This window comes from Lontra canadensis, unplaced genomic scaffold, assembly GCF_010015895.1.
Source record: "Lontra canadensis isolate GAN:19392208 unplaced genomic scaffold, GSC_riverotter_1.0 scaffold18, whole genome shotgun sequence".
Classification (NCBI taxonomy): domain Eukaryota; kingdom Metazoa; phylum Chordata; class Mammalia; order Carnivora; family Mustelidae; genus Lontra; species Lontra canadensis.
In genome coordinates, this window is record NW_022631012.1 from 14,139,531 (window position 1) to 14,283,709 (window position 144,179).

Sequence of the window (144,179 nt, forward strand, 5' to 3'; positions counted from 1 at the left end):
GTAGGAATTTGCTTTTCCTATTGCGCTCTTTCAGAATCAGACTGCAGCCAAAAATCCCAGAGAAGAAAGATCGAGGGGGTTGGGGGGAAGAGACTTCTCTTTAAAAGGATAATTGAGGAGCGGGAGAGACCAAAAATGTATGGCTATTGTACATCGTTACCAAGAAAGTGAGGGACTCCTTTTCAATTCCAGTTCACACTAAGTGACAAAGATGACAGATCCTAACTAACCAGGGACTTGGGGGAGCCTGGTCTGGAAGCAGAGATACAGAGTGGAGACATGGAAACAATGCAGTTTAATGTAAAAAGCTGTTTTGTCTCCAGCCTTCACCAAATTAATTGTGACAAAAATTACTTTTCAAGGAAGGTACTTACCTAGAAAGGTATAATAGCAGGGTTTGGTTAGACAATACTGCACAGAGATAAGACTGAATGCCATTGCCAGAGTCAGAAAAAACCAGGGACTTGGGACCGAGACAGACCTGTCTGCAGAGCAGATCAGCCACTAGCCCTAGGAGAAGTTAGAAGAAATTACTTCGCCTCTCAGAGCCTTGCTTTGCTCTGCTCACAGTCAGCCACACTCATACATAGAGAAAATGGCGACCCCCCCCCACTCATGACCTCAGCCTCTCTGCCTCACCCCCCAGTTTCAGTCCCATCTACACTAATACCTTTTCTTGCCCTCTTTCTTCCAAAAACATGGAATGCCACTCTTCTTGTTCCCTTTAAGGCCACCTGTATCCTTGCCTTTCATTCCTCCCACCTCCTCTGGAATCCCAGTCTCTAGTCTGGTCTTCCCTATCCTACCACCCATTAACATGAGCAAATGTTCCCCATCTCCCCCCTGAAATTTCCTGACTTTCCATTTACCTCCTCATTCTGGAGACACTTGGGGGCCATTGGCTCTCAATTTTCCCTTCTCTGGATATTATTGCCTTCTCTGGATATTCTTTTTAATATTTAATATTTATTTAAATGTTTTTAAAAATATTTTCCCTAGGTTGCTCATTTTATTCTCTTTCTCCTTTTTTCTTTCTTTCTTTCTTTTTTTTTTAGAAGACTTTATTTATTTATTTGACAGAGAGAGAGTGAGCACAAGCAGGGGGAGCGACAGAGGGAGAAGGAGAAGGAGGCTCCCCACGAAGCAGAGAGCCTGATGTGGGGCTCAGTCCTAGGACCCTGGGATCATGTCCTGAGCTGAAGGCAGATGCCCAACTGACTGGACAACCCAAGTATGCCCTCATACTTATATTACAGAGTTGTAAAAATTAGGCAAAGTTATGTTCAAAGCCCAAAACCACCATCTGATGGCCATGTGGACATGAATACCTTCCTTACCCTTCTATACTTATTGGTTTCTTTGTCTGTACATTTGAGATAATATATCTATTTTGATTTTAGGACTAATGAAAAAACATAGACAAGAGAATAGATTTCACTAATCCAATATATTGCATCGGGGGAAAAAAGGGATAAAAAGAAAACTGCATTATATTTGTATAGGAAGATACTCTTTTGGAGAGTATAAAATTCATATAAACTTTCTCCCTTTGTTGACATGATTTGACCTTTTCCTTGTGAATCTATTCTCCCCTTCTCCTCTTGCACCTCCTTCTCCTTGGATAACGGCACATTATAAATAAAACTGGTCTTCCACCAGAGTAGGCTGGACACATTAGAATTATCTGGGCTTCCATACTCATTCTCAGTCCCCCTTCCAGAAATTCTGATTCAGTATTCAGAGGGGAGCCTGAATAATTTGAGTTTTGAAAAGATGCTCCAGGCGATTCAAATATTTACCCCTTCCCTCCCCACCCACCTCCCAAATAGAAATCACTGCTTTGACCTTAGGCAGCCACCCCAAGCTTGAGCTGGAGTCATTCACAAGACACCTGGAGTCACAGCTCTACACCTTTTCCGTTATTTTAGTTTTGTGCCTTTCTGGAACTAGATGCATCTATGACAACCTGTTTCTGTCAGGAAGCTTTTGTTCTTTCTTTATAAGGACTAGAGACAACCATTTTGGGCTGGGCCAAGTGTGTCACCGGAAGTCTTTGGAAGATCGTTTTCAGATTTCTAGGCCAGTTAAGTATTTTCATGTCTAACTTCCTATTCTGATACAATTATACGTATGCAATCCACACTCGCAGCTTCTGACCCTCAAATCCCAACAAAATCTCCACCAAGTATTTCTGTGAATTCTTAGAGATTACTCACTGGTGACTTCTGATATTTTTGTTCTCTCTTTTGGCTCTCTCTGTGGGGTGTTGCCGTGTTCCTCAGACTTTCCCGAACCTGCTGGACTCACCAAGGCTTCCCCTTGGGTCTGTTTCTATTCCCTCTTCCGGATGTCACTGCCTCGGCTGGACACCCCTACTGCTCTGGCCATCCCCACCCATCCCACCCATCCCACAGGCCTGCTGCCTCCCCGGGCTTCCAGCATTGATTCGAGGGAAATGGGTCCCCCTAGGTCGCCCTTGGGAAGTAGGGGGGGAATGTCTCTTTCTGTATTCAGTGTGAGATTCTCTTAGGGAACATCAGAGCAATGTGACTTGATTAATCAGCATACAAGATACTAGGAATGAATTTTCAATGGTGAAATTAGTACTATTCAAGATGTGTGCTGGGCTGGACCTTGATCAGGATATTTGAAATGCTTTCTTAGCCACTTTTGGAGTTTGGATTAAAGATTAGGAATTTCAAATACTAACCAAAGAATATACTAACCCTTAGGTGTAGGCTGAAATCAATTCATACAAGTTCCCGTATATATATCACATTGTTCCTACTGAACTGTTTCAAAATAAAATACCACGCAGGCCGTACAGCAAGCCCAGACATATTTCTCGTGGAGATCCGGGTCAGGAGACAATCCAAAAGACGGACACTCTGCTGTACTCAGAATTGCCCTTCCCATTAATATGTAAGAATTAGCAACATTCTAATTCAGAGTATTGAGCCTGATTCCTTTTTCTAGAATGAGTTTATCTTCTCTCAGGAAGTTCCCTGGACTCATTTAAATAGACTTTGGGTGGCCCACCCAACATTTTCCCAAATATGCCCAAACGTGGCATTCCACGTCCTCGTCGGTCCTGAGATTTGCTACAATGTAAGCATATAGATGTTCTCCCCATCCCCCGATCAGATTTTTCCCTTCCAAAACAGAGCTGGCCCCTTCCTTCTCTTTCAAGATTTGTTGATCACATTCAGGTTCAATGACACCCCTGTTTCACTTTGCTGTTAGAAGTGGAGAGGAACCAGTCACTCACTCCTCATTTATCATTTGTAAGCAATTTATAAATAGACTTAAGGAGTCAAGCGAGAAACAGCAGAGTACTGGCAAAGTTGATTTGAGTAATGTGCACAGACACTTGACCTCTTACTCCCATTTGAACTCCCCCACCGATGCAACTAAAAAACTGGAGAAATGCAGACTTCCTAGCAGGTGAAGGTCGAAAGCAGCTATAGAAAATCAGGCTATGTGAAGCAACTCCTGAAGTCAGACAAATCCAAACAGGAAAAAATAAGCCAATGTTTAGCATGGGCCATTGACCCATTAGAGCCCCCCAGGAGAGCCCCAAAGGACATGAGACGCTCACCAAATGTTCTGCTCCAGGCTGTTGAGACACAGACAAGGACAGGAGGAGAAGGGCTCCCTCACCATTATACTCTTGGTCAAATAGTTCAACGTCTAGGGCTCATTTGTCACTTCCCTTCCCCCTTTATTCACTTTTTAAGAGGCTATAAGGGGTCTTCTATACCAAAGGAATAGAAATTTCAGAAGGAGTTGCAAAATGAAGTCAAACTCCTTCTTTTTGGTTCTCCCCAGTTTTCTTTCCTCCTAGGTGACTGGAGATAAGATTGGGGTGGGTGAGGGGCTCCTGCTTGGGAAGTACTTCTCCTTTTTGAGGGCCCTGTGGGGATTAGGTGGGGCCCAGGAGAAAGGGAGCCCTGAGGCTGCTGTCAGGCCTATCCATCTCCACCTTCAGTTAATGGGGTAAACAGAGGCCCATGCGTCTGCCGGCTCAGCCAGCACGGAAGTTAGAGAGGTTGGAACCACAAGACGCCCATTAGAAAGTCAGCATCTGCCAGGAGTAGCCCTGAGGCATTGGTGCCCTCAGAACCAAGTGGATCATCTCCACAAACCATTCCCATCTGTATCTTTGCTGTTTGTGGACACCAGCATTTCACCACAGATAAGCCTCTCCCAAAACACCTGCTTGTGTTTCCACATACGTCTAGCGCCAGCATTAACCCCACTTCATTATCACGGGATGATGATTTGTTCTTAAGCCAAGACTGTGCGCCTTTCCCATCCCTGCTCACTCAAGTAACAACAGTGGACATGTGCTTGATTGCTTCTGATACAAATACTAGGAACTATTTTGGAAACCTGACAGTTGCTTGTCAAATTCTTTTCTAATGGCCTAACGTTACAGCCTTAGAAGAACTTATTAAAGAAGGTTTACTTCGTTTGAATCTTTAATAGTCTTCTATCTCTTTTTATGGATATCAACACGCCACTCCCTCATAGAACTACTATGCTATGATTATGTTCATTAAGCCCAACAGCTGTCCTTCACCATCGAGAAAACTGAGGCCCAGAACATGTAAGCCCTACTTCTCTGAACATCTCAATTGAACTACCTGATTTATTTTGTATCTCTCCAGAAGATGATGCTCCGTGTTACGAAGTTTTGTCTGTTGCTTACATTGGACTCTACCTTTCCTCCAGTAATTTCATAAGAGTCTGCACAAATTTTCCTCTGGAGCTGTGAAATTCCGAGTATCAGCCACTCCTTGGGAGAGGTGGGAAGTAGAAAGTAAGAGGAACTGCCAGATCACCTCTGGCCACAAGTTGAGTTCTGTTTAAGAAAATCCATGTTCTAGCTTGATAAACTTTCTGCTCAAAGTCTCAATTAAGGGCAAGTAGTTCTGCAGTGTGTTCTCAAGTAACGAGTTTATGTTCTAAAATCAGATTAGAAATTAGCTGGGTTCTTTGATCTGTTCTCTTTTGCTTATTTGAATTTCTGTCTTTTCTATAGAGAACATGAATTATGCGTGTAACTTAATAAAACTGTTGTAAAGCAGTTAGTAAATTGTGAATACTTTGAATTAGCATGAAGATGTTAACCCCATGGGAGGACTGTCTGAATGGAATTGCTGTCCAACACTGACTGAATATAGCCTTAGGACTGTTTTTAATGGTTCTCTAGTTCATTAAAGCTAAGTCTGCTAGGCTAATACAGCAGTGTGAATTCATTTTTGAAAACTCACTCTGCTCCGAACACATAGCATCGATGGATAAAGTACACAAATACAGAAAGTATCAAGAAATTCAACTGACCTAAAAAGGAGAGATTAATATCTTACTGGGCCAGTCATGGAAGAGAGGTGTTTTTTTTTTTCCCCATCTGTATCTTTAAAATTTTAATGTTTTTTAGTTTGAGATAATTGTAGATTCACATGCAGTTGGAAGAAATAATAACAGAGATCCTATGTACTCTTTACACAGTTTCCCTTAATAAACACACTATGTAGCCACATTGTAATACCACACTCAGACAACTGACATTAGTATCATCCACCAATCTTACACATATTCCATGAGTTTCACATATACTTAGTCATTTATTTATTTGTTTGTTTTTTAAAGATTTTATTTATTTATTTATTTGACAGACAGAGATCACAAGTAGACAAGAGAGGCAGGCAGAGAGAGAGAGGAGGAAGCAGGCTCTCTGCAGAGCAGAGAGCCCAATGTGGGGCTCGATCCCAGGACCCTGGGATCATGACCTGAGCTGAAAGCAGAGGCCTTAACCCACTGAGTCACCCAGGCACCCCTATTTGTTTGTTTTTTAAGTAGGCTCCGTGCCCAGCGTGGAGCCCAACACAAAGCTTGAACTCATGACCCTGAGATCAAGACCTGAGCAGAGATGAAGCGTGCAATGCTTAACCAACTGAGCCACCCAGGCGCCCCCATCATGTATTTAATTCTATAAAGTTTTATATCTCATGTACAGAGTCATGTGATCACCTCTACCGTCTGGAGACAGAAGAGATCCATCCCCATAAGGATCCCTTCTACTGCCCTTTGATGACCACAGCCCCCCGCCATCCCATGGCAACTACTAATCTGCTCTCCATCTCTAAGATTTTGTCATTTCAAGGCTGTCGTATAAATGGAAGAATCATACAGAATGTGACCTTCTCAGATTGGCTTTTTAAACTTAGCATAATTCACTTGAGCTCCAGCCAAGTTGTTATATATAGCAACGCCTTTTTATTGCTGACTAGTGTTCTATGGTGGGGATGTGCCACTGTTCGTTTATCCATTCGCCCACTGGAGGACATCTGGGTTGGCTTTCGCATTTGGCTATAACAAACAAAGCTGGTGTGAATATTTGTGCATATGTTTTTGTGTGACTGTTAAGTTTTCCTTCCTCTGGGATAAATGCTTGGAATTTTTCTCTGTCTTCAAAGATAAAAGCATAATAGGAAGAAATCATACACTTCTCACAATGGTCCGCGAGTCATGCTTCAGTGATCGCGCTCCTGCTGGAGATGACGACACAGGAATGGTCAAAATGCTTCAGGAGAGTGAGTCCAAATGGAGGCTTTAAAACTGGAATTCTCTCTCATTTAAGGCCTTGTTTATTCTTTAAGGCAGTTCTTTTAGAAGGGAAGTTTACTCCATGCCTCGAAACATACTCTGCTACCTCTGACATTGTTCATTTTAGTTTAGGTACTAATGTCTAAAACTGCCAAATTCTGTACCCTTGTAGATGTCTGTGATTTTGAAAATTGATCCTTAGTCCTACTGTCCTCATGAAGATAGCATTCCCGTGACCACAGACAATCAGGAATGCATTAGTACCAACTGGGGAAGAGCAGGAAATGTGCAAAGCCCCCAGTTGAAGCGAGCAGGCAGCCAGAAATTCTTCTCCCCACAAGCTGGAAAACAGCTGTGTCTGGAAGCTGTTGCTCCAAAGGAGGAATTACTTACACTCTTCTCTTTAACTCAGGAGATCAAGGCCTGGCCAAATGGAGGGCCAAGTCATCTGCCTGTTCATTCACAAAGGGCAAATCTAGCCTGCCTAACCTCTCACTGGCTATACTTAAAAAAGTAAACCAGGAAACCAGGAACCAAACCCTAAGCTTCATTATATTTTCCTTGGACGGTTTCATTTTATTCAAATGGAGCCCCTCAATGATTATATTTTTGCCAATGTTTATCCATGTAAGAGGAGAAGAAAAGACTTAATGACTCAGCAAAACCTCAAAAAGAAAAAAAAAAAAATTTATTCTAAATCCATCAATCCCCGAAATGTGCATTTCAGAAGATAGGGAGCCAGCCTAATTTAACAATATGCTAAACAGGTAGGATATTTTATCTTAGAATTAAAGTCATCAGCAGTGAAACATGCAGCTTCTATACCCTGCCTGGAAAAGACAAGAAACGTTCTGGCTCTGTTGTGAGAGCCACGAATTCAACCCAGGGTAAGCAGGGATTCAAATGACCTCAATATGCCACTTTCCACAACGAATTCAGATTAAATGAATTCTCCTCCTTTCCTGGTTACTGGGCTGGCCTTACATAGAAGTAGAATTGATTGTTGCCAATGAAATGGGATTCCACATAAGCAATAAAAACTATAATGACAGTAACAACAAACATTTATTGAGTGCCAGCGTGAGGCTAACTACTTCACAGGGATTATTTCCTTGAATTGTCATGATAATCCTATGAGGTAGATGTAATTGTCCCTATTTTATAGATAATGAAACTGAGGCTTAGAGACCATAAGTAATTTGCCTAATAGCTCATCGCTACTAACTGATAGATCCAAGATTCAAATGTGGGCATGTCTAACCGCAGAGTCCAAGTTCTGAACCATACGCTCAGCTATTTACTCTTCCATTTCACACTAGAAATCCACTTGCTTGACACAAGATACAGTCCCTTATTAAATGACGATCTCCTCTGAAGGAGGTTACATGTTCAGGTGTTACGGTATTACTCATCACCAACTGCAGTGTCAATGAGTTTTCCAAATCCTTTATAACTCGATAAAAAGCTGGGAGGAAGTGTATCAAGCAAAAAAAAAAAAAAGGGGGGGGGGGAATCAGTGTGTGAAGCTTAAGGATGGCAGTGAGCTTGGGGAGGTCTTCCGGGTCTGTAAGAAGGCTATGACGAGAGTCCCTATGACTGCCGCCAAGTCTGCCTGAAGAGATGCAGAGCAGGCCCACTCTCACCCTCCGGCCTGTAAATGGCATTCACACCCACACAGGACTGGCCCTACCCACTGACCATTCTTTTATGCTGATTTAACTTTATTGATACTTCTAGGTGACAGTAGTACACATCCTTCATAGACCCCCCCCAATATGCTTTCACCCACTTCTTTGGGTCTTACACTCCGTATAGATCCAGTCTTCTTGCTTCTGTTTATACTCAGTCAAATTTGATGAATAAGAAACCCATTTACAAATTAAAAGGATGGAGAGGAGTGGAAACTAACATAAGCTGAGGATCCATTATACACCAGACACGGTGCCAGGGTTTGACATGGATGACCTCATTAACTATGAACCACAACCCACCCATGAAGGGGTATTATCTCCATTTTACATTAGAGGAAACCCACATCCAGGGCATCCCCACCGTTTCACAGTCTCACCAAGCCAGGATTCAAGCACAACCTTACAGACTCCAATATCCAATGAATTTTTGAGCCACTACAAGATCAAGTAAATGGGCTATAAAGTAAATATCTTAGAAACAACCCCTGATTAAAATTAAAATAATATTCAAAGGAGCAGAAAGAATACTGATACCTCATATGCATCTAGATATCAGGACATAAAAGAAGGGTAGATTGGCCTTGGTGGGGGGATATAGTGAAAGTTATAGGAAAGAAAAGCCAGTAAACCAAATGCGTTGAGAGCCACTCAACAGGTGTGGCTGTAAATGGCACATGTCAGTCATGGTCAACAGAAAGGTGGCGTAGACTTCGAATCCTCCAATCCATACCTGAGAGGAGGACATGCACAGGTAACATTCTAAATAAAGTTACATTTCTGATTACAGGGCTGGTTTCAGACCTCAAAGCCCAGTGTGGTCTCCTTGGGAGGTAGGATGGGCCAGTGTGAGCTCTGGTTGCCACTTTGGCTTCTAAGAGCAGCTAAGCAGGAGATAGTCCTGTGCTTTCTAATCGCCCCATTATAAATGAGGGTCTATGTGAAGAGTGACAGCTTTTAGCTTTTGCCGTTCCCATTGGAGTTTTTGCTCCAACCCTTAGCATTAGTTCCCTAAGGAAAGAAAGGATGCCCAGGGAATGCCCTGGCCAAGTTGTGTCCTTATCTCACACCCAAGTGCATTTCTTTTGACTTAAAGAGAAAGCCTTGAGCTCTTCTACAGGTAGTTGTTCTAATCATTTCTATTCACCCCACCGGTGAAGGAGGGATTCCCACCTAAGAGTTATGTGGATGATCAAACACACGTGGCCGACACTGCACACGTGAGGCCAACGGCAGTTTATGAGTCACATATACTCACAGTCTAGGAAAGGAACACACGGCACATCACACGTGGCCATAGGAGGGTTCACTCGGGAAGAGAATGAACAATCGGGGGGCTGTGGAAGACAAGTGCTATAGTATGAAGAGGGTGAGATCCCCCTGATTTCCATGGGTATGTATGCGACTTATTTGAATAATCCCATGAGCGGATATGAGCCTGCTATTCAAAGATAACCAGGCACTATGCCTGGCCCCCGTGGTGAGAAGAATTGATGGAAGACTTTATCCAGGGGAGTGGAGCAGGGAGGTGGGCTTGTGGTTAGGTCCTCTCGGTTTTCCTCAGAGGTCAAGCAAGGAACACATAATATTAGGCCTTAGTTTTAGTTTTTGTACTACAGTGGGCCATGTCATTAATGGAATGAACAAAAATAGAAAAGGCATAACACAAATTTTGATTTGTATATGTCCTTCCTCTGTCAACTTCCATGCTCTGGAAGTAAAGAAACATACCAGCCTTCCCCCTTTTCTTCCCCTTCATGAAGCCTTGGAAAATAGTCCTTTTTGATGGAATGCCACAATAACCAGAAACTTAGAGTTATTGATCAACGAAACCAATTTTTTTTGAGCAGATATTGCTGTCCAAGTTTTAAAATTAATTTATCAAATATTTTAGAAACTCTGAAAACATGCCATCAGTATATGAGCTATGTCAGAGTTCTTTGGATGCAGACAACAGAAACTGAGCCTGGTTGACTTCAGCAAAAGAAGAATTTGTTGGACTGCAATTGAGTAGTTTAGGAAAAACAAACAAGCAAACAAACCAAAAAAACCAAAGAACTTAGAATCAAAAAAGACAATAATCAGGACCGCTCTGGGGATCTCAGTAACAGAAATGAATGGATACTCTTAAGGACGACGTAGTAGGAATGAATCAGCCATTGACTTAACATTCAAATTCCAGGAAGAATCTTAATGGCACTACTTAAATTTTGGGCAAGGAATGGGGGACACATTGATTAAAAGCCCCACCAAGTCTGCAATAGATGAGGGATGATTTCTCAATGAAAAATCAAATGATTGTTTACCCAAAGAAAGGGGAAGGGATTCTGGGCAGACAAAAACAAACAAGCACACAGGTATTCATTTCTAAAGTGGTTTTTTTTAATATTATATGAATCATAAAATCAGTTATTATTAAACCAATCAGGTAAGTCATATTTTAGTTCACTTGTTCGTTATAATTTCAACTGTGCATTTTTCCAATTATGTACATATTTTTTCATTTAATTAAAATGAAGCATTTTCAATGTCTCAATACCTGTTTATAGGGTAGTTTTGTTATGGATTTAACAATTTAATTAATTTATTTTTTTAACTTTTTAAAAGTAAGTTTCGTACCTGGAACTTGAACTTATAACCCTGAGATCAAGAGGTGCATTTTCTACCAACTGAGCCAGCCAGGTGCCCCATAATGGATTTAATCCTTAAAGAAGCCAGTCTGCTTTTAAGCCTTACCTCTTACCCCAACCACAAGAATAGGTCTTTTTATCTTTTTTTCTCTCAAAATAATAATAATAATAATAATAAGTAGGAGTGTGAATAGATTGGTTGAAACTCAATTTGCTCGTGATTTAAATGCTGTTTAATGAAAGCATATTATGTGCACACTATAGTGCTAGCTTCATAGGTAGTAAAAAGATTGATACACACAACAAAAAGTATAACTTCCTACACCTAAGGAATTTGTAATGAATATACGCACACACAATTAAGTGAAAAGTTCAGATAACAAATATGTAACCCAGATGTCAATGGAAACGACACATTCCTTTCCCTCTCGGTTTCCTAAAGACTCCAGAGGCTCCCATATTCAAGGTCACTTTTGAATCTTAGTATCCACTACCCCTGAAATCTTATTTTCACTTTTATTTCTGTCCCACAATTACTGCCTTTTCTTTGCTCTATACCAAACCACCAAAATTCCTACTTTAAAAAAAAAAATGGCATATCTGAATATAGTAGGCCCCCTTAACTCCAGGGATACATTCCAAGACCTGAAGTGGATACCTGAAACCACAGATAGTACTGAATGCTATAGATATTATGTTTTTTCATATATTTATATATATATATATATATACATATATATATATGTATATATATATATATATATATATATACCTATGATAAAGTTTAATTTATAAATAGGCATAGTGAGAAATTCACAACAATAACTAATAATAAAATAGAAAAATCATAATGTATTGTAATAAAAATTACATAAATATGGTCTCTCTCTTTCTCTCTCCAAATGCCTTATTATGCTATACTCACTCTTTTTGTGATGACATAAGATAATAAAATGCCTACATGATGAGATGAAGTGAGGAGAGTGACACAGTCATTGTGACATAGCATGAGGTTCCTATTGACCATCTGATGGTATGTTAGAAGGAGGATCACCATTTAGACAGTGGTTAACTGAAATTATGGAAAACAAAACCACAGATAAGGGGGGGCACTACTATATAGCAAACTACACAAACTGGAAAAATGAGGGAACTCATATCACAGAAGAGATAACTGGTTTTAAAAAAGAGTATTTATTTCTATATTTTTAAAAAGTCCTTCAGTTATTCCCAACAATTCAAGCCCCAGCATTTTACAATACCTTTTAGCCTACTCCTTGTCTAACTCCTTTGTAATAATTTGTCATATGTTATTATGCAGTGCAATTCAGTTCTCCTTAACTCAGCCCCAGGCCCCCCTTGGCACATCCCTAGACTTTCTAGCTACTGGACAATAGGTATCTACTTCCTTACTGATCTCTACAAGAGAACTGAGCCAGTATAAATATTTTCCCCCCAGAGATATTAATCTTACCACCCATTCTTAAGGATTAGGATGGGGGCAGAAATGGTTATGGTTAGCTTAGATTTTAATATTTTAGTATTTTTATCTTTGTTACAACTACTGTGTGCAGGCCCATGAGGGAGGAACGACTGTGGGCCCAAGTGGTAAGAAAGGGTTTTTTGGGAAGAACTATGATTTGAACTCATGACTATGACTTAAAAGTGTACAGATGAAGTTTAAACCGAAAATTTCAGATTAAATTTCTCTACCTAAATACATATATTTGTCTCTCTTTTCCAGAGCCCATCAAGATGTCATAAGTAATGTCAAAGGAAGAACAAATACATTGAAGTACTGAAAAACTGAGAGGGGTACCTTGAAGCAAGTGAAGAATTTCTGGAAGATTTACAGCAAATGGAAAATCTCCATAAAGCTGAAGAACCTGAAACTCCATGTACTGGAAAGAGAGGGGGCCTCTCCCTCAGAAAAAAAGAAAAGGAGAGAAGAGAGAGAGAAAACAGGAAATCAAATTTTAAAAGGAAAGAAGGAAAGAAGTTTCCCAAAAGAATCTTGGAATCCTAATATCAAGGATAGTAGGAATTAAAAAGAAGAACTGGCTATGGGGAGGTAGGTTGGATAAATAATTAAAGCCTGCAGAACAGCTGCACCAGTCCCTTGCTCTCAGAGTTGCTGGCTCTGTTGTTTATCCCAGGATACACTCTTCCACTGCTCAAATAAATGAAAAATCAGATACAGAGTATTCCCAGGGCGGTTGTTGGGACCAGAAAAGCATGGAGCTCCCTAGATAGTGTATGATCACTATGTGATCCCCAGTGAAATAAAACAAGCAAATTGTACATCTTTCCCTCAACTTCACTTATCAAATGCCAAAAGAATGTTTGCTCTATTCAGAACACGTCAATGCCAGAGAAACAAGGATTTTCACTGGGGCTGAGGAAATGCACTTCAGTTACCTATCCAGGTCAATACAGAACATTAACAAATATGAATATGCAGCCAACAATCATCAATCATTTGAAGAAAATGAAGGCTGTGAAAGAGAGGGAGCTGATTCCAGGAATGAAAGAACTACTTCCCGAAGAAACAAAGTTAATAGAAGAAACAAAAGGGAGTCAAGAGCATGTCACATCCAAAAGAAGAGCAGATGGTTTTAAAAAGAAATTATCAGACTCCTTGGAAATTAAAAATATGATCACCAAAATAAACAACAGATGGCTCAAATAACAGAATTTACATAGCAGAAGATAAATTTAGTAAATTAAAATATCTGGCCAAAGAAATCTCTCAGGATGCAATAAAAATAATGAGATGAAAATAGGTACAAAATTAAGAGACAAGAAAGATAGGTACAGGAGATCCAACATTTGTCTAATTGGAGTTCCAGAAGGGGAAAAAACCAAGAGGAAATTATGAATAAATACTTAAATAAGCACATAAAAAATGTTCAGCATCACTAATCATTAGAGAAATGCAAATCAAAACCACAGTGACATATCACTTCAACCTACTAGGATAGCTATTATCAAAAAAAGAAAATGACAAATGCTGGCAAAGATACGGAGAAATTGGAACCTTTGCACATTGTTAGTGGGAAGGTAAATGGTGGAGTTGCTATGGATAAAGGTATGGTGTTTCCTCAAAAAAATTCAACATAGAATTATCATATGATCCAGGAATTCCACTTTTAGGTATATATCCAAAAGAACTGAAAGCAAGGACTCCAACAGATATTTGAACATTGCTATTTACAACAGCATTATTTATAATAGACAAAAAGTGGAAACAAACCAAATGTTGATCAGTGGATAAAGGGATAAACAAGATGTGGTATATCCATATGAATATTTCTCGGCCATAAAAAGGAATGAGATCCTCATACATACTTCAACATGGAAAAGCCGTGAGAACATTATGCTTAAATGAAATAAGCGTGGTACAAAAGGACAACTACTGTATGATTCCACTTATATGAGTTACTTAGAGTAGTAAAATTTGTAGAGACAGAAAGTAAAGCAGCAATTATCAGGGCCTAGGGGAAGGTGGAAATGGAGAGTTATTGCTGAATGGTTACAGATTTTGGTTTTGAAAGTGAAAAAGGTTCTGGGGATGGATGGTGGTGATGGTTACACCATAATTTGAATGTAGTTAATGCCACTGATTGTACACTCAAAAATAGTCAAAATGGTAAATTTTATCTTATGTGTATTTTGATAAAATGAAAAATTTTGGAGCAAAGCAAAACATATTACATATGGCTTTTTCATTTAAACAAACCTTTTTAAGAAGAAAAATTATGTAAAATTTCACTGAACTTAAAAGCCTTCAGATTGAAAGAATTCACTGAGTACCAAGCAGGAATAATTTTTAAAAAATCAAACCTAGACACCTCATACTGAATTTTCTGAAGTCTAAAATTAAAAAGAGAATCCTAAAACCACAACAAGAAAAAGTAGATTACCTACCAAAGCATAGGAATCATACTGACATCTTACCTGCAGCACATAATACTAAAAAAAAAAAAAAAAAAAAAAAAACCAGTGGAGTAATGCTTTTAAAGCTATGAAGGGAGTTATTTTGAGTCTAGAATCATTTCTTGAGCAAAATTGGCATTCACATGTAGAGAGAGGACAAGTTTGGACCTGCAATTTCTCCATTTAGCACTTATGAACACTTCCTAGAGCAATTATTGGAAGATGAAATAGGGCAAACTGAAAAATTCATGTAAAAAAAGAAGTGCAATTCCAGGAAAAAATAACTAAAAGACTTTTTAATTAAAGTCAAATAATTGTTGATAATATGTCTATAAAACACACTACAATTTTTAAGATAAGCATAAGGCAAAATAATTGAGAATACTTAGAATTTATAATTCAGAGTAATTTCTGTGAAACTGGGGGAAGGAAATGGGGTAGAGAAGTTAAGTGAAAAGATTTGCCTAGTTTGAGGGGAGTGGGATTTTAGATATAGATTAAATATCAATTCTAAGAGAAAATGTAAATTTAAATGTGATTATTAAAAACATAAGAATATTGGAAAAAAAAACCACCTAAGAATATTGGACAATAAAGTGAAAAGATTTTCCTAGTTTTGAAGGGAGTGAGATTTTAGATATGGATTAAATATCAATTTCAAGAGAAAATGTAAAGTTAAATATGGTTATTAAAAACCTAAGAATACTGGACAACAAAAGAAAGATTTAGAACTTCCAAAAAGAAAACTTTATTAATGAAAGGGGAAAACAAGGACACACACACAAAAGTAAACAAGATCAAAGCCAAGAAAGACTTTCAAGTAGAAAACACAACACAAGAAAGCAGGAATAGAACTAATGATAGATTTAGCAAACACTGAGCTCCTGCGTTGTCCCAGGGACTGTCCTAAATGCTTTGCAAGTATTGACTACTTTAACTAAGGATACAATTATTTCAATAAATGTAGATGGGTTCAAATCCCTACATTCAAATCCCTCAATTAAAAAGAGATTCTTATGTCTTAAATTATGTTAAAGCAAGGTGAAAATGGAAAACAAGAGAGATAAAAAGACCTTAAAATAAAATTAGTTAAATTTTTGAGAACAAAAAGCTGGGAAAATTACACCAAACCAAACCAACAAAGCAGGGATGGCAATATGATTATTGAATGATAAAATTTAAGTTGAAAAGCATTAAATAAAAGAAAAAGGGTTATTTGATAATGTTGAAAGCTATAAATTATTAAAAATTTTAAGAGTACTGACTTATGAGCCTCGGAATAATATCCAAACATACTAATTCAAAACTATTAGGAACACCAAGATTTGACTGATTGAGAGGATATAAAAGAGAAGGAGAAGTTTTGCTAAACAGAAATTACCCAGTCAGTACTGGGAAAGGGTCACCTGGACTAAAACTTGAGACTCAGTGGAGAAGGCTGAAGGAGAAATATGACTAAAAAGATGGAGCAGGTTGAATGCCAGGTAAAGGAGTCTAGATTTTACCTTCCAGGAAAGGAGATGAGGGGTAGAAGAGAGAAGTGATGCAAGGTGTTCTTAGGAAGGTTAATCAGGCAGCAATTACACGACTGGCTGGAGGGGTACCTGGATGGCTCAGCCAGTTGAGTGTCCAACTCTTGATTTCGCATCAGGTCATGATCTCAGGGTCATGAGATGGAGCCCTGCATCAGGCTCTGCACTCAGTAGGGAGTCTACTTGAGATTCTTTCGCTCTGCCACTCCCCCTACTCTGTGCTTTCTTTCTCTTTCTCTCTAAAATAAATCTTTAAAGAAAAAAAAAAAAAAGACTGGCTAGAGAAGAAATGGAGTAGTGGCAAAACAGGCCAGAGTGCATGCTCACTATTGGTAAATCAGAGGTATATTTTCATATTATCCTTATGTTCTTGGACTATCACAAGGAAGTGTTTGGAAATAGAATTCAATAACATATATGAAAGCACTCTGAAAACTGAGGTGCTATAAATATGTAATATTAATATTAATTATTCTCATTCATTCTATAGTATTACCTTTAAATACTTAAGAGTTTCTAAATTATAATCAATGTAAATTGGTATCTGTTATCCTTATCCTGTAGGTAATTGGAAGCTTTGAAGAATTTGATCAAAGTGAATTCTTTTCACCAAGAAATCCAAGGAAAGCCAGAGTATGAGTAATTACAGTGCCTGTCCGAGAATATCTGGTTTCCACCTCTTTTTCTTCTTGCATGATTATCCCACTCTATACTGTGCAGAAAGTTAAGATACAGGAACTTGGAAAGGTCCTACTAACTAGAAGGACATTTTCTCCTGTGGGAGAAGCTTTCTCTGTTAGGATATTAAATCACTTTTGTAAGTTTAAGAAAATTTTGATACTCACTTTTTTTTTGGAAATAGAATTTTTAAATCTATAGTGCTTAAGATCTGCACAGAAGTAGGCCATGAAGAACAGATTTGACGGGTTTTAGGAACTGTTATCAGCAATGTGCTCCCCTCAATCAGTTGCATTAGTCAGGGTGGGGGGTGTCGGGGGAGACAAGATGGAGATAATGCCAAGAGTAGATCATTCAAAAACACATTTCTCCTAGTTTGGGAGCATAGTCAATTACTTCTTTTTCTTGCAGCAAGATCTTCCTAATTGCATATTCCCTAGGTTAATGTTCAAATTCATTTTCTATCCTTGACCACAGACTAATTTATAATAGTAGGAATGGCCCAGGTATTCTGGTTGGCCCTGGTGCATTAGCCCAAGATTAGCTGTTTGCCACAAATAATTACAAATGGGTAATTCAGACCCAGATAACTGAGAATCCTTAAATATATAGACTTTTGTTAAGAGCCAATTGTTAAATGTCTATGATACCTGTAATTCTGTGTACGTGTATGTGTATGTGTGTGTGTGTGTGAGAGAGAGAGAGAGTAAGAGAGAAATTAAAATTTTATGATAATTTTATGGTAATATTTTAGCACTAAAAGGTAATTACCAAAATCTTGCTTTTAGGAATTGAAGTCATTCTCTTTAGCCTCTCTCTAACTTTGAATATGTGAGGATTTTTATTTTTAAAGGAAAAAATTCAATGATAATCTTTAAGTACATGATTTTAATGTCACATACCAGAAAGAGAACATCTATATTAAACATGAGGCATCATTTCTCAACTGCTTTCATTAAGAATGATCATTTCCAAAATTTTTATCAAAGCTTCCCACTGGCAACAAAAATAAACATAGTTAATTATTTTCTGGCTTCACAAAGCACTGTTGTGAGGTATTGAGAGTAGGTTTTAAGATAGAACTATTATTGAAGATATGAGCCATTTATATATTTTTCCATAATATCTATAAAATATAATTTAGAAGGAATTATAAGCAAAGTGTATATACAATAACATTTTCTTGACCGATAGGAATAGGTGAGTAGTCCATTGTTTGGTGAACCTCTCCCAAATTACAAGGCTAAAGGTAAGACAGTTACTGATACTTGGTAATAACAATTGAGAAACTAAATGAATACCAGCTTGTCAAAACCTTATATTGGAGAGGACTCCCATTCTACCCACCTACCATTTTCTTGCTGCCCACTCGCTCCTCTTGGAGAGGATGTCTGGCTGTGACCAGAAGGGACCCTAGAACAATGTGTCCTTGTCTATCAGACAGTGTGAGCTGATTGGACCAAGGTTGAACTCTCTCCAAATCTGAGGCCATCACATTCTCTCTCTTGGTTTTGGATATGCAAACTAGAATGCCATTTGTAATCAGAGATGGAAGCTGCTATTTTTAGGGGCATACGTAATAGTATATTTTTCAAAAGACAAAAGTGTGAAGCAGGTGCAGCAGAGGCAGCACATGGGGCCAGAGAAACAGGGAGGGAAAGAAAGTGAGCAAAAGAAGAGAATTTTACTGATCATTTTTTGGTTCTGTAAAATTTGGCTCTACTTGCTAAAGTTGGGCACCTTGAAATGCATCCATATCCTTACAATAAACTTCTCTTTAATTAGCCCAACTTAAATGGGTTTCTTCTTGCAACCACGCATAAGAAACTGTTCAACCACTATGTTAATTTTCAAGACTTCTAAAGATGGCAATAACTTACATTTTTCTGCCAGAATTTCAGAGAGAAGCAAGCAAAGCAGATATCAGAAATGCAGTTGCCTCACTTTTGGTTTGGATCTCAAATCAGATTAGGGAAGCAGTGGGTGAACATTATTTTTACATGACCCGAGTCAACTTACTCTACTCAAAAGTGGGACTGCAAGCCTAAGAAGATAGAAGCGGTCAAGAATTTTTAAATTCTTTTCCTTTAAGTAATGGTAATACCAAGTGTGGGGATTATACGGGGCAACCGGATCCGCCATACACGGCTGATGGAATTGTTAAATGATACAATCACTTTGGGAAACCATTTGACAGTTTTCTATAAAGTTCACAATGTATTTGCCTTTTGGGCCAGCAATTCTATTCCTAGATATTTACCCCCAAGGAAATGGAAACACGTCTAGAAAGATACTGAAATAAGAATATTCATTTCAGTATCATTTATTGTAGCATAAAATTAGAAAGAATCAAACTGTCCATTAACACAAAGGTGGGTAAACCAGTTATGGCATATTCACCCAGTGGAATGCTACTTAGCAATATGAAAAGGGAGAAGCTAGTGACAGACATCACGGTATGAGTGTTTGGATCTCTAGAAGACTACTGAGTGAAAGGAGCTAGACCCATAAACTGTATTCGATAACAGGCAAATGTAATATATGGAGATATAAATCAGAGCAGTAGTTGTCCAAAGGGAGTGGTTGCAGACTTTGAAGAGAATTTTCTAGGATAAGAATTTTCTAGGGGGACAGCAATGTTCTATAACTTGATTGGGATATTGGTTTACAAGTGCATACATTTGTCAAAATTCATCAAACTTTACACTTGCAATCGGTGTGCTTTACTGCAAGAGGAAAGTAAAGACATTATTTGATCAAAAAATATATAAGAGAGCAAAAAACTGTTACTAAGGCAGGGTGGGTTAAACAGGAGAGTAGAGGTGGGGCACATTCAGAGGAAACACGCTCCTGCTTGTTGTTCAACTCCAAGGTTCCTAGCGTATCTGCTTCCCCTGGAGATCCCAGTAATAGACCTTGAAATTCCAGCACACATGAAATATATGAGTCCTACATGAGATTGTTAACGTCTCAGCTGTAAAATGGTGATGGTGGTGGTGATAACACTTAGCAGGACCACTATAAGGACTGATTGTGTTAACACATACAAGGTGCTTAAAAAGTGCTTGGTATGTAAGAAGTACTGGAAAAATGTTAGAATCCTCCTCTTTTTCAGAAAACCAAAAAGGAACTCTAAAGTGGGTCCTCATGCCTCGACTCACTATTGTGCAAGTTTTAAATTCCAAGGAAGAAAGAGATATATGGACTTTTGAAACTGCCAGTATATTTCCCTGAAAATGATGGTTTCCATTCAGAGAAGAGGCAGTCTGGAACTTCTCGCAGGAAATCAAGAGGCTGTGAATAGAGAACAGTTTCACTGTTGCCTGCCACAGTTGGGTGGGAGGCGCCGCTGGGGTTAAAAGCATTTCTCCCCATGCCAACGACTGTAAAGTGAACATCCCATTAACTGAGGCGGTTACGGTGTCTGCTCGTTTTCTCCAAATTACATAACTATAACTAGCTGGACTACTAGTGGAATACTGAAGAGAGCATTTACTCTCATTGGTTCATCCTTCATTTGATCAAAGGCTATGAACATCTTCATTTCACTTCAGGTTTTACCAACAGCATCCATGAATTAGACCTCAAAATGACTACATTACTGCAAACTAGATTAACTTAGCCAGCTTATATGACTGGCAATAGTTTGTCATTGTTCTGAGATAGATATACTGTCCTAAAAATCCGATAGAGCCCTCTTTAAAAAAATTTTGATGAATTCCCTAGAAGTGCACAGGAATCCAGAGACATTACTTACTGAAATGGATGCAACCGTATAATGTATCTTATTGAATCAGGACTATTTCCCAGTTGATTATTGGATGCGTAAATCCAATCAGAGTTATCACCTATCAAACTGAAAACATTAAATTTACAAAGAAAAATGGATCACCTGGCAAATCATAAATATTGCCATGGCATCTACATCATGATACTCTGTTGTTTTGAGTCAGGACTTGGGAGAAACATTAACTCTTTCAAGGGACCAGGAGTAAGGCACGTTCTCCTAGGGATGACCCCCTATAGTCAAATTTAGGAAGCTAAGCTACCCTTTGCATCTGAAAAGGCACCTTTCCAAGCAACAGTGATGAGCTCCTTCCATCTCCCTGTCCTCTCTCCCTTGGAGCCAGTGACCTCCAGAGCTGTAGACAAAGCAGCTTTTCTGCTGCATTTAAAACAAACAAACAGCACAGGAAGGTGACCCCATGTGATCAAGAGAATATGAGGCTGTTCTCACTGATCATAAGAATGTAAAGTCGAACTCTGATTAATATGCTGTTCCTGTTTTCCTCCTGGGAGAAAGTTGAATTTGGGGTTACCAGGAGAAAGCAGGGTCATCCCAGGGTGAAGCAAAGTGGGTTTTTTCATATAATTTTATAATGGTTTCCTCTATTATTCCTCTCCTTGCTAGGCCCTATTATGTTTTTCTTTGTCTTGTGTGTACACTTATACATCAAGTAACCACACATCTTACATATTTCTAGAGACTTCTGCTTTCAAATGTGTTAGGCTATTTTCCCCATAAACATATTCATACCAGACAGATCATGTTTCCTGCTTTTTAATTTGGAGACCAAGGTCGCTAGTAAGCCCATGATGAAGAGACTTCCCTGCTTCGTACGAGCTGTCTGTCTTCATTTCTCCATCATTACGTGAGGCGGACATTGTGCAGCATTGGTATTCCCTTCCGTAGTCTGTGTGTTACTTAACATTCTTTTGGTTGCAAGTGAGAGAAACAGTCTCTGGCGAAGTTAAGTTAAAAAGGTAATTTATTGAAAGGATGCTGAAGCAGCTCCCAAAATCCGAGGATGAAGAAAATAGCCAAGCCGGCTGGCTGAAATCTCAGCGGCAGGAGTCCATGCACTTTTTCCCTGCAGAGCCACCACTGGCGTGGATCCTTTCCAAGTGGTCCCGCCTCTGTGCATCTCCACTCAAAAATCCCAAATTGAAGATTTCCTCTGGAATCTGATTTGCTTAGCTTAGGTCAAGCGTCAGCTTCAGCAGGAAGGAAAATCTACTTGAAATAACAAGGCTGCTGAGGACTGTCCCTGCCCTGCCCCCCACTCTTCCTGTAGCGCATTTCCCTAAAAGAAAAGGGAAAATGGCCCTCAACTGAGAGGTAACATTTGATGCTCAGGAACCCCCTGTCTATTGTTTTGAATAGAACCATGCCTGGCAACCATTTTTTTAGTACTTTGCCATAACACTTCCACCAGTGGCTGGAAGTATTGCCCCTCCATCCCAAATGAAAGGCTCATTCTTCAGCCCAAATGCTTTCATGGCTTTAAAAATGTCGTTTGACTCACCTTGACATGGTACAGAGAGTGCAAAGCTAGCAATGGATTACAATCTACCCACCAAGCATGATAGACCAAGTTTTGAAAAAGGAAACTTCTAAAGCCAAGTAAGATACATCTACCTCCCAAAAGACATAATTTAAGATTGAAGGAAGAAGGGCTCTTTTAAAATGCCAGCGGGTTAGTTTATAGCCTCTATCTGTGCTGCAGAGATGGAAAAGGAAGGTGTCAAAAAAGTAAAATAGCTGATTTACTATCTACGGGAGATTAACAGCTTTGCTGGGCCAAGGCAAGTCTGGAAGTCGAGCGAGTGAAATGTTCCTGTTGGACCCAAGCTGATGAAAAGGGGCTGGGTGAGCACACTGACCGACTTCTTTCTATTGTGATGAAAACATTGCCATCCATCATGATCAAATCTAGTCAGTCCAGATTTGGGAATCCAGATCGTTTAAGGTTCATTTTCACAAGTTGGGACAAACAATGACTCTGGAACTAAATAACCAAATTTCCACTTCTTATCTAAAATGAGGGATATCACAGACCACATATGTATTCTCGTCCACCTTTTTGGAGTAGGAGATACCAAAAGCCCCAGAAAGAAGCTGTAACTTAATGAAGGTTAACTTTAATAGAGTCTATATGGCCAAAATATGGGTCAAACCCAGGAAACAAGATGTGGGGCAGAATTGGAGACAAGCCAGCTTCGGAGCCAGAACCGGCTTGTTCAGGCATCAGATTGGTTCACCCTCTCTCAGAGCACTGGGACAGGCAAGTGCCTAGCTGCAAAGCATCGCTCCCCATGGCTGGGGCGAAAACAGCTCCAACCTCACAACCAAGCCTGGGTCTGGAGGAGGGGGATCAGAAACTGAGCTCAGGACAGTTGCATCCACACATCTGGAACCCAAGGTCATTTACTGAAATAATCTAAGGAGATCACAAACACATGGCTAAATTCTGGAATGTGCTGACATAAAAATTAATAAGAAAATACCCTTCTACCCCTATTTTTTAAAAAATCATGTGCTTTGTTTAGTAGTGTGCTAAGAAAATCTATCAGAGCCTCATCTAGTTTCTAAGCATTTCCAGTGTTAAGGATAGCTTGCTATTTACCCACGAGCCTGGGTCCAACTTCATAAATGGCGCAGCCCCTATCGTATTTAAACTCTGCCACCTAGGCCTCTGAAAGATACTCAGGTATTAGGGTAGTGCTTCTAAACCCAGACAGATGCAGTATCTCCTTTCACAGCAAGTATTTTATAACATCTCCTTTCCTATCTTGAAATGATAATCACAGATAATGTATCTCGTAACTAAAAAAAAAATCAATATAATGCCACAGCTGTAATTTTAAGAAATAAAAGTTTATAATGAAATAATATATATTTCAATATGTAAACGTTCAGACATGCCTGTATTAAAAGAACAAAAAAGTCAGATGTCTGTACCTATATGTAAAATTACTATGATTGCAACAGCTAAAAATGCCAACTGTAACAGGTGCTATGTTTGCAGCTCAAGTGCCCCAAAGCAGTGTTGCTATCAGTGATACAATTTTCTGGAGTGGCTAACAACTTTTATTAAATTCCCAACAAAGCAAAGTATAATTTTCCATCCATTTGCATGGTAGTTGCACTCATGGGAAATTCAGTATATATTTAAACTATCCCTAATAAAGTCTGTTTTAATATAAAGTAGAGTTGGGCTTTAGGCTTAGATAATTATAAACGGGTTTTTCACCTACATCGATGTCTTTTGGGACTTTAAAAGGCTTGTAGATCATGCGTCAATTATTCACTCTGCAAGACTGTCTTGTATAATGCAGAGTATACAATCCCTGGCACCCATCATCTTCTGGATGGCCATTGTACCCCCAAACATTGTGACAATTGAGAATTCTCCTCCATATTTCCAAAAGGTCTTAGGGGAAGGCATCCTTGAGAGCCACTGTGAGGACATCTTAGTATGAAATACCATTTAAAACATAAGGATCAATTAATTGGCCCTTATGCAGTCTCTTCATAGTCTTAATGGTAAAAGTCTCCAGCCTATATTTAATGGTAAAAGTCTCAAGCCTATAAGACTCAAATCTGGGGGCAGGGAGAGAGGGGACAATTTGAGGGTCCCTCAAATAATTTAAGCCAAGAGCATATAAGAATGACCAGACATTCGATTTAGAGAACTAGTGGCTATATTGTTGAAAACCAAAATCATGTACCAACCTCTACAGGCCAGACCTGCCGGGTTTTAATCAATAGTCCAGGACAGAAAGTGTTAACCCATTTTCGGTTGCATCATCCACCTGAGAAACCACTCACATGGCATCTGATACTTCTCTATTCTGTGCTTCTGACCTTCTAGAATATTTTGTGTCTGCAGGTTAAACATTTAATATTGACCTTCTGTGACTTTTGCATAATCTAAGTGGTTAAGCCCTTTGAGGGCAGGGATCTTTAAAAAAAAAAAAAGATTTTATTTATTTATTTGAGAGAGGTCACGGGAGCACAACCAAGGCAAGAATCAGAGGGAGGGAGAAGCAGACTCCCTGCTGAGCAGGGAGCGCCACGTGGGACTCATCCCGGGACTCTGGGATCAGGACCTGAGCCGAAGGCAGCTGCTTAAGCCACTGAGCCAGCCAGCGCCTGTGAGGGCAGGGATGTTTTCTAACCTATCTTGTGCTTCCTCACAGGATCGGTACAAGACGATGGATAGGTGAGCACTCCCAGGGAGTATTCCAGAGACAGGGAGCCTGGCGGCATGCCCCCCCGCCTCCGGATTTCAGAATTGCTATGACTAGTGCCTGCTCTTTACCCCTCATCCTGACGCATGAGAGTGTTTGGTGTGTCCTTCCCGTCTCACCACGGATGCAGGGTGGGTGTGAGTAGGGGATGGGGGTGGAGATCCTTGTAGTTCTAGCTCATGGGTCTCAGGAGGAAGAGGCGCTCTCCTTGCAGGAGTCTGTCGGAAGCACCTGCCTGTCCGCTGCAGGACTTGACTTCGATGATAATCCTAGACTTCAAGTCTGGTACCAAAATGACAGGAGACTTTCAAGTGACCTGTGAAGATTGTAGTAGATTTGCAAAAAAAAGGGTCCCGTTCTCTTTGAATGCCACTAACACTGGGTCCTGGGGGCTGCCTTTGTCAGTGGGACACAGCAGACATGAAGCAGCTGGAAATGGGCTTGCACACGAGGGTTCAGAACTGCTGTTCGGAAACCATGGAAGCAAGCTTGAACTTGAATAGGCCACAGCCGCCCCATCCACTCGAGAGCTGATTGCAGCCACAGGAGGGAGGGAGCCCGGGGAAGCCGGCAGGACTGCCTCAGTGAGTCCAGCCCAAATGGCCAACGTGGAGAATCAGGAACTACTCAGTGATTGCCGGTCTAATCCTCTAAGTTCGGGGACGGTTTGTTACATGACAGAGGTGAACTGATGTAGTGACTCGAGCTCTCAGCGACGCGAACCTCACCTCGGAATAGCCGCTGCGCGTTCCCCCGAGAGCAGCTAGAGAGCTTCGTTATCCGGCTCACTGGAGATATCAAAGTTCCCAGCTTCTCCAGAGGAACGCCAGCCGCTCCGCTTACTGGCTTGTTTTATATACCCAACTTTCACACATAAAGGTTTCAATCTTGCTAAGTTATCAGATCCTGAAACCGCCCGAGAAAAAGAAACTTCACGGTCCAGTACACCTACCTGACATTTTTAGGCAGTTTCTCTGACTTTAATTTTACCTTTGGCTTATGAAACCTTATATAATGCATCAGTTTTGCTCCCTAAAAGCTTCGGGGTTTGATCAAATTACATGTTGTTATTTGACCCTTATGCATTTCTCCCCATTATGCTGGCTTACTGCAAGGTACTTGTGATTAAATATCATTAACCAAAGGGAATAAAGAAGTCCTGTAAATACACATGCCAACCTTTGAGCAAATACAGTCCACGAGCTATTTCAGAAAAGCAATTCTGGAGTTTTCTTCTGGCCCTGCTATTTCTGAGTTCAGCTGGGGCTCCATGAGGGGACAGGGGCACTCAGGCAGCAGTAACCAGGCCTGGTTTCCCAGCTAGGCCGTTCCCTCTGTTTTCTCTGAGATCCTGGAGTTACTGAACCTCCCCTCAATGATGAAACCTGCTTTGCCACTCACAGGCTGGGTGTGAGGAATAAACTAGGTAACGCTTTTGAAGGGATTTTGAAAACTCAAGATGAAAACTTCAAAGCGATGCGTGTCAACATTATCAAGTGTTGACTGGGCCACTGAAGCTTTGTTTATAAAAAACTGTCTCTGGTGATAAAATTTCACCTACACTCAGTAATAGGTTAGTGAAACCGTGGCTGCCGTGCTTCCCAGAGACAAGGAGCCCACGCCAAGCCCTCCAAGCCTCAGTGTCCTAGCAGCTGGGAAGACGGGTCCTGTGCCACCACCTTCTGCTCTGAATTTCCCTGTCGCTGTGCTGGGGCAGGTCTTTCGAGCAGGGGTCACATGGGTTTCATTTATTTGTGACATTAGATCATTAGACATTAGGCCCATTTCTGGGCCTACAGGGGATACTTCTACCAAAAAAGTTTGTCCACTCCTCTTATACACACCCCTGACATTTGCGGGGTCTGGGGCAAGAGGATGAATGGAAATTCAGCTGCCTTATGTCTAAATATTTTTGAAGTATCACAGAACTGAATATGGTGGTTAAGTAAAATACAGTACATTCTCCTATCTTGACAAATACACCTTCACGTTGACCTTGAAGGCTGGTTCCAAATTTAGAATTCTTCAGACCTCAGAGTTCCTTCCCAGGACATGCTTGCTTCGGGCTCACCCTTTCTCTTCCATCCTCTGCACTTTGAGGCAGACATCTCTGTTCTCATGCCTAAGCTCTACCCACACTCCCCACAAAATTAGTGTTTTTGGCCACCGGCAAGGCTGAGGTATGTGTCAGGGGTGTGTGGTCCCCACTCAGTAAGGCCCACCCAGACAGAGGTTTGCACGGGCCCTGCAAGTAGGGTAAGGGCCTTTTGGGCAGAGACTTCTAGAATCTAGATACCTAGAGTATGGTCCAGCTGGGGAATCTTGGGCCCCCTTCATGGCTACTTTCCCTTGGTCCTGTAGACTCCTTCGACTCACTTCCTGGAATCCCTGCCGCTGTCAGGTTTACCACTTCCCTTTCTCCAACTTCAAAAGCAAGCTGTGACTCGAGAAGAGATTGGTGATGATATTAAAGCTCTTATAAAACAAACACGGCACTAGTACCATCCAATCAACCAACCGTTCTACTGGCAAAAATAGACACAGTCTATGAGCAGTTGCTATGGCCTTAGTTCTGCCTGGAGCTGGCATTGCTCTCGCTCTCTCTCTCTCTGTTTGTTCATAGCTTGTCCCTCTCCCGCTACTTTGGCCAAGTCCACACAACTGACGCTCTGCCCCTGTCGGCTCGCTGGAGCTGGAAGACTTCCCTGACCCCCAGTGTCCTTGACTGCAGCGCTGACACCCTTCCAAGTCCTTCCCAGCTCCTCTTCCAGGACTGACGCCTCCATCAATAAAATGCCCAGATGAGTCGTAGTGTCACCACCTGCTGCACTGGGCCAAAACCTGCTGCCTGAATCCCCACGTTCGTCCCCAGCCACTGGCATGGGCCCCACCGAGCTTGTCTGGGGTTCTTCTTCCCCTTCACTTCCTGGGTACCGGACAGCCATCAAACTAGCTATATGGATAGACCAGATGCAAAAACAGAGAAGCAGAAGCAAGACTGTGATTCAAGCAGCGTCCTCTACATCTGGCTTCTGCCCTCCCTGTTTCCAGCCTTGATAGCCATTGGTTTCCACCTTTGTGACTAGGAGCTCCTTCCCATCCCATCCCTCCAGTCCTGTAATTTCTGAATTCAGCACCTCCTGCTCCACCTTCTTTCCAGCCCTGGTTGTCTTCCCTGGTGTGCTCTTTCTGCTGCCTGCTTCTAGCAGAACCTGTGTCCTGACTTCATTTTGACCTGAGCTCCATTACACTCTCTTGCTCCCTGACTAGTCATGTCCCACCTTGGAGAGGTGGGATTCCCAATGCCCTCCCTGGGGCAACAGGCCCCTGCGTCCCAGGCGGTGTCACTTGGAGTACCTGGGCTGCAAGTAGAAGTAAGAATGGAGGTCCTTTTCTAGTACATCTAAATGTTTTCAAGTTATACACTAAGCCAACTAATGCTAAATAAGACACATTCTATTACCTTACCTGGACATATATACCCTCCTAGTCTACTTGAAGTCCAGATTGAAAATTCAGAACCGAACTTCTCTTCCATGCCGAGGGGCTGTTAGGAGGGAGAGAACAAAGACGTCTGGTTTTAGAGGTGTCCAATTTGAAGAGCTGGGCACAACCCCATACAGAGATGTTCTGCAGACCTCTAGAAATATGGATATAAAATTTGATCGAAAAACTACAAACAGCAGAAACTCGAACAACACTGAGCTAAAGAAACAAAATTAAGTGGAATTTTCCATACCAGCTGACAGATGGTAAAATGTTGTTAAAGACAGTGGAGCTTTGCTGTACCCCTGGAATCCCTGCTCTTCATGGTGCAAAGGTGGTTTCCTCTCCCTCTCCTGATACGGCGTTTTCGTAGGATACACGGCTTTCCAGGGGCCATCAGGTGCTTATGGGAAGTACACTTAGATAGATTAGATTTGACTACAAGGGCCAAAAAATATCAGTGGCTTTGAGAGTGGCAGTCGAGGCTGCAAAATTGGTGCCACAATCCCTAGGAGCCCAGGCTGCTTCTATAATTCTGAATAACAGTTTCTACTTCATGATTCAAAGTAGTTGCTCAGGCTCCAGTCATCACAACCACATCCTAGCAAGCTGGAAAGAAGAAGAAGAAAGTATATACCTTTCCCTCTAAGAACATTTCCCAGAAGTTGGGGTGCCTCGGTGGCTCAGTGGGTTAAAGCCTCTGCCTTCAGCTCAGGTCATGATCTCAGGGTCCTGGGATCGAGCCCTTCATCAGGCTCTCTGCTCAGCAGGGAGACTGCTTCCTCCTCTCTCTCTGCCTGCCTCTCTGCCTACTTGTGATCTCTGTCAAATAAATAAATAAAATCTTAAAAAAAAAAAAAGAACATTTCCCAGAAGTCCTATGGGACAGTTCTACTGTCATCTCATTGCCCAGAGCTTAGATACATGGCCATATCTGACTGCAAGAGGCTGGGAAATATAGCATATATTCCAATCAACTAGGATTTCCTCCTCACTCTCCTAAATGTGAGGGATTTGATTGCTAAAGAAAAGAACGGAAACGTAAGGACAATTAGACAATTAGGGACTCTGCCACAGGTTGGAAGAGAAGACGTAACAGAGAGAGTTGCCTTAGCAACAGCCTCTCGTTGCTTCTGATACACTTAGAAGTCCTCGGTGGTCTGGACACCTTTCCACCCTGGTTCTGCTGCTGTTTAGGAGGGGGTGACGGAAACCTTCCCCACTCCCCAATCCCATTTCTTTTCTAGTGAAGCCCGCAACAGTAGGCTACTATCTAGATACTGGGTGAGAGTCACGTCTTAATTTGTCCTTGCTCTGCTCATCAAAGGCTATTTCTCTCTTTGAATGAGCTATAGCCGTTATTATGCCCGGAAAGGCTGTGAAGTTTCCACGGATCAGCAGTTTTGGTAGTTGACTCTGCCTGATCAGATGTAGAGCAAATCATAAACTATTCAACATGTAAACACTGAGGATGTGCTCTGCATGGCTAACTCATACGAGGTTTGCTTCAGCTAAATGGGTCCTGGGAGGGCTTTAATCCAGTTCTTGGGTGGAGGGGCGGTTCTAAATCCTACCGACCCAACACAGCAAATTTGGGAAGGAGAGGGAGTTGAAATGAGGAAAAGGGGGAAAAATAGGGAGCAGAGTCTTCCTTGTGAGATTCTGTCCTTTTCCTTCTGATTAGCCCCTCAAAGTCAAAGACATTCTGGGAGCTTATTGATGAAAGTGTTCTGAATGTCATCATGCAACAGCTTAAGGAAGAAAAGATGTTAGTTCAAATCCCTTGGGACACCAGCAACATGGCCACTCAGGCTGAATCCCAGCACCAACTCACCCCACCTGGTAAGTCCTTCACCAGAACGATGATCTCATGGATCTGTCCTTTCCACTAGTTACCACTCACTATGGGCCCACAATGACGGAGCACCATTATGGCAAATGCACAGGGTTTGGAGCCAAGTAGAACCAGGTTAAAATTCTAGATCTGTTATTTACTAGTTATGGAGTCCGAAACACTGAGCAAAGTCAGTAACGTTCTGAGACTTAATTTGCCTGCATGTGAAATGAAGGGGAGGGGGAAATACCTCACAGGGTTGCTGTTAGGCTCAAGTCAAGACAGTACGTGTAAAACACTAGAGCAGTTCCGGCCCAGTCAGGTATCCAAGCTGTTATTTCCCTCCATTGTCCCTTCTCCCTGACTGGAAACACTGAGTCATGTGTAGGACTCACCCAGGAAGACCTGCAGTATCTGATAACCCTTGCCCACCCCCACCGTTCCCAACGACGAATTCCCTCTCTGCTGCTATTTGTGACTCTGGCTAAGCCCCACCCTTACTTATCCAATTCTTTCTCACCAGTCCCAGAATGTCCTTTCTCAGCAGCTGCCTGGCCTGCATCAAATTCTCCCTGCCCCAGGGAGACATACAGAGGAAGTCTTTAATTTCTCCTACCACAAAAAACTGCTTGTTGGCTAAGTGATACCTCAGTCCAGATGACCTGGGCTTGGCCGGTCCAGGGGACGGTAAATCCACAGCTGTGAAAACATGTGGTCTTAGTAACTGAATGTCCCCTGATCCTGAAGGCCCTCTAAAACACTCCCACGGTGACGAAAATCTTCTCTTGGATTAGAGCAGGATGCAGGGCTACCTGGAGAACTTGGAACCTCAGAAACTTCCTTCTGGGTTGTTGCATGTGTTTGCAGCTCAGCCTTCCTTATTCCTCTATCAGCTGCTTCTGGCCAGTGACATTAGCCTGGCCAGAGGAGGAGCCTGGCCACACCCAGTCCAGTTAACAATGGAGGCCTGGAGTGACAGACACAGAAGAGCTTGCTCCTGATCCTGACTTGCTTCCTCAACAAGGCACACTTGGGGACTCTGTCTTCTCTTCTTCTTCCTCCAGCCATAGGGCAAGGACCCCTACAGCCAGCCCTCTGCTTGGGCTCATATCCCAGTCCTTGAAGTGGTTTTCTTCCATTACCTCCTCTCTCCTCTTCACCATGAACGCTTCCCTCAGACTGGATCATTCCGAACACCACACAAACATACTTTGTCATCTCCCAGTTAATAAACAACCAAAACAAAATGGACATCCTCTCCTTACTCTGCATCACCCTCCAACCACTATCCTATTTCTCACAACCTTTTAGAAGAATTGTCAGTAATATTTGTCTCTTCTTTTTCATCCCCATTCTCTCCATGACACAATCCATTGTGGCTTCCATTTCTTTCTCTCTGTTGCCACGGTTGTTATCAAGACTTCCAAAGATCTCCGCATTGACAGATCTTGGGGTATATTTTCTATCTTCATCTTGTTTGGCTTCACATCAGCTTTCAGTGACATTGACCACTATCCTTTTAACCTTCCCTCCTTGGCATCTGTAATGTCAGCTGTCTCCTGGTTTTCATCTCTATTCACTAATCACCCTCTCTCTGGCTCCTTTGCTAGTCTACCCTCTTCTATCCATCCCTAAATATTGGAGTTCTCCTTGCTCCGTCTAGAGCCTCATTTTTTTCTTTATACTCTATTGAGGGCCAGATATGTCTCCTCCATTCTCATGGGTTTAGATCTCTTTAATACCATTTATGTGCTGATTACTCCTCAGTTCACAAATATTCCTCCAACTTCACCCCAAAATGTAGACTCAGCTCACTACTAGAATTCTCCATTGTGTTTCTCATGAACATTTGCAAATGACTAAAATGGAACTTTTGATTTCCTTAAGCCCCTCTTTCTTCTTTAGCCTTCCTCAAGCAAGAAAAAGGCGTAATACTTCTACCCAGTTAGTTGCTCAGGCCAGTGATCCTTGTTGAATTTAAGTTCCACACTGGAAGGGATCTTTGTCTGTTTTCATTGTTGATGTATCCCAAACAACTAGAACAGTGGCTGGCACAGAGTAAGCACTCAATATTTGTTTGTTGAATAAATGATTCCCTTAATTTTTCTCATGCTCTACATCCAATTCATCAGCAAATCTGATTGATTACACGTCCAATCCAAACCATACTCCCACCTGCTCATGACTCTTCATCTCATGGCCACTATTCGGATGATCTCTCACCTGGATGTCTGAAGTAGCCTTTCTTTTTGTCTTGGTACCTCCCCTTTTCTCCTTGCCAACCTGTTCTCTTTACAGCATCAGGAGATATTACTCCTTTGCTTAAAATCCTTCAGAGGCTTCCCACTGGGCTTCAAGGAAATATGAACTCCATTCTTCGGCCTACAAAGACTTGAAAGGCTATTTCTAAGTTTTTGACCTCATTTCATAACCATTTCAAATTTTCTCATTAACTTTCAGTCATTGGTCTTCCATGAAGTCCTAGAAATTTCCAATTTCCTTCCACCTCAGGCCTTTTCAATTACTGTTCCTTTTGCCTAGGAGTGTTCTTCTCTTTTCTCTTTGAATGGAGGATTCTTTCTCAGCCTTTAGGTCTCAGCTTAAATATCACTTTCTCAAGAGACCTTATTGACTACCCTACATAAAATAGCCCACCTTGGTATTTTCTGTTACAGTACTGCAATTAACATTGAGTAGAATCTATCATTATTTTGACCATTTGTTCAAATGTTTATTGTCTCTCCCATCTCTTTCTCTATTCTTCCCACACACTTGTTAATTCCATAAAACTAGAGGCTGTGTCTGTCCTGTTCACCACCATATGCTCCTGGGTCTGGTATGGGTACCAGCATTTGCTCTATATTGTATTTATTGAAGAATGAAGGAATGACTCAGATGCGCTTCACCTGTCAAGTTACATGTGCATTCTTAAGGTATCTGGTCCTACTTCACAATTATTTGGATGTGAAGTAACTCGGATATCAGCCTGAGGTCCCCATTCCTTCAGATTTACATACAGTTGAGAGGAACTCTCTTTCCTGCAAAAGTTCAATGTCCTCCCCAGGATGTTTACGAATTCCTGGTGTCTTATGTTCTCAGGAGCACTTCTGGTTTTAATTTGCTGCTCCTGTAAATTCTCAGCCTCATTCACATCTCTTCTCATAAAGCTGTTCTTAGATTTCTGCTCTAACATGCAGCAGATGAGAAACGGCTTTCTCTTTCTCACTGGCCTCAAACACCACCTGACCAGGGTTTGAGGATAAAGCAGAGGTGCTGGAACCTTAGTTGGTGAGGGAAGCAACATTGTTTACACTACAGCACTAGGAAAACAACAGCTTTAAATGTCAACATCGAACTTTCCTATCCTTACAAGTTCTGGAGCCGCCGCTGCCGCCCTGCCATTGGTGATTTTTCACGGGTGACATTTCATGGCCCCTCTTCTCCTTTCCCATGCTTCTCCCCGTCATTGGTTTTGGAGAGCAGCTTAATGCTCTCTTCCTGCTCTTTTAAACCAAAGGGCGGTGGGAGGGAGCAAATGGGAGGGGGAAAGGTGACACTTGCCTTTCAAATATACACATAAAGAAACAGGCCTTAGAAATTTCCCTTAAAGAAATGGAATAGCTTCAGGTTGTTTTGATTAAAAAAAAATGTGTATTTTTTACTCTATTTTACCTACTTATTCTGTGCCCCAATTAAGAGAAGTATATTGATTGCTACAAGCGCAAACATTATTAGTGACATAGAGAGAGACAGAGATGTTAGAGTGACAGTGAGATAGAGACAGAGACAGAAACAGAGATAGAAATAGAGATGACTGGGGAATTATTTTGGTCGTTTTCCAAAACACTCCTGTGGAAAGGCCAGAGGCCCACGGATTTGATTCTCAGTGAGTCATAACTTTGGAGTCAAGATTCCTCTTGACTGGGTCTGCAGCCACCCAACCCCCACCCCTTCACGCTGTACCTGTTATACGTTGGCTCAGGTAGCCCAAGTAACAAAATCTGGTAGAGTGTGAGCTGTAGAAAGGATTTAAAGACAGCTAACATTAAAGCCAAGGAAGAATAAGAATCCCCATTTAGATGTAAAAGTATGGAACACCAATGGGAATGGTCAGACTTGATTTCCAAAGAACAGCTCCGAGCACACAGGAAACCTCACACATTTCAGAAAGAATAAGGAAAATAATAAAAGGAACTATGTTCCTCTGGTGAAAGAGATTGAAATCATTTGCTTCAGACGAAAACGTTTGGAAAGGTCATGTTTAGATTACCCAAGGAACATAACAGCTGACTCCCCAGAGCGCAGAGCAAAGTGCACTCTGCAGTTGATGTGGGTTCTCTTTTGCTGTAAGCACAAGTTGATGTATTCCAGACCATTCAAGCCAAGAAAACCTGGTCTCTAAATACAGAAGAGTTTATACTTTATAGAGAGGTTGAGCCATTGCTCGCTTGCTTAAATTAATGGGGAATGGGGTTATAAATGGAATGGTCAGCATCAGTATTTCTGTGGGTTACTGAGTGAGATACATGCCAGGTATTCTAGAAAGAATAGAGATAGGACTGTCCCACCATCCATGGTAAGGTGGAGAAACGAGGGGTTATTGCTGTTCCTGTGGCTCTCCTCTTACCCCCAAATGGCAAATAGGGACAATCCTTGCCCCAGCTCACTGCCTCTCCCAACATTCTTCCTTTGTAAGCCAAGTCTTTGAAGGAAGTTGGGGCCTGTCCACTGGAGGCCCAGTGCAGTCCCTCTGACAAAGAGAGCTGTACTCATGTTCTCTGCAAGGCTTTTACTACCAACACTTCTATCACTTCTATTCTTCTTTCACACTTCTTTTCACACTATCACACTTCTATTGCTTCTTTGCCTCTTGTCTTCTTGAGTGCTACCTTGCTAGATTAGGTGAGCAGAAGTCACTTGGTCAGAGTTCATGACTCAATGAATTCCTCCTCAGTCTCTTCTCCTCTGCCATCAAGCATAACTCACTTGGGAGATCCAGAAGGACTTAGGGGGCTTCTGGACTGATGTTTGTAGTCAATAGTGACCCAAAGTCCTTTTACTTCCTTCACTGAGGAGTTCTATAGTACTGCAGGCACGAATATGGTTCCTCCCTTCCTTCCCCTCGCTCCAACTTCAGTACATAGGCAAGACATCTATCTAGATAGTCTCAAACACACCTCCTTCTCCCATCCCCACTGCCACCAACCCAGCCCAAACCTAGACTGGTGACAGCAATTCCAGACACTTCCTTATCTTCTCTCTTTTTCCCATTTTCCACACATCAGCCAGAATCATCTTTTAAAATGCAAATCAGATGATAACCTCTATCCTACTAAAACCTCCAATGCACTGGCAGCTTCAGAACATCTGTGCAGGTTGAAAGGACTGTTTCGTATCACTTACCTAATACTGTGGAAACAGCTGTTAAAGAATGAGCGGAGGAAGGACTGACGTGGTTATGGGGGATGGAGGAAACCTCACACCACTTGGAATAAAATCTATTGTATCCTATGGCTTGAAAACACCTGCATGGGGTAGCCCTCCTCTTTCTCTCTGCCCTGAAATAGGTCCACTGTCCCTTTGCTCACTGTGGGATGACATGCTCATCCCTCCCACAAGCTGAGCTTGTTCTGGCCTGGGGTCCTTAACACATGCTCTGCCCTCCATCTCTGCTTCTGCATGATTGGACCCTCCATGGCCACAATGTCACCCCCTCAGAGAGTGCTTCTCTGACCCCCCACCCCCAAGAAGCACTTCCCATGCCCCCTTCTCCTTCCCTCCCATTACTCTGTATCACTGCACTGGGCTTTTTTCATAATGCTTTCCTGAATTTTGCCAGGCTTCCTGACTGGACTGTAAATTCCAAGAATGCAAAAGAGCATTTTGATTTTGTCTCCCAGCACTTAGCACAGTGCTCAACATAATAGGCCCTCAAAAAACACCCATGAATGAATGAGTGAATGTCCACAGGCTGGCTGTATTATTTCTTTTCTGGTCAAAAGAATCACGTGTAACTAAATGAAGAGGGTAGTAGCCAGGATGAACAGCAAATCTGGGCTCTGCACACACAGTTGCTACCATTTCCACACCTAACCTAAAGCTGAGGGATAGTCTGATGGCATCTGAACCCAGAGAACAGGTATCAGGGATGTGGGAAGGGACGTGTGGAGATATATCATTACCACATTTAAGGGCATCTAGAACCCTAGGTCTAAGGGTGGGCTTCTCAGCCCCCATACTATTGAAATTCCGGGCTGAAAAATCCTCTGTTGTGAGAAGCTATCATGTGCATTGCAGGACGTTCAGCACCGTCTCTGTCCTCTGTGCACGAGAAGTCAGTATCACGCTCCCCAGTGGTTGTAAACAGCCAAAAATGTCTCCAGAAACCACCGAAGGACCCCAGGGAACAAAATCATCCCAGTGGAGAGGCACTGGTCTCGGGGAACACTTAACCATTTTCGGGTGGATTGCAGTGATCTGAAAAACCGTGGATCGTGCCAAAGAAAGAAAGAGGAAAATGAGATTGGTAATAGGTTGCTTCTTATTCCTGGCATGAGGACTAGCACAAAGGATTCAAAGGCCAGAATATGTAATCAATCTAGCTTTAGCTTCAGAAATAGACAAAAGATCTACAGGACGAAGCCTGAAGCTCACTTGAGATTTCCAAAAGAAGAGAGGGGTGAATTAAATAGGACTAGATAAAAAAAATTCACGCCACAGCAACAGGATTTAATTGGCTGCAGTCTGTGAATGTGAATCAAAACAGGGCCACGGGCGCAGGGGGCCATGATGACTGAAACGACGCCCATCGTCAATGACTGGTTTATCAACCTGGACTTGCTGGATGGACCGCGGGGCAGGAGCTGCCTCTGGTAGTGGCCTCAATCAATAGGCGAGTCCAGGTAAGCCGTCCGGAAGCTGGTAGACCGATACCATCGCTGGCCCATGGCACGGCGACCAGAGCGCTTTATAAATCATCTTGACATCAGTCCAAGCAGTAGAAAAGCGAAACTGAGGTTTCGGGTCTCGGGTCTGGAAGGAGGCGGCTTGGGCACAGAAGAAGTGAGTAGAGATAGCCGATAGGGGTGAGACACAAGTGGAATGCGCTCTGCCCGTAGGAAACAAACACCAAAAGTGGATTGCAGAAATGCAAATTGAGACACAGAGAAGGTGTCAAAACAGTTAACTAAATCTGCCTGGAAGGCACTTGGAATGGAAAAATGATTACCCTTAGCGCAGAGCCCTCCCAAGGAAAACAGGAAACACACTGCCCAGGGGCGGGGGGGGGGGGGTTTGGGGGGAAAGTACAAAACCTTCCTCAAACAGACAATCCTCCATGCAAGTGGAAACTTGAAAGGAGGCACGAAGCCGCCAACTCTCCCACAAACACTCAGTAACCGTAGAACAGCGGCCTGAGGCCGAGCAGAGTCTGTGAATATGTCTTTGAAATTATTGGTGGCAACAGCTGAATAAGACAGAAGCTGTGAAGGCTTCTTCTCTGTTGAGAGAGGCTTTTAGAGAGTATCTGGGAGACCATGGGCTTCCTGATCTCAGCAGCAGGGGAAAAGTGTTTTGAAGCGCTAAGCCACAGCTTGAATGTAGGAATTGCTAAGAAAGTTATGTTTAATTACAAAGAAGTCAGCACCCATTTTCAGTGGGGAAACTGTCTTGCAAACCTGCGAGGTGAAGCCGCAAAGAACATGTTCATGGCTGAAGCGGACTCTCCAAATCATTTAAACACCTTTCCAGAAAGCATGTGACACTGTTCTTCGTAAAAACCCTAATCTGCACAAATATATTCTGGCATTTACAAGGCAAGCTCTTTTAACCACAATGAGAAAAAGAAGCGCTCCCCCGCCCAAACCAATTTTGAGATCGGCTATCGGGTTACCGTCAATATTCCGGCCCGGCGGGAGGAACACTGAGGCTCATTTGAAATACTGTGTGCGGCTCTGATAAGGACATAAATATGGAGAAGGTGGAGCAGAGAGCAGCCAAGTGATAAAGAGACTCAAAGGAGACATACTTTACATTAGCACGTATCTTGCAAAATCAGCAACTGCACAGCACTTGGTCAGCAAAGAAGGGGATTTATGAGAGAATTTCATTGAGATGTTAAGGCAAAATCTAAAGGGATTACAAATGATAATGCAACAGGGCTGCTTGATTTTTGAATGTAAGACCTGGGTCTGCAAATTCAGGTGAAAAATGTAAAAAAAAAAAAAAAAAAAGAAGAAGAAGAAGAAGAAGAAGAGAAAAGAATAAAATTCCCGTTTGTTTGCTTGTTGGTGGAGGGTTTAGGTTTTTTAAAGTGGGGAGGGGCCTTGAGGGGTGTTGAATGGGGAAGGGGGGGACAATGGAGCTACTGTCCGAACGGTGGGAAGCATAAACAAAGAAGAAAATGAATCTTACAGCATGTTGACATGGGCAGTAGAGACTCATCCCACTCTAGATTAGAAATAGGTATTTTTCTCCTTGGGTCCATCTCATAGTTTTATTGTATGGACATGTTGTTGCTGTTGTTGTTTTTTTTTTTTTTTGGACCAACCTCATTGCAAATTTTGTATAATCCTGTTACAGGATGCAGAAAGCAAGTCATCTCACTGTGACAGAGAATCTAGATCCCATGCTTCAAGCTTGTTGAATGTTCTCTCTGGCTTTTTTTTTTTACTTCCAGTCCAACACAGCCTTCAAGATTCACCCAAATTCTATCTCCTCTAAGAAGTCTTTGCTGGCTTCTTCAGCTGAAAGTGATTTCTTCCTATCCCGAGCTCTTCTGGCATTCTCTTCTCTTCGTGACACCATTTATTCTGCGTTTACCTTATACCTAGCATAAGTCACATCAAGAACAAAGGAAAAAAATGAGAGACTATGGCATTTTGAGTGGGGAAATAAAGCAGGAATAATTAAAATGAGAGAGCTGGGGTCTAACTCTAATTAAGATTTGAAAAAATGTTAGAAATCAATTTTCTTAGGAAAGAGAAAAGGGACCTTAAATGCTAATATACGGTTGTGTTTGTGCTACATTATATCATCATATTTTCATTAGATAATCCTACTTTACAATATATGACTGTGTGCAGATATGTATGTAAATTTTTATTTGTTTATTTTTAATTCCGGAAGGACAGACACCTGCTAATAACGGATTTCCTCCAGGGAATGGAGTAACTGATAGACACTCAGAAAAGACTTCATCTGCATGACCACATCCAGTATGGAGTGTGAGAACGGAGAGGAGATGATTGAGGACTTCTGATTTGCCCCATTCGTGGATTATTTTTTATTTTTGTAAATGCATGCTCACGTGCGTATCTGCCAGAGTCTCAGAAGACATAAACCACCCCAATTCCTTTATAGTGAGAATTTAACATAAGGAATTTTTAACTAGGTGTTAAAGAATTAAAAGCGTAAACGAGGCACTAACTGCACTAAGCACCCACCACCTCGGGCGGGGGAATAAAGGGAGGTCGGCATCATTACATTTCAAAAGTTTGCAAGAGAGCTTGGCCCGAGCTGGCGCCTCAGGAACTTGGGGGACGAGTTCAGATCTCCCACTAGAGATGTCAGGGAAGGCTCGAAAAATGACAATGCTGAAATCCATGCCTCCGGGAAGAGTCAGGCGGAAGGGCCATCCCCACAGGAACAGGAAGGACCGGAAGCGGCTAGTTCTTCCTCTTCCTTCCACCTCTCTCCCCTTTGGCGCCCCCTAATGGAGACAAAGGGCAGAGCCTCTCCCTCAGTCCCTGGGAACTGCGCACAGCGTGTTGATGCACTTTACTCACAGCTTCCCACCTAAGTTGTATTGCAAACTCTAGGATCTTCGTGGGTGAAATAAACAATTCAGGTCTATCCTAATCCTAGGAGTCGGAAATGGCCTCAAAGAGGAGCTGTGCTGGTGTCTAACTAGTTTACTGTGCTGATGTCTAACTAGTTTCATTGGAGAGGAGTGTTGGTTTGGTAGGGAGTGCACGCACTTGCACTTCGGAGCTAACAGATTTTATACCTTCCCTGGCTCTGCCACTAAATGCGAAATCTTATATAAGTGATGTAATCTCTTTTAAAATAACAATAGTAAGAATTAATCCCTGTCTAGTGCTTATCAGGTGTCAGGCACTAAGTGTTTTTGGTTTTGTTTTTTTAATGTGTAGTAACTAATTTAATCCTTCCAACAGTTCTGTGAGGACAGGGGACTTGAGTTAATTCACCCAAGGCCACAAAAGAAGGAGGGGGATGAAGACCAGAGTATGAACTCAGCTGTCTGATACAGAGATTTTCTCTTCTCTACAAGGTTTGCTACCTCTCACTTGTTCATGTGAGGCTTACCACATGCCAGACACCTTTCTAGGCCCTACAGTACAGAAAACCCTCTGAGGTAAGGACTGTCATCCTCATTCTACAAATGAGGCAAATGAAGCCTGAAGAGGCTCTGGCCTCTGTTTCTCTGTCAAATTGAGGAATTTGGACCAGCTGGTGCTGAAGGCTGTTTCTGCAAGACCTTAGGATCCTAATACAAAAGAACTCAAGGGCCCTGACTAAAACATAACAACAAAGAAAGTCTCTCTCACATATTTATAGACCCCTGATCTCACAAGACTAATAATAGCACCATCTTGTACCTAAGTACAAAACCTGCCAGCTCAATAGAGGTTATCATTCCCCACCATCCATTCCCCTGCTAGGAATTAGATGAGAAATAAAAGGAAGGGGATCAACAGCTTTTTAGGAAAAAAAAAAAAAGTCATTTAAGATAATTTGTTTCTTGCTTTTGGTGTATAGCTCTGTGGTCATTCCACATCTGACTATAACCCTTAATATTATTGTGGAGGGGATAACACACTTTTTTTATTACTTTGCTTTTTCCCATTTTTATATCCTGTTTGACTTTTAAATGTTCAGTCTACCACAGGCCTTTGAGATGGGTTGGCATTTTCAAAACAGAAAGGTCCAGAGACCAGGGATGCTTAAGAACTTGCCTGAGGATACCCACCTGGTAAGAACTGAGCTGGGATTTGAACTTGTGATGAGTTTTACCTATAGTGACAGTACCAGGGCTGCCAAGACTAAAACTGATCTTGTCTTAGAAATCTTATTTTTTAAATAAAAACGCTCCTGTCACTGTGTAACCTTGTAACTCTTGACAAGCTAGGGATAGGGACATTAACAAACTGCCAGCCCCTCAGCCAAAAGACCCGATACCACTGAATCCCTGAAAATGTCACCAAAATAGTCACAGCCCAGCCACCCACCATGCTGTTAGGACCCATAGGTGTCCAGTGTCCCCAGGAACTTCACACCATACTACTGGGCCTGATATGTAGAATATGACAAAACCCCTAAGAGCCTCAGGAATGGAGTGATTTTTATAAGGACAGACACCCATTTTCTTAGAAATGTTCCTATGGGAAGAAAAAATTGTGCACCTGGGACAAAACCAGCCTTTTCTGTTCACCCTCTGATGATTTTAGCCAAAACATTTCTAGTGCCACACTGGGATTATGATAAAGTTCCCACTAGCCTTTTGGACACTATCTGCTGGGAAAGAGAGCATTCACTATAATAACAAGAGGCCTGCCTCAGAGAGAGATCATGATTCTTTATCTGAACATCTGTACCCAGAAAGAGTTTGGGTAAGAAAGCGAGGGGAGAGAAAGCCTTCCCAAGGAATGGTCCTGGAGTGCATAGTTCCATGTCAGTACTCCAAAAACAGCTGAGCAAGGGGGTGGAGAGCTGTTCCTGTTTCTTTTCTTCTCCCTACAGATAGACTGGGTTGGGGGAGGGTCCTTCGGGAATTCTCTACCCTCTTTGCAATGTGCCCAATGTCTCCCTCAAATGTGGAAATGAAATTACTTTAACCAACCATCAAAGTCAACAACTAATTGAATCTAATATTTCTACTGAAGGCACGGTGGGTTTCTTTGATCAGGGCTCAAGCCCCAGGTCTACCAGCTCTATAGATCTATGCAAGTATATAGCCTTTTGAGCCTGGGTGTCCTCATTTGACAAAGAGGAGCAATAAAACCCCTCTCATTGGCTGGTTTATTAGTTTCCGATGGCTGTTGTAACAAAGTACCACAGAGTGTGTGGCTTCAAATAACAGAAACACTTACTTTCATAGTTTTTGGAGGCTCAAGTCCAAAATCAAGGCCTTAGCAAGAATAAGTTTCTTCTGAAGGCTCTAGGGGAGAATCATTTCTGGCCTCTCTCAGCTTCTGGTGGCCCCAGGCGTACCTTGGTTTATGGCAGCATAACTCCAATCTTTGCATCATCTTTACATGGCCTTCTTTTCTCTGTGTCCCTTGTCTTATAAAGGCATCAGTCGTTAGATTTAGGTCAACCCTAATTCATGGTCTCATCTTGATTTTTGACTAATTACATCTGCAAAGGCCTAATTTCCAAATACTGTTAAATTCTGAGGTTTCAAGTAGACATGAATGGGTTGGGGGTATAGTCACCATCAACCTGTGATGGCTGTTTGGGGCATTAAATGAGAAGCACTTCATACAACGCTTGCATGTTACAGATGTTTAACGAATAAAGGAATTAGTATTGGCTTTGTTACTATTGCTGCTGCAGGAACCATTGTTTTCCTAGGGAATTAAAAAAATTTTTTTGTTGTTGTTCTGGGAATGAAAGGGCAAGCCTGAGGAGTAGTAGGGGAATGGAGAGCATAAAGACCCAGGAGAGAGAAAGTAGAAGATTCAGAAAGGGAGAGGATAAAGTGCTAAAGGGACAATTACTGTGTGCGCTTGCTTGGTTTCTGTGCCTCTGAGGGCCAAGATCCAGGATAAGCTATCAGCGTTGGTTGGGAAAATTAGACACCTCAGCCTGGCCCAGTCTGGCTTTACTTCGCTGAGAGAAAAGAAACAGAAGAATCTAGGGAAAGGAACTCTCCACATTCCCACTTCTGATATATGTATTTCAGAATATTTCTTACAGGAGTGGAAGAGAAATAGAATCTGGAAGCAACACTCCCATGAGCTGAGGCCTTCTCACTGAAAAGTGACTCTATCTCTCAGAGCTGAGCATGAAGAGAAACTCATGATTTCAGGTGATTCCTGAGCCCTGGAAATCAACCAAGTATAGCAAAAAATGTGAAGTCAGAGATAGCTAGAAAAGCCAGGCCCCTTCCTCCCCAAGGCCAGAATGACTAGCATCCTGAATGGTCTAAAATTTAGTCAACACGATTCTGAATACACTAAAATTTCATTCTGATATAAATGGTACACTGCCAAGCATTGTAACTAGTAGTTTTGACATGTTAGACACATCTTTATGTCATCAGAGGAGACGGAAGGGCAAGTGAGGCACAACTAAAAATTATTAAGTATCAAGATCCTTTGAAGACTAACTTCTTTCTTCCAGAAACTAGCCTAGTGACCTCTCAGCCAAGTGTTCCTAAACTTCTCTCTATACCATGGTTTTCTTTGTTTCTTTCTTCTCCTCTTTCTTTTGAGAGAGAGATAGCATGAGCAGAGGGAGGAGCAGAGGGATAGGAAGAGAGACTCTCAAACAGACTCCATGCTCAGCATAGAGCCCAATATGGGGCTTGATCTCATGACTCTGAGAGCATGAACTAAACTGAAATCAAGAGTCAAATGTGTAACTGAGTGAGTTACCCAGGCACCTCTGCACCATGAATACTTCTGACAGTTTGGTAAAGTTCATGGACCTCTTTTCAGAATATGTTAAAAAAATGTAAAATAAAATAGCAAACTAATGATGTCAATGTTAAAATACCAACAACAAAAGCAACAAATGTATGATATGGTCCATATGTGCTTTTTTATTACTGTATTAAATCACAAGCTCCAGCAGCAGGTCCTCTTGCTACCATAATTTTGAAGACATGAGGGATACAAGCAATAGTTCAAGATCTCTGCAGCCCCTATGGTGGGATCTATAAATAACCTATGATTTGTTGCCTACATTCATAATTGAAGAAAATCCTAAATTTTAATAAGAGGATATTGAAAATACACACACAGTTTTTTCCTCACCAAAGTTCACAGAATTCTATTCACAGAGATGGGTGGCCCCCAAATTTAGAACCTCTGTTCTAAGCAAACTTTCCTCTTCTCCAGCTGGGTTTAGGCTTTCTTTGCTGTTCTTTCTCCAGCTCCTTTAGGTGTAGGGTTAGACTGTGTATTTGAGACCTTTCTTGTTTCTTGAGAAAGGCTTGTATTGCTATATACTTTCCTCTTAGGACCACCTTTGCCGCGTCCCAAAGATTTTGAACAGTTGTGTTTTCATTTACATTTGTTTCCATGAATTTTTAAAATTCTTCTTTAATTTCCTGGTTGACCCATTCATTCTTTAATACGATGCATTTTAGCCCCCATGTATTTGAGTTCTTTCCAACTTTCCTCTTGTGATTGAGTTCTAGTTTCAAAGCATTGTGGTCCAAAAATATGGAGGGAATGATCCCAATATTTTGGTACCAGTTGAGACCTGATTTGTGACCCAGGATGTGATCTATTCTGGAGAATGTTCCACGTGTACTAGAGAAGAATGTGTATTCTGTTGCTTTGAGATGCAATGCTCTGAATATATCTGTGATGTCCATCTGGTCCAGTGTGTCATTTAAAGCCTTTATTTCCTTGTTGATCTTTTGCTTAGATGATCTGTCCATTTCAGTGAGGGGAATGTTAAAAGTCCCCTCTACTATTATTGTATTAATGTGTTTCTTTGATTTTGTTGTTAATTGGCTTATATAATTGGCTGCTCCCATGTTAGGAGCATAGATACTTAAAATTGGTAGATCTTCTTGTTGGACAGACCTTTTAAGTATGATATACTGTCCTTCCTCCTCTCTTATTATATTCTTTGGCTTAAAATCTAATTTATCTGATATAAGGATTGCCACCCCAGCTTTCTTTTGTTGTCCATTAGCATGGTCAATGGTTTTCCACCCCCTCACTTTAATCTGAAGATCTCTTTGGGTCTAAAATGAGTCTCTTACAGACAGCATATTGATAGGTCTTGTTTTTTCAATCCAGTCTGATACCCTGTGATGCCCATTTGATTGGGGCATTTAGCCCAATTAATTCAGGGTAACTATTGAAAGATATGAATTTAGTGCCATGTGTTGCCTGTAAGGTGACTGTTATTGTATATTGTCCCTGTTCCTTTCTGGTCTATGTTACTCTAAGGCTCTCTCTTTGCTCAGAGGACCCCTTTCAATGCTTCCTATAGGGCTCACATGGTATTCTCAAATTATTTTAGTTTTTGTTTGTCCTGGAAGCTTTTTCTCTCCTCTTCTATTTTCATTGACAGCGTAGCTGGATATAGTATTATTGACTGTGTATTTTTCTCATTTAGCACCCTGAATATATCATGCCAGTCCTTTCTGGTCTGCCAGGTCTCTGTGGACCGGTCTGCTGCCCATCTAATATTTCTATCCTTGTATGTTATAGACCTCTTGTCCTGAGCTGCTTTCAGGATTTTCTCTTTGTTTCTGAGACTTTTACTTTTACTGTTAGATGTTGGGGTGTTGACGTATTTTTATTGATTTTAAGGGGGTTCTCTGTGCCTCCTGGATTTTGATGACTGTTTCCCTCCCCAGATTAGGAAAGTCTCTCTTACAATTTGCTGCAATATACTTCTGCCTTTCTTTCTTCTTCTTCTGGGATCCCAATCATTCTAATATTGTTTCATCTTATGGTATCACTTATCTCCCAAATTCTCCCTTCTGATCCAGTAGTTGTTTTTCTCTCTTTTTCTCAGCTTCTTTATTCTCCATCATGGTCTTCTATATCACTAATTCTCTCTTCTGCTTAATTTATCCTAGCAGTTAGAGACTCCATTTTTGATTGTACCTCATTAATAGCATTTTTTATTTCAACTTGGTTAGATTTTAGTTCTTTTATTTCTCCAGAAAGGGATTCTCTAGTATAATGTATGCTTTTTTCAAGTCCAGCTAGTATCTTTATAATCAATAATCTGAACTCTAGTTCCAACATCTTTCTAATATCCCTATTGATTAGGTTCCTGGCAGTCAGTACTGCCCCTTTGTCTTCTTTTTGAGGTAAGTTTTTCTGTTTTGTCATTTTGTCTAGGGAAGAACAGAGGAATGAGAGAACAAAATGCTAAAAGGGTAACAATGACCCCAGAAAAATATACACTAAACAAATAAGAGGAGACTCAAAATGGGGGGGGGGGGCGGGGAATAGAAAGGAATTTTTTAAAAAAGTATATGATCAGGCTGGTGAAGAGAACAGAACCACACACTGGATTTGGGGTGTATTTTGGTCCGTTAGAAGAAACTGTGTCCCAAAATTTTAAAGAAGGAAAACACACACACACACACACACACACACACACACATACAAATAAGGGTAAATACAATGAAGGGACAGAATATGACTATAAAGATGAAAATTTAAAAAGATTTTTAAAAAGGAATTAATAAGATAAGAAGCTGGTTGAAAAAAGAAAGAAAGAAACTAAAAAAAAAAAAAAAAAAGGAGAGAGAGAGAATGTGATCAGGCTGGAGACTAGAACAAAGCCATACACTAGATTTAGGGTATATTTTGGTCTGTTAGAAGAAACTGTATCCCAAATTTTTAAAGAAAGAAAATATATGGTTAAATGGTTAAATACAATGAAGGGATAGAATATGACTGTAAAAATGAAAATTCAAAAAGATTTTTAAAAGGGTATTGATGTTTTTTGAAAAAGGAAAGAAGAAAAATTTTTAAAAATAGAAAAAGAAATAAAGAAATAAAATAAATAAAGAAAATTTTTTAAAAATGAGCTTTGAAAGACTAAAGAATCATGGGTAAAATGCCATGAATACTATGTGCTGTATTTCCCTAGCACTGGAGTTTTATAGTTCTCATTGATCGGTGAGCTTGGTCTTGGCTGTATGTTCTTGCTGATCTTCTGGGGGGAGGGTCCTGTTGCAGTGATTCTCAAATGTCTTTGCTCGAGATGGAATTGCACCAGCCTTGCCAGGGGCTGGGCTAAGTAATTTGCTCGGGTTCACTCTCAGGAGCTTTTGTTCCCTTAATGCTTTCTGTAGAGCTCTGGAGGACAGGAATGAAAATGGCGGCTTCCCAGTCTCTGGTCCAGAGGAGCCAAGAGCTTGGACCCCCACTCTTCAGTGCGCCCTCAGAGAAAAGCGCTGAATCACTTCCATCTCCCTGGTCTCCAGCCGCAATCCATGCTCACCTGGGCTGTGACCGAGCATTCCTATCTCTGGGGCACAGCCCCATTTAGAGGTTCCAAACCCAGCAGATTCCTGCCATGTGCTCCCATGCCACTCCCCCCAGGGAAGGAAGAAGGGGGTCTTTTTGCACCTGCCACTTGTGGGGTACCTGCTCGAAGAGCAGTGGCCCAACTGTGCCTTGGATCATGGTTTAAGGTAATCCCGAGCTGAGAGCCCACTCTTTGGCTCCATCTCTGCTGTGGCTTCCTTGCTTCAACACCTGGCAGCTTTGCCACTCAAGAACCCCTGGCCTTTCTGTGACCCTGAGTTCTGAGATTACACTGTCCCTGCGAGGGCTTCACCCTTCACTTAGCCTCTGGAGTGACGTCCCTCAGTGGAGCAGACTTCTAAAAGTTCTGATTTTGTGCTCTGCTGCTCTACTGCTTGCCAGGAGCCGTCTGACAGAGGCTCCCTACCCCCACGGTCTATCTTCCCGTTTATCTTCTCAGATTCACTTCCCTGCATGTCCTACCTTCCAGAAAGTGGTTGCTTTTCTGTTCATAGAATTGCTGCTACTCTTCTCTTCCATCTCCTGTTGAGTTTGTAGGTGTTCAGAATGGTTGGGTAACTATCTAGCTGAATTCCTGGGACCAGATGAAATTTAGGCTTCCTACTGCTCCGCCATCTTGCTCCTCCTCCTCTAAGCAAACTTTTCAAAGGTACTCAGTTTCCGGTGGGGCTCTGCCCACCAGCCTGAGCACCAACTCGGTTATGTTGGCAAAGGAGGGCCCCTGCTGGCCAAAGAGCTCAAGCCAGTCATCTGCAAACTCCAGTAATTGGTGGTGTTAGAAAACAATAGGTCAGGCAATTAATTCACTCACATCAAGAAATGAAGCTGGGAAGCTACTCGTCAGCCAATCAGTACAGTTTTAAAATCTCTGTGTGGCTTCCTGGGGAAGCTCTGATGGTTTGTGGCTAGTGGTCTTTAGCAGACGAGGATGTCAGGGGGGCAGGCTGTCTTGAAGAGGGCTGCTTTCACCTGCTCCTGGTCAGCAACAACAAAAATCCTGTAGATTGTTTAAAGGTTAGATATCCCCATGGATTTGTCTTACCAAGATTTTTAGGACCTGCCTTCAGTACTTGGAGCATGGAGCCAAGGGGAAGGGAAGGAGAGCAGAAATGAATTTGGGACTTACTGTGTGTCACAAACCAGGGTGTTTACAGATAGGCTATTGTAATCGCCTAAAGCAACTCTGCATGGGGTTTTTTAATTAATTTGTTTGTTTGTTCTTATATGCAGATGTAAATGAGGCTTGGAGAGGAAAGTTGTCACTTGCCCATGGTCACTGAATGAACAGCCGTGTGGCTTGGAGGGATGGGAGCCCATCTGATGCCCAGTCCCTTCCACCCAATGTAGGGCGGTGAGTTGCCCACAACAGTGCCCGTTCCTCTCGGCACCAAGTTCTGCAGGCTGTTGTCTGGTTTGAATCCCGGGCATCACCACCATTTAGAAAATTTAACCAATCACTGCGTGCCTCAGTTCCCCAAACTGTAAAACGAGGATAATAATAGTACCTATGATAAGGGATGTTGCATTGATTACATGTAGAACCCATAGAACATTGCCCAATATCTGGAGGCAATCAATAAACGATAGGTGCTATCCCTCTCAGACAACACTGACAATACCACCTCCTGAACCCTAACACAACGCAGCTGCCAATAGCTTAAACCCGTGTTTCTCAATTGCAGGCAATTTCGTTCCCCAGGGGACACTTGGCAATGTCAAGACGTGTTTGGTTGTCACAACTAGGGGGCCAGAGAAATCACTAAATACCCTATAGGGAACAAGACAGCTGCTCCCACAATAAAGAAATATGTAGCTCTAAGTGTCCATAGTACCAAGGCTGAGAAACTCTGCCCTAAACTGAACACTGAGACGTAAAGGATATTTTCCCAGATATGATGAGGCACTACCTTGAAATGGGAAGCCCCCATCCTAGCAGAGGGAGGCCAGACAATAAACAAATAAAGAAAAAAAAGAAACTATTGGTGACAGAAAATGCTGTGAGTATAAAACAGCAGAACATGATCAGGTCGGGCTGCTTTAGGTCAGACAAGCAGGAAGTCTTCATGGAGGAGGAGGCATTTAAACTGGAACCTGGATGACAAGAAGTGACCAGCCAGTGAAGATCTGAACAGAGAGCATCTAACTGGCAAAGGGATCTTTCTTCCAAAGATGCCAAGGTAGGGACAACCTGGATGTGCGTGAGGAAGAGAAAGAATGGGAGGCCAGTGACTAGTGGGAAGGGGCAGGTAGGGAGGCAAGTAAAATTCCTATAAGGCCACATGGAATGGCTTCTTTCGGACAATGCTACTTCTTGGTGTTACTCCTCAGAAAAAAATAGTGCCTAAAAGTACTTGATGGTAACAAAATATGTGATTTGTTGTGTGGTAAAAATTTTAAGTTGGTTTTAAAGTTTGTGTTTATTTCCTCTTTAGGGAGCAATAACGGGGAGTCTCTTCCCTAGCAACAAATTAGTTAACAAGGTTAATTATTGGAATTGGCTATTCCTTTTTTTTTTTTTAAGATTTTATTTATTTACTTGACAGAGATCACAAGCAGGCAGAGAGGCAGGCAGAGAGAGAGAGGAAGGGAAGCAGGCTCCCTGCCGAGCAGAGAGCCCGATGCGGGGCCCGATCCCAGGACCTTGGGATCATGACCTGAGCCAAAGGCAGAGGCTTAACCTACTGAGCCACCCAGGCGCCCCTTGGCTATTCCTTTTTGAGATAAACCATACTTTGCTCTATTGGCGTTTTTAATGTCATACTACAGCACACATTCTGAGAATCAATAAAGCCAGGGTAAGGGGCCGGGAGGAGGACAGGGAGGAGGACAGGGAGGTGCTCTGCTGAACCTGTACAGCTTTGCCCATAGTTCCCCATGCTCAGTCAGAGGCTAAGGAAGGCTCATCACAGGATCTGATTATCTACGTTTTCCACGGTTCCTGTTGGATTTCTTCACATAAAGGCAAAAAGTATCACAGGATACTTTAACTAGCTCTCATACAAAATTGAACCAGAGTTGTAATTCATTAAGCAAGTAAATGAAGTCAATGTTGATAGAATGTCCCATAGCCTGATTGGCTTATAGAATGGGGGAAGGGGAGGACAGTCAAGAGGTTTCTATTTTTGAAGATGGGATAAACTATATCCAGAGTCCTCCAGGCAGGAATGTGTGTGTGGCATAAACAACAGGAAGTGAGCCCTCCATACTATTTGGAGCATTCTTAAGCAGCTGTGGGCTCTGACTTTTCTCTAGGTGCTGTATTACATCCAGGTTTTAAAAATTAGCTGGTAATGTTTAGGACTATTACAAGACCCCAGCTGGAAAGTATGTGGTGGTCTCGGTCAGTGAAGTCGGAAAAGCAAACCTGTCGGCCATCTAACCAGAGTCCGCACCGACACATGACTCAAGTAACCCAATTAGGACAAATTATTAGTTGCCTCCTCCTCTTCCTTTAGTCTTAGGACCCCTAGTTTTATTTGGGCAATAAAATGTACCCAGCAAGAAGAGTGTATTTCCCAGTCCTAGCAAAACATTGTATGACCCCATGTCTAATTCCCAGCCAATGAAATTAAATGGAAGTGTTTTGTGTGATCTCTGAGAAAGCATCTTAAACAACAGCTGATGTATACCCTTTGCTTATTCTTTCCTTCCCTCCCCCATTCTGACACTAGAATATAGATATAATGGCTGGAGCTCTACCAGCCATTTTGTACTATGAGGGCAAGGGTCATACTCTAAGGAAGACAGTACTGACTGGAAGGAACCTAGAAGGAGCCTGACTGGCAGGACTCTGTGCAGTTACATACCAGCCCGAAGTACCCTATCTCTGAATTTCTTTCATGTGTGAGAGAAATCAACTACTTCTGTATTATTTAGGTCATGGTCTTAAAAGTTTTTGTTTCATGGAGTCGGAACTAATCCTAAATGATACACCAATATTTGCATTATCTACCTAAATTGAGATTGAAGGGCCAAGATTAAGTACTCTCATAAAGTCTCATTTTATCTAAGTTTCTTAGAATTATTACTTTGGAACAATGAACAACTTATAATAAGATTGACACTATGTAAGGTCTTAGTTTGAATCCACATGGTGCCCCCATTAATCCAAGGGGTGTTTTAAAACACTTGGCAGGTCTCATCACAGAAGAGAATGGAATTCAGGTGTTCTATAGCCTCTGTCACTTCACACTGGTCTAAGGCATCTGCAGTCACTGGTATACATTAATAAAGCCCCTCATCTTCAGGCTCCTATAGCGGAGTAGTCAATAATCCTCAGCTAAAAATAAGTCACCAGAAGATCTGGGAAGTCCTTTTTTTTTTTTTTTCTTTTTTACCGAGCTTCCTGATCTTTTTGATGCAATAGTATCCTGGCTCCACAATAGCCAATCCTAGCATTAAAATAAGGCGGGTAGTTCCTTGCCGCATGTGATATAAATTGTTACTGCTCACCAAATGCTTCTCGATCCCTGCCTTTCAGCCACATGATTAATTGCATTTGATGGAGCTCTGTAGTTGAGCAGGGTCATGTCCTGGCCAATGAGCTGTATCACTCCAAGTTTAGTATTTAATTGCTCATGTGAGCCCCTGCAGAGTTGTAGTTTTCATTTCACATCGTAGCAGATAGTGGCGGCCCGTCAGCTGTGTCCAGGAGGGCAGGTGACACGGTATCACTGCTGAGCAGAGCCCCCAGGCATCTCTTATTGGATAAGTCGTATGAACAAAAAGCATATTTTATATACATATATATATATATATATATATGGCTTCAATCCACCGCTATTTGGAGATCGTTTGTTACTGCAGCATAATCGGCATTATCCTGACTGATACACTACCCCACCCAGAGAAAACCCTTCTGAAGATGGGAGTGATCACAGCAGAACTGAATGATACAATCTATGGTTCCAACAGTAAGAGGAGAGATGTGGATATGTTCCCCCTGACTTGACTCACGCACTTAACCCTTTTAACATCAATAAATTCTGTTCATGAGGCTTTTTTGTTAAGCGGTTTCCTACGACACATCTACCTACAAAAATCTGTCAGTAAGCAAAGCAATTCTCCCATTTCTCCGTGACTTCAGACCCTGTCAAATGTTACTGCCCATCCTGGCCTTCAGATTCCATACACAATTAGCGCCACCGTGTGGTACTTATGATAAATGACATTCATTATGGGACTATAAAAGCAAGGTCACTTACCAAGTGATATCATTTACCCATTGAGAAGGGGTTTGTACATGATAAAAGAAGCCACATCCAGATTGCTGGGGCACCAAAAAAAGCAAGAGGGAAAATATTCCTGCCATGTGAGCTAGGAAACTCAATAGAGGCGAGGCTTGCTCATTTGTTTATTCATTCAAGCAATATTTACTAAGTTCTGCCATATGCCAGATATTGTTCTGGGCCCTATTGGAAATACAGTAGTGAACAAGATAAAGCCCTTCCCTTACTTGGAAAGATAGACAATGGAATAAATCGACAAAGTAATATATACTACAATGGCAGATAAATCTGGTTTAGGGCATAGAGAGTGATGGGGGAGGAATTGTTTTAAATAAGGTCGACAGAAATAAAGGCTAACAGTCTACATTTAACTCACCCAAAGTTACTTTAGAAAAATGACCCAAATCTCAAATCTATATATAAATATGAACATTCTCTTGCATATATTAAATGCTAAGATGCTTCAAAATGCCCAAAGCTTGGTTTGTCCACGCCCTGTCTTAGTCCAATCAGGCTGCTGTAACAAAAATACCGTGGACTGGAACAACATTTATTTCTCACAGTTCTGGAGAGCGAGAGGTTCGAGATCGAGGGGACAGCAGATTCAGTGTCTGGTACGAACCCTGTTCCTGGATTGTAGATGTGTCCTCGCATGGCCAAAGGAACTTCTGGGATCTCTTTTTTGAGGACATTAATCCCACTCGTGAGGATTCCACCATCATGACTAAATCCTTCCCGAAGTTCTCATCTCCTAATGACATGATACTGGGGGTTAGGATGACAACATATGAATTTGGGAAGGACACATTCCGTCTATAGCAATCACCCTGAAAAGAAATCATGATTCTTTGGACAGAGCACTGATTTTTCAGGTCTGAGGCAGGAAATGAACATGAAAATCCTGGGACATATTGTTATGCCAAAAAATACAGAACCATGTAAGGATTGACTACTATGGTCATAAGAGTCTTCACCTGTCACAGTGAACAAATTACAGGGGCTCCCACTGGCCAAACTGGGGGCTATTTAAGCATCAGGAGAATAGTAACTGTCATTGATATTACATTGGATGACTAAAGTTTGTGAGTGATTTTTTTTTAAAGGGAAGGGGCACTGTTTTATAGAATGCCAATAGAAGGTGTGTTAAAGAATTAGAGAATCATTATTTTGCAGACGATGGTAGAATTCATGCAAGGATCATCTGGTATATTAATTCCTGTTGCCAATGTAACAAATTACTACAATCTTAGTGGCTTACAACACAGATTTACTATTTTACAGTTCTGGAGGTCAGAAGCCTGGCTGCTTTCCTCCTGCAGGCTCTAGGGAAAAATGTGTTTCTTGTCTTTTCTACTTTCTAGATGCTGTCTGCATTCCTTGGCTTTCATGGCCTCACGTCACTCCCACCTCCGCTTCCATTACTGCATCTCCTTCTGACCCTGACCTATCTGCTTCCCTTTTATAAGGACCCTTGCAATAACATCGAGCTCACCCAGATAATCCAGGATATTCTCCCCATCACAAGATCCTTAATCATATCTGCAAATTCCCATTTTGCCATGTAAGGTAACATATTCTAGGTTCCAGGCATTAGGATATAAACATTTCTGGAGACTATTATAAGCCTATTGCTAGGTATGGTGTATGTATGTGTATGTGTAATGTGTATGTGTGTGTGTGTGTGTGTGTGTATACACACATATATATGTATGTATATACATACATATATATGTATATATTTGTTCTATAATATCAAGTACACAAATCACTTGTCAGATATTCTTGCCAAAAATGTTTAACTTGAATCTAATCAAGCCTCTAGACCTAACTTTCAGCCAGCTTAGAGAAATGACACCATAATAAAATAATCAAACACATTCAACATATGGGACATACTATATATTTACTAGGCTATATGTTATACCATCTTAGACTCCTCAAAATTACAAGGTCATAAAAATAAAAGGATATTCTAAAAATTTTTAAAAGAACTTAAGAAACATAAGAACTAAATGCAATGTGTGAACCTTGATTGGATCTTGGTTAAAAGATAATTGGTGGAATTTTAAACTTGGGCTAAATGTTAGATGATATTATGGAATTGTTGCTAATATTCATATTTACATAGGATAATGTCCTTATTTTTGGAAATGCATGTTGAAATATTTAGGAGTGAAATATACAATGTCTGGAACTTACTTTCAAATATTTTAAATAAAAACTGTGTGTGTAGAAGGGGAGGTGGGTAGAGGGCACCTGGGTGGCTCAGTCGTTACTCCTCTGCCTTCCACTCATGTCGTGATCCCAGGGTCCTGGGATTGAGCCCCACACTGGGCTCCCTGCTTGGCGGGAAGCCTGCTTCTCCCTCTCCCACTCCCCCCTGCTTGTGTTCCTTCTCGCTGTGTCTGTCAAAAAAATAAATAAAATCTTAAAAAAAAAAAAAAAGGGAGGTGGAGAGATGAAACAATATAGCAAAACGTTCATGATTTTGATTCTAAGGGGAGAGTATGTAGTCTATATTGTAGTTGCGACAATTAATTTTATGAGTCAATTAGACTAGGTCATGATACTCAAATATTTGACCAAACATTATTCTAGCTGTTTCTATGAAGGTATTTTTAGATGAGATTAACATCTAAATCAGCAGAGTTGAGTAAAGCAGATTATCCTCCATACTTGGGGTGGGCCTCATTTAGTCAGTTGAAGGCCTTAAAAGACCACACCTCTCCCCTGTAAGAATGAATGTTGTCAGACCACCTTCTGACTTAAACTGCAGCACTGACTCTTCTCTGAGTCTCCTGCCTGCCCACCTATCATACAGATTTTTAACTTGCCTGCCTCCACATCACATGAACCAATTCCCTAATATCTCTCCCTTATCTCTCCCTCTCTAGCAGATAAATAAGAAGATATATATTTATTATATATAATATAGATCACATATATATTAGCACATACATAATATATATTTTATATATTAAATCCCATATATATATATATATATATATATATATATGCTCATTCCTGGGCTATCTATAGTTAGCTTGCTTAATTGCTAGCCTCTCAAAAAGCAAAAAAATGATTAAAAGTAGCAGGATGGGGAACAGCAGGAGGAGATTTAAACAGTCCAATTGTACATAAGAAAATGGCTTTGAAAGGGGAACATATATATATGAAATGCATGACTTAGGGACATGTAGTCTTTCCTTTACGTGCAATTGAAGGCAGATTCAAAATTGTAAAGGAAGTGATGATATATTAGCAACAGACTTTAAGAATAAACTTCAGGAAACTTTTAAACAGAGGAGACAAAATACACCAAACACCTGAAAGGGGCTTTGTTCTCTGTCAACCGGCTCACACCTGAAATAGGGGACTTAATCAGAGAAAGTACAAAGAAATGGAAAATTGCCAATTTGGAGAGTTCCAACATGTAGCTGCACATTTTCAAAGAGCTTTAAAAAGTAAACTAGCTAGAAGTCAAACCAAATTTATGTCCCTTTAGGTAAAATAACTTGCCTCCAACTTGGTGTCTCGGCTATTGTAAATAATGCTACAACGAACATGTTTAAACTTTTCTAGACTTTCACAGAAATGTAATTGTACAGTTAAGTACTCTTTTGTATCTGGCTTCCTTCACTCATTTGTCTATCCGTTCATCTACTGAACCGTGTGGAGGTCTTTTTAGTTTGGGGTCATTAAGAACAAAGTTATGATCAGTCACATACAACACCTTGTATAGATGTCGGTTTTCACTTCTCTCGGATAAATACCTAGAAACAGAATTGCTGGATCCTAAGAGCACGTGCTTAACTTTATAAGAAACTGCCAAAATATCTCCCAAGTTGTTGGTATCATTTTCCATTATTACTAACAATACTTGAGAATTCCAGTTGCTTCAGATCTTTGCCAATATTTGGTACTGGCAGTTTTTGTTATCGAAGCCGTTTTGGTGGTCTGTAGTGGGTTTTGTCTGCATGTAGTTTCATTTTTCCATTGACTAAGGATATAGAGCATCCTTCTATGTGTTTATTGGCAACTTGAGTATCTTTCATGGAGAATCTATGCAAATCTTTTGCCCAATATTTAGTGGGTTAACTTTTCATTATTGAGTTTCATAAGCATTTATATTTTCCAAATAGAGGTCCTCTGTCAAATATTCCAAGTATTTCCAAGTGTTTTTTCCAATCTGTGACCCAGCTTTCACTTTCTTTCTGCTTTCAGAGTTTTAATTTCAATATATTTTAATTTACTTATTTTCTTTCACAACTGATGCTTTGTGTGTCCTAAGAAATCTTTGTCTATTCCAACACAGCAAAGTTTCTTTCTACAATTTCTAGAATTTTAGCTTTTAAGTCTATGACCCATTTTGGAATCCAAAGTTTGCACTAAAATCATATATGGTGTGAGGCAAAAGTTGAGGTGACTTCCCATTTGAATGTATAGTTATTTCATTTGTTAAAAAGACTACTTTTCCATCACTCAATTACTTTGGCGCCTTTGTCAAAAACCAATTATCCAATAGGCATAGATCTATTTCTGGACTCTATTCTGTCCATTGGCCCTTAACAATTTTTTTTTTTTTAAAGACTGAACAGGGAGCCTGATGAGGGACTCGATCCCAGGGCTGTGGGATCAAGACCTCAGCTGAAGGCAGACCTTTAACCAACTGAGCCACCCAGAGGTCCTAGCATTTAACATTTCCTATAAAACAGGTCTTCTGGCAACAAATTCACTCATCTTTTCCCTGTCTGAAAAAAGCCTTTTTTCACCTTTTCTGAAGGGTATTTTTGCTGAATATAGAATTCTAGGTTAATATGCTTTTTCTTTTAACACTTTAAAGATGTTGTAACAAGGTCTCTAACTTGCAGTTGGAGGAAAGAAATATAGTCCTTCTCTGTACAGAATGGGTTTTTTTCTCCTCTAGCTGCTTTACAATTTTCTCTGGTTTTCAACAATTTGATTATGGTATACCTTAATGAGGTTTTCTTTATGTTACCCTGCTTATTGAATTTCTTGATCTGTGAGTTTATAGTTTTCATCAATTAGGAAAAATTTCAGACATTATTTCTTATATTGTCTTTGCCTCCCTTACCCAAACTTCTAGGAATCAAAATACAAGTATGTTAAAGGACTTGATATTATCCCATAGGTGACTAAGGCACTATTATTATTTTTTTTCTTTTGGTGCTATAGTAAGCTTCAAGTTCACTGATCTTTTTGGTTCTGCTGTGACCAATCTGGTACAATTCCATCCAGTCCTTCTCATCTAGCTAGTGACCAGAAGTAATCAAATAGCAGCAATGATTTTTAAAAATAAATCTTAGACGTACTTGAACTACTGGTTTAAATGTATTAATGACAAATATTTAAGGACTATTTATTTAGAAATGTGTAGTTTTTTCAATACTTTCTTTATGCCTACAAAATTAGTTTGTGTACAAGTAACATTAGAAATGACGTGGAATATGACACCAACAATGGGTTGTTGGACATTTTTTACTTTGATCTCTTTCATAGAACGTGGCATCTGTGGAAAATGCTCTATTGTATCCTGCCAACATACTACAAGAAATATTTCAAAATAATACAAAAGTGAGCCACAGTCTTGACTAAGTGAAGATCAACTCATCCAAAATTTCTTTCCTTAATTTTTCATAGTAATTGCCAGAAGTCCAATAAGCTGGTTTTCGAAGAAAGATCATTCTAGTAACTTTGAGTGTTCAATCCGTGCAATGGTCCAGTCAGGCTTTACTCCTTGTGTAAACTCCCTCTGAAATCTAGGGCAAAAAATTACAAATAATATGAATCTTAACATTAGTCCAAATATTTCTTGGGTAACTATATAATTTGCAAGTGTACATTAGAGACAGTTTTTAGCAACAGCTAATGGTTAATCATAAATAAACATCAAAACAAAACAAGTTTAATTTACCAATTCAATCACAAAAATATCCTCACAAAATTATAATATTCTCCACTAAAATGAGTTTTTTCTTTTTTTTTTTTTTTGAGGTAGGCTCCACACCCAGTATGGAGCCCAGTATAGGGTTTGAACTCACGACTCTGAGATCAAGAACTGAGCTGAGATCAAGAATCGACCACAATTGACTGAGCCACCCAGGTGCCCCTAAAATGAGTATCTTAATCAACTAATAGTCCAAGAACTGCCAACCTTAGGAAAAGGATGTAGTTATCCTTATATAATTATTATTATATAGTAATAATAATAATAATTATTATTATTATTCTGCCATTAAATAATAGCTATCACAAATGTCTAATATGAAGAAAAATAAATTGGGCCATCGTAATGGAAAGGGTACTTTAGTGGAATTTGGTTTATATACATTAGATCAGTCCTGGAAATAAGAGTGTTTATGAACTGTCTGTTCATAAATTTGATTTATTTATAAATTTGATTTTCTAAGGAAAATCAAAAGAAGCAGAGGTATTGGTTATATCGTTCTTTAATTATATATGATGTCTTTAAAAGGAAGATGATTCGGATTTTGTATAGTAACAAATAAAACAAAATTCAAAAAAAAAAAAAAAGAAAAAAGAAAAAAAGCAGTCCTTTCAAGAAAAGTGAAAAAGTATGGCTACCTTTTACCTTAGTGAAACAGAATATATTTTCTTTCTTAGGTCATTTTCGGGATTTGTTATTTTAAATCAAGTTTACACAGTTTTGGCAACATAACAGTACCTTCTTTTAAATGAATATTAAATTATGTCTCCATTGACTTGCTTGACCTGGTTCACTGTTCCAAATTTTATTAGCACAAAAATACATGATAGTGTCTCTTAAATAAGTTGCTAACCTACTAAACAGTACCTCTTTATACATAGGAACACTTCAATTTTATACGTGAACCCCTACCAGAGTACCTGGTAAACAGGAAATGATTAATAAATGTCTAGAGAGTAGATGGTCCATGTGCCAACTGTGGCGGATTGTATTTTCCAAGGATGGTTATAACCATATGCCCCATCACACATGTTCTTCTGCAATGTGACCCTGCTTTGCCCCATAAAGAGGTGGAGTCTCTCCTGCCCTTTCAACTGTGCGGGTCCTAGGACTGCTTTGACAAGCAGACTAAGGTGAAAATGTTCCCATCCTGGGCACAGTCCTTTACCTGGTGTAGCCAATGACCACATAAAACATGTGAATAGCCTGAGATCGCCTCAAACCCAAGCCACGAAGAGAGGCCTTGGAGAATGAGATGTTATGTGGAAAAGTCAAGGAGCACCAAGGGAATCCGCGTGAGTGACAAAGCCACAATGGAAATGAATCCTCCAGCCCCCGCCACAAAGAAAACCCCAGAGCTGAGCCTTCCCAAAACTCCTGAGCAGTAAAACAGCAGACAAAAATACAGCTGCTTGACGTGACTGAGTTTGGGAGTGGTTTATAACACAGCAATAGAAAGCTTCAACACCCTTTAATTAAATTCAGCAATATTACCTCTTTCTAACTTCTCAACACTTCTGTTTCATGTCCAGTATGTCTTTATGACTTTCTCTCTTCTTAAATAACTTGTCAAATGTCAATCCTTTTCTTCCTAAAGCTCCCTTTAGCTTTCATACCTTCATACTTCCTTCATACTACCTTCCATTTTCTAGAGAAAGGAAACAATGAAATGAGATTAGACTTACTCATAGCTTGCGCTAAGAAGCTGTTTAGTTTCCACGTTCTGATCCCCCAACTTAACCTGGAACACACTGGCTCCACTTAAAGTTTCACTGGGGATGTTGGCACTGGTTAGATACCAAAAGCACATCAGGATGTTAACAAACTTCCTTCCTTAGAGAAAAAACACACACATACACACATACAAATACAAATCACAAAAATCTATCATCCATATATCCAAAATGAAATAGAAGTTGGCAATAGCTACACAGTTGTTACAGATCATATTTCATACCTAGTCTAGTTTAGTACGATACTAACATCGGTGACTTTCTATTTTTAAAACATTCTCTTAACGTTGATGACATATTTGCCGCCTTCTCTGCATCTCAGAAATAACAGTTAGGATTTCTTGAGCATGTACTATGTACCCTAATTCACTTTACTATGTGCCTAATGATTACAACAATGTAGTATGTTAAAATCAGGTTGTGACCATGATGCTGAGATGCAATTTGAAATATTAGGGGAGAAGAAAATATTTATCACTAAACATATCTATAGAAATGTTTTAAGTTAACATGTGTATGAAAAATGTTTAACCATTAAAGGGTCCTATATCAGAACTGCATTGCAAAGTATGTAAGCAAAAGCTAGATTTCCTGTGTGCCTGGCACATAATACATTTGCCAATATTTTAGAAGAAATAAATGAAGTCAATACATTTTTTAGGAATGCTATAGGGAAAATGTATGCATTGGCCAAGGAGAAGAACGAAATAACTACTAAAGTTCCTTTTAACCTTTTCATTGTCTCCAAACAAATCCAATGTGGGAGTTCCACAGCCAGTCTTACTTTCAAAAAAGTCATTAACTAATATTATCTACTTTTTCTTTTATTCCTTCTATTTCACATATATTTAACATATATTTAAAAGGTAATGCTGAATTGTTTCCTTCAAGTTAGGAAATCTGAAACCCCAAGTATTTTCTCTTTGAGACATGATAGCAGCCTTAAACAATTTTCATCAACTTAGGTGATGATACCGTCTCTCGTGAATGAATAGTAGTAGAGGAAGGTCCTAGATAGAAGGGCTTAAGTTATTACCATATCTTAACTCTCCCAGAGTTAGGTCTTGAAAGAATTAATGTATTATTTTTCCTGAAGTCTGCTTGAACCAACAAAATCCCCACTATTTCATGATTACCCACTAGATTAGCTTACCTGGGCCATTATTTATCATTTAAACTGACTACGCTCTAGCATTACCTTTCTCGTCATAGTAAATGGAGATGTCTCCTGTTGATGTGTATACAATTTCATCTATGTCAGCAGCAAGGGCATTTTTATGGTTGTCAGGTAGTGAAGTGACCTTCTCCTTCAATACATGGAGCACCTAAGTATGGAAAAAACAAATCATAGTTCACCCGCTGAATCTTCAAAAGCCTTTCAAAAAGCAGATGAGTTCCTTACGGAATGAATTTTTCTATGCCTATTTTTAAATGTACTACCATATTTACTCATATTCAAAAGCAAGGCTGAAAGGCATCAAACTGTTTAATAGGTAATTCCTAACAGCACATTCAGTATAAAGACAACTGAAAAACATCACATTTACCTACTTATTCCTTAAGTAGCAAATCTTTCTATGCGTTTATATGACCCAAAGTACCCAAAAGTAAAGATACAGGGACTCTACTTCGGCTAATGGCACACATACTACTTTTAAGCATAAATAAAGGTAACATGTATTATTCTATTGCAGGAGAATAATACATTTATTTTTAAAGGAAAATTAAAAGTATACTTCACCTCTTTGGCCACAAGTTCTTCCAACAGATCAAATTTACACTGTGACAGTAACTTGGACACATGAGCAAAAGCCTTAAAAAAAGAAAAAGTGGGGAGAGGTTGATAATCGTTATTTCAAAACACCGTGTAAAATACCATACAATGTACAATGCTCATACATAAATAGCTTAGTATCATAAAGACTGTTTTATGATAAAGGTGATAAACAATGTCCAATCTGATATCATTGTCAGGCATGAGTCCTTCAAAGTTGGTTGGCTTTTCTCTTCTCATATGACCTTCCCACATATACAGTAATGAGCTCACTGCCAATTACGTCTCCACTCTCAGGACCAGGGGAAAGACAGTGTGTGTGTACACATTAGCTCTCAACACAAATCCTCCTATAGCTTTCCTTTTACAATAATAACGAAGTAATCACTGTTATTACTGTAATGACTATTATGTGACACCCTCCCCCCCCTTAACCATGAACACAAAGAATTTGAGAAACAGGGCAATCTAGATTGTACTGGGAGTCTGGAGATTTGGGTTGCAATCTGACCCTCGTTAAGATTGGTAAGGCAGGGCGCCTGGGTGGCTCAGTGGGTTAAGCCTCTGCTTTTGGCTCAGGTCATGATCTGAGTCCTGGGATCGAGGCCCAACTAGGGCTCTCTGCTCGGCGGGGAGCCTGCTTCCCCCTCTCTCTCTGCCTGCCTCTCGGCCTAGTTGTGACCTCTCTATGTCAACTAAATAAATAAAATCTTCAAAAAAAAAAAAAAAAAGATTGGTAAGGCAGGTCTGGGAAAGTGGGAGAAAAGATAACGAACGAGTTTACAGTCTAAGTGGATGCCAACTTTGAAGTATGAGATGCCACTGTAAAGTAGGGGGGAACCAACCGCATTCCTCCATATTCTCAGCAGTGAGACTGAAACGGTTATAAGACTCCACCTGTCTTCAAGGAGCTTTCAGGTTGCTTGAGAAGGGAGGCAAGTAAACTGACAAGTTCAAGAACTGTGACAGGAGCAGGAACAGGATGACCTGAGCAGAAAAGCCACTTAAGCCAATCTGGGAGGACCAGGGCCTCTGAAAGGAAGAGCATCCCAGATGAGATCTGAAGAACTAGCAGGACAAGCAGGTGTTTGGGATGGGATGTTACCAGATTAACAGTTTTCCCCCAAACTCATACGCAGCAGTCCTAACTCCCATCTCAGAAGGGGACTATATTTGGAGAGAGGGTCTTTAAAAAGGTGATTAAGATGAGGGTGGGCCTTAATCCAACCTGACTTTATAAGAAGAAATTCTGACACCCACACAGGGGGGGAAAAAAAAAAAAACACATGAGGGCACAGAAGACAGTCATTTGCAAGGCAGGCAGAGGCCTCAGAAGAAACCAAACCTGCCAATACCTGGGTCTTGGACTTCTATCCTCCAAAACGGTGAGAAAACAAAGTTCTGTGGTTTAAGTAAGCCAGACTGTGGTATTTTGTTATACCAGCCCTGGCAAACTGGCCAATGAGAGAGTTGAATTTTGAGAAAATGCATATATCCGAACAGATTCAAGGACCCCTTGCAAACATTTTAGGGGCCCTGAGGGTTCAGAGACACTATACATATATTAATAAGCCTTCATGTGAGGAAGATGGTGGTATTTAGGTAAGAAGAAACGAAGACCACAGTGATCATAGGGAAACCCAACCATTATATTTTCGTTTGTGGCCAACGTGTGATATTTGTGGGGCCAAAGATCCCACCTGAGCAAATTATCTGATAATAATGAACCATTAGGAGGCTGCCCTGACAAGGCTTTGATAATACAGGATTGTCTAACCCCAAGAGGCTTCTAGGAAATAGCCCTCTAAAACATGCAAGCACCATACAGGAAAACAAACACTGTATGATTAATGTGGTTTGATGTCAGTAACAGGGAAGAAGATCATATGCACACATCAGTAGTGTTATATTGTGACAGAAGAAAATATAAGTTTGTTCTTTGTTCTGATTTCTGGCACAGAGCTCCTAAAACAAGCCCCTTTCAACCCTAGCTGAGTTTAGGCTAATGAGGTGACTGCTGTCACGGAAGCTCCACACCCTTCCCACATCCCTCACCCTATACATCTCTTCTATTTGGCTGTTCCTGAATTGTATCCTTCTGAAAAAACTGGAAATACCAAGTAAGGCACACTGGCCAGTCAAATGGAGCCCTGACTTGTGATTAGCGTCTGAAATGGAGGCAGTCATCTGGGACTGAGCCCTAACCTGTGGGCATTAATTCCAGGGAGTTAGCGTCAAAACTGCTGTAGAATGCCCTGATGAGGCAGGCCTTGATGACACAGGAGTGTCTAACCTAGAGAGTCTTCTAGGAAATAGCCCTCTTTTTTCATAGAAAAGGCTAAAAACTTACAAACAAAATATATAAGAAAACATACAGTATATGACTAACGTGGTTTATTGGCAGTAATAGGAAAGATATCATGTTATGTGTACATTTTTTTTTAAGATTTTATTTATTTGACAGACAGAGATCACAAGTAAGCAGAGAGGCAGGCAGAGAGAGAAAGGAGGAAGCAGGCTCCCTGCTGAGCAGAGCACCCGAGGTGGGGCTCTATCCCAGGACCCTGGGATCGTGATCTGAGCCAAAGGCAGAGGCTTTGACCCACTGAGCCACCCAGGCGCCCCCTGTTATGTGTACATATTAATGAAAAGCAGGGTCTATGGCACTAATAAAGCTTAGCATTGGACCACCTATTCCCTTGGCTCATGTAATGAATCAAAACTTGACTAGATTGTACTTAACCATCTCAATTTCTAGTGACTCAAGGACCAAGACTGCTTGTAGACTGGGTCACAGCACAGGGCTCACAATGCATCCTTGAGCCACTGTTTTGTCATTGGCAAAGGAGAGTTAGACTAGAATCATGAACCTTAAGATGCCTTTTTGTTTTCATGTCTCTGATTAAAAAAAAAAAAACCTGAATGAAAATGATCTAATGATCACTTGATATTCATAACCCAAGATAAGATTTTATTGCTGGGAAGTTAGCTTAAGGAGAAAGGGCAAGTGGAGCCCATGAGAGGAGATGAACTAGCTAATGTTTTTGCACCAGATTATTCCCAAGCCCTAGAATTATGTATGTATGTATGTAACCCATGTAAAAAAAAAAAAAAGATACAGTTGCACTAAGAGATCTAGGAGGGAGAAGGTTTTTTTTGCCATGTCCTTTTAAATCTTAGGTGTTGAAGAACTAATTTGCTTGATATAAAAGGAATGTTAAGTAACCAGTGGTTTAAGGGAATTGATTTGCCATGGATGACCCAATATTGCTTTTGAAAATAACAGTGGTTGAATGCACAAAAACGGACTTAGATGAGGCAAAAATTGTTTACAGACTGGCTGATTAGGGGGTGGAGATACTTCATAGCAAGGAGGAGGGCTAAAATAGCTAACAGGGGAAACAGGATGAGAGAGTGGCTAAAAAGTGTTCCAAGCATCCTCCCCAGAGTCTGGGGAGAGGATTTCATTCCTTACTGGTATCAATGAGCTGGTACAGTTATACAATGTTATGAGGCAGACAAACTCACATATCATCAGTGAGCACTGCAGAGGAGAGTAAAATCATGCCACTTGACCTCTGCATGAACAAAAGATTCTGAGAACTGATATGAGCAGAGGTTTACCTCTTAAAATGCTTAAGTCAAGCTTGGCGTTTGCTTTTTAATTTTTTTATAAACACATAAAGCAGTCAAGAGTTGACTCAGGGAAGCAGGAACCAGGAGTTAATATCGACACGGATTATATAAAGTTGGAAATGATTTATGATTGATGGGTCACACAAATAAGTATAAATGGCTGTAGTTTACAGAAATAATCTGAAATAAATTAGGAACAAATGTATCGGTATTGCGAAATGATCCCACTAATAGCGTAAGTGTAAGGTATATGGCAGTACGAACTGGCAAACAAACCATGACTTCTATTTATCACCTGTTCTGAAACGCTTGGGAATGACAAACCCTCAAAGGGATTCAAAAGAAATGTAGAGATGCACTTTCATCCTAGAAAAATGCATGTGCACGCAAAATCCATGAACAATCGTAGGGCCCAAAGTGACCACTGTGTGACAAGGGTCAGACAGGGTATTACCAGTCACTCGGAAAGAAACAGGACAAGACAGGGCTTAAACTTCTCGGTGCGCAGGGCGCTGTGCGCTTATCAGCGACCAGGTTGTCTCAGCCAATTCTTGGAAAAGGTAAAACTGCTTCGCTCTAGATTATTCTTTAAAGAGGATGATAGGGAGGGTTGCAGGGTAGGGAGAGGGGCAAGGAAGCTCCACCAAACAGCTAGCCGGAAGTTTCGTTTTTCTACCAAAATTACATTATTGCACTAGGAAAATACTATCTGGTTTACTCTTCGAAACAATCTTATCTACTCATTCATTCACTCAATAATTTGTGTAGTGTCTACTGTGTGCCAGGCACTGTCTTCATTCTGCAGAAAATCACATTCAGAAAACACAAAGCCATGAAGCTTTAAAGTGGCAGAAAATGGGCTTTGAGTCGAATCCATTTCTATCGGATTCAAAACCTGCAGAGCGGAAAAAGAAACTGGGGGACTTGAGCCTGGTGTCTCCTCCGAACCCCTCCCCGTCGGCGACCATGCAAACAGGCTGAAGCTTAATTCAAGTCCAGAAGCAGCCAGGGGGCTCGGTGCCTGGGTCACTACCCACGTGGGATGACCCGGGACCCAGGGGGTAAAACTCTTCGCTCAAGACTTCCTGCGTGGTAACAGCCGAATGCCTGAGAGGCTAACGGGTCAACCCCAAGTCAAGAAACAAACCTGCTTCGCTCCCTCAGAGAATTCTGCGATGCTGAACTCTTGGTCGAAATAGGCCCAGATTAGGAAGGCGTAAATTCGAGTCCGAACCCAGTTGATGGGGTTGGAGAAGCCCAGAATGATCATCTTGGTTTTCTGGCGCGGCTGGGGCTGCTCCTCCGCACTGTAGCGGCGCCGAGGGTAGGCAGGGAAGACGGAGAGGGCGGCAGGGGGTCCCGGAGGGCTGAGCAGGGGCCGCGGAGGGCCGCGAGCTAGCAGCGCCGAGGCCCAAGTGACGCGAGGAAGTGGGGCCGCTCCGGAGCCGAGGCGGCGGCGGCAGAAGCAGCAGAGTCCAGCCAACCGCGGCCCCACCTCGGCTACACCGGGAGTCAGGGGTCGAGCGGCCCCGCCGGGCAGAGGCGGAGAGAGCAGAAAGCGGGGCAAAAGACGCACGGCCAGCGCCATTTTTATGACTTTTCACCCCCGTCCCCGTCTGTGCTGTGTCGAATTAAAGCCGGCGGGAAACCAGCAGCGCAGCATCCGGGGAGAGAGACTGGTGAGTAAAGTTGCCCTGCTGCTGCCACCTCTGGTGAGTCGGCCCCATTCCGCCCCCCAGCACGCCGCTCACGTAAAGGCCTTTTAGCCCCCAGTCTCGCTCTCCGACCAGCCACGCTCGCGCGTCCGCCGCTGCCGCGGGCCTTCTCTCTCCGGCTCGTGTTTCCGGGCGGACGGTATTCTGGGGGACGCGTCAGGCCGGGGTTTCCCGGACTTGCAAGAGGACTGGCGTGAGCCACCATGGCCTGGCAGAGTATCCCGGTGCCTCGGCTTGAGGGCGTTTCGCAGGAACAGTTCGTGCAGCACCTCTACCCACAGGTGAGCCCCTCTCTACCACCTGAGCGGCTCCAGGTTGGTTTCTTGAGACCCAGAGTATGGGGAGGAGGCAGCGGGCGGCTGAGGAAGGTTGGTTGGCTCTGTGGCTAGGGGAGAGGGCGCATGGGGGATGGCGAATGGCTCATCTGCTGAGTTTTCCAGAGAGAACAGCTCCACGTTTGTGGGGAGCAGGATGACAGCGGAGACCTGAGTGCGAGAAGCGCCTTGCTCACTGCGAAGAGTGGCCTCTCTGGGACTCTCTGACGCTCTTTCCGTTACCATGGCAACGAAGGGAGCTTCCCCACCCCCACCCATCTTGTTTCGGGTTTCCTGAAGTTTAGAGGAGGTTTCACCGCCCCGCTGGTGGCGCAAAAGGTGCCTGCTAGTCTCTTCGAGTTGTTGGATTCAGAAGAGCAATTTTTCACTGCCTTGAGCTAAAGGGGGGAGCAGTGGGAATCCTTCAGGAAACTTCCACCGGTCTTGGATTCTAACGAACCTGGGTTCTAGTTCAGGCACTGGACGCTCTTATATGTGCAATTCGAACCTTTGTTCTTTTAGAGAAAACTCAAGAGGAAAATATTAAAGAGAAGTCTTTCTCCTTGCACTGCTTTGTAAGGGAGCCCATCCTTGAGAGAAACTGAGACTAAATAGCCCAGCAGGTATTTAAAGAAAAAATAATCCACAAGGATATAGTTGGTATGCTTACGGTTGATCTCTCCTCTCTCCCCGCAATTTTACTTGATATTTACAAGTAAGAGTACAGTCCTCAGTATTAAAGAAGCAGGAATGAAGTTTTTTCTTTCAGGAGTTGGCAACCTACAGAGAGGATCTAAGCCTTCATTTATTTGTGGATCTAATGCTGGATGGTCTGTGTTGCATCACTGAGTTTCATAAACTGGAAAATTGCAGACAGCACTCTTGTCACAATGTAGTAAAATTAGAAATTAATGAAATGGGAAAACAAGATCTGTCTACTCGGAAACACTAAAGAAAATCTACGAGGGGACATAGTCTTCATATTTTTAACATGTTTAAATAATTAACAGTGTGATAATACGTGCATGAGTAGATAGACCAGAGAAATAAAACCAAAAGTCTGGAGATCTACATATATCCAGAAATAAAGATTTAAGTATGTGATGAAGGTGAGATGTTCAGAATCACTGGAGCAGAGGAATTTTTAAATGAATGATGCTGGGGCAACTGGATTGTCATTGAAAAAATGATAAAATTAGATTTATATCTGACACCATATGCAAGAGTAATCTCTAAATGGATCAGAGATACAACTATAAAAAAAGACTACACAGTACTAGAAGAAAACACGGGTAAATTCTTCTATATTGTGGGCCTGTGAAAGGGCTTTCTAACTATGAAAATTCAGATGTAGTAAAAGATTAACATTTGAATACGTAAAATACAAGCTGGGAAAAAATATTGACAACATGTTTCATAAAAGGGCCATAAAAGCCCGTATATTTAAGAACTTTTAAAAAATACAGGGTGGGGTGTGAAAGGCCAAAAATCTGATAAAATGTGAGCAGTCGACAAAAAAAAAAAAATCAAATGGCCTATAAACATGAAAAGATGTTCAGCTTTCCTAATAAGAGAACTTCAGGCCACACACTGATGTGCCATTTCTTATCCATCATTGGCAAAAAATCAAAAGGCTGATTTTTAGTAATACTACTCTTGGTGAGGCTGTGAAGGAACTGGCACTCTCACACTTTATGCCAAGTGGTACAACCCTTATGGAGGGGAATTTGGTATATCTAATGAAACTGTGTATATGTTTATGATCCAGCCATCCTTTTAGGAGTTTACTTTGATGATTATTGCAAATAACCTAAAAAAAAACTATGCGTAGGAGAGTGATTAAATTACTCATTTACACATGGTATACAAAGCTGTAAAAAAGAATGAGGGAGATTAGCTGAACTGATAGCAGTGATTTCCAGGGTATGTTTTTAAATTAAAAAATCAAATTGCAAAAGAAAATATGTAACATGCCACCTTTTTGTGAAACAAGGGGAAACAAAGAAGTATATATGTTTTTGGTCTCTTTGAAAAAAAACCAAAAAACAAAAAAACAGGAATGATAAGCCAGAAATGAGACTGGTTAACTACAGAGGATGAGTGAATATGGGATAGAAGAATGTGGCTGTGGTGACCCTTTTGTATAGTTTCAACTTTTGGGATCCCATTAATGTTTTACCTTCTAAAGTAATAGTAATAATAAAATTAGCAAGGGTAAGGATGATTGAAAAACCCAAAACTCGGAGGAAGATAAGAAACCCAAGTCACTTTTACATATTAAACAAACATATTAAACACTGAGCTCTAGTTAATAGACTTGCTTTTTATAGTGGTGTGACTTAGCAATTGTAAAAGTACTTACTGTGAATTTATGCAATTTAATTAATTAAAGATGAATCATTGATAGGAGTGAGGTTTCTCATTGTTAAGAGAAAGGGGTTACAAATATATAAGCAAAAATTAAGATGAGTCTTGTGATATAAGATCGGAATTGAGGTATCAGTATTAGAGGTATTATGGTTCATTCATACATATATCCATTGTGTGTGTGTGTGTGTGTGTGTGTGTGTGTGTGTGTGTAGTATATATGTGTGCTTGGAGAGAGAGATAAATAGATACGGTAGCTATATGATACATATAAATACATAGGTGGGGTGAGGGGCTGTGCTCATGCACACGCACGCATATTTGGGAAAAGGGGGAATGAGTATACAGACTTGCACATATTTCCTAGCTCTGTCCACTGAGAAGGCCTGGTAGTAATGATAACCTCAATAGCAATGAACACCTCTAACACCCAGATCATGGTTTCTAAGTAACATTCCCTTTAAAAGAAATCAGAGCTGCTTGAAGAAATGACTGTGGGGCTGGGAATGAAAGAGTATAAGAGGATTCTGGATTATGGGTTTTTTTTGCTATAAAATAAGGAAGTGTTAAGGTAAAAAGTCACAAGAGCCAGCTTGATTTGGATCCTCCTGGCCAAATATAAGATAATTCAAGCATCAAAATTATATCAGTAGATTATAACCAAGTGAATAAAATTAATAGGTGGAGATAAATTAGTTCATTTTGACGTTAGTCAATTAATGTAGAAGATGATGGAGTTTTTAAAAATCATAATTTTTGCCTTCATCATAACAATACTTAATTCAGGAATGAATTACCAGTTGATCAAAATTAATACCATAAATAATAGGGCAAAACATCTTGTGCTGCCTGATGTGTTACACTGAGATGGATACAACATTGCTTCTTTGGTACATTGCTTCTAAAAATGCATTACCCAGGGGCGTCTGGGTGGCTCAGTGGTTAAGCGTGTGCCTTCAGCTCAGGTCATGATCCCAGGGTCCTGGGATCGAGCCCTGCATCAGGCTCCCTGCTTGGCAGGAAGCCTGGTTCTCCCTCTCCCACTCCCCCTGCTTGTATTCCCTCTCTCGCTGTCTCTCTCTCTGTCGAATAAATAAATAAAATCTTTGGGGAAAATAAATACAAATAAAAATGCATAACCTGAATCCAATCATGAAAAAACATCAGATAAACCGAAATTGAAGGACATCCTACAAAATAACTGGTCTATATTTTTCAAAAACATCAAGATCATGGAAGAAGGCAGCTGAGGAACTGTTCAGATTAAGGGACATGGCAACTCAATGCAATGTGGTATCTCAGAAATAGGGGGAAAAAACACTATAAGGAATAATATTAGGATAGTTTGGAAAATTTGGATATGGACTGTGAAGTTGTAGTATTACATCAGTGCTAAATGTAATTTTGATAATTACTCTGTGGCTATGTAAGAAAAGGTCTTTTTTTCAGGAAATATACTTCAGTTTTTGGAGATAAAGGAGTATGTCTGCAACTTACTTAGAAGTAGTTAAGAAAAAATTTAATTATTTTTAGTACTATGTTCCTCTCTATGCACACATAGTGAGAGTGAGAGCAAATTATAAAGTAAATGGGGCAAATGTTAAATTAACAGTTGTTGAACCAGAGTAAAGGGTATATGGGGATTCTTCTTGCAGCTTTCCACAACTTTGGAATAGTATCAAAATAAAAAATTATGAACAGTATTTGACTATAAAATACAAATTTTAATCATCATTTATATTTTGTCATAAATAACACTTGTGACAATGCCTTTTTTTTTTTTTTAAGGTTGACTGATTTGAGAGAGACAGAGTAAGTGTGAGGGTGGGGAGAGCAGAGGGAGAAAGAGAATCTTGAGCAGACTCCCCCTTGAGCACTTGAGCCCAGACGTGGGCCTCAATCCCATGATCCATGAGATTATGACCTGAGCTGAAACCACTAGTCAGATGCTCAACCGACTGAGGCACCCAGCCACCCTGAAAATGCTTTAAATAATGTTCAGATTTCTGGTTCTCAGCTACTGATGGTACTGCTGTTTCATTTAGTTTGTTTTCCTAATGTTAAAGTTTCATTCCAAGTTTATTACATTGCTGTTATCCTGCTCTATAGCATGCATTGTCGAAAGGTGTGAGTTTGAGTGTTTTAGGATCAAGAATAATTTAATTGTTTTTGTCCTTCTATGGCCAAATAATATAATTAATATATAATATAATATAAATAATAATATAAATATAATTCCGGATATATTGTTCATTTTCCCTAATTTTTGGTTGTATGCTGTTCCCCACTTACAGAGAAAACCCCTGGTGTTGGAAGGAATTGACTTGGGGGCATGTACAAGCAAATGGACAGTGGATTACCTGAGCCAGGTTGGAGGGAGAAAAGAAGTAAAGGTTCATGTCGCCGCAGTTGCCCAGATGGACTTCATTAGTAAGAACTTTGTGTATAGGTATTTTCTTCTGAGGTTTACTCTGGGACTACAAGTAACTTATTTTGAACCTTGCAGATATTTTTGTCTTATTTTACAAAGACTGTATGGCATTTCCCCTTTTGGCTACTTTGATACCGTCACAGAATAGCTTTGTAATTTTAAAGAATAGCTTTTAAAAGACACGGATTCTGAGTTCACACAGTTATAGAAAGACATTTTCTAAGACCATTTTTTTCAAATAGGGTATTTGGCTTATAGCTTCTGGAGCTATGGAAGGAACTGGATTTCTGTAACTGGTGTTAGAGTGCCTCTAACATTGGGTGTGCTATCCTCACTCCTGCTTCATTAATTAGTAGATCTGACCTCATTAGTAATTGTTATAGAGTAATGAACTCTAAAGTTTTCCCTCATAACCTATTCTGATTTTTAATGCTCTTATTTTTAGAAGATTTTCTAATTCATAATTGTGACAGATACATAAGCCATGTTTTCTTTTTCTGCCCTCTTCAGAAATAAAGGACAGGTAGTTGTTATGTTTGATACAGTTTTTCATCAACTTCAATGCTTTGAAAAAAAAAAATCACACTAAATTTTCTCTTTTGACAAAATAACCTTTAATACTTTTAATTTCCCTTGTGGTTGTCATTTTATGCTTTGGGATGTCTTAAAAGTAAAAAAGATAGTTAAACACTGCTGAATGTTCAAACTTGAAAGTTTTAAACGTTGTAATCTTATAAATAACGTTATTTATTCCCATGTTTCATTAAAAATGCTAAAAAACAAATTATATTCTGGGCATGTGCAGTTTCCAGCAAATTCAGTCTATTGAAAAACCATGTAGTTCACAAAAGAGTGATTTTTAAAGAAAGGTGGTTCTCACTGTTCGTTCCAGAGTTTAGAGATGAGTTAAACAGAGCTTCTAATGTCCAGAGCCTTTCCTTTCTCATTAGAGTTTTCCAGGCTCATATAGCAGCTTGCCAAAGTATTTCTTAGTTTTTGATCCTTTGAATGTTCACCATTATAGTTTTCGTTTTTAATAGGCCGTGAATTGAATTTAATTGCTGTAAGTTTTTCTAAGTGTAAGAACTTTTCATTTTTTATTAAATCAAAAAGGTGGAAGAAAGTGCTGGAATGGTGAACATTTTTAAGCCAGCAGTTAATGATGTTTATTTTCCAGAGAGTCCAAAGCCATAACAAATGGGTATTGAAACTTCATCTTGAATTGCTTTGCTGTTTTGTCATGTTCCATAAACTTTTCAAAACTTGTTTTTGAATCACATATATTATGTAATAGTTCCTATCCCAGCTTTCTTCAAGCCTTTCACTGGAGCTACTGAAGAGTTGCAAGATTATTTTTTTAGTGCAAGAAAAAAAAATAGATTTAGTCATTGTTGGCAGTTACCAGGGAGTAGGAAAGAAGGGAGGCATCTAGGTCAGAAAGGGTCTAGAAGGAAGAAATCCTACACGCATAAATCATTGTTATCACTTCAGTTCCAGGTTGCATTTCTGCTTACTTAAATATTTGAAGAGCAATACATTTCCAGGTCTTAGCTTTTACTTCTTTCTTCTTGGTGGCTCTCAGAACCGGGGTACTATGCGTGAGAGTATTGTGCGGTAAGAATACTGTTGGTATTCTTATGGTCATAGATCTAAAGAAATAAATCAGTTTGACTCTTACAGCTTTAATTGCTTCTATCACATCATCTAATCCCTTTCATCATCCTGCTCTTATTATTTATTATACTTTCATTAATCCTGATCTTGATTTTGCAAAGCAGCCTTTGCAAATGAGAAACAGGACGGTGCGAGATTTTTTTTTCTTTTTCTTAATGTTGCTAACTACTTTTGTCCTGCTGAGGGGTATATTACCATTGTTATTAACCCCACCACTTGTCCTTTACTGAGTGCTTACTATATACCAAGTACTGTGCCATGCATCCTAGATCATATATTAGTCATTTAATTTAGAAAGTCTGTGAGGTACTTTTTTGTTTGTTTGTTTTGTTTTCAATAATTATACAGTCGAGAAAATGGAGGCTTAAAAACATTAAGTAACTTACCCAAGACCATACGGCTTGAAATAATGGAACCAAATTTGTACCCAAATTAGCCTGACTCCACAGAACCCATGATCCTAACCCCCTCTTTGATACTACCTCCCTTACTGGTCTGTTTACCAGTCCAGACAGATGGAACTTAAATGGCAAATGTCCTTTTTTTGAAACATGCATGGGATAGATTAAATCCTTGAGTCTAAGGAATTCCCAATTCCTACCTCATTTCCTCTTCTCTTAGCTTTGCTTCTACAGCTCTGACAGGCGCCATTACCCAAGGGAAAAAACTGCTGAGAGCACTCAAGTTCTGCTTTTCGGGGTTGAGTTACTCTGTCTGCCCTGTTCTTAGAAAGGTCTTGAAACACTTTAGAGTTTTCAACTAGTATCTAGTGCAAAGATAAGCCGAGGCAACTGCACCAAATTAGGGATATCTCTGGACCGGAGAGGCTTCCGTATTTTCCCCAAACTCTTCAGAGTTGCTTTAGTAGGAATGAAGGGTTTGTGATGAGGTAAGAGATGGAAAACATTGCATAGGAGGATGCCAAGTAAATTTGTTGATACAGTTAATTAGAAACTGTAGCAGCAAATTGGTCTTCAGGTGGCAGACTCCTTTCTTCTCTCTTGCAGTGCTCACTCTTACACATAATCATCAGCAGTGTCCTCAAGTTCAGATTGACATTCATGTCCACAGGACCCACTAGTCCATAATCTGGCAACAGATTCACTTAGCTTTACACAGGAATCCACATTCTAGCCGTATAGTATCAGTGGGAGTCCTTACACCAATCCAGGAGCCATTTTTTTGGTTCACCAAGTGACAGCTTACTTGCAAGGGAACATGACTATAAAGATGGGTATAGAAACACCTTGGCTAAATTAAGCCAACTAGTCCATAGAAACCAATGACATGAAATGGCCCATGAAATTTAGTTTCTAGGTTCCTCCAAGGGAGAAACTCAATGACAAGAGTTACACCACACAGGGAAGCCATATCTTTCCCTTCTTAACAAATATTTATAATCCACGCATCGACCTTTCAGTTTAGACATAGTTCATCCATTAGGGGTCATTTTTTACAAGAAACAATGTTAACTGATATCACAGGTGACACTCTACATTTATCTTAACTCAGCAGGTTTCTACAAAAGCATTGCTAGGAAAAGGGTAAGCCCAAGGTCATCTTCTTACAGAGGAGAAAGGGTTTTTGCTAACCTTTTCTCCCCACTTCCTCGGTACAGAGTTCAAGTGGAAAGATACTTGGTGGTAAGAGTGAAAAGACTAAAAGAAAAAAAAGAGAAAAGACTTCTACTCTTAATCAGAGGTTTGGCGGCTGGAGTGCAGTGAGGGTTAGGGGGAGAGGCTTTTGACTCAGATGCTTTTTAGGAGGTCATTGTCTTGATGTTACTATTACCAACTTCATGTCAGGGTCCGTCCGTACTTCTGCTTCTAGGATGGTGAAGGGACAGGATGAGAACCAGAAAAATGGTAGCCTCCAGGCTCAAGAGTGACATAAAAGGAAACGACTGCTTATGTGATGTTCAGCTCTGTTTACCACAAGGGAAGGAGATAGCCATTTGAACAGAAATAATGAAGAAGAATAAAACTTGGTCACTTCCCTGAATTCTCCTTGAGGTATTCCTAAGACTTCAAATGACAGAGTGGTGAAGGAGAGTGAGAGCAGGGCTGTGAGCTTCTGTTTCCACTGGTAGTGCCAAAAGGCAGGAAGATGAGTGAGAGAGTGAGGACTTGATCTCTCTGGACCATTTGCCTGGGGTCTCTTCCAAAGGGGCACTTTGTAGTTTGTCCCATTCCACAGTCTCAAGACTTGTTTTGCCATGACACTTGAAGTATCACATTTGAAAGTTTGTGTATATCCAGAGGTAACCGGATACCACAGTAATATTTTTCTAACAGTAACTTGGAATAGGAGAGTATTGACATAAGAAGGATTCATCTGTCGCATAGATTTAAAAGTCCTTAATTTTTGAAATTGTAATTTTAGACAGTCTAGGTCAAATAGAAAGGACCTAAAAGAATTTTGAAAATTTAGAATTCCACATAATAGGTTATGATTAAATTACAGCTATTATAAAACAGCAAAGCATATACAACTGCAACAAGCCTATATGTATAGTGATAAGGGTATTTACTAGTTGATTTATTGAGTCCAAGGCTTCTTTGTATTTATTTCAGAACTTTACCTTTTGATAAGTTGGTTCAGAGGGCAGCTGAAGAAAAGCATGAAGAATTCTTTATTTCAGAGGTAACTGATTTGAACCTATTTTCTTTAGAAAACATTAATATGTATATATTAGGTGGATTTTCTTAAACAAGAATATTAGATATAAAAGGGTTGTAGCCTTCTCTGAGAGCTATTTTTAAGGTTTGGGTTTGTATGCCAGTAGATCTAGTCTTGCTATTTATTAGATCTCAAACCTTGGCCAAATTATTTTTCTGTGCCTCAGTATACTCACCTATAAAATGGGAACAGTTAAAGTACCTATTTAATAAGGTTTCTGTGACAGTTAACTAAATAAAATCTGTAGAGTACTTAGCACAATGCATGACATGTAGAAACTACTCCCTAAATGTTAGCGATTAATCATACTTTTTCTGAATATGCTTTGTTCTGGGGTGCCTGGGTGGCTCAGTCAGTTAAGCGGCTGCCTTCGGCTCAGGTCACGATCCTGGGGTCCTGAGATTGAGACTTTCATTGAGCTCCCTACTCAGCAAGGAGCCTGCTTCTTCCTCTACCTCTACCTGTTGCTCCCCCTGCTTGTGCAGTCTCGCCGTTAAAAAAAAAAAAAAGGAAAGAAAATGCTTTGGTCTGATGTGCAAAGTTCAAATGCCAAAGGAGAACTTTATTTTCATATCATATTGACCGTCAGACTACTTTTATATTTTATTTTTGTTATTATCAATGTGACTTCTGTTGTATTTGTTATAATATTTGTCCAGGATTAAATGCAGAAGAATTCTATTTATTTACATTATAATCCAGTTTTAAATAATTCAATTTAAATAGCTTGAGATAAAACATTGAGGCTTATATATATATTTTTTTTTAAAAAATTCACTGTTATCTCAAAAGCACATTTTAAAAATGAACTGCTTTTCAAGCTTTGAATAAAGCTGTTGTCTGCATTTGAGCCAGCTGGGCTGTTGGCCAGTTTGGTAGTGACAGGTGCTGCCTGCTCACCGTTGTCTCAACAGGTAGTGGTTACACTAGATGACCACGAAGATGAGATTCTGTGGTATGATTAGATTGTCTCCTGAAACTCACAGAGTTAATGGAATCAGTTAATCAGATACCTGAACTAACAGTGTATATTCTTTTATATACTTTCCATAATCTTTAGACATAAATCCTTTATCTTGTGTCTCTTGTTTCTTTTACTTCACTTGACATCTCATGGCTCTTTAAATCTGTGCTGCTCATTACATTTCCCTTGGACAGGAAAGTTCCAAAGGGCAGCTGACTATACATATATATTTACATCTTAAAATGATGGAAGTATGTCAATAAGATGAACATAGACTGTCAGTTCAGTCTTCCAGGAAGCAGGTGTTAAGATGGAATTAGGAGTGCCGATAGGTTTGTTGGAGAATAATACCTCTGAAAGGAACGGGGGGGGGGGGGGGGGGGTTTGGGTAGGGGGAAGCCGTCAGAAGGTGCCAGAGATCGATGGACTCTCCCAGCTTATGCTGGAACTCCTAAGCAAAGGCTGCCTGTTAGAGGAGTCTCGTGTGGGTGGCAGTGTCTAAGCCTTTCATGTCTTGCTCAGTCAGCGGTTGGGGCTGCCCCAAGAAAAGCCTCGAAAGGCTCTTGAAAGGCTGAGGTGGACCTGGAAGAATTAATAGCTGGTAGCCAGAAGATAATCACACTCTTTGCAGCTAGCAATGAATTCTTTCTTGAAGGGGTTCTGAGCAGTGCACCTCATGAGTCTTTTTTTTTTTTTTTTCCAATCCTGAAATGTTAGAACTGGTAGAAAACTTTTAGAATTTTGAAGAACATACTTTGAAACCTATTTAGCCAATAATGAATTTATAGAAATTATCTGGTACTGCTTAAAAATAGAAAAACACTGGATCTGAGAATAGAGTTAAATTTTTGGTCATAAATTTATAATATGTTAAAGTAAATAACATGGATTTTTGAATGTTGTGTTATAGTGGTCAGTGTAGGTATATATAAAAGAGGCAGAATTCTTGAGTTGGATTGCCCTTGTGCTTGACCCAGCATCTCAGTTCTCCTGTTTCTTAGAGGAAATGCAAACAACAGTAGTGCTTTATAATTCAAACAGTTCCCTCTTATAGCTACTCAGTGAAGGTCAATGGGCAGTTTTTTCAATTCAAGTATCAACATAAATGTACTACTCTGAAATGACTTTTTTTTTTTGAAATGACATATTTCTAATTCATACATGAGCAGACTGTAAAGGATTTGGCTTGAGAATTTATATGTCCATGGTAGGCTTAATTTGGTAAAATGCAGTGTTCCAGATTTTTAAAAAAATGTATTACTGAAAGTATAATTATCTTATTTATCATCTATTCTACATTTGCATTATATTAACAAGTTTGTTATTGACCTCAACAATACCTGGAGACCATGTATGTTTTACAAATGAGAATTCTTTTAAGACTTGCTGTTAAGAGTCTAAATAATTTAAAGTGCAAATTAAGCATTCTGTTTTAGATATAGTAGGTGTGTGTTGCCTTTCATATTTATGTAATATTTTATGGATCCAGTCATTATTACACGCAGCCTATAAAGACATTTCTTCATATGGCCACCAGAGAGCATTAGTAGAAAGGGTAAGAAGACGGAACTGTTTCAAAAATAACTGGGTTAGATTTTAAAACTCATTTCCTCTGTCTTTACTTTCTATTATTTTTATATGAATATTTATGTTACTTTTCTTTCGGGTGTTTAAGGATGAGAAGTACTACCTACGGTCGCTTGGGGAAGACCCTAGAAAGGTAAGAATTCTGAATGTAAAATAAAGGCTTAAAACCTAATGGATGCGTATATTTAAACTGGCACTGTGGTTTTTATACTTATTGCCTGACATATGACCTTTTTCTTCTTTTTCTCATTCTTTTCTCAATGATTTCTGCCCCTGAATAAGAAGTAAAGTTATTAGCGGGTTCCTGAGTAGCTCAGTCAGCTGAGTGCCCAACTCTTGATTTTCACTCAAGGTTATGATCTCAGGGTCCTGGGATCAAGCCCTGAGTCAGGCTCTGCACTCTGCAGTGAGTCTGCTTGAGGATTTTCCCTCTCTCTCTCTGCCCTTCCTCTGCCCCTCCCCTGCTCGCTCTCTCTCTAAAATAAATAAGTGAATCTTTAAAAGAAAAAAAGAAGTAAAATTATTAAAAGTTGATTATTTGTTAAGTAGGACCATAGTATCTTAGTGTTTAAAGTCATCTCCTCTAGTCTCAACACAATTAAAAAATCCTTTCTACTATATTTTACAGATAGCCATTCAGCTAATAAAATATAACCTAAATTAATTATTAAAATACGGAATAATTTACTAATACAAGCTTTGACATGTATTCAGAGTCATATTAATATGGTGCAATGTTAGGGAATGGTCCCTAAAATGATTAAGTAAGATTCTGTTTTTTCCTTTTTCTGTCTCCATTTAGTTCTTTAACTTCTTTCAGCCTCTTCCCTCGGTAAAACCCACAGGTTTAACATAGTTGATAACGTTCAGATTGTTGACTGCTAAATTTTAAATCCTTGTTATTGGACAAGTGTATGATTGTTGTCTAAATAGGAAGAACCTATTAATGAAGCATGTTAAGCTTAACGATCCTAATGGCATTGAGTCTGCAGCCTGCCACATAGTCTGTTATTCCTTCATTTGAAAGCTCATGTGTTGACTGTGGTCCCTTACTAGTGTTTTACAGCAGTGAACAGAGTTTTACCCCATTCCTCCTTAATACCATGGAATCTGATGGCAGTCTGAGATAAAACAAACATTACATAAATATTGAATTTATTATTAACATTGAAATTGCAATTATTGTTAAAATTCTTACCATGTTTCTCTCAATGCAGGATGTTGCAGATATCAGAAAGCAGTTTCCTTTGCTGGAAGGAGATATTAAGTTTCCAAAATTTTTCAAGGAGGAGCAGTTCTTCTCCAGTGTTTTTCGAATTAGCTCACCAGGATTACAACTTTGGACCCACTATGATGTATGCTACATAAATGAGAAATCTGAAGCTACAGTAGATATTTAGTCTTTAGAGACATAGCATTTACAGTTTCAACTTTCTGTAGATTACCCTAAAGATCTTGCAGACATAATTTGCTGAAACATGAGATTTGAAAACGGGCTCTGCAAGTTGGTGATATGGGAATAAATTATTTAATGCCGTAGCCTAGTTAGTGTCTCACATTTGCATTGCTCTGTGATAGTGTTCTCGATTTATTATATTGTGTGTGTGTGTGTGTGTGTGTGTGTGTGTTTTATGAAGCGGATTTTGAGTATGTGAAAAATGGCCATCAGATGAGGGGGAAAGTTGTACAAGTGGAAAAAGCAGTAAGGTTGTGACAATGAGGATGTGGAAATGATATACATAACTAGATGGAACTGTTATTCAAGAGAAAGCACAAGTTTGTGGAGAGCCATTTCCAGGTATAAGAATTCGGGGATTTCTGATGGCCTTAGATTATACATCCCTTGAGAATGTGAAATGTACACTGTATTTGTTGAGCAGGAAGATGTATAGAATATTGCCCCTGATCATTTACTCTATGGTATTATAATTTTACTTGCTTAAATATATGCATATAAATATTATAAACACATTAAAAGTATAATATTGTGTATGGTTTGGTATTGGGTAGAGAAATATAGGAAGCTAAAGCAATACCTAATAGGTTTCTAAAGATAATTTTTAAAAAAAACTCTAAATCAAGCTATATTAAGTTTTATGTTATAATTCAGCAGAGGACCCCTTGGGAGGATTTTAACATAACTAATTAAATGAGATAAACATAAATTCTTAGCTTATTTTTTAAAGGTTTTACATAAATGATAGAGTGAAAAAATGATGTGGTAACTTAAATAAATTTTTAATTGTATTGTGTGACTTAAATTTTAACTAGTATCACTTTTATCTAGATTTATAATAGAATTCTATACAGCTTTTCTTACATTAAAAATAAGTCAAAGGAATGCTTGTTATGTAGTTAAGGTTTACATAAGAAAAGGGTTAGTAATGAAAATTGCTTAGGTAGAAGTGATATGTAAATAATTATGAATATATCTTGCTTAGTATGTATTTTAATTCCTTGGCTGAGAATTACATATCTCTGCCTTTTAACATTTTCCACAAAGTGCAGAAATAGTTAAGATTACTCCATTAATAAGTACATCAAGAAAATTTGCCAGGTTATAATCCTATAGAAATAATTTAGAAATGAAGATGCCGGCAAATAAATTATGGTTGCCCATATATATTTAAAGAGTTTTAACTTAATTAAGGGTTGATTACAGCAGTTAACCTTGTGTTGTTTTCCCAAGGTCTAACTACCTTGGGAAAAGGTAGTTATTTCCCAAGTGCTTTCAGTCTGTTGCCTGATATTGGCTATCTAGCATTCCTTGATAGATAAGTATGAACTAACCAAGGAGAGCCCTCTGTGTCAGAGTGGTGGGGCAGAGGCAAATAGTGCTCAGATTTCCTGATGGCTTGCCAGGCTTTTCCATTTTAAGGCGGTGCTGCAGGAACATCCTTAATGAAGGTACAGCTGTATTTACAGTACAAATGTTTGTATTGTTAGAATATTAGTATAAGTGTTTTAGATAATGTGAGTCAAGTCTCTAGGATTTACATTTAACTGTTTGGAATATACCATTGGTTCTGTTTATTTAAATTTTAGATATTGCTTCTCCGTAAGTTCTTATTGTCCTTCAGGTCATGGATAACTTCTTAATACAAGTGACAGGAAAAAAGCGTGTTGTGCTCTTCAGTCCTCGAGATGCCCAGTATTTATATTTATCAGGTACTTTTCTTTTAGGTTTGTATTTCTGAAGTCTAGTCTGTTCAGTTACACTTTTTGGGAAACCTCTTTATTTTCATAGAAAAACATCTAAAGGCTTCTTTCTAAATGAAGTATTTGTGTTCTCCATGTGTACATATGTAATGATAGGCTATATGAACAATGAAATTTTCAGGTTTTCTTAATTATAGTACATGAATGTCAGTAGTCATAAAGGATGGATCATTGAAAATCATCTTAGGTTTCAGGAGAATAGTAACGGTTCTTACATTGTGGATACAATAAATAATGGTACAGAGAAGAATACATTTTCAAGTCTATATTTGTGGTTACCTTTTAAGACATGCTAACTTTGCTTACTCTGTATTACTCTTTTTTGGAACTTTTAAGGTACTAAATCAGAAGTGCTGGATATAGATAACCCAGACTTAACTAAATATCCACTGTTTTCCAAGGCTAGAAGGTATGAATGTTCCCTGAAAGCTGGAGATGTATTATTCATTCCTGGTAAGATTTCTAGACCTCATTCATTTCCTTTTTATAAAATCTATGCTCTGTCACTCATCCATTACATGATTTTTTGAGTACAGAAGTGTATGTTACATGTTTTCTGTCCTATACAAGTTGATTTTTATATATAGCTGTGTATGTGTGTTTAAAGTATGCTTGAGCAAATTCTTTTTTTTTTTTTAAGATTTTATTTATTTATTTGACAGAGATCACAAGCAGGCAGAGAGGCAGGCGGGGGCTGGGGAAAGTAGGCTCCCCACCGAGCAGAGAGCCCAATGCTGGGCTCTATCCCAGGACCTGAGATCATGACCTGAGCCGAAGGCAGAGGCTTAACCCACTGAGCCACCCAGGTGCCCTGCTTAAGCAAATTCTTATAAAATTAACAATCTTGATTTTCAAAAGCAATCTATAATATAACATTATACTCTTAAGTTATATTGTTAAATGACATCAAACAAGGTATTTTATAACTGGGAAAAGATTATACCTTGTTGTTCTTTTTAATCATTTCTAAAATATTTGCATATTGGGATGCCTGGGTGGCACAGTGGGCTAAGCGTCCGACTCTTGTTTGGCTCAGGTCCTGCCTGATCTCAGGGTTGTGAGATTAAGCCTCACATTGGGCTCTGCACTCAGCACAGAGTCTGCTTAAGACTTTCCCCTCCCTCTCTCTGTCTCTCTAAAATAAATAAGTAAATCTTAAAAAAAAAATTGCATATTTTAGAACTAAGTCACTTAAGTATTTGCCAAGAAATGGTAAGTGTATTTCAAAGCCAAAACAGATTAGAGATTTTATTAAATATCAAATTGTTATAATCCCAACACCTATGATGTCTTATGTGTGCATTATTTTCTAGGGTTTGAATTAGTATCACTTAATTTCTTTGTACAATAACTAGGTATTCGTTTTTATTAGTGATGTAATGAACATCTATAATTATTCAAAAGTGAATACCTTACGATTATAAAAACCATAATTAAGATTAAAGGAATGTGTTAACAAATTGTTTGTATATTCACATTTCTCATATTTAAGTTAATACATTTTTAATCATTAATACCTCACCTGGGTGGCTCAGATGGAATAAGCATCTGCCCTCGGCTCAGGTCATGCTCTTAAAGAGTCCTGGAATAGAGCCCCATACCTGGCTTCTAGCTCAGCGGGGAGTCTGCCTCTCCTCCCTCTGCCTCTCCCCCTTGTCTGTGCTCTCTCTTTCAAATGAATAAATAAAATTTAGGGGGAAAAATGCCTCTTTTTCAGTGACAGAATTAAGAAAAAAAGTATTAATAAAAATATGATGATCCCATTTGGGGCTATATTATAAATTGCTTGAGGATAAGGAACTATATTTTAGCAATCTTTGTATTCTCCAAGGGGCCTGATACAATGTCTTTAACATAATTGTCTATAAAAATTTGATACATTAATTTCTTACTCTGATTTTTTTATAAACAGTCAACACACTAGTCTTTAAATCCATTAGTATTGCCTAAATTTTTTGGTTTCATATTTTCAGAGAATGGTTAAGAGCTTTGCAGTTTCTCTTACTCTGTATAAAACTTAAAAAAAAAGCCAGAAATACTTAACATTTGCATATATTTTGAAATAAAAGCAAAACCCCCATCTTTGCATTTAAATTTAACAGAATGGTTAGCTTTTTTTCATGTTGTATTGAATGAGGAGAAAGATTCTGAAAAAAAGAATAGTTAAGATTAAATCCATGTTTGAAACTAGTTTTGCAAATCAAAATATTTTAAGCTTTTGTTTTTCCTAGAGCACTCTTAGAATGAGTTTGTTTCTAAAATTTAGCATCTTGTAAATCTTACTTTTTCCCATTCATAAAATTAAACATTTTTTGATGTGACTAATATTTTTTTTTAAGATTTTATTTATTTATTTGAGAGAGAGTACTGAGGCTTGAGGGCAGAGGGAGAGTGAGAAGCAGACTCCCCACTGAGCAGGGAGTCCCACTCAGGGCTCCATCCCAGGACCCTGAGATTATGACTAGAGCAGAAGGCAGACCAGATGCTTAACGGACTGAGCCACCTAGGTGCCCCATTTACATTCCTAGTATTTCGTCTTGGTTATATTGTGATGTTGCTTTCATATTCCTATAGCACCTATAGTCTGAAAACATTTAGACTCAATTGAAAACAAAGAAATAAACGTTCTAGAGGAAGTGAAGAATTAATTAGCTATATCATATGATAGTTTATTCATCTTCTCCACCACCAAAATATTTGCTTTAGTTTTATATACTTACTATACAGGAGCCGAAAGAAATATGACATTTATAATTGCATTCCAAATAGAAGTATAAAACTAAGGAGGCTACAATGAGTGCAAAATTAAGCAAGTTAGAAAACCAAATGCAAGGGCGCCTGGGTGGCTCAGTGGGTTAAGCCTCTACCTTCAGCTCAGGTCATGATCTCAGGGTCCTGGGATGAGCCCCGCATCAGGCTCTCTGCACAGCAGGGAGCCTGCTTCCCCCTCTCTCTCTGCCTGCTTCTCTGCCTACTTGTGATCTCTCTCTTTCTCTGTTGAATAAATCAGTAAAATCTTAAAAAAAAAAAAAGAAAAGAAAACCAAATGCAGCTTGAATGGGACATCTGAGAACAAAAGTATTGTGCTGAGGCAGAAAAGGTCAAAGATACTCCTCAAATAATTGAAATGTTCTGTGTACAAAAAGTAAACATTTTTAATGTGGTTGTATGACTCAGGAAGTGTAAACAAGTAACACAAAACATAGCCCCAAATTACAGAACTACAAAACAAATATAACTTCATTATGTCTTTCAAGTTAAAAGGAAAAATTGCTGTTTCCAAAGGTTTTAAAAGTAGGGTTGTGTTATTGACACTTTAAATTGGTTGGCAATTCATAAAAGTTAAAATGATTCTGTTAAAAGCTGGGAGTGTGCTAACGAAGGGATCTAGTTACAAGAATTTTGCATTGGCTATATGCAATTTGTGATATTTCGCTGACATTTTGGGTTTGTTTTTTTTTTTTTTACTCTAGGTTTTATTTTTAACTTTTTTTTTTTCTTTAAACTTTCTCCAGCTTTATGGTTCCATAACGTGATTTCTGAAGAGTTTGGAGTGGGAGTGAATATCTTTTGGAAGCACCTTCCATCTGAATGCTATGACAAAACAGATACCTATGGAAACAAAGATCCTACAGCAGCATCAAGAGCTGCACAAATTTTGGACAGAGCTTTAAAAACACTGGCTGGATTACCAGAGGAATACAGGGACTTCTATGCACGGCGAATGGTCTTACACATTCAAGATAAAGCCTATAGCCGAAACTTTGAGTAAATAATGAAGTGGATGCCATGAATACAAACTTGTAAATACAGTTCAGCTCAAATACTGGAAAAATATCACCACATATAAATTATTTTTTTAGAAGATTCATTCCTTGTTAAAATAGGAAGGAAAAGCCCGAGATTTGTAGATTAAATAAATATGAATTGGTGTTTATGTGGCTTCTATTTAATACAGATTGTTATGGTTCAGACTGCTATCCTTGCTGGGACCACTCGAGCTTTCAGATGCAAATAACTGAAAATCCAACTGAAAATGACTTAATGAAACGTACTGAATCGTTACGCAGAAGTCTACTAACAGAACGGCGCTGTAGTAGTTCTGCCCCAGTGATTGAGTGCGATCACCAAGAGCCCGGGTTTCCTCCCTTTTTCAACCGCAGCCCTGGCACCATCCTAAGGCTGGCTACCCTTGTCATGGGATGATGGCCAGTAGCAGTTTGAGCCACGCGCATCTCCATTTACATGCAGTGGGGGAGTCAGCCGGATTCCAAGGGCCTTCTCTTAATATGCAAAAGCTTTCCCGGGATTTGCCACCAGATCCTTGGGTCTCATTGATTTAAAGGAGCTTAGACCTCTCCATCCCTGAGTCAGTCACTGGGAAAGGGTATGGAATAACCCTTAGTCCAGCTGGTTCTCTAGTTCAGAACGCTCTTCCTCTGAGGCACATGAGGTATATATGGGGACAGCATGGATCATTTTTTAAATCAGGATTCAGATTAGGGAAAAAGGTGAGCAGCCGTTATCTACTACATTTGTCTTGTAAATTTTTTATTTTTTTAAAGATTTTATTTGATGGAGAGAGAGAAAGTACAAGCAGGGGGAACAGCGGGGAGAGGGAGAAGCAGGCTCCCTGCTGAGCAGAGAGCCTGGCCTATGTCTCCATCCCAGGACCCTGGGATCAGACATCTGTATGACTGACTGAACCTACCCAGGCACCCCCTTTTGAGCTTTTTAAAAACACAGATGTCTAGGCCCCAACTTTGTAGATTTTGATTTAGTATATTTGGGGTTTGGTATAGTATTTGTATTTGGTAAACCTCATAGGTCTTGATGTATAATCAGGATTAGAACGATTGGATCAGATGATAGTGATTTGGATTATTAGTTTTGTGATTCATCCAAAACATGTTTAATCTGATCCTGGTTTTTCTTGGCACTCAATGTCAGGCCTGCCTCTTTTTTCAGTTTTTCAATGTCAGAAAATACTCAAATCTGTCTTAATTTTAATTTATACCTATAGCTAAACTTCAACCCAGTTAGTTTTCCCCACTAGATGCTTTTCCACCTATCCCTTTTTTAGAGAAATTATTTTTTTAAGAAGAAATACAGGAGAGATCCCAGTAATGTTGTCATCGTTGAAGACAATGAGCCATTGTATGTGTTTCTGTGCCATTCTTTGTTTTGCACCTAGTAATCTATTACAATGTCATTGAAGAAAGACTAGAAATATTTACTGAATGCAAATGTGCTCATCTAAAGTAATCTGAGTGCATCAAGTTGGTGCATTTTAATTATGAAGAAAATAATTTTCTCTGTTAAAATAATTCACCCATTCATATCCTATGTTTGGAGTTGGATTAATTTCAGGTATTAAAAACAATATAATAAATAAGAGAGGAAAAATACATAAAAAGTTATTTTGAACTTCCTAGTTGTCTTTAGGAAGAGAGATTAAAGTTACTCAGGTCAAAAAGTGAAAAGACGGTCTGTTAGAAAAGGAATTGTTACATTCAATTTAATTATTAGTTGGGTTTTTTTTTTTCATTTTTGGTTACTTCTTAGATTAAGTAAAGAAATTCTTTAATGATTCTTTTTCCTTTGGGAAGAAAAAAAAAGATAAAACCTCTGTTAGCTTGAACAGTACTTACAGTCAGCTTTTAAATAAACCCTCCTTGGTTTTCTTTTTTTAAAAACCAGTAAGAGAATCAGTACAAAGTATATATCCAGAGTCATGTAGAAACTTGGAAGTAAAACTGAGATAATCTTCCATGAATATTCATTTTAATTCAGTTTATTTGGGAAGCAAACTGGAAGACCTTAGGTGAGTTAAATAACTTAATCTTTATGAAGCTTATTTTCCTCATCTTTAAACTTGTACTTTTTGGGGTTGCTGCAAAAATATAAAGAGGTAATTCAGGGCAAGGACAGTTGATGGCTGATGCTAGCTTTCAGACGAGATGGCTCTTGTTGCAGTATTAAATTATATCTAGAACACTAATAGCGAACACTTTGGGAAGCCTTAAAATTATTTCCTTGATCATAATCTGTAGAGTGTTTAAATGCAAAATACTTTTATCTTTTTTGATGACCCGATTGAGACAAAATGAGATGTTTTTAATGTATGAAATATTAAACAGGATATGTTAGCTGCAACTTCTTAGGAATTCCAAATCTTAGAACTTCATTGCTGAAAGGGATCTTAGAAATCATTTTATCAATCTAGATGGCTTAAGTGATTGTGCAGGTTTACACAGCTGGATGACAGAACTGGAATTAACAGTTGTGACCAGATCAGTCATTCTCCACGCTTTCTCCCTTAGGTGCAGTTCATCTCTCTGTTGTTCTTTGGCTACGGTTTGGGGGCTTGACCTGATTTCCAAAGGAATTCTTTTCCTCTGCCAGCAAAGCAACTCACTGCTCCACATAGACAAAAGATACAAAGTAAGACAAAGGGATACAAAATAAGATTAATGAGCTAGCAGACAGCAAAGGGTAATATAAAAATGGAATACTATGCAAAGAATGAGACAGGTATTGTAGTATTGGCAAGAAATTTTTCCAAGGTAATTAAATGAGAAAAAGGTTGGAAACTGCGTATAGCATCCTGCCATTTGTGTAAAACAAAGGTATTCTGTAAGTAAACATTTGTATACGTATACGTTTATGTATACGTTTACGTATACGTTTACGAGAAACCAATGATAATGATCACCTCTGAGAAGTCAGACAAGTTAGGTGGGCAGACTAGAATCTGCAGCTGTGTATTATTTGACCTTTTTTGGGGGTCCCTCTATGTATCATTCTTTCAAGGTAACTTTAAAATACATGTGTAGACTATAAAAGTTCTTCATGAACATTAAGTGTCTTGGCATATAATTACACTGAAATTCTATTTATTCTGTAATTAGTTTAAAATTTCTCACTCATAAAGTATTTTTAAAAAGGGAAATAAAGTCAACAAGGCTTATTTTGTATCTTTCCATCCTTTTGAACAGCAGCTATGTGAACATTTGGAAAGAACCTTAGTAGGGAGTCTTTTCTCTCACCTATCTAAAGTTGCCAACAGACATCTAAGAAGTTGACAAAAAAAAAAAGGAACCCGCAGAAAGCTGGAATGCAGGTCTGGATGGAGTTGGAACTGTGCTGCTGTGACTCCTTCCTCCAGTGCTAAAATGCAGTGAGGAGGAACTAATGTAGATTGCCAGTCACCCACATATCCCTCATACCACCTTAAAGTCTTATTTCAAGCATGTAGTCCATGACTATTTGGGTGTTTTAAATACACCTAAGTTGTATTCTTTTTTTTTTTTTTAAATTCCATTAAATGGGATACTAAAATGACCATCCTTAAGTGACCGCACATCTCTACCACTAAGAGCTGCTGGGTCTCTGCCTTTGTAAAGACCAACCTGAATTTACAGATAAGGTCTATTTATCTATATATATCTTATCCTCTAAAACATGTTTCTCTTAAAAGCCTTTAATGAAGTCTAACAGAATAGTTCTTTTAAGAATACTATCTTTTGTTTCATATTTTCACTTTTAAGCCTTAGTCTATTACACATTTCTAAACTCAAATGCTTGGGACTGTTTTGTCTGTGTCTAGATCTTTCTTACCTTTGGTAGGTGCTTAGATATTAGATGAATGAAATGAAAAACAGACCACACCATATTCTAACTAAGTCTCTTAATGACAGCAAAAGGAATACAGATACCTGAAAGGATTAGCACATAAAAGGAAAAAACTTATTTTTGAGCAATTTTTTTTTCTCCCAAGAAATTTAAAAGAAGAAATGGAAATAAAGTGAATTTTTGTGGGACAATTTAAAGGTGAGAAGAAATGTATTTTTGCAAGGAAAGGTTCAAAGTTGCTCATATGAAAAAACATGGAGGGTTAATGAAAACATACACAAACCTAAACTGGCAAAGTGGAAAGAAATAGCTTCCTTCCAAGTAACAATCTGAAGTTTTAACAAATCTGGTAACATAAAGCACATCCAAACAGACTTCTCCGGATTAAATTTAATACAATTGTACATTCATGCTGTGGCGGTAACAACTTTCACATTATCTGTAGGACTTCTCAGTTGACTCTCTTGACACAAACACAAAGGCACAGTCCAGAAGGATACACTAACATTTACAATAGTTTTAAACAAATGTAGAGAAGACAAATTTGAAGTCTTAAACTATTTGAAGATGGATCAACTGGAATATATTTTCATTCAAGAAAAGACTTCTACTTTCAACACTCTCACTTTGCCGCAGTGGCGGTTCCAGGTGTCCAGTGAGTTATTCTTCATATCCATTGGACAGACAAATGTAAGCAGTCACATGACAAGATAGCTAAAGAACGCAGATTTTTAAATACCTCAGATTTTTTCAGTGAACTCTTCTGCAAAAAGTCCTACTTCTTCCATTTTAGTTAACCCTATAAAAATAAGTGCCTTTCCTGCCCTCCCCCCATTAGTGCATTCGCTACCTTAGCTATTTAACATTAGATTCACATGAATTTAACCAAGGATTATTAAATACTGAAAGAAGCCATCCAGGCATGGTACTTTAGGTTTAGGTAATAAAATGCTAGCATCAGGATTTGTCTCCTTGTTGGTAATTTTTGGTCTCAAAAGAAACAGGTATTTAAAGAAACTGAAGCAATATAAACTAACTTGTCCTTAAAAAAATTGAGATACTATTCTGTACTTTATAGAATTAAGGGTTGTTATTTTTAAGCATTTGGTGAGTAAGAATTCTTATAAGTCTGAATATTTGGAATGTATTATAGAGTCATTAAAATATAATTCTGGGAAGAAACCAAGAGATTAACATTTTAATTCTATATTTTATAAATTTAGGTCCTCTGGGTTATTAAGATATTAAGCTTCAGTGTCTTTTTTTTTTTTTTCAGTCTGAAAGCAGCAATGTTACTTCCCTGCTTAATTATTTCATGACCTGAAAAGCTAATTATTATTAATATAGTGTTTACCTTTTATTGTAATCACACAGCTATCAATGTTGGTTGACATTCATTAGATCTTAGTTTCTCAAAATGTATTTATCTAGGTCAAGAAAAACAAGCAGAAGGAAACCTCACCCAAATTATGTAGCAGTGTTAAGCAAATTCAGTTTTTGAGCCAAAATTAAATCATTTGTGTCTTCAAACTTTCCCTGTAACTTTTCTTATAGCAATATAATTTTGCATTTTGGCCAAAGAGAGCTGCTTTCTTTTGGCAGATAAAATCATGCTTCTGGAGAAACACTGCCTTAGATCTATAGAATCTGTCTCCTTTTCAATAGAGCAGTAACAAATAAAGTGTTACACATTTATTTCACCTAAGCTGATCTCTTTCAAAAGACCAATTTGATAAAAATCTGTAGCGTATTTTTACCCAATATACCTAATTACATTCAATTTAAAACAATTTTTCAAAAACACTGGTTTTTGGCCAAGAGTCAAGAAATCCAAAATATCTAAAAGTTGTCAAAAATTAAGCCATAGTCCTTAAGTGTAATGATTTTAAAAACCAACTATACACTACTGCATGTTCTTGGAAATTTGGAAACAAATATATTTTGACTCCTAAGAAAAAAACTCTTGGTGGCACATTAAAGAATGACTAGGAGTTTATAAAACATAAGAGGCAGGGTATAGTTAATTCTAAAATTAGGGAAAACATCAGTGTGCCTTTGCTTTATTTGACGAGAAATGGAGTTTTGAGTGCCAAATAACTAGTTACTGTTAGTGTCACCAAAATTAGTTCCAAACAGCACTCAGAAAATAAACTACTTCCAACAATAACAACTTTCATTACCTTTTCTAAGGACTATATCATAACTTTCATTCTTAAGGATGATCCTCCTTTTAGGATCATCACAAACCATCTTTTACTTTGCAAATGAACTACTTCTAACCGATTCTGAAGTAAAAACTTCACATTCACAAGCAAGGAATACTATTGCACATTACACTCATTTTAGGAATGTGTGCTTCCTCCCCCCACCCCCCCCAAAAAAAACCTGACAGTGCATCTATGAATTATATCTCATTATCTGAATTTATAACACTCAAAGTGCTTTTACTCTTCCACTGAACACGTACATTAATATTCTTGTAGTCTCAAAATACTTCATGAACCCTGAAGTGATTCTCTATGGAAGGAGCTTCCTTTGCAAAATGAATTTGGCTAGTCACCTGCATACCAAAATCTCCAAGAATCTGAACAAATTTTTTGTGCTCCTTTCCAATCCAAGATCTCATTGGATCACATACTTGGTAAGGTGTTACATGGGTATGAACAATAATCCCTGTTTGTGCAAATTCTTTCAAGACTTCTGGATAAGTAACCCAAGTATTGCTTCCTCCAGAATGACCGCCATCCAGCCAGTACATTGTTCTTATGCTTTTGATAAAAGCATCTATGTTCTTGTCTTTCTTGGCTTCTTTTAACTCAAAAAGCAATTGATTCAAAACAACACAACCTTTACTGAATCCAATCAAAGTAAAAGAAGCACCATTTAGTGATGGTGGGTAAAAACTCACGGTGGACTCATCAGATTTTTCACAGGTCCTCTCTTTTTCTCCCTGGCAACCATTAGTAGTGTGAGAAGAACTGGATCTGCAATTAGATGCTCTGGAGTCCTTATTCAAATCTTTCACATTCTTCTTTGATAACAAACTGTTCTGACTTAAGTTAAAAGCATTAACTAATAACATATAAAGGTGCTTAAAAGCTCCAAAGTCAGTATTGTGTTCTGGAGCACCAAACATATTACTTTTCACAAAATTGTCATAGCAGCTGAATTTGTGCAAATGCATTCGGGAACACTTTATCACCCAAATATAACTATTGGGGAACCGGTGGGCTAAAATGGTGGCAACATTTTCTAGACTCCAGTTTTCCCACTGATAATTCTCAGGATGACGAGTCATAATTTCATGGTAATTCTGAAAGGTAAGAAAGATGAAACAAGCATTAAATACACATTTATATAAAATTATTTCCACAGAATAGTTTCCTATTTTTATTGTGGAGGAAATTGGGATGTTATATGACCAATGGTTAATGTACTAGAAATGGAAACTATAAATCCATCATTACTTTCTGATAATAAGACTCTAAACAAATAATTTCTTTAGTTTAAACCTAAAATCCTTATAACCTGTCAAAAGATATATAAGATATAGCTAAACAGTAGAAATTTAAAAATAAAACTTACTTTAAAAGGATTATATTTTAAAATTAATTTTATTTAGTATACATACAATCTCCTATTCTTAACACATTAACTGAAAATAAAAATTGGTTTATTACTTTTTAAGTTTTTCTTTTTTTTTTTTTTTTTTTGAGAAGGAATGAGAGAGAGAATGTAAGAGCAGGGGGAGAGAGAAGCAGGCTCCCCAATGAGCAGGAAGCCTGACGTGGAGCTTGATCCCAGGACCCTGGTTTATTAAACAAACTTTCGACCAATCCAGAACTTTAACATACTTTCCCATTAAAGCTGCTATCCTGAACCCTCCCTTCTGGATTACTCTAACAACCTAAATGCTAAGTTTGATTTTAATTTTGATATTTACAGTTGACCCTTGAAGAACATGGCTTTGAACTGTGCAAATCACTTACAAGTGAGTTTTTTCCTATAAGTAATCATAATACTGTAAATGTATTTTCTCTTATGATTTTCTTAATAACATTTTTTTTAAGATTTTATTTTTAAACAATCTTTGCACCCAGTGTGGGGCTTGAACCCACAACCCTGAGATCAAGAGTCCCATGCTCCACCAAACTAAGCCAGCCAGGTGCCTGCATAATAATATTTTAAGAAAAATGTTACTTTAAGAATAAAGTATATGATACATAGAACATACAAAATATATGTTAATTGACTGTTTACATTATGAGAATGGCTTCCAGTAGACAACGGGCTGTCAGGTAGTTAAGATTTGGGGGAATCAAAAGTAACATGTAGACTTTCATCTGTGTGGGAGTCAGTGCCCCTAGACCCTAAATTGTTCAAGGGTCAAAAGTGTGCAAAACTGCAATGAACATTCTAGAAAAATCTTTTTATGCATCTATGATTACATCAATAAAAATAAATTACTGGATATGGGGCGCCTGAGTGGCTCAGTCAGTTAAGTCAGTTAAGTGCTGGACTCTTGATTTTGGTGCCGTTATCATCTCAGAGTCATGAGATCAAGCCCTGCATGGGCTCTGTGGTGGGTGGGCAGCCTGCCTGAGATTCCCTCCCTCTGGCCCTTCCCCAGCGCTCTCTCTGTAAATAAATAACATCTTTTAAAAATAAATAAATAAAAATAAATCCTGGAAATGGAAAAACTGGGTCAAAGAATACTCGTAATTTAAGATTAGTTATACAGACTACAACGCTATCTTCCAGAGAGGTATGTAAAATTCTTAGATCTTCCTTCAATTTCTTATGCAAAGGATAGCTTATTCTAATTTGGACCTACTGAAGATTTGAATGACGTTGTAATTTGTTTATATATTTATTAGCCACCTGGATTTCTATTTGTGTCTGTTCATAACTTTGGACCTTTTTTATTTGGATCGTATTTATTTAGGAGCATTCTATATATATTAATAACTTTTTATATAGGTTCTAGGATATGCATATAAGTTTTTTTCCTTTCTAGTTTTATTCACAGCAGCTATTTTTAAAAGGGGGAAGATCATTCAAATTTATTCTATGAGATTTACTGGATACATACTGATTGGGTATGGATCAGAACAGACTACACCCCTACCCCCACAGAGCTTACGTTCTAGTACAGAGATACAAAGTAAACATTCTAGCTTACATTCTAGTACAGAGATACAAAGTAAACAGAGCAACTCTGTCCAACAGAAATATAGCATGATCCACATAAAATTTTCAAGTAGCTACATTTTACAAAGTAAGAAGTTAACAGGTGAAACTACTTTGAATAATGTGTTATTGAGCCCAATATATCAAAATATTATAATTTAAACACGTAACCAATGTAAAAAAACCAATGAGAGATTATCATATTTCTTTTTCTAAGTCTTTGAAATCCTGTGTGTGTTTATACTTAAAGCACATCTCAATTTGAATGGTAAATTTTCATTGGAACTACTGGATCTGAATTTAGATTTCATAAAATTTACAGTTGAAAAAGATTCACATATCCAAGTTGTTCAAATATACTTAAAAGTTTTTTAGGAACTGAACTATCAGTTTTTAGACTTAAATTTAAATATAATTAAAAATTGAATTCCTTGATTAGACTAGCATTTCAAGTGATCGATAGCCACAAGTGGCTAACAGACAGCACGAAATATTAAGATGGTAATTAATGCCATGGAGACATTTTAACAATGCTTATTCTTCCAATCCATGAGCATGGAATGCTTTTCCATCTTTTTGTGTCTTCTTCAATTTCTTTCATGAATGTTCCGTAGTTCCTTGAGTACAGATCTTTTACCTCTTTGGTTAGGTTTATTCCCAGGTATCTTATTGTTCTTGGTGCTATAGTAAATGGAATCGATTCTCTAATTTCCCTTTCTATATTTTCACAGTTAGTGTATAAGAAAGCAACTGATTTCTGTACACTGATTTTATATTCTGCCACATTACTGAATTGCTATATGAGTTCCAGTAGTTTGGGGGTAGAATCTTTTGGGTTTTCCATATAATCATGTCATCTGCTAAGAGAGAGTTTGTTAAAATGTCTATATTGCCTAGAGCAATCTATACTTTCAATGCCACCCCAGTCAAAATTCCACCAGCATTTTTCTAAGAGCTGGAACAAACAATCCTAAAATTTGTATAGAACCAGAAGAGACCCCAAATTGCTAAGGAAATGTTGAAAAAGAAAAATAAAACTGGGGGCATCACATTGCCTGATTTCAAGCTTTACTACAAAGCTGTGATCACCAAGACAGCATGGCACCTGCTCAAAAACAGACACACAGACCTGTGGAACAGAGTAGAGAGACCAGATATGGACCCTCAACTCTATGGTCAACTAATCTTCAACAAAGCAGGAAAAACTATACAGTGGGAAAAAGAGAGTCTCTTCAATAATGGTGCTGGGAAAATTGGACAACTAGGAGAATGAAACTCGACCCATTCTCTTACACCATACACAAAGATAAACTTGAAATGAATAAAAGACCTCAACGTGAGGCAGGAATCTATCAAAGTCTTAGAGGAGAACATAGGCAATAACCTCTTCCACATTGGCCACAGCAACTTCTTTCAAGACATGTCTCCAAAGGCAAAGGAAACAAAAGAGAAAATGAACTTTTGGGACTTCATCAAGACCAAAAGCTTCTGCACAGCAAAGGAAACGTCAACAAAGAAGCAACCCACGGAATGGGAGCAGATATTGGTAAATGACACTACAGACAAAGGGCTGATATCCAAGATCTATAAAGAACTCCTCAAACTCAACACACACAAGATATAATCATGTCAAAAAATGGGCAGAAGACATGAACAGACACTTCTCCAAAAAAGACATATAAATGGCTAACAGAAACATGAAAAAATGTTCATCATCATTAGCAATCAGGGAGATTCAAATCAAAACCACATTGAGGGCACCTGGGTGGCTCAGTGGGTTAAGCCTCTGCCTTCAGCTCAGGTCATGGTCTCAGGGTTCTGGGATCGAGGCCTGCATCTGGCTCTCTGCTCAGCAGGAGCCTGCTTAACGCCCCACCCCTCAACCTGCCTCTCTGCCTACTTGTGATCTCTCTCTCTGTCAAATAAATAAATCTTTAAAACAAAACAAAACACATTGAGATACCACCTTATACCAGTTAGAATGGCCAAAATCAACAAGACAGTAAACAGGAAATGTTGGAGAGGATGTAGAGAAAGGGGAACCTTCTTACACTGTTGGTGGGAATGCAAGTTGGTGCAGCCACTTTCGAGAACAGTGTGGAGATTCCTCAAGAAATTAAAAATAGAGCTACCCTATGACCCTGCAATTGCACTACTGGGTATTTACCCCAAAGATACAGATGTAGTGAAAAGAAGGGCCATCTGTACCCCAATTTTCATAGCAGCAATGGCCACAGTCACCAAACTGTGGAAAGAACCAAGATGCCCTTGAATAGATGAATGGATAAAGAAGATATGGTCCATATATACATATCTATATACCATATATACATATATACTATGGAGTATTATGCCTCCATCAGAAAGGATGAATACCCAACTTTTGTATCAACACGGATGGGACTGGAGGAGATTATGCTGAGTGAAATAAGTCAATTAGAAAGTCAATTATCATTTGGTTTCACTTACTTGTGGAGCATAAGGAATAACCTGAAGGACATGGGGGAGATGGAAAGGAGAAGTGAGTTGGGGGAAATTGGAGGGGGAGACAAACCATGAGAGACTGTGGACTCTGAGAAACAAACTGAGGGTTCTGTGGTGGGGGAAGGGTAAGCCTGGTAGTGGATATTAAGGAGGGCCCGTATTGCATGGAGCAACAGATGTGGTGCATGAACAATGAATCTTGGAACACTGAAAAAAAAAATAAAATAAAAGTAAATAAATAAATGCAATGGAGTATAATTTTTTTAAAAGCAGGGCAAAAGAGATACAAGGTTTTGGAGAGGATAGAAGATTATATGAAACTCAGGGTGGTCTCCAATAATACCATAGCTAAGAAGTACCAGAAGGAACCAAGCAAGTCAGTCATGCTATTTCAGGCATAAGGAACCACAAGGCCTGAAGCAGAAGCATGTCTGGGACAGCCAAGATACAGCAGTGAGACTGGAGTAGCTCCTGAGGTATGAACAAAAAGAAAGTGGGGGCACCCGGGTGGCTCAGTCTGTTACTCTCTCAAATAAAGAACTCTCACTCTCTCAAATAAAGAAATAAATCTACAAAAAAGTTTGTAGGCATCCCTGCAGCTCAGGTCATGGAGCCTGGGCATCAGGCTCTCTGCTCAGCGGGGAGCTTGTTTTTCCCTCTCCCTCTGCCTGCCCCCACTGCTTGTGCCTGTACACTCTTTCTCTCTCTGTGTGTCAAATAAAGAAAATCTAAAAAAAAAAAAAAAAAAGTAATCACCAAGCCCAGAGAGATTGTTGGGGAGAGGGGGAGGTGTGAGGACTTTGGCCTTTGCGCAGAGCACAGGGCTGATGTAATTTGTTTTGAAAGATTACTCTTGCTCCTATGTTGAAGGGTCAGGAGCTGAAACAGGAAGACCAGTAGAAGGTTCCTGAAGTATAATCCTGACGAGAAAAGGCGGCTTGAACAAGAGTGGTAGTAGAAATTAAAGTGGTAAGAAGTGGTCAGACTCTGACTATATTTTGAAAGTAGAGTCAGCAGCATTTGCTGATTGACTGGATATAGGGTATGAGAGAAAGAGAAACAGAGTTGTGATTTTCCTTTATTTCTAACAGCCATATACTATCTATGTTGAACAATTTTACATGTACTTCTCTTTTGACCTAGTGATTCTACTTCTAGGAATTTATCTCAGTGATATACTTGCACATATGCATAAATAAATAAGCATGTATAAGGTTATTTCTGTTTCAGAAGAATGAAGCAGGTCTACGAGTACTGATATGCATTGTAAAATAAGGGCTAAAAAAACCCTGTAAGCTATGTGTTTTAAAAAAAAAAAAAAAAAAAAGTTTGTAGGGCACCGCGGTGGATCATCAGTTGAGGGTCCGTGTCTTGATTCCACTCAGGTCATGATTTCAGGTCCTGAGATCAGCTCCAAGTCAGGCTCCACCTTTTCTGTACCACGTCCTCTGAGTGGGCACGCGTGTACATGCAAGCTTGCGCGTGCACTCTCACTCTCTCAAATAAAGAAATAAATCTTAAAAAAAAAAGTTTGCATCAGCACAGAATGTCTGTGGAAGAACACATAAATCAGCAACAGTGGTAGCCTTGGGAAAGAGAAATGGGAGACCGGAGAGACTGGAATGAAAAGGTTATACTTTTCAATGTATAACCTTAAATAAACTTAATTTTTAATAATACACATATTTTTCTATTAAAAATCTTAAAACTAATGAAAGTAATACTAACTACAAAACTAGTTTATATACAAAGGTATAAGGAAGACAGAAAAGCCATCCATAAAACCATCAATTAGAAATAATCATTATTAAAATTTGACTCTAGCATTCCAGTTTTCTTCAGTATACATACACATTTGTAAATATGTACTTAAGACAGCATTCCTACTTCTCCCTCAACAAGCTTATACATAGTTTTCACTTAATAATATATTACAGGCTTGGTTCCAAATCAATCAATATAGATATGCATAATTTTTAGACTTCCCATCAAAAAGATTAATATCAATTTCCAATCTCACTGGAAGTATACAAGAATTTACCCACATTACCCACACTGACTATTAGCATTAATTTTTTAAAAATCTTCACTACTATGATAAAACTTTACTTCTGATTTAATTTGCATGTTTTGATTCCTAAGCTGGTTGTTTATTGGCAATTTTCTTTTTTTTTCTTTTATTAATCCTCTGTTCATATCCTTTAAAATTTTCCCAGTTGGATGTTCAAGTCCTTCTTAACAGTTCATAATCTCATTAATATTAACAGTTTGTCATATATGTTAAAAAAATACTTACTCCCAGAAGGCTATCATTTAACTTTTTATGGATTCTGCTACTGCCCTTTGCACATTCATATTTGTGATATAAAATTAAAACAGGAACTTAGATTTCAAAGGGCTCATCTAAATCCTTCTTATAGCTAAGGAGACTGAGGTGCTAGAAACTAAATAGTTACTTCTATTATAGTTATTTAGTTAATGAGCCAAAATGAACTCAAGAGTCTACAATTTTCAGTTTAGCCTCTACCACATAGGAGGTAATCTAAAAACTTGATATTTTCTTTGATTAGCCCCAGGTTACATGATCAGAGGGGAAAAATATTTATACTAAGGAACTGTGTACACTAAAATATAAAAATAGTACTGTCACTGTTGTATCAAAACCCAGATCTCAAAACAGTGGATAAATACTCCCATATTCTAAAAAGAAACACAGGACATCCCCTAGGACTCATAAAAGCTGGCCAAAACTGTTTCTGGAACTCTGGCTATTACCCAGGGCCACTCTACAGAAGAGGGTAAGACAATAGAAAGAGAGTATTTCCGTTTGAGAATTTTCATCCCAATTGGGAATGTAATGTACTTATTCGCCTTGTAGTGCAGAATGCTTGGGGGGCGGGGGTATGATGCTTCTCATCACCAGTGAGGCAAGTGGCAAAAGAATCTCTTGGAGAGAATAAGGGGTGCTTATTTCACAGGAAGATGCTTGCTGACCTGCAAAAAGTTACAGGCCTACCCCATACTGCTTCTAAAGTAAGGGTACAAAAGATTCTTAGAAAAACTGGACATGCATGTGTCTCCAACAGTTTGGAAACATTCGTGATTAAGTTTCAAGCTAGGCGGAATAGTCTTACAGCAAAGCAAGGATAACTATATTGGATATGAGCTGTACTTCCACCGAAAAAAGGAAGGAAGGGGCACCTCTGCTGAGCATACAGTAGACATCCCAAGTAGGCAAGCTAGAAGGACTATAACAGGATGCAGCCTAAGAAGGCTGTCTGACAAGAGCACAGGAAGCCCCAGGGCACAAGATCAAGTGTGAAATAATAGAATACATATATTTTCATCTGCTCCTGTTCCTGGCACAGAGCTCCTAAAACCCTTGGAATTTCCTGGGTGACAGGAACATCTTTGTTCTAATGAGGTAACTCTTGGTGGGCTCCTGGATAGGAACTGGTCAACCAGAAAGACCAAGACATGATTAGAAGTTTGAAACTTTCTGTCCCACTCTCCATTCTCCAAAGAGGGGCTGGAAATGGAAGTTAATGATTGACTGTGACTATGCAATGAAGCCTCCATAAAAAATCCGCAAAGTACTGTGGTGTAAAACATGCATTGCACAGGTAATTGCTTTTTAACAAGAACTAAGTGTGATGCTCCTTGGGTCCTGCTGCTATTCAGACTAGTAATTTGATTCTAAAGCAAAGTAATTTGGGGGGAGGGAGAAGAAACAGAAAGTCCCATGAAGGAACTTTTGTAGACTTACCAACATTTACTCTAATCCCTTAGCATCAGCTCCTCCCTAAAGGAACTATGCATCAGGATTTGCAGCATTAATGAACGCAGGTAACTTGTATGTAATGGATATAAGATAACTTAAATTTGGGTTCAGGGAGCAGGAAATGCAATGTTACATTAGAGCTGCTATGTTACACTCACAGTATCTTGCTATCACTGTAACCAACTAATGCCAAAAGAATGATTTTGTAATAAAATTATGGATGTATCCTAGAAAAAAAAAATCCGCAAAGTATGGGTTCTACTAAGGTCTAGGTTGGTGAACACAAAGAGGTGCTAGGAGAGTGGTGCGCGGAGAGTGGAGCGCGGAGAGTGAGCTTTGGAAGGTCCACACCCCTTCCCACATACCGTATGCATCTCTTCCATCTAGATATTCATCTGTATTCTTTATCACATCCTTTCATAGAAAGTGGGTAAATAGTAAACACACTGTTTCCCTAAATTCTATGAGTCACTCTTGCAGATTAACTGAACCCAAGGAGGGCATCATGGCAATCCCAATTTATAGCCAGTCAGCAGCAGCACAGATGACAAACTGGGACTTGCGAATGGCATCTGAAGTGGGGGGCAGTCTTGTGGGACTGAGCTCTTAACTTGTGAAATGTGACAATAACCATGGGTAGATACTGTCAGAATTAAGTACTGGGATACCCAGCTGGTGTCAGGGAGCATTACCTGGTATGGGGAAAAACCCACATATTAGGTTTCAGGAGTGTTATGAGTGTGGCAGTAGTGTGAGTAGTAAAGGCATGACACAGGAGAAGTGAGTCCTTACCCACCAGGACATACACTTAGGGCACAATCATCTATATACCCTAGCCTTTAGGAAAACAAAAAAATTTTAAAGGTAAAACTGGAAATGACCCAAATGTTCACCAAGTGCTAAACGAGTAAACAAACTGTATATCCATACATAGAAAACTACTTAGCAATAAAAAGGAACATATTATTGATACAGGCAACAGTAAGAATGAATTTCAAAGCATTATATATTAGTGAAAGAAGCCAGACACAAGACCACATACTATGATTCCAAATTCATGAAAATCTAGAAAAGGTAAAACTATAGTGAAAAAAAGGTCACTGGTTGCCTGGGGCTGAGAAAAAAGACAAAAGTGGGGCACAAGGGTCCTTTTTAGGGTGATGGAGATGTTGTATAAGATGACTGTAGCACTGGTTACATAATTATAACATCTGTCAAAATTCATCAAAGTGTAAGCTTACACTTTAAAAAAGAGAGATATGTATAACTTTATATCCTGAGGCTTTTATTTAAAAGCAAGATAACTCAAGAAAATTGGAAAGCACCTAGTTAAAAAAATCCTGACTGCCCTCCTCCAAAATCATTACTGATGGATTAAAAAAATCAAAGTACTTTAAGAAATATGAATTACTATGTTCTCAGCTCACCTATTAACTCAAATGAAAAAATCACAAGTACAGAATAAAAAAGGACACACAACAAGAAAAAAATGATTGCAAAAGGGACATCAAGAAAGCAATGGTAAGGGGCGCCTGGGTGGCTCAGTGGGTTAAAGCCTCTGCCTTCGGCTCGGGTCATGATCCCAGGGTCCTGGGATCGAGCCCCGCGTCGGTCTCTCTGCTCAGTGGGGAGCCTGTCCCTCCGCCGCCTGTCTCTCTTCCTACTTGTCATCTCTGTCTGCCAAATAAATAAATAAAATCTTAAAAAAGAGAGAGAGAGAGAGAGAAAGCAATGGTAATTAAAATTTAAAATTACAGAGAACTAGATCTAACTGATACCAAATAATAAATTGGTGTTAACGTGAGGTAAATCTTCTAATGGTACCCTACAAAGTTCTTTTGGCCCACTTCTGTTCAGTATTTCTCCAAATTAAGAATAAAGATACACAAAGTATGCTTATTTACTCTATATATGATATAACCAGAATAATGGTTTTATAAAAGATTCGATACACTAATAAGACGAGCTGTATTTAACAGTAAATTTCACAAGGATGAACACAAAGATCATAAATATCAAGTACAAAGATATAGATGAGGAAATCTGAGCCCAAAGCATTTCATATAATAGCCAAAATTTATCAAGCACTTTGAGCACTGCTCAAAACAACTTACATATATTCATTCATTCATTCAACAAGTTACATATTGAACACCTACTACATGCCATTCACTGGCATGTATCTATTCACACAGATATATTAGTGAAAAAAACAGACATGAAGCTTATACTGTAGTGCTGGAAGACAGACAAAAACTAAAATGAATAATACAGTAAATGAAATGGGTAAAAATAAAAGAGCAAAGCTGACAGGGATCCTGTGGATACATCTGATTACTAAACAGGGTGGTCAGAAAAGGCCTCACTGTGAATGCAACTTTTGAACAGACTCAAAACAGGTGAGGTAATGAATCCTAGAGATATCTGCAGGAAGATTTTCGGGGCAGTATGTGCAAAGCTTCTGAGGTAACGTGTATCTACCACGAAAAATATGAATACTGCTGCTAGGGCAGAGTAAGACAGAAAAAGGAGACAGAAAAGCAACAGAGTGGGAAAAGGTGAAGACAGCAAAGAGCCCTTCAAAACATCAAGATTCTCTGGTTTTTACTCTGAGTGATTTGGGAAGCTACTGCGGAGTTTTGAGCAGTGGTGTAGCATGACTGGACTTACTTTTAAACTGACTCATCTGATCACTTCCAGAAAGACTTAGAAGGGGAAGCAACTTTATTTTTTGATGGAGGTATGAGGTGTGAAAGAGAGGTTACTGACAGATAACTTCAAGATTTCTAACTTCAGCAAGTAAAAAAGAATTTCCATTAACTGAGATGAGGAAGACTGAAGGAAGAACAGATTTAAAAGCAAAGATCCAGAGATTTTAGTTTGAGATATCTATTAACTATCCAAAAGGAAATATTGAGCATGCAATAGGTTAAGCCTAAGGTTCCAGGAATCTACATGGGCTAGATACACAAATGCTGAAGGTCATCAGAGTACAGGTAGAATGTAAAATTACAAGCCTCAAGAGATCACTAAGGGAGTAAAGGCAGAAGAGAAAAGTCCACAAACTGAGCACTAGGGTAGCCCAATAAAAAAGGTGATCAGAAAGATGAGAAGGAACCGTCACTCATCAGGTGTTCACATATTTAGTCCTCACTGATATTCTATAAATTCTTAATCCTATTTTATAGTTGAGGTAGCTGCAATTGGCCGGAGAATTCATAGCTAAAAAGTGCAGAATCAGGGTTCAACCCTAGGCAATCTGGCCAAAGCCTTCTGATGCATTATCTTTAAAGGACCTGGGTTTTTAAAGCACTTCATACTCTGCATAAAACACTATATCACTGTCCAAAAAGCTAATGGAATCTCAGGCTACATAAGGAAATGGATGATGTCAAAACAAAAGGAGATAGGACTCTAAGTATATTTAGACTTTTTAGACCTGCATTGTATTCTGGTTGTCACACTTTATAAACATTTAGTAGGTGCTCAATAAAGGTTAGTTACCATTACTATCATCACCATCATCATCATCATTACAGATGCACACCCGAGCTGTTCCTCAGATCTCTGCAAGTGGCCATGAGTAATGTCATCCTGTTTTCCCACACTGAGCAACAGAGCATTAACTGAGTAAGTACCTTCTCTTAAATCCAAATACTAGTTTTTTCATAGTTGTTATCAGCCATCAGCCCAGTTAATTATTTTAAGAACAAGAGAAAAAAACTACATATATCTTAATCATCATTGGACACAGGGCACAAAGTTTGTAACTGTATCATTTTATCAAGCAACACTTTCAAAAACAATAAACTAATACTGTTTCACGGTATAAGAAACACATCTAGCCACATTTGAGCTTTCCCTGTCCACACCAGCACTACTCAACAAAACTTTCCGCGATGATCCAAATGTTCTGTGAAAATGCTCTGTATCTGTGCCGTCCATTAGGGCACACACAGACCTCGGGTGCTCGTAAGCACTTGAAATGCTGCTAGTACAACTGAGGAACTGGATTTTTTAATTTAATTTAAATAGCCACATATAACTAATGGCTAACATATAAGGCAACAGAGTTTTGGATTAAGATCTAAATTAAGACCCAGCTTTGCAGGACAATACATCCACGAATATTTGAAGGTATAAAATTAATAATAAAGATAAAATCACATACAAAAGTACAGAATTTAGGTGAGCACAAAGCACTGACATGCTTAGCAATTAATGACCCTTTTCTTCCACCCACCCCCTTTGCCTTTTCTAGGGTTACTAAAAGTGTCATACCCTTATAATTTATTTTATTTTTTTTTTACTTGTTTGCTTTTTAGTTACTGCCAGCGTTTTCGGAACACTGCGCGCTAATCGGAGAGCCATCCCGTCTCCTAACACACATGTATGCGCGCGCACCTCGGAGAAACCAAGTTAGAGAATGAACACACACGTGCCTGCCTCATTCGTTTGGTCTCAAAATCACCCCCACCCCCGCCCAAGCCCGGACGAACAGCTGGCTCTTCCGAGGTCGGTCGTAACCCTCCAAGGACACCTTCCCTCCGGGGCTGCAAAAGCAGAGGGTCAGGGGCGTGGCAGGGGCGGTTTTGGATTTCGTGGAGTAACTCAAGAGCCACGCTGTGAGCGCATGTGTGGGTGTGTTCAGAGGAGGCGAGGAACCCCGCACTAGTGCAAGGGAGAAACTGAGGGAATTCGCATATGCACACGGGGAGGGAACAGGTGTCCAGGCAGGCCCCAGGTTACCTGCACATCCCCGGGGAAATAGAGAACGTGATGCTGGGGCGCTGGCTGCGGCTCCTCCTTCGCCCGCTCCCCAGACAGGGCGCGCCGTTCCGGTCCCTCCCCCGCCGTCTCCGCCGCCAGCAGGAGCAACTCGTTGCTGCGCTGCGGGTCAGCTCCCGGCACCGTGGACAGCTGCAGGCACCGCGGCCGGCGCCCCTCCGCCGAGGAGGAGCACCGCGCGCCGCCACCGCCGCCCAGGTTCATGGTTTCGGCCTGCGAGCGGGACGCGGCGATTCCGAGGCTGAGCTGCGGCAGGAGGAGCAGCAGCGGCGCCGGCGACCGCAGGAGCCTGAACTCCCACATGGGTCGCTGCCGCGAGAGCGGTTCAGGGGTGGGGGGAGGTCCCGAAGGAGGGACTTGGGCAGGCCGCCCAACGGTCCTCGGGAGCGGCCAGGGCGGGACGCGGCGCCGGGGCGACGACGGCGTCAGAGGCCGGCGTCCGCGCGCAGCGTGCGTAAGGGAGGGAGGGGTGTACGAGAAATTGGACTCGGCTCCAGGAGCCGGAGGCGGGGGGCGTGGCCCGAGGAAAAACGTTTGTGATTGGCCGGCTCCCGGCGCGGGAAGTTCGAGCGGAAGTCGGGCGCAGAGCTGGAGGAGAGCAGAGATAGAGGGAATGAACTAAAGTCCCCGGACGAAGGGCGGCAGTGGTAGCGTAAGCACAGCAGCAGGAGCGGCCCGAAGGCCGTTGTCCAATGATTGGGGAGAGTTCTGAGTACACTATGCTCCCGTTTCTGTAGGCTCAGCTTTCCGGTGAGACTTTTTTAGTTCTTTGAGCCCTAAATGAAGGGATTCTCCTTTTTCTCACAAGCTCGGGTTTCCTTTGTACATGTAGAGGACTTCTAGGTTCATGGGGATTTGTTGTTAGAAACAAAATCCAATGCACGTTTGATTGCTAGTGGGGAACAGGGCACATGGCCTGGGACGGGAAAAATGGGGCAAGTCACTACCTGTTACACATTTGTTGTCCCTGGTGTTTGCAACCAATGAGATAGGCTGTTTTAGAGTTTTCAAAAACCGGTGTGGTGGCCAGTTGTGTAGCAGTAAGTTTTAGCCAAATGTATGCTAAAAACAGGGCTGGGGGGTGGGAAATGGTTCAGTATTCTAAATCTCAAACTGTTGGTGGGGCAAGGCACTATAAGGTGCTTTATAGGAGACAATGTTAGTGAGAATTATAAATAAAGGGACATTTTCAACTTTTAGTATTTCTGGGTCCGCTCATGGGTTCTCAGGGAAAGCATACATTAACATCTACCAGAGTCTGCAAAAATCTCAAAGCATGGGGTCTACCTCTGCCCTGAGCACATATTGTCCATCTGCTTTGTTTATAAATAACCTAAAAAGGAGCTTTTCAGACACAAAGAAAAGAGTTAAAAAACAAACAAACAAAAACAAAAACACCTTCCCTGGTTCCTGTAAGATTAAGGTCATATAGCCCTCCATCTACTAAACTTAAGATAAAGTCTGTTTCTTTCTGGAATGTCTTTTATCTAATAATTTGTAATTTTTTATGCAAACAATGTATATAATCCTTCACTAAATGTTCCTTCCCTGGAGCACTGTCTTCTTTATGAAGATTGTGCATCTGGGCAGCTGTCCTAAATTGAGAAGGAATAAAACTCTTTCTTTCTTTGAGAAACTCTAAAAGATTACTCATTTTGTGTTGACAAACTGAGCACTTCATATTATTAACTGTTGTGAGCCTACATATGTATGTGTTTAAGTACACACATTGTTTACTTTGCCCCACATATCAAATATTCACAAATAAGCTTGGGCACTAGGTGGCTCAGTTGGTTGAGCATCTGACTTTGGCTCAGGTCATGATCTGGGGTCCTAGAATCTAGCCCCATGTCGAGTCCTATGTTCATCCAGGAGTCTGCTTGTCCTTTTCCCTCTTCCAGTGCCACTTGTGCTTCTCTCTCTCTCTCTCTCTCAAAAATAGGTCATCTTAAAGAAAAAAAAACAAATAGTCTGGAAATAAGAACACAAATGAACAAATGATAAAATATAATTTTCTTATTTATTTTTAATGAATTCATAGAGGTCTAATATACTAACCTTCTGTGGTCCAAATTGTTGGGTTCCATCTGACACCATAATAGTGTAACCAATCAGAAATTAATTATTATTATTAAGTAGATCTGCTTTTTAACAATTATTGGCTAAAAAGAAACTGAGGCCAATTATATAACCATATTTAGGAAATTAGCCTTCACTCGGTTTTGTGAATCATATACATATTGTTACATTCTCTTGTTAGGTAGAGGATTACTGAAATGTAATCCAAAAACCCAACCATATATACATGTATTTCAAATGCAGCTTTTGATTTTTGTAGTCTTATTTTTAGGTTGACCTGTTAATGGAATCTGTCACTATTGAAGAGGATGGGAGTTCTCCTGCTTTAGAAAGAAGATTAATTGTAGTAAATGTTAAATACTGCAAAGTTGTCCCAGTCATTCTAAGATAATTGAGGTCTTTAAGAAATACAAATAAAGATTTAAAGGTCAGAGTAAAGAAACAGACTGAAGTAAGTGCAAGTTTTTTTTTCCCCCTACAGTCCAGTAGCCACTTCCAGAGAAAATAACAGCTCTTAATTCATCAGTTGAGGTATGTATATCATTTATGTTGTCATTGACATTGTAATTGCTTTTCATAGGTCCCATTGATGTTACTGTAACATCTGTTTCCTTTCTCCATTCCCTCTTCCTTTTTCCAGAAAGACCAATATTGTAAATCACTACTTTTATAACAACAATAGGCACAGACTGCCCAGGGCTTTTCCCTTTTATTCTCTCTCTGAGATGGGCTTTTCTTCCCTGAAAGCGGTCTTCCATATACAAAGTTAGTGTAACCCCTGGTTTGAGTTTCCCCCTCCTTTTCATCAGATAGAGATCTCCACAGGAATTTTAATATGTTTATAGAGCCCAAAAGGCCACAGCTTATCTCTGGACTCTAGACAATTGTCAAAGGATCCTTCAGAAATTTTGTTTTACTGCTCAGTATAGTAAATAGAAAAAGTTGCAAAACTAGAAGGAATCTGAGAGAGTGTGATTAATATACATTGGAAAGGATGGCATTAAAAGGTCATGAATCCCAGTATCTACAAAAGCTAAGCCTGTATCATAAGTAGTAAAATTGGCTATGTGTAATACAGTAGGGAGTGGTAAAGACTGCAGCAAATTCGAGGACATGTCATATTTGAAGGAGGTACCCACTATTCACTGCCATTTAGTGGTAAAGTGCAGGCCACATTTTGCCAAACTCAATTTTTTTTCCCCAAACTCAAAATTTTAAAGGGAAATCAGATACGTAAATTTTTAAATTTTTTTTTAAAGATTTTATTTATTTATTTGACAGAGATCACAAGTAGGCAGAGAGGCAGGCAGACAGAGAGAGAGGAGGAAGCAGGCTCCCTGCTGAACAGAGAGCCCCAATGTGGGGCTTGATCCCAGGACCCTGGGATCATGACCCAAGCCAAAGGCAGAGGCTTAACCCTCTGAGCCACCCAGGCGCCCCAGATATGTAGATTTTTATGTGTCATTTCCTAATTTATAAATCTTAACAACTAATTAAATTTGTGTTTAAGATGTTTTATCAAATTAAATGCAGGCATAGACTGGCCTATGTTTTACAAATGGGCAATTTGTGATATAATGAATGGATACAGAAAGGCAGAGAATGGGGGAAAAAGAAGACCTTAATTGTGGGTTCCTGTGGGAGACTGAATGGGATAGGAATGAAGAAAGAAAGATTTTTTAACTTTTTTTTCTTGGAATTTGAATTGGATCCCGTTTGATATTCTTTGAGAGATTCCAATAATGCTGGAATTCTTTTCAATTTTTCTTGGCTTTGGACAGGTATTTTGTATGTTTTCATAAACCTCTGTACCAAAATCGGATACTGAAAGGACCAGGCTTCAGATGAGGTATGCAATTATCATATAATTTTGCCACCAAAATGCGTAATAAAACAAGGTTAGAAGATAAAATCATGTGGATTTGAAAGCTTATTTTTTGGCTAGTCTCACTAGCCAAGTGACAGTCTACACTGCTCTGGTAGCATATGATTTAAATACATGTTTCAGCAAAATCCATAATCCTAATCAACCTAATAAAGGACATCTATGAAGAGCCCACAGCTAACATTAGTAGTGGTAAAAGACTGAATGTTTGCTCCCTAAGAACAGGAACAAGATAAAGATGTCTGTTCTTACCACTTCTAATCAACACTGCAGTAGTGGTTCTAGCCAGGGCAGTTAGACAAGAAAAAAAAATTCCAGATTGGGAAGGAAGGAGTAAAACCATGCAGATGACATGATCTTGTATATAGAAAATCCTAAGGAATCCACTAAAAACTATTAGAAATTATAAACAAGTTCAACAAGGTTGTAGGATACAACATCAATATACAACAATCAGTTGTACTTCTACACTAGCAATGACCGATCTAAAAGTGACAGTAAGAAAATTCCATTTATAATAATATCAAAAAGAATAAATACTTAGGAATCAATTTAATGAAAAAGATGAAGAACTTATATACTGAGAGCTACAAAACGTTGTTGAAAGAAATTAAAGAAGACCTAAATAAATGGAAAGGCATCTCATGTTTGTGGATCAGGGAATAGTGTCAAGTTTGACAGGTTTTCAAAATCTTAATCATAGATTTGCCATGTGGCCCAGAAATTTCACTCCTATGTATATACTCAAGAGAAATGAAAATATATCCACATAGCAACTTGTTTACACATGTTTGTAGTAGCATAACTACATAACGGAACTATGTAGCAGCAAAACAGTCAAAAAGTGGAAACACCAAAATGTCCATTAACGTTTTATATCCGTATATCCATACAATGTGGTATAGCCATACAATGAAATATTATTCAGTAATAAAAAGGAATGAAGTGCTGATACATGCTACAACATCAATGAACCTTCAAAACATTATGCTCAGTGGCAAATGCTAGTTATATTTATACTGTATAAATCCATTTATATGAGGTGTCTGGAAATAGCACATCTATAGCACAGGATTAGATTAGTGAATGCCATTCCAATCAAAATTCCACTGGTATTCTTCAAAGAGCTGGAGCAAATAATCCAAAAATTTGTATGGAACCAGAAGAGACTTCGAATTGCTAAGGAAATGTTGAAAAACAAAAATAAAACTGGGGGCATCACGTTACCTGATTTCAAGCTTTACTACAAAGCTGTGATCACCAAGACAGCATGGTACTGGCATAAAAACAGACACATAGACCAGTGGAACAGAGTAGAGAGCCCAGATATGGACCCTCAACTCAATGGTCAGTTAATCTTCGACAAAACAGGAAAAAATATACAGTGGAAAAAAGACAGTATCTTCAATAAATGGTGCTGGGAAAACTGGGCAGCTATATGTAGAAGAATGAAACTCGACCATTCTCTTACACCATACACAAAGATAAACTCAAAATGGATAAAAGACCTCAATGTGAGACAAGAATCCATCAGAATCCTAGAGGAGAACATAGGCAGTAACCTCTTCGATATCAGCCACAGCAACTTCTTTCAAGATAATGTCTCCAAAGGCAAAGGAAACAAAAGCCAAAATAAACTTTTGGGACTTCATCAAAATCAAAAGCTTCTGGACAGCAAAGGAAACAGTCAAGAAAACAAAGAGGCAACCCCCAGAATGGGAGAAGATATTTGCAAATGACAGTACAGACAAAAGGTTGATATCTAGGATCTATGAAGAACTCCTCAAACTCAACACACACAAAACAGACAATCATATCAAAAAATGTGCAGAAGATATGAACAGACACTTCTCCAATGAAGACATACAAATGGCTATCAGACACATGAAAAAATGTTCATCATCACTAGCCATCAGGGAGATTCAAATGAAAACCACATTGAGATATCACCTTACACCAGTTAGAATGGCCAAAATTAGCAAGACAGGAAACAACATGTGTTGGAGGGGATGTGGAGAAAGGGGAACCCTCTTACACTGTTGGTGGGAATGCAAATTGGTGCAGCCTCTTTGGAGAACAGTGTGGAGATTCCTCAAGAAATTAAAAATAGAACTTCCCTATGATCCTGCCATCGCACTACTGGGTATTTACTCCAAAGATACAGATGTAGTGAAAAGAAGGGCCATCTGTGCCCCAATGTTTATAGCAGCAATGGCCACGGTCGCCAAACTGTGGAAAGAACCAAGATGCCCTTCAACGGACGAATGGATAAGGAAGATGTGGTCCATATACACTATGGAGTATTATGCCTCCATCAGAAAGGATGAATACCCAACTTTTGTAGCAACATGGATGGGACTGGAAGAGATTATGCTGAGTGAAATAAGTCAAGCAGAGAGAGTCAATTATCATATGGTTTCACTTATTTGTGGAGCATAACAAATAGCATGGAGGACATGGGGAGATAGGAGAAGGGAGTTGGGGGAAATTGGAAGGGGAGGTGAACAATGAGAGACTATGGACTCTGAAAAACAATCTGAAGGGTTTGAAGAGGTGTGGGGGTGGGAGGTTGGGGGAACCAGGTGGTGGGTATTAGAGAGGGCACGGATTGCATGGAGCACTGGGTGCGGTACAAAAACAATGAATACTGTGATGCTAAAAATAAATTTAAAAAAAATGATTAAAAAAAAAAAAAAGAAGTAGATTAGTGGTTGAATAGAGTTGGGGAGGAGGGAGACTAGTTAAAACCTATTCACCAGGGGCACCTGGGTGACTCAGGCCTTGTCTGCCTTACAGCTCAGGTCCCTGCTCTGCAGGAAGCCTGCTTATCTCTCTCCCACTCCCCCTGCTTGTGTTCCCTCTCTCGATGTTTCTGTTTCTGTCAAATAAATAAATAAAATCTTAAATAAATAAAAAATAAATAAAATCTTAAAAAAAAAAACAACTATTCACTAAATCTAGCCCACAATTAGGGGAAAGAGCATTAGTCTCTACTTCTTTTTTTTTTTTTTAAGATTTTATTTATTTGTTTGACAGAGAGAGAGCACAAGTAGGCCAAGAGGCAGGCAGAGAAAGAGAAGGGGAAGCAGGCTCCCTGCTGAGCAGAGAGCCCGATGTCGGGCTCAATCCCAGAACCCTGAGATCATGACCTGAGCCAAAGGCAGATGCTTAACCCATTGAGCCACCCAGGCACCCCATGTCTCTACTTCTCGAAGGGAGGAACATCAAAATTCCTGTGGATGGATGGATTGATTGATTGATTGATTTTTTATTTAAATTCAATTTAGTTAATTTATACAGTATTATTAGTTTCAGGGGTACAATCCAGTGATTCATCAGTTGCATGTAACACCCACTGCTCATTACATCACATGCCCTTCTTAATGCCCATCAACAAGTTACCCCATCCCCTCACAAACCTCCCCCCCACAGCAACCCTCAGCTTGTTTCTTGAATTTAAGGGTCTCTTATGGTTTGCCTCCCTCTCTGTTTTCATTTTATTTTCATTTGTTTTCATTTTATTTTCCCTTCCCTTCCCCTACGCTCTTCTATTTTGTTTCTTCAATCCCATATCTGAGTGAAAGCATATGGTATTTGTTTTTCTCTGACTTATTTCACTTAGCATAATACCCTCTAGTCCCATCCATGTCATTGCAAACAAAAAGATTTCATTCTTTATGGTGGCCGTGTAGTTTCCATTGTACATACACCACATCTTTATCCATTCATCTGTCCATAGATGTCTCTGCTCTTTCCATAGCTTGACTAGTGGGGACATTGCTGCTATAAACATTGGAGTGCAGGTGCCCCTTCAAATCACTGTTTGTGTCCTTTGGATAAATACTTAGTAGGGCAACTGATGGGTCATAGGGTAGCTCTATTTTTACCTTTTTGAGGAACCTCCATACTGTTTTCTAGAGTGGCTGCACCAGCTTGCATTCCCACCAACAGTGCAGGAGGGTTCCCCTTTCTCCACATCCTTGCCAACATCTGTTGTTTCTTGACTTATTAATATTAGCCATTCTGACTGGTGTGAGGTTGTATCCTATTGTGGTTTTGACTTGTATTTCCCTGATGCCAAGTGATGTTGAGCATTTCTTCAAGTGTTGGCCATTTGTGTTCTTTGGAGAAATGTCCGTTCATGTCTTCTGCCGATTTCTTGACTGGATTTTTTGCTTTTTGGGTGTTTGCCGCTTTCCAACGGCCACTTGCTGATTTCCAACAGTGCACAGGAAAAGAATGAGGCACAATCAAGTCAGCTTCAAGAGAATGGGAGCAGGGGTTGTCCATTGAGAAGACTGCCTGCCACCTCAAACAACTCCTCAGTCCCTTATTTATTAGATACAAGACAACAATCAACAAAGAAGTCGAAGGAGATTATAGATAAACAAGATGTGTCTGATCAAGCAGTATAGGATTTGTGGTTGAGGAAACACATTTAAAGGAATCATCTAATTAGCTACGTGTGATCTCTTGGAGAAGGGGAGATAAAAGAAAAAAGAAGCAGGCTGTTTTCCACCCTGAGCTGAGTGGGCAGGGTGTTCCCCGCTGCTTGGCTTCAAGGATGTATATCATCCTCTCCCCCAGAGGCCTGTTGCTGGTACATGTTCAAGCATGTTTGGTCAGTACATTGTTCTGAGGGACAGTTACAGATGTTGAGTGTTTTTTGTTTGTTTGTTTTTGTTTTTGTTTTTTGTTTTTGGTCTTGGAGGTTTATTTATTTATTTATTTATTTAAATTTTCTATTTGAGAAAGCATGAGCAGCAGGGAGGGGGAGAGGGAAAAGCAGACTCCCTGCTGAGCAGGGAGCCAGCCCTGGGGCTCAATCCCACGACCCTGGGATCATGACCCGAGCTGAAGGCAGACACCTAACCAACTGAGCCACCCAGGCACAGCAGGTATTGAGTTTGATAAGTTCTTTATGAATTTTGGATATTAGCCCTTTATTTGATAAGACATTTGCAACTAGCTTCTCCCATTCTGTAGGTTGCCTTTTAGTTTTGTTGACTATTTCCTTTGCTCTGCAAAAGCTTTTTAACTTGATCAAGTCCCAATAGTTCACTTTTGCTTCTGATTCCCTTGCCTTTGGAGACATGTCTAACAAGAAGAAAGGGGAGGTTGGCGGGGAGACAGGGTAACTGGGTGATGGGCATTAAGAAGGGCATGTGATGTAATGAGCAGTGGGTGTTATATGAATCACTGGATTGTATCCCCGAAACTAATACTATTGTATAAATTAACTAAATTGAATTAAAATAAATAAGTAAATATGTCCACAAGAATTCTGACACTCTTCCCTTTAAGAAGTAGAAACTAATTCTTTTTCCCTTTTTTGTGGGCTAGATTTAGTGAGTAGTTTTGTTTTGTTTTTAAAGATTTTATTTATTTATTTGACAGAGAGACAGTAAGAGAGGGAACACAAGAGAGACCTGCAGCCAAGGTCATAGAGTTTGCTGCCTGTGTTCTCCTCTAGGATTCTGATGGATCCCTGTCTCACATTGAGGTCTGTCATCCATTTTGAGTTTATTTTTGTGCATGGTGTAAGAAAGTGGCCCAGTTTCATTTTTCTGCATGTGGCTGTCCCAAGTTTCCCAGCACCATTTGTCAAAGACACTATCTTTTTTCCATTGGATAGTCTTTCCCGCTCTGTCGAAGAATAGTTGACCACAGAGTTGAGTGTCCATTTTGGGGTCCTCTATTCTGTTCCACTGATCTGCATGTCTATTTTGTGCCAGTACCATACTGTATTGATGATGAGAGCTTTGTAATACATCATGAAGTCTTGTGTACATATTTTGAAACAACCATACCCAGATTCTACTCTAAGTGTATTAGGATTCAGAGATCTTTGAACTTAAGCATAAAGGAAATAAAATAAAAGATGAAGTAGACTTGGCTAAGTCATTATCTATAAAACACAAGATGACTCTAAGAGGTTAAAAAAAGAAAAAAAGGCAGACAGACCTGGGACCTTGGGACTCGAGAAATAACAAGATGGTAGATACACTGGATTTTTCTTTTGCCTCATATATTACAGAATTAAAGTTAAAGAATCCAACTACTCAGAAACTCTTGATAGGCACAAACAACAAAAGTTTCAAGAAAAGGCTGCTGTCACCAGGCAAAACAGGAAGGAAGGGAAAGCCTGGGAAGATCGAAAACATTGAGAAAAAGACTGCTCTACTCCAGCAAAATATCTCAGAAAAAACTGTGGGCTACCCAAGAAGCGAAGGCTGAGTAAGGACTTAGACTTCTACCCTCAAGTTAAATGAGATGCCTTGATACCCCTGCTTGGGTGGTATCAGAGAAGCCCATGTAAAGAGCCTGGACTATCATCTCCATCACCAGTAACAAGCCTTCTCCTTCCCTCATATTGTCAGTGGTTACCATATGGGGAGTCAGGACCTTCACCACTACCCAGGAATAATGAGGCCAAACCTACCACAGTGTCATTTACAGACCATGTGGAGAGCTGGAACATCTGTCTATATCCAGTAGTAATGAGGAGCTCTTCCTTCCCATCCACTGTCAGATCAGGCCAAGCAGGGAATCTGGATTTCTACCACTACGTGGCAGTAACAGGGTAACAACCCTTCTCCCCTGCTGGAGTGGTATCAGACAACGTTTAAAACCAAAGGTTTAAATAAGATACAGAATCATATAATATGAAAAATTCCAGGTTTTGTTTGAAAACCATTTGTCATACCAAGAATGAGGTAGATCTCAAACTGAATGAAAAAAGACAAATAATAGATGCCAGCAGTGAAATGTCAGAGGTGTTAGAATTTTCTGAAGATTTTAAAGCAGCACTAATAAAAATGCTGCACCAAGCAATTACAAACACACTTGAAAAAATATTTAAAATTAGAGTGCCTCAAGAAAAATGAAGTCTCAACAATGCAATAGAAGATTAAAAAAAGAAGAAGGTGGTGGGGGTGGGGGGAGAAGGAGGAGGAAAAGGAGGACCTACATAAAAACCATACTGGATGGGCTCAAAAGCAGTGTAGGAAATAGAGGAAAGAGTCAGTGAACCTGAAGATAGAGTAATAGAAATTACCCAATCTGAACAACAAAAAGAAAATAGACTGAAAAAAAAATTAAAAATAAACAGAGCCATAGGGGATTATAGACTTTCACAAAATATCTAACATTCATGTTATTAGAGTTTGGGAGGAGAGGAGAAAGAGAGTAGTGTGGAAAAAGTACTTAAAGAAATAATGGCTAAAAAATTCCCGAATTTAACAACATAACCTATAGACTCAAGAATCTGAATGAACCCCAAACAGGATATAACAAAAGGAATCTATGCCAATATACATCATAGTTAAACTTGTAGAAACTGAAGACGAAGGAAAAATCTTGACACCATCTAGAAAGAACTGACACCTGATAAAGGAAATTTTCAACTTTCAATGTTTGTGGGTTCTGCTTCTGGGCTCCCAGGGAAGCTATTCTTTAACATTAACCAAGGTGAAAGTGACTTGACAAAACTTCAAATCCTGGGTCTGTTTCTGCCCCAAGCACACGTTGTACATCAGCTCTGTTAAAATAACCAAAAAAGAACATTCTGAACACAAAAGATAAGGAAAAGAAAGAAACTTCCCTTATTCCCATAAAGTCACACAGCCCTGCATATACTAGAAACTTAAGATAAGGTCTGCAACTTTCTGAAATGTCCTTTGTCTGATAATTTGTAACATTTTAATGTAAAAAGATGTATATAACTCTCCACCAAATGTCCCTTTGCGGGAGCACTGTCTTCTTTGTGAAGTTTGTGTATCCCTCACAGCCGTCCTAACTTGGGCTGGAATAAAACTTTCTTATTGCTAGAGATTCTAAAAGGTCTGTTAATTTTACATCAGTGTACCTCACCCATGGGAGAAAAACAATGGAAATGACAGCAAATTTCTCATCAGAAACATGGAGGTCAGAAAGAAATAACAATGTTTTTCAAGTGCTGAAAGAAAAGAACTGTCAACCCAGAATCCTATACCCAGTGAAAATATCTCAGGAATAATGACACATGAATCTACAATTTGAAAATAAGTTCAGGGGTTTTTGAAAAAGATTTTATTTATTTATTTGGCAGACAGAGAGAGAGCACAAGCAAGGGGAGTGGGAAAGGGAGAAGCAGGCTCCCTGCTGAGCAGGGAGTCCAATATGGGACTCGACCCCAGGACCCTGGGATCATGACCTGAATGGAAGGCAGACACTGACTGAGCCACCCAGACTTCTCTAAGTTCAGTTTTTTAACATTTCATTAGGATCCCTTTTTATCTCCTTACTGTAGGCAACTGTAATGTCCATTGTTTGCTATCATGTAACACGGGTCACTATTGTTCAGGGGTTCAGTAAAATTTCTCTGTTGACTAAGTATCCCAGATTCCCCACACTGTCACCAGCCTCAGCTACCAGTCTAGGTCTTTTTGGGTGGAAGGAGTGGGGAACATCGTTATTCCTGACATGTAAAGAAAACCTGTTTACTTATCAGAGAGTGAAAACAGAAGAAAAGAGAAATCAAATTCCCAGGTTTAGTCCTTAAAGCTTTGGGTTGTCTTTGTTTCTGGGAATTACCTGAGTAGCTTTTTAAAAAAAAAAAAAAAAAAAAAACACAACTTTTCCTTTTTTTTTTTTAAGATTTTATTTATTCATTTGACAGACAGAGATCACAAGTAGGCAGAGAGGCAGGCAGAGAGAGAGGAGGAAGCAGGCTCCCTGCTGAGCAGAGAGCCCGATGTGGCACTTGATCCCAGGACCCCAGGATCACGACCCGAGCCGAAGATGGAGGCTTCAACCCACTGAGCCACCGAAGTGCCTCAACTTTTCCATTTTTTGTTAAACTGCATGAATTTTATATATACTGCTTAGTGAATTTTTAAATTTATAACTTTATTTTTAGAGCAGTTTCAGGTTTACAGAAATAATTGAATGGAAAGTACAAAGAATTCCCATATTCCCTCTATCTCCCCATTGTAGTTTCCTTGCTATTAACATCTTCCATTAGTGTGGTACTTTTGTTGCCATTGATGAGCCAATATTCTTACATTATTTTTAACTAAAGTTTATAGCTTATTTACATTGGGAGTCATTTTTTATGTTTTATTTTATGGACTTTGTCAGCAGTATAATGCCATATACTAACCATTACAGTATCATGCTGAATGGTTGCCCTGCCCTGAATATCTCCTGTGCTCAGTTTATTTATCCTTTCCCCAACCCCCGCCAACCCCTAGCAATCTCTGATCTTTTTACTGTCTCTAGTTGTGCCCTTTTCAGAACATCATATATTTGAAATTATGTAGTATATTGGCTTTTCAGATTCACCTCTTTCTCTTAGCAGTATGCCCTTGAGTTTCCTTCATGTCTTTTCATGGTATAATAGCTCTTTTCTCTTCATGGTTTGATCATGTTCCATTGTACCCATGTACCACAGTTTGCTTATCCATTCACCTATTTGAAGGGCATCTTGGTTGCTTCCAAGTTTTGGCGATCATAAATAAAGCTACTATAAACACTCGTGCTCTGGTTTTTGTGTGTGAACACAAGTTTTCAAGTCATTTAGGTAAGTAGCAAGATGTGTAATTGCCAGATCATATGGTAAGAGAATATTCAGTTTGATAAGAAACAGCCAAACTGTCTTCCAAAGTGGCTCCTCCATTTTGCGTTCCCACCTGCAACGAATGAGAGTTCCTGCTGCCTCACATCCTTGCCAGCACTTGGTGCTGTCAGCATTTTGGCTTTCAGCCATTCTAGGAGATGTGCAATGGCATCTCATTGTTTTATTCTGTAATTTTCTGATGACATGTGATGTTGAGTATCTTTTCATACGTTTATTTGCCATCTCTATGTCTTTTCTGGTGAGGTGTCTGCTCAAATATTTTGCCCTTTTCCAATTAGACTATTTGCTTTCATATTGCTGAGTTTCAGGAGTTCTATATAGATTTCAGACACCAGTCCTTTACCAGATAAGTGTTTTGCAAAGATTTTCTCCCAGCCTGTGGATTGTCTTTTCATTCTCTTAACAGTGTTTTTCACAAAAATTCACAGAAATTTTTTGTGTTTTTCACAAAAATTCATAGGAATTTTTAATATTTATGACATCCCACTTATCAATTTTTTCTTTCATGGACTGAGCTTTGGATATGGTATCTGCAAAGTCATCACCAAGCCCAAGGCCACCTAGATTTTCTCATATGTTATCTTCTAGGCCTTTTTTAGTTTTGCATTTTACATTTAGGTCTATGCTACATTTTAGGTTAATTTTTGTGTAGGGTGTAAAATTATGTCTAGATTTCTTTCTTTCTTTTCTCTCTCTCTCTCTCTTTCTCTCCCTCTCTCTCTCACTTACTCTTTCTTTCACATATGGATGTACACTTCTTCTAACACCATTTGTTGAAAAGAGTATCTTTTAGCTCCATTGTATTGCCTTTGCTCCTTTGTCAAAGATGATTTGATTATCTACATGTGGTTCTATTTCCGAGCTCTCTATTCTGTTCCACTGATTTTGTCACTAGCCTCTTAATAATTTCCCTTACTTGCTTATGCTGATTTGACTTGAATTTTTATCAGTGGCAGCTGAACTATCACTGATTAATTCAAGCACTTGGTACATGCCAAGCTCTGTGCTAATCTCTTTACATAAATTTAATTACAGCATTCTTTTAAAATAAATTAGGAAATTTGGGGTTTGTTAATTTAAATAACATGTTCGAGATCATGTCACCAATAAGTGTCCCAGATCTGTCTGCTTGTCTATACTATACTACCTGCCAAAGATGACCTTGTAACTCCTCACTCAGAATATTACACTTGCTGTAATAGTTTTCTTCTGCTAATTACTGCCTTTAATTACACTACGGTTGCCTTCTAAATTAATTACTGACTCCTTAGCAAGCATGTAAAGTCTAAACTACCTCTCCAGCTTTTTTCCTGTATTCTCTTATATGCTTGGTGGGACTACTCTGTGATCTGGTGTTACACCCCCTGCTTTACTGTATCAGTATGTGACCTAACATAGTCCTTATACTTGATGCAGCTCCAAGTATTAAAATTCCCCCTATCAGAGTCCATTTCAAATGTCATCTTCTCCCCTGGTTCTCCTTAGTTTTGTACACACACACCCCCCGAAACCGGAACTGGGAGCTCTCTCCTTAACGTCACCGAAGCATTTCCTTTGAACTCTGGGTGTAGCACATCTCCCGCCTTGTGTTTTAGTTACATGAATCTGACCTGTCCTAACTACTAGACTGCTACCACCTTGACAGCTTGCATACTGTGTCGAGTCTGGCATGCATTTTTTTTTAATTTTATTGAGTATATGATATCTATACCAAAAACTTCACTAAACGCAGGGGTGGCAAAGATAAAAGACATAGCCACTGCTTTAAAAAAAAAAAAAAAGAAGAGTCTAGTAAGAGAAGCCAGAGAAGAATGCAATTATTTTTCTGTAATTTACATTCTAATATGAAAGCAAGCCTCTAGCACTGCGGGATGGAGCACAGAGTATGGAGAACTTAATGTAGTTTGAATCTGTAAAAGAGAAGACTTACTGGAGGTCAGTGCGTAGGAGGACGTAGGCTGCTGAATGAGCAACATATGGCAGAGCAGGAGGCCTAAGACAGCCTCACATTTAGAGTGCAGGCAGTTCGGATTAGATATCCTACAGTGTCTGAGTTAAAGAACGACAAAGGATGAAGCCAAGCACTGCAGGGAAGGGCCACATCTTAAAGACATTTCTGAGTCTTGCAAAGGAGTTTGCATGGCATCTCCTAAAGGACATGGAAGTCATGGGAAGGTTTTAAGCAAGGAAATCTTGCGCTATCACTCATGCTTCGATGGGTCACTCTGACAGTCATGTGAATAATAGATTGGAATTTGCTGAGACGGAGGACAGGAAGGGAGAGCATCTAGCAGAATGCTGCAGTAGTCTCCATCAAATAGCATTAGCGTCTGAACAGGCCGAGATGGAGAGAGAACTTATGGGAGCGATATTTAGGAGACAAAATTTGTAAGACTTGATGATGGGGTAAAGCAATTCTTTAAGATCTCAAATTCTCTGTAGCCGGGGATTCATTTAAACAGTGTCTTCCTCATGCCAATGTCAAGAGGTACTTCCTCCCACACTACTATATAAATTACTAGGATGCATCTCCTTCCTTCCTTATCACCAAGAACCACTTTGCCAAGACAGCTACGAAAGGGACTCTCCAAGGAGGCTCGGCCTTATTATTAGGGCTTCTGGTGCTACTAGAGGGTAAAAGAGCCTCTGCTAACACTGCGAAGCTCGAGAGAGATATACTTCTTTGGGGGGGGGGGGGCAGTAAGAAGGGAGAGATGTACTTCTAAAATGAAAAGTAGAACTCATTGTTTCCTTAGAAATAATACTGAAAGATAGGCACTCATGTATATCATGTGTTACATTGCCTATTTTTTTTCTTTATGGTCTATTCTAGGGAAATGAAACTGTTTAAGGCACTTCAGTGAGAATTTCTAAACAAACTTCTTTTTTTAAAACCTCAGAAATGAAGTTGGGGGCTTCTTATGTATACTGGTGTACCAAGGAGTAGGAAACAGTTCACTTCAGCAAGAAGGAATATTTTATTGCTGATGTTTTTTGGACTTGCTGTCACATGATGATAGTAAAATAGGGCACCTGGGTGACTCAGTCAGTTAAGTGTCTGTCTTTGGCTCAAGTCATGATCCAGAGTCCTGGGATCGAGTCCTGCATCAGGCATCTTGGTCAGCAGGGAGCCTGCTTCTCCCTCTGCCTGCTGTTTCCCCGCTTGTGCTCTCTCTGTCTTTCTCTCTCTCTCTCTGCAATAATAAATAAAAAAGATCTTTCTAAAAAATTAAAAAATAAAAAATAAAATAGGGTTAAAATATCTGTTTTATTGAAGATTACGTAATCTATTTAAAGCACCTGGCTCTTAGCATATATTCTCAAAATATTAATTCTCTCCTGTAGAAAACATTTTCATAATTTCTGGCTGTCCAGGCTGTTTTGAAAATACTTGCTACATTTAGGGAATCCCCAATCTTAATATAAGTGCTGCTTCCCCAAGGTAAGCTCTGAAAAAGAGGCTCTTAACAGCTATGTTGCAGACACACGATCCAGCCTTCAACATTCAGCATATCTGCATAAGACTTTGAGTGGACGTGAGTAGCTTGAGGAAGGAAAAATTCTGCTTGGAAACCAATTTGCTGGCAAGGGCATCTGACATTTTCTAGTGGACGTGCCTGCAAGGTTAAATTCGTGGCGTGGAAGCGGCCTTGGTGGGCAGTGGAATTGCTTTTAGTGTTTGTGGGAGCAATAGTTAGTAGTGGGCGTGACCTCCTCACGGGGCCCCTCCCACGGGTTGCTTGTGAGCATCGCTCCCGGAAGCCGAGTTCCATACCTGTCCCTCCAACCTCCCAGCGGTTCTCTTGAGTTTTTCCATCTCCTTTTAAACTTTGCTGCCCACTCAGCCAGAATTGGTTTATGTCCTTTGCAGCTGGGAGCCCTGATTGATCCAGGTGTCTCCGTGGGTGTGACTACCTGTGAGTGACAGGCCAAGAAGAACGTCAAGGTAGGGAAAGTAATGGTGTAATTTATAACCACCTTAAACAAAAGAACATAGTTCTGGGAAGGAAATTTAATGAAAATTTAGAAAAATTTAATGAGCTATAATTGAGTGGAGATTGAGGAATATAACTTTGGGGGAAATCGTAATATTAAAATACTTCTGCCAAGTTTTTGTTCCCCTGTAACTGTTGGAAATAGGTAAGAGAGCTAGATTTTCATGCTTCCCCCAGAAGAAACTATTTCAGAACGAGTTTATTTTTAAAAAATGTAATCCCTAGGTGTTGATTCTGCAGAGCAGTCCCAAGTGAGTTTATCAATTCAAGTCAAAGCCAGAATCAAAGTAAATCAGGCATTATATGGAGTATTAAATTTCTGGAGCTCAGCTCAGTTCCCTTAATCTCTTAGCAGCAGTAACAGAGTGGCAGCTCTCACTCGTTGCAGTGGGGAAATAACAAAGCAAGAGCAAAATTGCTGTTGCAAACTGAAGCACATCACCACATTTCCATCTAATGCATTATAGTTCATGAATCTCCCAGGAGCCAGGAAAACACAGCAAAGTCTTTAAAAGTGAATCCAGATGTCAGCCATCTCCATAGCAGTGTTTTAATTATCAAAAAACAAAGAAATAACTCCTTAGGTACATTCTAAGCAGGTGTTCCTTCACAAAAAAAAAAAAAAAAACCCCAACAACAAAAAAAATATTAGCTGAAGAAGCAGCTGTAGCATTGTATCTGCTTTCATCTAGAGAAGAAAAGTACAACCTAAATAATAGATGATCCAAAGGGAGCTTAGAAAAATCACAATTATTAGGATTTTGCAAGTATTAATCTGTGCAACATAATGACTGATTAATATTAATTACTCCAGGGGCTCCTGGGTGGCTCAGTGGGTTAAAGCCTCTGCCTTCAGCTCAGGTCATGATCCCAGGGTCCTAAGATCGAGCCCCGAGTCGGGCTCTCTGCTCCGCAGGGAGCCTGCTTCCTCCCCCGCCCCCCTCTCTGCCTGCCTCTCTGCCTGCCTCTCTGCCTACGTGTGATCTCTCTCTCTCTGTCAAATAAATAAAATCTTTAAAAAAAATATTAATTACCCCATTTTACAGATGGGAAAACTGAGTGTCTCCTATGGCAGCCACTCCGAACTCAAAGTCTGTCAGTCTTGGATGAGTTCACCGTTAGGGAAGTTAGAAAATAAAGATCAAAAAAAGAAACCTTTAAACCATCTCTAATAATTTATTTTAAGCCGAATTTCAAAACTGGATCCACAGTTGGACTTCAAAAGATCTGTGAGCCTCTGACACTAAAGCAGAAAGTGACAATATGCATTTATTTTTCCTGGGGTGAGGGGTGCATATACCTTTCATCAGATTCGCAAAGTGTCATCATTCAAAGATTAGAACTCTCGATCCTTCTGGACTTAGTATATGTGCCTGGAGGAACAAAAACACCACCTACAAGTCACAGCCTGAGAAAGAAGGTAGCTTATCTAAAAGGTTAAATAAGGGGTACCTGGGTGGCTCAGTGGTTAAGCCTCTGCCTTCAGCTCAGGTCATGATCTCAGGGTCCTAGGATCAAGCCCCGCATCAGGCTTTCTGTGTAGCAGGGAGCCTGCTTCCCTATCTCTCTCTCCCTCTGCCTGCCTCTCTGCCTAGTTGTGATCCCTCTCTGTCAAATAAATAAATAAAAATCTTAAAAAAATAAAATGTTAAATGGGCCAAATCAAGCATTTATTTCTAAAATTTGGCTTTTCTTTCACACATTAGTTTTGCCAAATTATGGGATATTAGGAAATTACTTCCTTTCTTCCTTAAGATTTGTAATTTTTGTTTGTTTTTGTGCATGACTTTGTATGTGCAATCTTGAAAGCTGCTTCTGCACAAGCAGAAAAATAAAGAGATGCTTTTGCCACTCACATTAGCGGGAAAATCTGACAGCAACAAGGAAGTATCTACAAGGAGCAGCAGAGTTGAGGTGTTGATATCATGGGTGAAAAATTAAAACCTGAATATACTTGAGGACAGAGGGGGAAAAGGCAGTTGAAAAGAGCGTGAGGACGTAAAGTAGGAAATGGAAGAGTTAATGGTGTCTTTCGGAGGAGCTGGGGGTAAGAGATTTGTGACTGAACAGGACAGGAAATCAGGGGACCAACTTCCTTTGATGTTAATGAAAAAGGAAAAGGAAAAATACTGAGAGATACTCTGTAGTATAAAGCACACTAGACAGATGGGTTATTTAATGAATTACACTGTCCATTCAACAATCTTAGTGAGAACTTACTATGTATGAAGCACTATGGATAAAAATATGTGTAGGAAATAACTCTTGGCCCAAGGAATTTACAGCATAACTGGGGAGACAAATATAAATTAGTTCTTCAAGGTATCAGAGTCACAAGTGAGGAACAGTAGTGTTTGTGAGATCATAGTGGGGGTGGTCAGGAAAGGCATCAAAGACTGATGCTCAAATTCAGTCTCAAAATAGGAATATGATTTGTTGTTATCTGGCAAAGGAGAAGAGTAAGGACAATGCCAGGGAAGAGAGCAAACACAAAGGCATGCACGGGTGAGGAAGCACCGCCTGGGTAGAAGATGCCATGTACCTTGACATGCTGGCAAAACAAAGAACTCAAAAGCTGGCCCAGGGCCAGCAATGATGTTGGTTTCTGCAGAAGCCCGGGGAAAAGGAAAGGTTCCTCAGCTAATGCAGTGACAAGAGGATTAACTTGAAAAATAGAAGGTGAGAGTATCAGGATTTAGTTCCTCTTGGGAAAGCCATTATGAACCCTTGCCAAAGCTGCATTACCAGAAAGATATGGATAACTTCAAGTTAGAATCAAAATCCCACCCCCACTTTAAGAGACCACAAGAAAGAGGAGTGCCTGGGTGGCTCAGTTGGTTAAGGGTCTGCCTTCAGCTCAGGTCATGATCTCAGGGTCTTGGGATCCAGCCTGAGTCAGGCTCCCCGCTCAGAGAGAAGTCTGCTTTTCCCTCTTCCTCTGCTTCCCCCTGCCTCCTGCTCATGCTCTGTCTTTCTCTCTCAAATAACTAGAATCCTCAAAAAAAAAAAAAAAAAAAAAAAAAAAAAGACTAAAAATATAGTTCTATTACGTTTCCCATCTCTGTTCACCTCTGTTTATCTCTGTTTGGGCCAAGCTTCCCCCAAATGCCCCTCCCCCCTCATATTGCTCCAGTTACTGTCCCCAGGGCCCTCAAGATGCCATACTCTGGGTCTACTGTTTACGTTGTATTTCGTGCGAATAGAACATAGGGAGCAAGATGAATGACACCAAGCTCACCCCTTCCTTAACTCCCAAATTGCCCTGTGGTCTTCCAAACGGCCTCCAGCATATCTTACTGGGCGATCAGCAAACTGCCCTGCAGCCTCAGCCTCCGGGTTCGAATGGTTCCTTCCTTTAACCCAAAGCTGCCTCCGCTCTGAGGTCGCTGCTTTTGCAGCCTGCCCATGTGGAAGCTGGTTTTTTGGTTTTTTTTTTTCTCTCGTACCCGAAGCACCTTGGGGTTAAGGGGTGGAGTCGATGGCTTTGCCTCCCTACCTTCTTTCAAAACACTTCATGCCCTTCTTCTCAGAATATCTTCAAAACTCATCCACACTTGTTGCCCGCATGACCAACATTTAATGCGCTCCTTGCCATCTCAACCACTGAAGACTTTAGCTTTTGGTTCAGTCTTTCTCTTCGCCTTTTTCTATGACATCCTTAGAACTGTGTCATTTATGTGGCTAATTCATTCTCCACCTGCTTTTCCCATTCCTGGGTCTTCTCACCTCCAAAACCTCTTCCTCCATTCCATAACAGGGGCACCACCCCGACCATTTCTCGAATCTACCAGAACCAAAGTTTGGTACTACTGAAATCTGGGCTGCAGATATCTGGCTTTGGGCCATTATCCTTTTATCCTTTTCGGCCCTTTTTCTGTGGAACTCCCTCACTCACAATTTGTCAGTTTAGTGGAGACTCCCAGTACCTTGACCCCACCCATTTTCATTATCACTCAATCCCCTTTTCCCCTCTACTTTTTTGTCTGGCTTAAATTCTATGGATGGTTATTAGGAGGACTCCTTTGATCATACCTATCTTTGCTTCTTTATTCATCTTGCCTGGAGAGGTAGAGAAACTTGTCTGATTGGAAAATTTGGGAAGAACATACTGGCGGCTCAGCTCAACTCTTCCCTCGCCTCCTGTGTGATAAACCTGCCTACAAAGAGCCCATGTCCCCTGGGGCCCCCTACAGGCAGGCTCTGCCCTGTGCAGAGATGGGAAGAGTCCTGGTCTGGCCCACTGCTGCACTGTGCTGGTGAGCTGGCTAACTGCACCGTTTGGGTAAGTGGGTTCAGTATTAGGGAACCCATTTCTGTCTTCTCTTTCGCCCTTGGTGTTTCAGCCATACTTCCTAGAACAATCCAGCTCTTTGTACCTTCCTGCTTTTGGCCTTTCTCTGCCGAATTCATTCCGCCCCTTTCCCCCACCCCCACTCTTGCTTTGACTAGCTCTTAATTTTTTCAGGTTTCAACTTACACTTCTCTAAAAAAGTGTTCCCTGACTTGACGATTTGAGGTAGGTTGTGCTCCTCCCATCATGCTTATCTCGGCCTCTTGCAGAGTTTAACTTGAATATATGGATCTGGGCCTCAAAGGAGAAGGCATATGCTAATTAGGATTTAAACATATCAGACATATAAGGTGGCTCAAGGAAATAGTCAGTGTTGGATAAGTGGAAACAGCGTTGGCTAAGATCAGATCCTTGAAGGACGTATAAGAATTATTTCTAGGGAGAGCATTCAAAGATGGAACCTGACAATGAATGATCAGAGTGATAGGAATTCCTTAAGACAGGTGAGGAAGGGGAGATCTTTAAGGAAGGTTTAGTTTACAACATAGAAAGCAGTGCTGGAAACTGTCGAAAGGAATCCAAATTTGGGACCTGATACGTTTGTGAGAGATATTTTAGCATAAGTAGGGGAGTCAAAAGCCAGGTTACACTAGGTTGGAGAATACATTAAAGATGTGGAATAGTTTAGAATAAGTATTTTTGGAAACTTGACAATGAAAATGAGAGAGGTGAAGCAGACTAGCTAGAGGGGAACTTAGAACTGAACAATTTTGTTAAGACTGGAAAATGTTTCACCAGTTTATAGGTGAAGCTAACATATCAGAGAAATTGACAGCACAGATAGTGTAGGTGATAAAGAAGGCAGGAGGATAATCATCCTTAAAGAAGAGTAGCTTACTCCTGCTAACACAGGAACACTTCTTTCTCTGATGCTGGACGGAAGAATGCATATGGCATAGGTCAGTTTGAGAGACAGATGAACAGGAAATCTGTGAAGAAGGAAACAAGGCCATCGGTTGAGAATGTCAGAGTTGGGGCCCCGAGGAGAATGGCGGAAGTTTGTGATAGCTACTTGAGATGGTAGGTGGAATGAGAAGGGAATTTTCACCAAGGAATAGTAAAAGGATTGGGAATTAGTATTAGCGCTCCAGCTGAACCCAGCGCGAATCTTTATACACTATCTCAGGTCTGCAGAAAATACCACACTGTTGTTTTAAGCCAATTTCAATTTAACCCTGAGCCTCAAATTAATAAAGTTGGAGAGTAATTCATTCTCAGTCATTATTGGGCTCCCAAACCTTCTCTCCCCAGAATTGTACAGAAGCCACTACCACAGAGATTCCACCAGAAAACTCAATTTAAGTTATGGGCTCATTATGTTTACTACTGAAATAATCATTGCCCAGCCCATGACCCATGCTTGAGATCCAGCAACTCTGCGGCCTGTGTGAGGAATAGGGCTCTTTTGCTGGAATGTAGCTCCTGTGTTTCCAGTCCCATCTCCCTGTATGTCTGCTGATGTCTTAGCGTATACTTGACACTGACACTCTGGGATCTGTCAACTCTGACCTTTCCCAATAAAGGATGTAATACAATGATTTTTAAATTGTGACTAGAGAGGCAAACAAAAATCAAAGTTTAAATAAATCAGTACAAGCCAGACTGGGGGTAGGGATGGAGTATGAAATTAAATTAAGTCATCATTGACTAAGAGATTAACTGCAACCTGGGTAAAAGTTCAGATTCCTATTTTCCCAGATCAGATGATGAAGTTTTAAAAATGTTTACAGCAAAAATTTGAAAATTCAAAAAGATACCTAGCCACATATGATTTTCGGGGAATCTAAATTCTAGAGGATAGTGTGAATTAGACAGGGTCATCGGTTCACAAAGGAAGCAGAACACACCCGTGGTGGGTTGAAGCTGGCTGTAAATTCTTTGACATTCCTCTCATTGAGAGGTAGAGCTGAATTGCTCACTTCTGGAATCAGTGCACTTAGTGACTTCCTTAATCAATGGGAAATGGTGGAAGTGACATTCTGGAACTTCTGAGGCTAAGTCGTTAAAAGCTCACAGACTTCTTTCTGTCTGGGTCTCCTGAGCAGCCATGTGAGAAGTTTGGTTACTCTGCAGGAGAAACTCCCTGGGAATGGGTTCACCTAAGCCCAGCCTTCTAGATGTCCACGTTAAGACAAAACAAGTGAGTTACCCTTTGACACTCCAACTCCGCTCAACAATCAGCTGACTACACCCAAATGGCTGTTTAGTCGAAGCAATATGGAGCAGACAAGTCTCCTGGCCAGTCCCTGCTCAAACTTATGATTATAAAAATCATCCAATACAATGGAATTATTGTGGTTTTAAGCTGCTCAGTTTGGGGGGAATTTTTAAGCAGCAGTAGATAACTTGAACATCAACAGAGCAAACAGAAGTTCCAATGAGGACTTCATGAATTAACGTAACTTTGGTAGAATGATCCTGAAGTCACATCTGATCTTGATTGTGGTCACAAATCTCTAACCAGTGATCCATACAGCAGTTTGGAATCTCTGATCTCACCTGCCTATGACTGTAAATTATGCCCCACAGTTAGGTAAGTCCACTGTAATAATGAAATAATTCAAACTCTTAGTAATAATGAATAAGGAATGAAGTTTATAGTTATTGCTGTTCTATTTGTTATTGTATTTGAAAAGATAAAGAGAATTTGATATATTACCTTGAAATTCCATCAGAAAAGTTAAGCTAATTTGATGTTAGACTTAAGGTTTTAATTTGAAATGTGTAAAAGAAGTGAATTTATAAATAGTGCTTAAATGTTTTAAGAGAGCCCTGGTTTGACACATGTATGAATTTGATTCACTAGACTTAGAATAGATACGAGTCTTAGAGCTCACTTGTTGAACTGTTAGTTTGCCTTTTCAGTCATGTAGAGTGGCTCAGATAATCAGATATCTTAAATTTGTCAATATAGTTTCAAAAGGTTTATTTTTGTATGTGTAAATGGGGGCTAACTTTTTAAGGAATTTTAATCTGTTGAATTTATGAATTAATTGAACAATCATCAAAGAATAAATGAAAGTGATTTATAAAGGATTTTTACTTCCCAGTACACTGGTAATGATTAAAAAGTCTGACTGTACCAAAAGTCTGGGGAGGACGAAGACCACTTTGTTTAACGGATTGTAATGTGATGCAATCCTTTGGAACACAATTTGGTGTACCTTACAACCTAGTGATTCTACTCCTAGTTATTTATCCAAGAAAGATTCTTATATACATACACTAAGAGATGTATTTAACAATGTTCAATGCAGGGCGCCTGGATGGCTCAGTCAGTTAAGTGTCCCACTCTTGATTTCAGCTCAGGTCATAATTTCAGGATCATGGGATCGAGCACCCCCCCCTCCCCGTGGGTTCCTGGATTGCTGTGGAGCCTGCTCAAGATTCTCTCTCTCCTTCTCCCTTTGCCTCTCCCCCTGCTTGCATATGTACTCTTTCTTAATAATAGTAATAATAATATAAAACAAAAACTGAAAACAACCAAAGTGTCCATTGACAGAAGGATGGGTATATAAATTATTGTTTATTCAAATTATGGAATAGTATATGACAGTGAAAAATGAGTGAACTATAACGAGTTGCAGTAACTTAGGTGATTATCAGAAATGTTATATTAGCGGGCGCCTGGGTGGCTCAGTGGGTTAAAGCCTCTGCCTTTGGCTCAGGTCATGATCTCAGGGTCCTGGGATTGAGGCCCGCATCATGCTCTCTGCTCAGTAGGGAGCCTCTCTCTCTATCTGCCTCTCTGCCTACTTGTGATTTCTGTCTGTCAAATAAATAAATAAAATCTTAAAAAAAAAAAAAGAAATGTTATATTAGCAAAAAAGCAAATTACAGACAAATATAAAATATATCACATAAGTTCAAAGACATCTCAAACTGAATATGATTTAGGGATATACACACTCATTTGTAGATAAAACTATTATGGAAAGCAAAGGAATTATGAACAAAATTAAAACAGGTAGTTATTTCCAGAAAAGGTGATAAGGATGATCAGAGAGGCTGGGAGGGCTTCAGAGGTACTGATCCTTTCCTTAAACTGGGTGGTAGGTATATGGATGTCTATTTCACTGTTCTTTAGATCATATGTATTATTTTATATGCAACATTTTTATATGTGTGTATGTACACATGTATATACATGCATTCTTTTGTAAGCATGAACTACTTCATAACTTTTAAAAATTCACAGTAACGTGAATTTTTTAGATTTCCATGTTGTGTCTCAAAGCTTAAGAAAAATTAGTTTTACATCTACAACTCGAATAAATTGGTGGCTATTGAATGTACAACAGTCGTTAAGTACTACCGTTCTTTTCACCCGTAGAAACCCTGTAGAACATTTCAAAACTCAGCTATAGCACAGTTCATACCTTTCTTCTTGGTTGCCCTCTCTCCCCTCCCCAGTGGGGTCCTTACCATAATATTTTTGATGAATTTTAGCTTTTACAAAAGATGGAAGGAGTTTGAATATATGCAACTTTTGCTTTGAAATTACACCTGACAAAGGGAACTATAGCTTCAAAGCTTCCCTGACGAAGGGAATCCAAAGCATGGCTGTCTGCTTGAAACGGAAAGAGAGAAAAATATAAGGAAATAAAGAAAAGACAAGCGCAGACTAATACATTAAGTTACCTGGTTGTAGATGTTTTATTACACTTTGAGAATTTATTTTTCCACATTCAATGCTTTTAGGATTTTTACCATTTATGTGATCCCTTCCTACCAGTTTGTTATATAAGTATTATGTTCATTTAGAAACACCACATGCAATTTTAATAGTATTAACAACCAGAAGCTTCTCTCCCTTCACAAATCTTTTTTAAGTTTTTTTAAAAATTGGTCTATTTCTGAAAGTCAGTCTTTCATCTTGGCATCTGAGTTCATGAAAGGGCCTTAAATCATCTCTTGGGACTTTATAATCAAATTCCCTCAATGAAATCCTTGTGTGGGTATTTGCTGACTTAAAAAATCTCCCAACTACACATTGCCCTTTAGGTTCTTCTAAGTTCTGTGCTTTTCCCTTCATTTCCCTTCAGAAATTCTGGTTAGTTCTTTTCCCTCAGCAGCCTTTTCTTTTGTGGATTTTAAGGTAATCATTAGGCAAGAGACAAATTTCGGAACCCCCTTGGCCTTCCTTTTCTTGGATTTGATCTTCAGTTTTCCTCTCTTGTGTATTCATTCTTTTTCTGCCTGTACCTTTTGCTGCTTTTCCTCTGAACTCCTTCCTTTTCTGAGTGTGTAGCTATTAATTCCCCAACTCCCCACGAGACTTAGTATTTGGTTGCTAATCTGCCCCCTATTTTTTTGTTAAATATTTTATTTATTTGACAGAGAGAGAAATCACAAGTAGGCAGAGCAGCAGGCAGAGAGGTGGAGGAAGCAGGCTCCCTGCTGAGCAGAGCCGGATGTGGGGCTCGATGTGGGGCTCGATCCCAGGACTCTGAGATCATGACCTGAGCTGAAGGCAGAGGCGTTAACCCACTGAGCCACCCGGGCGCCCCTCTCTTTTGAAAATTTAACTCCTGGCCATTTCTTTGGCCAGGTTAGGAATTTGAAAACCTAACAAAAGCTACTACTTCACAAATATAAACTTTACAGGTTATTAACTTATAAGTTATTCTATTATTTGAAACTTACAGAAGGTTCTCCTGGGACCAAAACGATAGACTTGATCTCTAAATTCTATTCTAATTTATAGATGGCCAAAGGAGGGGTAGAAAGGGAAATATCTTGCCTTAAGCCATATGTTAAGTCTGTGAGAAAGGCAAACTGGATCAGAGAGCACCTGCACTCACACCTGCCACCACCCGATGCACTATCCCCTCAACCACTTCTTCCCTCAAGATGGACCGAGGGACGGCCCACATCAAAAGTCTCCGCCTTCCTTTTCTGCTCTAAACCCGAGGATTCAGCTTCAAAGGATAGGGTCCAGAAATCTCCATTTTTAATAACCCCAAAGTCGTTCTTAAGGACAAAGGAAGGAAGGAAAGAGGGAAGAAAGAAGGAGGGAGGAAGGAAAAGGAAGGACGGAGGGAAGGAGGAAGGAAAAAAGGGAGGGAGAAAGAAAGAAAGAAAAGAAGGAAGGAAGGAAGGACAGCAGGAAAGAAGGAAAAATTGAGAGAGGGGAAAATGCCACTGATCTACTCTAGCTTGGCTTCCTAAGGTAGTGAAGGAACTAATGCTTTTTGTGCATGTACTGTAATTCAGTATTATTGTCCACTTTTATGTGGACATGTTATTAGTTGATTATTCCATAAAAGTCCATTGAGATAGGGTTCTTATATCTATTTTATAGTAGAGAAACTGAGATTCGCGCCAAGGTCATTCAGCTGGTAACTTAGAGTCCATGTCTGGCTCCATCACCCTGGATTTTAAGAACCATGGCATAGTACATGTTTTCAATGTAGCATAAATCAGGGTGCCTGGCTGATTCAGTCCATTAAGTGTCAACTTTTGGCTCAGGTCATGATCCCAGCACTCATGATCCCAGGGTCCTGGGATCAGCCCCACAGGCTCCCTGCTCATCAGGGAGTCAACTTATACCTCCCCTCTGCCCCTCTCCCCCAGTTCATGCTCACTTTCTCTCAAATGAATAAATAAAATCTTTTAAAAAATGTAGCATAGCTATCAGGTATAATAATGTTACCATATAGATGGGATTATATTAATCTCATAGTATACTGCAAACTATAAAACAGATAAATTGATTAAACTCACTCAAATGTGTCTACTTTTTTATTGATGTGGTTGACATGAACATTATATTAGTTTCCGGTATACAACATAATGATGAGATATTTGTATAAATTATGAAATGATCACCACAATAAATTTATTTAACATCCATCAACACTCATAGTTACAAATTTTTTCTTATAATGAGAAATCTATACTCTTAGCAACTTTCAAATATATAGGGCACTATTATTAACTATAGTCACAATGCTGGACATTATATCCCAGGACTTATTTATCTTATAATTGGAAGTACCTTTTAACCACCTTTCTTCATTTCACCCTACTCCTATGCCCCCATCTTTGGCAACCACCAATCTGCATCTATGACTTCAATTTTTTTCTCTTTTTTAGAGTCTACATATAACTGAGATAGTTGTCGTTTTCTGTCTGATTTGTTTCACTTAGCATAATGCTTTCAAGGTCCATCCATGTTGTTGCAAATGGAAAGATTTCCTTCTTTTTTTTTTTTTTTTTAAAGATTGTTTTTAGAGAGAGAAAGAGCACAAGCAGGGGGAAGGCAGGCAGAGGGAGAAGCAGGCTCCCCGCTGAGCAAGGAGCCTGATGCAAGACTTGATCCCAGAACCCTGAGATCATGACCTGAGCCAAAGGTAGATGCTTAACCCACTGAGCCACCCAGGCGTCCTGGGGATTTCTTTCTTTTTTATGGCCGAATAATATTCCATTATATAAATGTATCACATTTTCTTTATCTATTCATCCAATCGATGGACACTTAGGTTGCTTCCATATCTCAACTACTGTAAACATGTTGCAGTGATCATAGGGGTGCAGATATTTTTTCAAGTTAGTGTTTTTGTTTCCTTTAGGTAATTACCCAGAAGTGGAATTGCTGGATTATGTGGTAGTTCTAATTTTAGTTTTCTGAAGAACATCTATACTGTTTTCCATGGTGGCTCCATTAATATATATTCCTACCAGCAGTGCAAAAAGGTTTTCTTACCTCCACATCCTTTCCCAAACTTGTTATTTACTTTCTTCTTTTATATATAGAATTTATTTTTAAGTAATCTCTGCACCCAATGTAGGGCTTGAACTCACAACCTCAGAATGAAGAGTAGCACTGAGCCAGCCAGGCACCGTGTCCTATCTTTTTGATAATAGCCATTCTAACAGGCATGAAGTGACACCTCATTGTGATGATGTATCTTTTTGTGTATCAGTTGACCATCTCTGTGTCTTCTTTGGAAAATGTCTATTCAGATCCTCTGCCCATGTTTTTAATTAGATTGTTCAGGGTTTTTTTCTATTGAATTGTAGGAGTTCTTTATATATTTTTAATTTGAACCCTTATCAGATACATAATTTGCAAATATTTTCTCCCATTTGATAGGTTATGTTTTCATTTTTAAAATTAATAAATTATTAATTATTTTTATTTATTTGAGAGAGAGAGAGAAAGATAGTGACAGAGATAGCAAGAGACAACACAAATGAGAAGGAGAAGGAGAAGGAGAAAAAGGCTCCCTGCTTCAGGCTTGATCCCAGGACCCTCGGATCATGACCTGAGCCAAAGGCAGAGACTTAACAACTGAGCTCATCCATGTACCCCTGTCTTTATTTTGTTGGTGGGTTCCTTTTCTGTGCAGAAGATTTTCACTTTGATGTAGTCCAACATGTTCATTTTTGCTTATGTTGCCTTTGCTTTTGGTGTCAAATACAAAAAAAATCATCATTAAGACTGATTGTCAAGGAGCTTACTGCCTGTGTTGTCTTCTAGGAGTTTTACGGTTTAAGTCTTTAGTCCATTTTGAGTTGGTTTTTGCACATGGTGTAAGAGAGTGGTTCAGTTTCATTCTTCTGCACGTGACTGTCCACTTTTCCTAATAATATTTATTGAAGAGATCATTTATTTCTCCTTTATATATTCTTGATTCCTTTGTCATAAATTAGTTGACTGTGTATGCATGGGTTTAGTTTTGGGCCCTCTATTATGTTCCATTAATCTATGTGTCTGTTTTTATGCAAATGCCATATTGTTTTGATTGCCACAGCTTTATAATTTAGTTTGAAATCAGGAAGTGTGAGGCCTTCAGCTTTGTTCTTTCTCAAGATTGCTTTGGTGTGAGAGTCATGATTTTACATTTTCCTGAAAATTATCTTTTAACATAGAAAATGTATAATCAAATGCTATGATGAAAGAGTCAAACATTTCAAATATACTGTGTCAAAGAATCAGGGTCACATGTTAGTCATACAAGTTGCAATGAGTTGTTCTGGGGGGAAATAACCCCTTTTTTCTTCCTGCTATCTGAACTATGAATGCAACAGCCAGAGCCAGGGCCACCACCTTAAATCACCAACTGGAAAGTGAATATTGAGGATGGTTGGAAAAGCCTGACTCTGGAAGTCTATCCATAACCCCCTGAGCTGCTTTCTAGATTTTATAAAATTCTATCATGAAAATATTAGTGATTGGAAAGATTAACAAAACTATATTTGGTATTATTTCAAAAGCATAAATCAACACTGAGAATGTAATATTTTAATAATAATGCATATGTTGCCATTTTTATAGGTTCTCAGTTACAACTATTAAAATTCTTTTTGTGGTTAGCAATCGAACAGGAATTGTTTGTAACACACTTGAAATTTAAAATAAACTCACACTGAAAATGACATAAATCCACCATTAAAATAATTATTTCTGATTCCATGGTAACCTCTTAGAGATAACGTTGCTATGTCAAAAACAAACTTTGAATTTTATAGGATGAGTCATACATTGAGACAACAGAGGAACTCTCTGTTTTCCCGAAGTTTCCAACCAGGTTTCTGGCTCTATTGCACCAAGCCAAATGTCCTGTATCCCTATAAAGTACTCTAGCAGACTTAGGATTGGAATGCAAGAATTATGTTGTAATGCTGGATAAAACTGGGACTAATGAGAGGAAATAAGAACTCTTGGAGAAAGTTCAAGTATCACCTAAGCTAGTCAAAGCATTACAGTTTATCATTATAATTGATACTTAGAACAACATCTTCTGGAGAATGAAGTGAAAACCCTGCATTCCCTATTCTAGAAGTTGACCTGTTGTCCCTAATTCTGTTATAGCAGAATTTATTCCTGCGGTTTACAGATTTTTTTTCCCACCTTGCCCTTCTCGGGGGGACGCATCACACATGTAGGAAGTGTTGTTGTTTTTAATCTATATCCATTGTATATGTAGGGAGTGGGTAAATCAAGTAGGGTTGGATTTGGAAACCCACAGGGAAGGTGAAGAATCAAATAGTTTGATTTAAAAAGGGGAAATGTAGTGTTTTATAACTAAAGCAGCCACTTTTAAGAAATTACTCTCTTTCCTGTTATTGTTTTTGATTGCAAGATGCATTGAACAGGCCCAAGCAGGAAATTGGGACTTTCACAGACTTAATGCAGGACTAAATTTCTGCATTTAAAATAGAAATTACTAACATTTTACTAAATGTTCAGGTTTTTAAAAATAGATAACTTTAATTTCATGATCTTTATAAGTTGGATTTCTTCCTTTTTTAACGTACCATAAATAAATGTTAAAATCCAGAGACATTCTCTGAAGCTATAAGAGCTACCGCAAGTCCTCACACAAGGATTCCATTTGAAGACCCCCCCGCCCAGGAAAACATTTAATGAAAGCTCAATTCCAATTTTCCTCCTATATAGTGCCAGAAGAGCAAACTGACCCTGTCAGGATTTGATCCTTTAACACAGTGATTTCTCACCTGAGGTTTGGGCCACATAATCGAGCTTTAAGTACTTGAGCAAGGCATTCTGACACTGCATTTCTAATTAGGGAAGCATAAAACAAGATTTGTCCTTAAGCTGTTTTACTTTGCCTTATAATGGTCTCCATTTCCTTTCACAAGGCATTATCTTGATAAATTGCTGTCTTTTAAAAAACACTTTTTGCCTGGAAAATGTGCAATAGATCAGACACTGAAGGCTCTTGTTGGGGTTGAGATTTTGGCCACATGTTGTATAACCTTACTGAATGCTGTACTAATACCCTGTGATATTCCTGATTTTGCTCATTGTTTCCAATTTGTACACTGGCTATTTTAGCAAATTACACTGGGTAGATTCTCCTGATGATAAAGCATAATTTTTAGCTAAACCAAGGACTAAAAAGCAGACAAGAATATTATCGTACTCAGAAAAATTCATAGAGTACTGAAACTCAGTGCAAGAAAGAAAGAAAAAAGGAAAGAAAAAAGAAAGAAAGAAAAAGAGGAAGAGAGGAAGGGAGGAAGGGAAGGAGGGAAAAGTGTTATAAGTCAGGTCACATTCCTTGAATTCAAATGTTAATTATTCCCCATGAAAGTTACTGTGCTAATTGATTTATAGAGGTATGTTAGAATTCGAATCACTTACCTACATTCATCCCTAGACATCTAGCAGTAGTTTAAAGAAAACTTACATGGTAATTTGTCTATACTTATTACACTTGGAGGAACACTTAAAAAACACTACACATAAACAAAATAAAAAGCAGGCACATCGCGGTGGAGTACAAGTTCCTTAGAGTGACAATAACAATTAGTATAAAAAGAGCAGCATTGGCTCCTTGGCTCTGTTGAGGACTACTCTTTGCTCAAAAGCAAAGGAGCAATTTAGAGGAAAGCTATCAGAATTAGTCACCATATCAGTGAGTTCATTGTTAAATAATGCCCTGAACCAACTTTGAAATAACACATGGGTATAGACACGCTACTGGCAAATGGCAAAGAAAACATTTCTGAATTCATTAATACTTATCTGAACTTTCTCTCAAGAAAGTATTTTTTTGTCACCAAGAAGTCAAGAAAGCACCTGTCCCTCTGTTAATTTTTTATAGTGTTAGATTTATACCTCTAATAGAGGATTAAAAGACTACTCTATAATTATCAAGCATGAATCTCAAATTCGTATTTAAAAATAAAGTTCATGTCATGCCCAAAGTCATGGAGAAATTTAGAAGTGGTGTTTAAAATAGAAATTTAGACTACCGACTTGAAATCTCATGCTCTGACCACTAGACCACACGCCTGCCCAAGGATACTTACATTTTTTTACTGTGTTATTCTTCTTTGTAATTAGATGCAGTGATTAGAGTGTCTTTTGCATTACTCTGCATTTTTCTTTTAAGTCAGGGTTATAACCCACAGAGGGCAATGTCCCCAACAAAACTAAACAAGGGATTTTCAGTCTTGCAATACAATCTCTTGATATTCCTTTATAGGTTTCACACATCAAAAAAACAATGAAATCTGTAATTTTTCAAATTACAATCTTTTCATTCTCTAAGTTATGTGCCTATGAGAATTTGCAAATCTTTTGAAGAGAATGTAATCTTTATGCTTACAAAATGTAGGCTTTCATATTTGGGTACAATTACAAATTAAGGCCTTTTTCTTCCCTCGTAATAATCAGTTCTCAGAGTTGTGGGTTTTCCTCATTTGAAAATAAATTAATGGGAATTTTAAAACATAATTCATCCAGTTATTAAATCTTTTCGATCCTTAAAATTAGAAACCATTTATTTCTATTCTCAATCTGCAAGGAAGCAATGGGAGAATACGCCTATAGCATATTACAATTTAATTTTTGTTGACTGAGGCAATAAAAGAAACACCTAAAATCAGATTAATTTAAATTTAAAAAGGGAGAAAACCTTTATGATTCCTTATTATTTTGCTTCTTTTTCTTTGTCTTTTTTTTTAATGACAGATATATATTGTGTGTTTAAACAATTGAGTTTTTCTCTATCAAGTACCTGTCCAGAGAGAAATTCAATTTTGGAACAACAAAGACTCAAAGTACTCCAGATGGTTTTCTCATGGAATTTGAATGAGATAGTATTCAATGTTGCAAAAAACAGTGATAACTTTCGTAACGTTAAACATCAGTTTTTTACATTAGAGATTGATATATAAGGGAACGGACTTTGCATAGTCATTCATTTTAAAATAACACATCATAGTTCCTAAATTATACAGTTTTATGTAGGGACATACATATTTTCTGAATGCTGTCCTGTAATTATTTAGAAATTTCATTCTCAAAGCCATGAATTTTAGACACAGGTTACTTTTTTTCCCTATTAATACTTTATTTTGAGATGAAGATGTGGTCATTCACATTTTTTGCAGACCTTCCTGGAGCAATCTGTAGGGCAGGTAGTGGCAATAGACATATGCAAAATTCGTGAACCCTAATATAAAAAGTGTGGGCTTGTTGCAAGGCTGTAAAGAGCATCCCAGAGGGAAAAGAAAGTGGCATCAGGAACATCAATGCTCATGTAAAGAGGTACCCTTCCACATAATGGTTGCCTTTTTATCCAAACTCTAGAAAATAAGTTTGGAGAACAAGTTCTTTGTCTAATTTGCTCAACACTGTGCCTCTGGTGTCTAGAACAACAAATAATGAATAGACGAGTGACTAGTTAAATGGATGAGTAGTGATCTGTTTAGATACCTCTGAAGTCAAGTTGCCATATTAACATTAAGAATCATGGGTAAACAGAAGGTAATACCACTGACGGTGAGTGGTATAGGAAGTACACAGACTGAAGATGTTTGAGAAAACAGAACTGTGGCTAGGATCAAGGATCCTTGAGAACAAATGGCCACTTGGGCAAACTGAACTTTTCCAAAGCAGTTGTAAGTCATGGAAAGACCAGTGATCTATTGACATCAAAATCCCTTCTTAACTTTATGGATGAAATATGATAGCTGGGCTTTCCTTTAAAATCATACTTTGATGAGGCATCTGGTTGGCTCAGTCCATTAAGGGTCTGACTTTGGATCAGCTCATGGTCTCAGGGTCCTGGGATTGAGCCCCCCATCAGACTCCACACTCAATAGGGAGGCTGCTTATCCCTCTGCCCCTCCCCCTGCTTGGTGCTCTCTCTCTCTCAAATACATGAAATCATTTTAAAAAATTAAAATCAAATAAAATCACAGTTTTAGGGCTAAGGCAGGGATGGGAAAGAAAAACAGACGAGGTATAGATAAAATCAAATTTACTACATTGATGATAATGGTTGAAACTAGGTATATGGGCTCCCTTATAATAACTCTTCTCTACTTTTGTGCTGGAAATGTTAAAAGTCAACAAACACACAACCCTCCACTTAAACATGATATAATAAACATTTATATTGCCCAATATGTAGTCTAATCTTAGAAAGGCCTGCTTATACTATATAGATTAAGAAAAAAATTTTTTTAAAGATTTTATTTATTTGTTTGACCGAGAGATCACAAGTAGGCAGAGAGGCAGGCAAAGAGAGAGGGGGAAGTAGGCTCCCCGCTGAGCACAGAGCCTGATGTGGCTCTATCCCAGGACCCAGAGATCATGATCTGAGCCGAAGGCAGAGGCTTAACCCACTGAGCCACCCAGGTGCCCCAGATTAAGAAAATTTTTAAAAAGATTTGTCTTCAGGACAAAAAAATTACTTTTAGTTCTAGATGCCATAAATTGTGATTGAAATCATTACCATATCTCTGATACCAGGTTTTTAATTATCTTGAGGGGGAAGTGAGGGAGCATAGACTTACGTTTACCCAAAGCCTACGTTGTCCTCAGGACATCTTCACACTCAGTTGGATGAGGGTTGAGGAAGTCAAGGAGATTAGTGGGAAGGTAACCAAGTACCAAGATAGCCTTGCAAACCCACCTGTTGCTGCCCATTTGCAGAAGAACTAAGTGTGGCCCTCTCATCAGGCGCTGGAATTCATTACTTTATAGTGCTTGTATGTTATTCTCATTGCTTGAGCGTGAGCCAGATTTATTTATCAAATAAACTTAATCTTAGATTCTGGCCTTATAAGTTCCTCTTAGTCCACTCAGACTGCCGTGAAAGAATGCCAGGCGCTCCTGGGTGGCTCTGTCCGTTAAGTGGCCAACTCTTGATCTCAGCTCAGCTTGTGCTCTCTGGGGTCATGAGATTAAGCCCTGGGTCCAGCTCTGTGCTTGGTGCAGCCTGCTTAAAGAAAGTCTCCCTCCCTCTGCTCCCACCTTCTAAAATAAATAAATAAATAATTATATCTTAAAAAAATACCATTGGCTGGGAGCTTATAAACAACAGAAATTTGTTTCACAGTTTTGGAGGCTGGAAGTCTGAAATCAAGAGTGCAGCATGGTTGGGTTCTGGGAAGCTCCCTTCCAGGTGATGGACTGCAGACTTCTCTGTCTCCTTTTAGTAGGGCACTAATCCCTTTCAGGAGGGTTCCACCCTCATGACCTAATCATCCCTAAAGGCTCCATCTCCTAATACCATCACCTTGGGCATTAGGTTTTCCTTCCTTTCTTTCTTTCTTTCTTTCTTTCTTTCTTTCTTTCTTTCTTTCTTTCTTTCTTCTTCTTCTTTTTTTTAAAGATTTTTATTTATTTATTTATTTGACAGAGAGAGAGAGAGAGAGATTACAAGTGGTCAGAGAAGCAGGCAGAAAGAGAGGGGGAAGTAGGCTCCCCGCTAAGCAGAGAGCCTGATGTGGGGCTCCATCCCAGGACCCTGAGATCATGACCTGAGCTGAAGGCAGAGGCTTAACCCACTGAGCCACCCAGGCGCCCGGGCATTAGGTTTTCGACACGTGAGTTTTGGGGGGATACAAATAGTCAGGCGACAGCAAACCTTTTAATGATTTTATGTTTCTCTTAAAGTCTAATTCTTTAAAAAGGGACACACTTTTTGTTTTTTTTTCCCCTG

General features: G+C 39.5%; 3 protein-coding genes across 5 annotated transcripts; 1 reads left to right on the plus strand and 2 right to left on the minus strand.

Moving 5' to 3' along the window:
- Positions 1-58,210: 58,210 nt before the first annotated feature.
- MAIP1 (matrix AAA peptidase interacting protein 1) lies at positions 58,211-67,655 on the minus strand. Of its 3 annotated transcripts, none has more exons than XR_004382973.1 (5): positions 67,136-67,655; positions 62,320-62,391; positions 61,777-61,903; positions 60,340-60,493; positions 58,211-58,657 (listed from the first exon to the last, which is right to left on the minus strand). XR_004382973.1 is itself a non-coding variant. In XM_032860138.1 (5 exons), the coding sequence occupies exons 1-5, from the start codon at positions 67,574-67,576 to the stop codon at positions 58,579-58,581; spliced, it is 867 nt and encodes a 288-aa protein (XP_032716029.1). In that variant the 5' UTR covers positions 67,577-67,640; the 3' UTR covers positions 58,211-58,578. The 3 variants fall into 3 exon arrangements, 1 of the variants encoding a protein (XP_032716029.1); XR_004382972.1 differs by lacking the exon at positions 60,340-60,493 and adding an exon at positions 60,531-60,632 and having other exon boundaries at positions 67,136-67,653; XM_032860138.1 differs by lacking the exon at positions 60,340-60,493 and adding an exon at positions 60,531-60,678 and having other exon boundaries at positions 67,136-67,640.
- Positions 67,656-67,861: 206 nt separating this feature from the next.
- TYW5 (tRNA-yW synthesizing protein 5) lies at positions 67,862-86,947 on the plus strand. Its single transcript, XM_032860139.1, has 8 exons — positions 67,862-67,984; positions 72,679-72,833; positions 77,063-77,132; positions 79,808-79,852; positions 80,937-81,074; positions 82,800-82,887; positions 83,275-83,391; positions 86,454-86,947. Exons 1-8 carry the CDS (start codon positions 67,907-67,909, stop codon positions 86,708-86,710), a joined length of 948 nt encoding a protein of 315 aa, XP_032716030.1. The 5' UTR covers positions 67,862-67,906; the 3' UTR covers positions 86,711-86,947.
- A 4,006-nt stretch (positions 86,948-90,953) lies between these two features.
- Positions 90,954-107,235, minus strand: CUNH2orf69 (chromosome unknown C2orf69 homolog). Its single transcript, XM_032860140.1, has 2 exons — positions 106,778-107,235; positions 90,954-93,886 (listed from the first exon to the last, which is right to left on the minus strand). The coding sequence occupies exons 1-2, from the start codon at positions 107,117-107,119 to the stop codon at positions 93,059-93,061; spliced, it is 1,170 nt and encodes a 389-aa protein (XP_032716031.1). The 5' UTR covers positions 107,120-107,235; the 3' UTR covers positions 90,954-93,058.
- Between the last annotated feature and the right edge of the window lie 36,944 nt (positions 107,236-144,179).

Excerpts from the sequence above, each read along its gene's own strand:
- MAIP1 (XM_032860138.1), bottom strand. The coding sequence starts at position 67,576 with ATGGCGCTGGCCGTGCGTCTTTTGCCCCGCTTTCTGCTCTCTCCGCCT. Across the intron at positions 60,679-61,776 it reads CATTTACTATGACGAGAAAG|GAAGGAAGTTTGTTAACATC; the intron begins GTAATGCTAGAG and ends TTTTTCTCTAAG. Across the intron at positions 58,658-60,530 it reads CTTCTTAGCGCAAGCTATGA|ATTTCAGAGGGAGTTTACAC; the intron begins GTAAGTCTAATC and ends TTTTTGCCCTAG.
- TYW5 (XM_032860139.1), top strand. The coding sequence starts at position 67,907 with ATGGCCTGGCAGAGTATCCCGGTGCCTCGGCTTGAGGGCGTTTCGCAG. Across the intron at positions 79,853-80,936 it reads TTGGGGAAGACCCTAGAAAG|GATGTTGCAGATATCAGAAA; the intron begins GTAAGAATTCTG and ends CTCTCAATGCAG. Across the intron at positions 83,392-86,453 it reads AGATGTATTATTCATTCCTG|CTTTATGGTTCCATAACGTG; the intron begins GTAAGATTTCTA and ends AACTTTCTCCAG.
- CUNH2orf69 (XM_032860140.1), bottom strand. The coding sequence starts at position 107,119 with ATGTGGGAGTTCAGGCTCCTGCGGTCGCCGGCGCCGCTGCTGCTCCTC. Across the intron at positions 93,887-106,777 it reads ATTTCCCCGGGGATGTGCAG|AATTACCATGAAATTATGAC; the intron begins GTAACCTGGGGC and ends CTTACCTTTCAG.